This window comes from Puma concolor, chromosome A1 (genome assembly GCF_028749965.1).
Source record: "Puma concolor isolate L17-30 chromosome A1, mPumCon1.1.hap2, whole genome shotgun sequence".
Taxonomy (NCBI): Eukaryota; Metazoa; Chordata; class Mammalia; order Carnivora; family Felidae; genus Puma; species Puma concolor.
This window is the reverse complement of record NC_141667.1, coordinates 51,320,342-51,464,520: the sequence shown is the minus strand read 5'-3', so window position 1 is coordinate 51,464,520 and position 144,179 is coordinate 51,320,342. Positions and strand designations below refer to the sequence as shown.

Genomic DNA, 144,179 nt, shown 5'->3' with positions numbered 1-144,179 from the left:
GGTTATTCACACCAGTGCTCCAAAATGAGGACTTATCTCTGGTCCTTGTGAGTGGAATACTTAATAAGGCACATAAACTCATTTAAAAAGGTGACTCACCCTGGTTAATGACCAACAATAAAATAATACAGTTATAACCCATTGTGTAAATGTCTACAAGAGGAAAGAACTTGACAAGGGCAGAATGTTATAATCATATTATGCAAATAGAAAAAAAAAAGTGCCTTTCTTTGACAGAATTAAGCTTGTCTTATGCCTGTCTTTTGTCTAGGTCTAGCTAGCCCCAGAGAGGTCTGTGAGCCCTAGGGTGAGGGGAAAGATGTGTGTATTCATTCAGTTATTTCCTACCTGGCAACAAAGTGAAAGTGTCATTTGAAGTTGAGACAATGTTGAAAAATCCTAAGTAATGGTAGGATCTCCTGCTCACTGTCAGAAGGGGAAGTCCCCTTAAGATCCTGTGGGCTATCCCCCACACACATTGAAATCCAAAAAGGTGAAGTGACTTCTTCAAGGCCACATGGCTAGTTGATGACAAAGTAGGACCAGCATTCTGGGTCCCAGACTCCTCGTCAAGTGCTCCTTCCCAGGCCCCAGTCAACACTCTTTTGATGGAAGCCCAGGTCCTAACATTTTCCACATCTTTCAATTTCTTGCTAAAAAAAAGATGTTCTTCTAAGTTAATACAAGAGTCCTGAAATATCTCATCACCTCTCTGGTGATAGGTTACTGGATTTGTACCACGGCTACGGCTTTCCAAAAGGATCTGCTTCTGGACATGTGCTCTGCTGCTGCTTCTGGGAGGTGTGGGAGAGAGACGCTCAAGACAGCATCAGCAAGAGCCATATGCTGAAGGAGGGTGAGGCCTCCTCTCAGGACTTCACTCCCAGAATTCCAGCCTCTGTTATTTCAGACCCACTTACTGCTTTGTAAATACTTCTTTTCCAGAATGGAAAAAGAAACAGCTTCTCTACAGCATAATAAAAGAAGCAGCCCCCAAATTAATCAAATTAATGGGGAAGAAAATCAATAAAGGTAATTATCACAAATAAACTCAAGGAAATAAACAACTTATTTACTGAATTATTCACTTTGCCACTAGGTGCTTTGACTTCAAAGAAGTGTAATTTAAAGGAGGTACGGGCTGTTCAAATGAGACCAGACTAGACAGGAATGGACATAAAGATGTATAAAAACAAGAGAGTCCAATGTGGGGCATTGAAAACAGGCACACTCATACATACTCCAAGAGTAGTCTTAAACTAACCCAACTTTTCAGGAAAGTAATTCGGCAATATGTATCAAGAGACTTAAAAATGTTCACGGTCTTTCAAATGGAAATTCCATTTCTAGGGAATTTCTCTTATGAAGATAATCAGAGAGAAGCTCAGAGATTTTGTAGAATAAAGTTCAATAGTTTTATATCACAAAGAAAAAAGGTGGGGGAAAGGAAAGAACTTACATATCTAATAATAGGAGGTTAGTGGATATTGCTGGGGCTTTTCTACCAGCCACATCCTAGTGGCCTTCCTGTTTGGGGGAAGGCCCCAGCAGGTAAGTCTTGATGGAGTCAGGGCTCCACTTCTTACTACAAAATGTGTCTCCTTGTAGGTAGGGTGGGACACATTTCCTGGCCTTGGCCAACAAGAGGCTTCTTCTCAGAACCCTGAAACGTAAGTACAAAAATGCTAAGGACAGATTGTTTCTGTGGTCAATCCTATATAGAGTGCACACTGCTGACTCTATCTTGACTTCTGCCCTTTTTCTTAGCCTATTTTTCTAGCCCTTCCATAGATTCTATGGCTACCAAGTATTGTTCCAGTAAATTCTTCTTCCATTCAATTTAGCCAGGGTTGGTTTTGTGGCTTGGAAACAAAAACTGTGCCAGACACAAGGAGAGTGATCAAATACATTATGAAACATCTTTTCAATATATTACTATTCATCTATCAAAATCCATGTTTTCAACACATATTTAAAAGCATGGAAAAGCCAACATTGAATGATACATAGACATTATGATCACAGTTCTATAAATCTACAGACATCTATATAATCATTATTATGATATTTATATAGCTACCTCTCTGTATGTGTATGGGAAAAAATACTGGAAGAAAATACACATAAATGCTAACAGTTCTTTTATCTGAGAAGAAAAATTACAGGTGATATAGGATGCTTCCTCAACCACCCAAGCTATTTTATCTTCAGAACTGGCTTATTTGTCACCTCCTCCAGAAAGACTTCACCAGTGTGCTTTAGGCCCCCTCCTTTGAGCTTTGAGAGTGCGTAATACATCCTTGTATCATAACACCGAATTGTAATTGCCTCTTTAATCTACCTGTCTTCCTGACCATTTTTTATTACCTACTCTCTATCCCTTATGCTCACATGGTGCCTGATCGTGGTAAAAATTCAATAAAATTCGCAAGTAGATGCATGCAAGAATTATTGTTATAAGGAAAAATGATGTGTGTTTTTTTTTTTAAAGGCTAGAAACAGAAGATATTCGGGTGAGAAGTAAAAAGAGACAGAAAACTATTACTTTCTAATGAGTAAATTACATGTGACAGCGAATTGACTATTTTGGACCCAGTGAAACAGACAGATGTTGTGTTGTCTAGTGTATTAGATTGGTGTAGACAGATAAACCATGGCTTTTTCTTGGTCTAAATCACTGTGATAACTGCCTCCCCTCTCCATTGTCACTTTGCTCCCAGAGATATTGCCTGTTTATCTAGCAGCTTCTGTCCTCTGAGTGTATCTTCTGAGATTACCATCAGCTAAATATTGCATTGTCTTTGGCCGATTTTCCTACATTGTAACTCCCCACCACATTTTCACTGCTTTTCTAGTTCCAGACAAGCTACAGACTGTTAATTTACCCTTGCCTCTGCCTTGCCCAAGGAAATTGAAAATAACTTTAATTTCCTAGTTGAGGGTTATGATGCTTTGTGTGGTTCAGAGAAAAAGAATAATTATTGTTTGATGGAATTAGGGAATATGAGGAGAGTTTCTGAAGTTAGTGAAGTTACACAGTAATTGGTCACTTGTCCACATATTTAGAAGTTGCTCCAGAAAACAGAGGTTTTGTCAACATCTGAGGTCTGTTTGAGACCTGGCCTCAATCTGTCAATTACTCCAGTAACCATATGCATAGACGTCAGCTCTGAATTTTGAATTCCATCGAAAGCTTTCAGCTGGCCTTGGAGACGCTATTGAGACCATTCTTGTAGTTACCTGTCTGACCACACAAAATGAAAGAAAAACTTCCTTTGGGGCCAATCAACCATCTCTGGAAGGACAATAAACAAGGCTACTGTCAGAATTTCAGAGGCCTGAGCCTGAGAATCCAGAAGAAAAGGAGGAGCAGAGAAGTCTTTGTTGGTAGGTGAGACCACCTGTAGGAATTTAATGGAAGTTTGGGCGTTTGGACTCGCTCAGTGCAGTCCTAGGATGAGCCTATGTGATGGGACTGGAGGAGGCAGAACAAATTGTTATTTCTCAGGGAGGAAAAAACAAACAGTAATTTTTGGCAGCTTGGATTTTTTGTTGTTGTCGTTGCTGTTCTGTCTTTGAGAGTTGTTTTTATTGTAAACATACATAAAGCTAGCAATAGAATAGTCAACAAGAATTTATTGTATACCTACTGTGTGATACAAACTGGGCTCCACATGTCAGTGAACGTAAAAGAAATAGCCTACATGCACACAAATGTCTGTGTATCTTGTCTTTTATTTTTACCTCGTTGTAATCATTACACGTATATAAATGTTTTATTTTGGCTCCACATTATTATGTCTCACACTTTCCCACGTTTCTGCATGGTCTTCTTGGTAAAAAGTTAATTCTGACAGAGGCGCCTGGGTGGCTCAGTCGGTAAGCATCCGACTTCGGCTCAGGCCATGATCTCATGGTTTGTGAGTTCAAGCCCCACATCGGGCTCTGTGTGGGCAGCTCAGAGCCTGAAGCCCGTTTCTGATTCTGTGTCTCTCTCTCTCTGCTCCTCCCCCACTCACACTCTGTCTCTCTCTCAAAAATAAACATTAAAAAAATTTTTTTTTAATTTAATTCTGACAAGTGACCATTCCCCTTCTGTAGGATAAATTGCTGAGCTAACAAACAGGATCAAGGAAAACACTTGTGTGGCATGTCACTTTTTTTCCTCCCATGGTAATTGTTTCCTGGGATAAATCCTCAGTGTGAGATTCTTCAGTCCCTGAAGAAGGCAAACGCAGTGGGTATATATACCATGCTTCATTTCTAGGACACTGGAATGCTTCACTGTATCAGATGTACCACTGTTTCTGGGTGCCATCACTGCCTCAGAATCCTTCTTAACACAATACTCCAAGCAGCCTCTACCATTCAGCCTTGGAGATACAACGGGGGGTGGGGGGGGGGGTTGCCACTTTCATTAGCTTCCCCTTCCTAAGAAATTAGCAGATTTTCCTTTTAGCTGACCCAATCTTCCCCGTGGTTTCTTACTCACTTTGTGTTTCTAAATATTCAATCCTCCCCCTTCCTATCCACGGTGTTCCATCAGAGCTCACTGTACCATGATGCAACCTGCCTGGATGCAATGAATTTCACCAGAGCTTAAACAAAAGCACTAAATTTCCTTTAGCTAAACTGTCAGCCTTCCTGACAGTTCAATGACCACCAGCAAGGGGAAAGAAACTTCCCAAAGCAATGAGGAAGAGGTACTGATATCTTTGTTATTTTAGTTAGAGAAAATAAGTTTAAAGCAAGAGTCCACCAAGGGTCAGTATCCTGGCCCCGCCCCAACCAGACACCATCCGCTGACCTCCACAAAGGAAAAGATGTGACTGGCCCTTGCAGTCATTTCTCCAGGAGTGTCAAGGTCTGGCCGATGCCTTTAACAGCTTCCTCTCCATCCACACTGAAAGCCCCCAGCACTCTAAAAAATTTTACTCCAGAGTTTCTCCAAGTTCCGCTTCTTTTCACTCCAAACCCTATTGCTCATTTTTTCTGATTTGTCCAGTGTAGGGGACATCTGCTACTTTGCTTTACCTAGTATCTCTCTCCTCTAGTTCACCGGATAACAGCCTCCATCTAGGGCATTGACATCCCTCACTATGCTTTTCATGTGAGGGTGGTAGGACTGCCAATTCCAGTTGCCTTCCCATCCCTCTGAAACAATTAGTATATGGCCCATCCTCAGTCCCCTGGCTAGAGAAATTGGTTCCACGTTGACCGAGGGACCCAAGATAGAGTGATCACAGTCTTTTCCAGAGTCCTAAGTCTTCTGAAATAGGTTGGGAGGGTTCTGCTTTCCTCCCAAGGTGGCTAGGTGTGATTACAATGAGCTTGGATTGACCGTGGCCACGCCCCCTTTGCCTTCTGCCCCAGGGTGGAAGATCAGTCACAACAGAAGAGAAGGAAGCCTTCCTAAACAGATGGGTGGGCTACAATGGGTGGGTCCTACTGGCAAATCGGGGTCTCTGAATTTAGTATGGGCAAGGGCAGGGGAAATAGTCTAAAGAATCTTTTGATTCTTCTAAAAGAAGAATCTTTTCTTCTTTCATTTATTTTTTTAAGATTTTTCTTTAAGTTTATTTATTTATTTTGAGAGACAGGGAGAGAGAGCAGGGGAGGAGCAGAGAGAGAGGGAGAGAAAATCTCTCGCAGGCTCCGAGCTGTCAAGCGCAGAGCCCGACGTGGGGCTCGAACTCACGAACGTGAGATCATGACCTGAGCTGAAACCAAGAGTCGGATGCTTAACTGACTGCACCACCCAGGCACCCCATGAAGAATCCTTTCTTCATTTAGAAGAATCTAAAGACTTCTTCATCCCAAAGTACCCAGAGCCCGTCTTCACCCCGCTAACAAAAGTGGGGCTGGTATGACCATTCTCAGAAAGAACTGGGTCACTGATATAGGTTTATTAACCAGATGGTCTGAGGTACAGCCAGCTGGTCTACTCAATGCTTGAAAGGCTGGCTTCTTAACAGAGGCCTGGACTGAGTGAGTGGGGCAGCTCCAACCTTGTTTTTCACAGGTACACAAGGGCACACTTGTTAGGAGTTCACAAATGTGATCATCCCAAATTTTAGGAATATCCCCTAAGGACCCCTAAATTCTTGTCAATAAACCTCTTTCCCTTAAGAAGGCAGTCTCTCTGGGATACTCGAGTTTTGACAGAGAGGAAACGTGATTGATGAGGACATTAACTGATCAGCCAAAACATGTGTGCTCACTGCCCCCGAACGTCTCAAGCACAGCTCTCTGCAAATACAGTTCCCACACCTCAGTGTCTTTCCTCCTTTCCCCCACGGATTCTAGGGACATCTGAGTTTTTTCAATTGTGCCACCTGCATCCAAAATCCATGCGTGGGTGCAGGCCGGCTGCAGGGTGATTTATTGACAAGGATGGTAGGTTGAGGGTCTCCCCATTTGGTATAGGACTTTTGGGTATGATTCAGTTGTTATTCAAGTGTACCTGGAAGCTTTATTGAGATTTATTTTTTCCTTTTGTCAGTAATCCCTCAGAAGGCCCACGTTTTATGAGGTAGTTTTAGTTAAGGAATGAAACTGAAAGGCTTCTGAATCATGCCATTTATTTATATTCAACTTCAATGACAATTACTAATTCATCCCAAAGTTCCAGCCAACACGCAACCAGAGTGATGACAAGTAACTGTGCTCCATGGCCATGCCACGCCATGTGTGTTAGCCACGTCAGGAAATGTTTTAATTACAAAATCTCGGATGGGCTCTGCCCTGGACCCAGGCCATAGATGGAGGTAGGTGACTCTAAGAACCCCGTCCTCCATGAAGCATTCTCTGAGCTTCTCTTCCTTCTGAGCTTCTCATTAGCTTCTGATCATTTGTTGCATCTCATTAATAAGCATTTACTGAGGGCCAGACACCAACCACGTACCAGACATTCTTTTTTTTTTTAAGTTTTTATTTTAATTCCAGCTAGTTAACATACAATGTTATATTAGTTTTAGGCATCTGATTAATTCATTCCTACACCCACCTCCCCTCTATAACCATCAGTTTGTTCTCTATGGTTAAGGGTCTGATTCTTCATTTTCCCTCTCTCTTTTTACCCTTTTTCTGGTTTGTTTCTGAAAGTCCATATATGAATGAAATCATACGGTATTTGTTTTTCTTGGACTGACTTAATTCATTTAGCATTATGCTCTCTAGCTCCATCCACGTCATTGCAAACAGCCAGATTTCATTCTTTCTTTAAATTTTTGTTAATGTTTTTATTTATTTTTGAGACAGAGAGAGACAGAGCATGAGCAGGGGTAGAGGCAGAGAGAGAGGGAGACACAGAATCCGAAGCAGGTTCCAAGCTCAGAGCTGTCAGCACAGAGCCCCACGCGGGGCTCGAACTCACAGGCTGTGAGATCATGACCTGAGCTGAAGTCCGACGCTTAACCGACTGAGCCACCCAGGTGCCCCATGATTTCATTCTTTTTGATGGCTGAGTAATATTCCATCATGTATAAATACCACATCTACTTTATCCATTCATCATATATGGACATTTCGACTCTTTCCATAATTTGGCCATTGTAAATAATGTTGCTATAAACATTGGAGGTGCATGTATCCCTTCGAATTAGTAGTTTTGTATTCTCTGGGTAAATACCTAGTAGTGCAATTGCTGAATCATAGGGTAGTTCTATTGTTAAGTTTTTCAGGAAGCTCCATATGGTTTTCCAGAGTGGCTGCATCAGTTTGCATTCCCACCAACAGTGCAAGAGCGTTCCCCTTTCTCCACATCCTCACTAACACCGGTTATTTCTTGTGTTGTTGATTTTAACCCTTCTAACAGGTGTGAAGTGATATCTCATTGTAGTTTTGGTCTGTATTTCTCAGATGATCAGCAATGTTGAACATCTTTCCTTTTGTCTATTGGCCATCATATGTCATCTTTGGGGGGAAAAAATCTGTTCATGTCTTCTGCCCATTTTTAATTGGATTATTCATTTTTTGGGTGTTGAGTTTTATAAGTTTTTTATATATTTTGGATACTAACCCTTTATCAGATGTGTCATTTGCAATTGCAAGTGCCAGTCTGTTAGGTATTGTAGGGAATCCTTTTTCCTTTCTCTTCCTGGAAGTACATACTTTTATCCCTCTCTCCACCTCTTGCCCACCCCTCCACATGGGAAGAGGAGAGGCTAATATGACTGATGACCCGTTGACTTCTTACTGTTAACAGTGTTACCCCTAATGGTCCCGCTGGCTCATCGCTGGCTGGATGGGTAAGGCAAGCCTGCCATCCTTGCCCATGTCTCTGGTTGGGCAAAAGCCCATGAACTTGGGTTCTGCTGCCTGTCTCCCTCTCCCTGTAGGCACATCTGAGAATGTGGGTCCCAAGACAGGGAGAAGTTCTACAGTGCAGGACAGAGCACACAATGAGGAATTCCCTCTGGTCAAATAGGAAGCAGAGTTAAGAAATTGTATATATATATATATATATATATATATATATATATAATGTCTAATATATTATATATGTTATATAATATATTTAGCTATTAGAAATTCTCTACACACACACACAAACCCTTCTCCTTTCTGTGAAATTTCTGTGAATTTTCCTATCAGTATCTCACTCTCTTTTTTCCTGGTTTTATGGAGATATCATTGCCGTGGCACTATATAAGTTAAGGTATACAGCATAATGATTTGGCTTGCATATATTGTGAAACAGTAACAACAATCAGTTTAGTTAACATCCTGCATTCCACCTAAAAGCAAAAAGTAAGGCGGGGCGGGGGGAGGGGCGGACATTTTTTCCTTGTGATGAAAACTCTTAGGATCTACTCTCTTAACAACATTCTTATCACCATAGAGGAGGGTCGACTATAGTCATCATGTACATCGTATCCCTAGTACTTATTTATCATATAACTGGAAGTTTGTACCTTTGGACCCCCCTTCCTCCTGTTCCCCTCCCTTCACCCCCTACTCTGGTAACCACATGTCTAATCTCTTTTTCTAGGAGTAGCTCGTTCTTTTTTTTTTTTTTTTTTTTTTTTTTTTTTTTTTTTTTTTAGAAAGAGCGAGCACAAGCGCATGTGCACGTGCATGAGTGGGGGAGGGCCAGGGGGAGAGAGAGAGAATCTTAGACAGGTTCCACATGGAGCCTGACCCCACCACCCTGGGATCATGACCTGAGCCAAAATCAAGTCAGTCGCTTACCCAACAGAGTCACCCAGGGACCCCAGGAGTAGCTCACTCTTAATGTTACATTGTTGCTATTTAATCTTCAGAAATCATCTCTTAAATTGCAAATATGTCTGGGAGAAGTCATAATTTATTAAGCCCTCATCTATCAATAACTGAGTAGGAGACTGGACAAATGATAGCCAATGGTGAACCAGCTGAAGAGAAAGCCCAGAGCCAGTGGAACCCCACGCGCTCTCCCACATATAGGTAATGCTGTTTCTCTCATACAGAGTTGCAGTTATGACTAATAAAACATAAATGCATTTAGAAGTATCACCACACCCTCTCTAATGTGGAAAAAATATCCGAGACACAAGTGAAAAAGAGAGAGTGGAAGACAATTTGCATAAGGGAAGATAACTATCCAATCATGGGAAAATAAAAAATATACATTTGCGTTAGAGTACACATAGAAAATGAAGACCAAAAGAATATTCACCAAGCTATTTACAATTAATATGCAGAAGGCGAAATACGAAAATGCCCCTTTTTTCCCTTTGTTAAATTTAAGTTTAATTTTATCAGAATGATTTGTATAAAAAATTTAAAAGTCAAATAGTTCCACAGGGCTTATACCAGGAAAACAAGCACTCTCTTTATCACACTCTTTGTAGCCCTCATTGCCTCCCTGGGGCCAATGACGTTCAGCACTTCAGGCTGTTTCTCCTGGTATTTACTTCGATATATTAAAATAATGTTCATAAGCCAGTACTTCCTGAACGTTCCTTTTTATACATTATCTATTGACTTCCCACTGTGGCCTTGACCTTCTCGCACTGTTCCCCATATACTCTTTCTCTTCCTCCGCTCTCCTAACATATTTATATCATTATCTAGCACTTACAATACTGTACCTGAGTAGGTGTTGCTCACAGAGGTGACCACACCCTGACCACACCATATCATTTTCTTTCCTGTACAACTCTTTGGTCTTCCCGGAGTTGTCTTGTCTTGTTTTTGTTATGGTTGTGACTAACATTATTGTCTTAGTTTTCTATGTGCCTGTCACTAATTTATCCCCAAGTGTCCCCATGGAACTCTAAGAATTTCTCTCAGTATACCCACATCCATTAGCCATCTCTCAGCGACATTTTTGTTTAGGGACATCCATCACGGAGACTTCCATCCTTTTGTGCCAACCTGTACTGTATACTCTTGAGACCTGCTAAGCAGCTGTCATTTGCAAATGTCTTCCACCATCTGTCTGGGAATTCCCTTCAGTCCTCTCCTGTGTTGGATCCTCTATTTCTTATATCTTAGGAATTTTCTTTCTTGTTTTACTCTTTCAATATGGCAGAACACAAACTAAAAATGATTACTATGGGATATAACATTCTCAAGATCTTATATATCTGAAAGTGCCATTTTTAAATTCTCACACTTGGTTCATAGTTTGTCTGTGAAGCCAAATGTAGAATGGATTTCATTTTCCTTCAGCAACATAAAGGCACTTCTTTACTGACTTCCGGTTTCCAGTGTAGCTCTTAAGGAGCCCCATGCCATTCTGATTTCCCTTCTTTCTTTTCTTTTCTTTTCTTTTCTTTTCTTTTCTTTTCTTTTCTTTTCTTTTTTAATTTGAGGGGGAGAGAGAGAGAGAGAGAGAGAGAGAAAGCAAATGGGGGAGAAGGACAGAGGAAGAGAGAGAAAAATTTAAGTAGGCTCAGCGTGGAGCCTGACTTGGGTCTTGATCCCATGACCCTGGGATCATGACCTGAGCCGAAATCAAGAGTCAGGCCCTTAATGGACTGAGCCATCCAGGCGCCCCTGATTTCCCTTCTTTGTATATGACCTGTTCTCCCTGGAAGCTTTCAGATTTGTCTCTGGCATTCTGGAATTTAACAATGATGTGCTTTGTGAGGGTCCTTTTAATGTCATTGTTGTGAGGACTTGGGTGGTCACTTTGCATCTAGACACTCGGGTCCTTCAATTACAGGAAGTATTATTACCTTGATATTCTCTTCTTTAGTTTATTCCCTTTTTCTGAACTCCTATTAACTGAAGGTTGGACCTCCTTGATAAATCTTCTATTTTTCTCTCTACTTTCTCTCTTTTCTCTCTTCTTTCTACCCAGTGGCAGGGAGATTTCCTCTATTTTAAGAGTCTTCTACTGAAACTTTTATTCCTGTTACCCTATTTGTAACTATCAAAACCATGAGTGCTTTTTTACAATGTTCTGTTCTTATCTCTTAGATATAATGTCTTAGTTCTCTGGAGCTAATACTAATCTATTTTTTAAACCTTCCTTTTTACCACTGCACTGTCTTTGTTTCCTCCATTTTTGTTTCCCTTGCTAATTTACTTTGGTATCTGTATTTCAAGTTAGAAGCTATCTTCAGTGTTTAGCTATACTGAGGGGAGGCTCTTATGGCATGTTTGCATCCCCTTTAGAATTCATATGTTGAAACTCTAATGCCTGGTGTGATAGTATTAGGAGATGGGGCTTTGGAGGGTGATCATGAAGGTGGAGCCCTCATGCATAAGGTTAATGCTCTTCTGAAAGAGACCCACAGAACTCCCTGGCTCCTTCCACCATATGAGGACACAAAGAAAAGGCACTGCAATGAACCCAGAAGACAGCCTTCACCCAACCATGCTAAAACCTTGATCTTGGAATTCCCAGCCTCCAGAACTTCAAAAATAAATTTGTTAGGAGCACCTGGGTGGCTCAGTTGGTTGAGCATCTGGCTTCAGCTCAGGGCATGACCTCGAGGTTTGTGAGTTCGAGCCCCACATCTGGCTCTCTGCTATCAGCCAGAGCCTGCTTTGGATCCTCCCTCTCTCTGGCCCTCCCCCAGTCTCTCTCTCTCTCTCAAGAATAAATAAACATTTGGGGCACCTGGATGGCTCAGTCGGTTAAGCGGCCGACTTCGGCTCAGGTCATGATCTCGCGGTCCTTGAATTTGAGCCCTGCATCGGGCTCTGTGCTGACAGCTCAGAGCCTGGAGCCTGTTTCAGATTCTGTGTCTCCCTCTCTCTGACCCTCCCCCGTTCATGCTCTGTCTCTCTCTGTCTCAAAAATAAATAAATGTTAAAAAAAAATTTTTTTAAAGAATAAATAAACATTTAAAAATAAAATAAAATAGGGGCGCCTGGGTGGCTCAGTCGGTTAGGGGTCCAACTTCAGCTCAGGTCATGATCTCATGGTTCGTGGGTTCAAGCCCCAAATCAGGTTCCGTGCTGACTGCTCAGAGCCTGAAGTCTGCTTCTGATTCTGTGTCTCCTTCTCTCTCCCTGCCCCTACCCTGCTTGCACTCTGTCTGTCTGTCTGTCTCTCTCTCTCAAAAATAAACATTAAAATCAATCAATCAGGGGCTCCCGGGTGGCTCAGTCAGTTAAGCGTCCGACTTCAGCTCAGGTCATGATCTGGCAGTAAGTTTGAGCTCCACGTCGGGCTCTGTGCTGACCGCTCAGAGCCTGGAGCCTGCTTTGGATTCTGTGTCTCCCTCTCTCTCTGCCCTTCCCCTGCTCATGCTCTGTCTCTCTCTGTCTCAAAAAAAATAAAAATAAAAATAAAAAAAATAAAATCAATCTATCCATCAATTAATTAATTAAATAATAAAAATAAATTTGTTGTTTATAAGTCACCCAGTCTATGATATTTTGTTATACCCACCAGAACAGACTAAGATATAGGTTTGGCTATTCCCCCACTTACAAGGGAAGCACTCACCAAGACTGACTCATCCACTCCTCTGGGGATTTCCAAAGCACAGTACTTACAGGATTTTCTCTTGTGTTGATCCAGTTCCCCTGAGAACAACCATCCAATCTACCTGTATAGAAGTGTGAGGCTGACTGCTGCATTCTGGGAACTGAGCGGTGGAAAGAAGCAGGGGCCCCGCACATTTGACATAGAACCTTTTTCTTAATCCCTGGCTCACCACTCCCGTGTTCATCTGTGTCTCAAACCCAGAACCTCTCAGGTTCAACCTCTCCAGAGAAGACACATTCTATCCTCAGCTGGGATGTGGAAGGCAGAATGGCCCAGATGTTCAGCCTGGGGAAGGAGCCCTGAGGGTCTAACTGCTCCTTAATTAGACTTAAAACGTACCCTGTGTTGGGCCCACCTGCACCCTGGCTTGCCAGAGAGCCCGCTGCTCCAATCCCTGAGCCCCGGGGGCTCCGTGGGCCAAGTCAACTTGCTTTTCCGCTTACAGGCTCTTGGGTTGCAACTGCCCTCACTCTTGAAAAAGGCCCTTAGTATCACTCCTACCTCTCATCTTCCATTCTCTTGACTTCTCTCATTTTCCTTTTGTTTTTATGGATTTTGTCATCATCATTTAATTAGTATCATTTTAGCTGACTTTGGGGCAGAAATCCAGATTAACAGACCTATTCACTCTGCCTTTTTAAAATTTTTTATTTATTTTCAAGAGGCGGGGGAGGGGCAGAGAGAGAGGCAGACACAGAATCTGCAGCAGGCCCCAGGCTCTGAGCTGTCAGCACAGAGCCTGAGGCGGGGCTTGAACTTACATGACCTGAGCCAAAGTCAGACACTCAAGGGACTGAGCCCCCCAGGCGCCTCCACTCTGTCACATTTAAATGGTTGTTCTCAGGGCATCTTTATTTTTATGTTTCAGCAGCTTTTGTGTTATTTGTTTTATGTCCAAATAAATATATTTTTATTCCGTATTATAATTAGGAAAATCTTAACATTTTAAAGAGCTTTTCTGAAATCTTATTAGCTATGACCATGTTTTTTCTCAAAAACAAAAACAAACAACAAACCTCCCCTAAAAACAAGCAATCAAGCAGAGGGTTCACTGAAAGCACAATCTCAGCCCATAACAACTTTTTTTCAAAAAAGCTCAGCCCAGGCCCCTGAAAGGGCTCAAGTTTTCTGGTCTGTGGGGACCCCTCAGGTTGGAGAAAGAGGAAAGGAAGAGCAAGAGTGGGAGCAGCCACAGCAGGAAACCGCAAAGGAAAGAGGGGCTTGGAGAGGAGAAAGAGTGTGAGGAGGGACCCAAACAGGTGCCTCACCCCCACAGCCCTTCCTAGATCGGGCCCTACCCAGCAGAACAAACAGCATCACGGTCAAACTCTCTCCTACATAAAATGAGTTCGGAAGCCCAGATGACACCGAACCCAATAGAAATCAATACCACAAAATCTCAACAGAACTCAGGAATCAGGGCAGCCCCTGGAAGTGGGCTGTGATGGGCTTCCACCTGCTGGTGTGGCTGTGTGGCTGAGGGAAGGAGGGGGGCCCGGGACCCAGGCCAAGGGAGGCATGGCCGGCTCATCCCCTCCCACACTCTGTGTTTCTCTGAGGAAATCTAATTTTCGTTTTTGGGTTCTCTTCTCTGACAGCATCCATTCTTCTTGGTGAGGCCATGAAAACCTTCACCTCATTTTCTTTTGATCGGGTTCCCTGCTTTTATGGGCTTTGGCAGAGGGCGACTGAAATCTAGTTACCGTTATTCACGTGGCTATTGTTTTAAAAGGCAAACAGATAGGCTCCGAACCCTATTATGTGCCATCGATGTCCCCTCCAGCCTCGGGTCTGCTGGAATGTGCTCCGTCACCCTGACGGGATGGCTTCCTATTAATATTTTACCAGCTGCCGCTCTGAGTCTAATCCTCTTACCCCAGGACGCGGTCTAGCCACTAGCTGCAGCTCGAAAACACGGCGTGGTAACTGTGTACTTAAGAGCCTGTGTTCTTGGCCCTTGATTGCAAACCCGGAAAGAAACCAAATAAGGATCAACTCATAAAATGAAATACACAAATTAGATTTTGTTCTTCCCAAGGCCCAACCCCCAGGATTACGGTGACAGCTGCCGCAGGTGGAGGGAAGCACGGAGATTTCAGGCCCTGGGGGACAGCTCGGGCTTGGCCACAAGTGCGATGGTCAGGAACCCGGGAAGGAGGTCTGCTTGGAGGGGTCCTGCCCTGAGCTAAAGCCACATGGGGGTGTTTGGAGAGCTCTAAAGTGTCTCTCTTGTCCAATTCTCTCCAAACACCCCTGGAGGAAAACTCCAATGTGTGGTTTTCTACCTTGTACTTGTTTCTGGAAACTGTGGTTCAATTCCCATGTGCCCATGTGAGGCAGCCCACCTTCCTATCTCAGCAGTCAGAAATCAAAGTAGTGGACACTGTGGCCAGGAGGCACAGGCAACACGGTGGGATGGGCTTGAGAGACAGCTTCTGGAGTACTGGCAGGATTCTGGGTTCTGATCTGGGCGCTGATAACTTAGGGATACTCAGTTTGTGCAAATCCAGAAAGCTGTACATTTATAATAAGAACACTTTTCTTTATGTATATATTCTATGTATGTTTATTACTTACTCTTCAATAAAGTGTATTAAAAATTGACATCAGTTATATTGTCTCTCTGGAGTCACAGAGCCCTTTGAGAATCTGATAAATGACGTGAACCTTCTCCCCAGGAAAACTCACAAACAGCAAATTTTGCATCTACGGTCCCCGCCTTCCAGGGGTCTCTGCTTCCTCCCTCATGTCTCCGCAATTTCTGAATCACAGCCACTGCTCCTGCAGACAGGCTGGCCCACCTCTGGCCTCTGTTGTCCCTAATCCATCTCAGGCGCCACTGTTTCATCATGAAAAGGTTTCTGCTCAAAAATTTACGCTGCCTTCTCTTGACTAACTGGAACAAATAGAAACATCTTATCCCGGATTTGTAGAATCTCCATCCGCTGCCCTTTCTTACCTACCTAATGCCACCTCATACTCTCCTCCAACTGTACCCTTGCAATTTCAGTGACCGCAACATGTCAATTCATTCCTGCCTTTGAACATTCTCCTTTTCTCAGCCAGAAATCTCCTTTTGTTAGGCTTGTAAAATATGACAACCACAATCCTGCCTTCCCCAAGAACCCTTTCTCGACTACATCTGCAAAGATGTCTCCCTCCTTTGAATTCTTTTTTTTTTTTTTTTTAATTTTTTTTGTTTTCAACGTTTATTTATTTTTGGGACAGAGAGAGACAGAGCATGAACGGGGGAGGGGCAGAGAGAGAGGGAGACACAGAATCGGAAACAGGCTCCAGGCTCCGAGCCATCAGCCCAGAGCCTGACGCAGGGCTCGAACTCACAGACCGCGAGATCGTGACCTGGCTGAAGTCGGACGCTTAACCGACTGCGCCACCCAGGCGCCCCTCCCTCCTTTGAATTCTAAGCACTTTTCTCTCTCTGATTTCATTACATGGTTCTGTATCATTCATTCATGTGTTCTGTAGAGAGTACCTGTTGTTCTGTTTCAACTCCATTAGCTTTCTATTGCTGCCATGACTAATTACCACAAACTCAGTGACTTAAAATAACACAAATTTATTATAGTTCCGTAGGTCAGAAGTTCAAAATGAGTGCCAGTGGGCTAAAGTCAAGGTGTTGGGATGGCTGTGTTCCTTTCTGGTGGCTGTAGAGGAGAATCTACTTCCTTACCATTTCCAGCTTCTAGAAGATGTCTATGTTCCACAGTGCAAAGCCCCTTCCTCTGTCTTCAAGCCAGCAACAGTGAGCTGAGCTGTTCTCACATGTCGTCACTCTGACTTCCTCTTCTGCCTCTTCTGTCTTCCCCTTTCAAGAAACCTCATGATTACATTAGGCATTCCCAAATAATCCAGGATAATCTCCTTATTCTGAGGTCAGATGATTAGCAAACTTAATTCCATCCACAACCTAAATTCTTATTTGCCACGTGAAGTAACATATTCATAGGTTCCAGGAATTATAATGTGGACATTCGGGGGGGGGGGGGGGGGGGGGATTATCTTGCCCTACCACGAATTCCATGGCATTTTTTTTCTCTATACCTGATTTTATTACTTGGCTCTGTATAATTTATTCATTTTATTCACCCACTCCATTCATTCATTTTATACTGAACATGTATTGTTTTGTGGTCCAGTATCCATTGCCCCACTTCTAATACAGTATCCCAAATTTTCCCTTGGGAATCACTGCCTGTCACTCCACCAGCTCCAGGACAGGAAACCTCTACCCAACTCCACCCCTGGCCATAGTCGTTCTTTTCACTATTTTATTTTATTTTATTTTTAATATGAAATTTATTGTCAAATTGGTTTCCATACAACACCCAGTGCTCATCCCAACAGATGCCCTCCTCAATACCCATCACCCACCCTCCCCTCCCTCCCACCCCCCATCAACCCTCATTGGGTTTTTTTTTACTATTTTATTTTATTTTATTTTATTTTATTTTATTTTTTATATGAAATTTATTGTCAAATTCTCTCAGAAACATGTGACCCAGTAAGAATCAGCAAAACGATTAGTGCAACTAGTGGAAAAGAAGAACATGTTCTTTGCCACTAACATAATAGGAAAAATGAGAATCTGGAGGTGCCCGGAGTGCCATAGAAAGCCTGAAAATGAAATGGATGCCTGAAAACAGAGCCAACTTTTAAGAAGGCAGAGCTGAGAGATGAAAAGAAACTGAATATTACAGCCATCATTTAAGCCCCTGGATCAAGCCACACCTGAAGTCAAACCAACTTCTGGGCTTTTCAGTTATGAGGTCTGTAAGTTTCTTATTTGGATTAAACCTGGTTAGATTGGAGTGTTCTGTCACTTATAACCGAAAGAGTTCTAAGTGAAACACAGTCCTTCACTTCTTTATTCAGCAAGTTCCCACTGCACACCTACTTTGTGTTATGCACTAGAAATTGCAACATAATATTGCTATCATGATGAAGATTGTGGAAGTGTTCAGCATAGACAGGTGATCTAAAGAATGGGGACAGGCAGGGTGACCTGTGGCTCAGTGGTTAAGTGTCCAACTTCAGCTCAGGCCATGATCTCAGAGTTCACGAGTTTGAGTCCCGTGTCAAGCTCTGTGCTGTCAGTGCAGAGCCTGCTTCAGATCCTTTGTCTCCCTCTCTCTCTGCCCCTGCCCTGCATGCTCTCTCTCTCTTCTCAAAAATAAATAAACATAAAAAAAAAATTAAATAAAGAATGGGGACAGGGAAGCAACTAAGCTGATATAGTGTAATGAATAGGAATTTTCCAAGCTGAGGTTGGGAGAGGTGATAATAAATTGTGTTTCAGACTGAAGGAAAAATATGTGCAAAGGCTAGGAAGCAAGGGACTCTCTTCTTGTTTTCCAAGTGTAAGTCTTGCCTCTACAACCAGATCATAACTCCTCAGTGTCTGTCTAGATTCAAGGTGGCATTATAATTGTAGTCATAACAACAACTGTAATATCATCATAATAACAACAAAGAATAAGAATAGTATCAATAAATGCCAACACTTTCTGAGCCCTTACCATATATCAGCCATTACTCGAAGTATTTATATGTATTATTTAATCTTCAAAGCCAGACTTTGAGGTGTTTCTTATTATCGCCATTTTACACACGGGGATGCTGAGGCAAAGAAAATCTAAGCAACTTGCTGAGCATGGCAGGTACTTCTGGTTGACTGACCAACAGTCGTGACTTTGTTTTTCCCTGGCTAGCAAAACCTCAGTTTTTGTTCAAAAGATCATGTCCAGTTTTTTATACCACATATCATTTTTGTACATTCATAAAAATATTAAGGGAAGTAAATTGGTCAAGGTATTCCGAAATCTGCTTTTTAAAAAAAAAAAATGCTTATTTACTTTTGAGAGGGTGGGGGGAGAGAGAAAGAACATGAGTGGGTGAGGGGCACAGAGAGAGGGAGATACACTGTCAGTGCAGAGCTTGATGTGGGACTCGAACTCACGAACCGTGAGATCATGACCTGAGCTGAAGTCAGATGCTTAACCGAATGAGCCACCCAGGTGCCCCCCTAAATCTGCTTTACATTGAGAATCTGCACACTTTTCCATCCAGAGTCCTCAGTGCTCAAGTTTTTCCATATGTGATTGTCCTCTGTACCACCAAGAACTTTGATGATGTAGTGTTTCTCAAAAGGGTGCCCTTCTGTCATCTCTGGGCTGTGTTCCCAGGAAGCCATCAGCATTCTGCAGGGTTGCTGCATGAGGACAGGCAATGCTTAGCACCAACAACTGCATGACCTACCCAATATGAGAGACGCTAAAAATATGTAATGTGTGTGTGTGCACATGTACATGCACACACATCTTAGGTTTAAAAAAAGAAGAAGAATTGGGGCACCTGAGTGGCTTGGTGGGTTAAGGTCCGACTCTAGCTCAGGTCATGATCTCGCAGTTCATAAGTTCGAGCCCCACATCAGGCTCTGTGCTAGAGCTCAGAGCCTGGAGCCTGCTTCAAATTCCGTGTCTCCCTCTCTAACTGCCCCTCTCCAGCCCACACTCTGTCTCTGTCTCTCTCAAAAATAAACAAACATTAAAAAAATTAAAAATTAAATAAAAATTAGAAAAAGAAGAAGAATAGTAATTTTCTCGTACTATTAAAACACTTTTAGTTTGGGGGCACCTGGTTGGCTCAGTCAGTAGACCATGCCATGCTTGATCATGAGTCCAAGCCCCCCCATTGGGTGTGGAGTCTACTTTAAAAAAATTGTTAAAAAACACTTTTAGTTTGGTTTCTGTTATTTGCAGCCAAAAGCTTCTTTTCTGACTGACCAAGGTCACCAGTATAATATGTGGCAGAGCTTAGCCTTGAACCCAGGCATTCTGACTCCAAAGAAAGCTACTGTGCTAAACAGCTTTTGTGTTTTAGCTGAAGTGACAGATCTGATGTATTGATAGCAATTCCCCAGAGTGTCGTGTTGAGAGGGATTCTGAAGCCATGGTGTGTTATCTATGACTGCCATGGAACCCTGACTGGTGACTCTTATTGTGCAAGCTACATGTTTACCCTTCTTAGATAATCACCTCAACTCTCAACTTTTATTCAAAGCCATGGATTCCTACAGCTGGAACAGGACCAGTTTCCACCTAAACACTTCAGAACAAACAGGCAGGACTGCCACAAACGGCCATGACTCCAAAGAGTGCTATTCACATAGATTATGGTGTAAATGTCAGCCCCTGGTTTTGTGCAGTACACAACCTACACAATTGTACCTGGAAGCTCTTCGAAGAGTAATTCTTTATTTAAATACCACAAATACAACCTTCATAGCTAATTGCAGTCATTTATTCTGGGATTTTATAACCACTATGAAGGTCAAGTCATTTTAATGTCTAATTAAATTTCTCCTGTTTAAATTAAATTCTCTTCCTGGATGACACAGACTTAAGAATAATACAAAGCATTTAGTCTGACTCTATAGGGGCTCAATATTCATGAAACATAAGTGAATCCTAAAAAGTCCTTCCTACATTTGAAGACAATAATTAAGTCTCTTATTCCCATTAGCTTCTGTAAGCTAAACAAACACAGTTTATTTTACTAGCCATTACCACAGGCCACTTTAATTCAGCATATCACTTCATCCTCACTGTAACCCTATGAAGAAGCCTTGTCATTGTTCCCATTTTACAGATGAAGACCGGAGTAGTTGGGAATACAGGTCCTGCAGTTAGTCAGCCTGGGTCTGTGTGACTTGGGATATGTTCCGTCTGTGCTCCAGGCCCCTCAGCTGTGACATAGAGATAACCACAGACCTGTTTCTCAGGATTGCCCCAGAATTTAGAGTATTTCACATCATGTCATTGCGTAGTAAATACTCGACACTCTTGTGCTGCCACTGTTAGTGTAACTCCAGCATCCCAGCCTGGGAAGGGACTGAGCAGGGAGCTGAGCTCCAGATGTCTTTCTCCTACTCCGCCCTTCTCACTCTATCACAGGTTTGAAAAGGACCTGAGAGACTGTGTCATCACCTCATCATTCTACAGACCAGGGACCTGAGGCCCACTGTGGATCATCATCACCCACTTAGCTATCAGGGAGAATCCGATACTCAGAATAGTCACTCTTCTCTGCCTACCCTACTGCTTTGAACCTGATCTCATGGGCCCAGTCTTCACCCATCTATTGGGATCAATGGAGAAATCTTAAAAAAAAAAAAAAAAATAGCAACTCATACGGGACAACTTGGAGCTATGTTGTTTCATGGAGCAGTGAGAGATCGTCCCCCAACCACGCCAAGCTGATCAAGGTTCCAAGGGTCCCCAGGCGTGGCAGGAGCATGCTCATGCCTGGACACCCCAGGGACCCACAACAACTACAGGGCACCATTTGCTTGCCCTGGGGACTCCTTGTGTGAATTAGTGTGTCCTATTAAAAATGAAATCCAAGATAACAAATTGTCCTAAAAGGCTCAGATGTCTTTAACTGTGGCTTTATCTTCTCCCCCAGGCCCAGTGACTTCTAATGAGTTCCAGCTCACATCCTGGATGAATTATCGTTGGAGGAGTGTGTGCACTCAGTGAAAATAAACGAACAGCGAGACTCATGTTTACTCCTTAATTTACTCTATCCCAAAATAGTTTCCTTTAAAAAAAAAAAAAAAAGAACATTTTCAAATAGAGGAATGAACATTGATTAACCCCTTGTGCTTCATACAAAAAAAAAAAAAAAAACCAAACAAACCCAAAACCACCACACACACACACACACACACACACACACACACAGTTGAATTTATGACTATTGACTTACAGAGTAATGTGAACTTGAAACATCTGTGACCTTTGACAAGTGTATTCCCATCCTGGGCCTCAGTCTACTCATCTACAGGTAAGGATAAAAACATCTATTTTTACGGCTATCGTGAGGATTCATGTAAATAAACTGGTTCAGCACACAGTAGTAAATGTTAGGTTTTTGCAAAAAGCTAATATTTTATAATGTTATGCAAAGTTGCATGTAAATTTAATTTGGGAAATCCATCCTGTTTTTCCCGTTGATTTACATAATGTCAGAGATCCTTCGTCTTTTTCCTTCATTCCTCCTGGATGTCCAGCAGACTACAGCTCCTGTTTTTCTGCCTCCCTATGCCTTCCATCAAAAACTCATGATCTACAAGCTAATTCTTAAATGCCCTAGGGAACTACTCCTTAAAGGAATCCTGTGCAGAGGCAAAGCCATTGCCTGTAAAGTGAATAATCACCTTTTAATTGATCTGGTTTATGAGGTAGTATATTGAGTTTCTGTAAGTTGAACCCACACTGTGGGGGTCACTCCACGTCGACTCCCTTGGCAACCTCATTTGGTGAGAAAGAAATTAGGTAGAATTGCTTATACTCCAAGGAAGGGAGACACGAAGCTGCTCCCTGTCCCTTCTCTCTACAGAGCAGTTTTATTTTTGTTTTTGTTCTTATTTTTCCATAATTCCTTCCTCATCTTGCCTGTGGAAGAAGAAACAGCCTCAGGGAAGGGTTACTTGTCACCATGGTGGTGAGGGACAGTTCCGCATGTGAGTGTGTGGATCTGAGAGTGGGTGTTTGAGGCGGGAACGGCACTTCAGAACTGAAGTCTGGGTCTGGGTAGAGACAGAGCCTCTGACAGGAAGAGCCCCTTGTCCCAAACAGCCACCACCTCTCTTCCCAGCACCTCCTGCCTCTCTTCCCTCTTGCCTTCCTCACAGGGCTGCCTTGACCTCAACCTAGAAAAAAAACAGAAGCTGGAGGGACTCTAGTCAAGGGCATCAAGACTTCCCCCTCAGCTCTGAGGGGTGAGTCATCTTCTGGTTTCTCCATTGATTAAAAGAGGAAAATGAATATGCATTCCCTCAGGGAAACCGTGAAGTCTACTGATGAAGCCTCAGCCATTATTCATGGGTTTAATATCTACCTTGGTCCTGGCAAGCACTTCAGATTATGAGAAGGCTGTCTGAGGGGGAAGTCAAGAGAAGACTAGAAAAGAAAATATTGGAGGATGTTTTTACCTAAACCCCTCTTGTGGGTATAAAGTTCACAGTCACAATTCTGGTACCACTGTTTCTGCAAGTTTCTGGTACTCTGGTACCAGAGTTTTTCTGCGAAAAAACTCTTAGCTCTTTCCACAGCAAGATAATGGCATCACTTCTCTGGTGAAAGCCCATCTCTTTGGGGGTAATTTATTCAATTGAATTGAAACTTCTTTCTCTTCCCCTTCATCTTGTCTCCTCCAGGGGGAAGCTAAATTCCCAGAAGGCTTTTTTCTTTTTTTTTTTTTTTCTTTTTTTACATTTATTTTTGAGAAACAGAGTGAGACAAAGCGTGAACGGGGGAGGGGCAGAAAGCGTAGGAGACACAGAATCTGAAGCAGGCTCCAGGCTCCGAGCAAGCGGTCAGCACAGAGCCTGATGCGGGGCTCGAACCCACAAACTGTGAGATCATGACCTGAGCCGAAGTTGGACACTCAACCAACTGAGTCACCCAGGCGCCCCCCCAAGAAGGCTTTTACTTAGCCTTCTAGCCTGATGGGAGGGTCCCCTGTTCCAGATATGTCTGTAGTCCTGGTAGGTTTAGGTACCACCCAATGTCCAGGCTGGCCTTCACTGAGGTATATGCCATCCTTCTAGGCCTGGGTGTGGGCTTCTCCCCTTGTCCCACCCGCTTCCAAAGTGTCCATCCCTGATGTAACAGTGGTACAGTAAATACAAGTTGTTTTCCCAATGGCTGAGTGTCTTCTTGGGTCTGTGGATCCTGAGAATTGTCCTCTCTGAGCCCCACCTTTGGCCCATTACTAACGACTCTGCCAGGATGTCCCCTCAAGCCACATCCCAGTGACCCCATAGCAGGCACTAGATTCTGACTTCTTAACTGCATTTCTCTCCCCAATCAAATAGGGTGTAGGGGCATTTTGAGAGCTCATCCACATCGGCTAGACCTGAGGGAGACTCAGAGGCAGGGCGCGGGGAAGACAGCACAAGACCCTCTCCACCTAAAAATGCAGCCACTCCTGCTCTATTGAAGCCGCCCCATATTGGCGTGGGGCACCTCAACCAAAAGGTGGTCTCGTCCCAGAATATCGGATCCTGTTTTTAGATCTCCAACCTGCCCTCCTCCTTCGTGGATTCAACACAAAGCAGGAGGTGGGGGAAGTAAAGAATAATTATTCTACTTTCCACCTGTCTCAGAGTGTGGATATAAACCCTCAGAGGATCCAAGGAGAAAACATACGTAAGGCAGTAAGCGCATAGACCCAGAAAGTGCTCTATCAGTCTTAAAAAGATAAAGCTATCCCCATTAGCTAGCACAGCCTAATCAACTGTTTAATCAGTCACTTAATTGATTTAATATCTGTGTTCTTGTTATCCATGCCAACACAGTACCTTATACACAACAAGGGCTCAGAAAGTATTTGCTGAATTCACTCACTTTAAGGGAAGAAATGCAACCGGCTTGAGGACAAATCCTATCCTTTCCACTGGATTGGGAGAGAGGGTAGCTCATGTGGGAACCCCACAGGAACCAGGACATGAGCTGGCTAGGGGCAGTACTTCTGGGGCTTTCCAACCCATGATAGTCCTTCATGTACTTCTTCTTTAATTATTTGTCAAGAGTCCCTCTGAAAGCAAGAGGACAGGTCTACTTTAGGAAATGGTTTTGAAATTGATAGGCTCCAGGAAGTCTCCTTGATTCAAAACCTGAAGAAAGTGAGTATTGCTGAACAACGAGCTCATCCTACCTCAAGGTAGAAAGAAAGACCTTAGGGGAAATGACATGGGACCAAGCAGCCCCTATTCAGCACTATTCCTAGCACACAGCAGGGGTTCAATTGATGGAATGAATGATTTCTTGATTTCAGATAGCATTCAAAGCCTCACCTTTCCCCCCCCCCCCCCCCCCCCCGTCTTGTTCAGAGAATGACCACAGTGCACATTTACTAGACCACAACCTGGCTATCTTAGCTACATAGACAGAACAGCAAATGCCCAAAAGGGCTTGATTTATTACTGCACACATGTGAATAAATCCCTGGCCTACCACATCCCAGCCCTCCTAGCAACTGGAACCAAAGCTGGCAGAACGCCCTATAAGCTATTCAGTGTGGGCACCTACGATGTGTAAGAACAGTAATGAGATCTTTGAGGCAATGATGTAGGAATAAAATATAATTTCTGCCTTATAAGTTGGGAGGAAAAAATAAACACACAAATGCAGACTTAGTTACACCAGGAAATTTATGTTAAATTACAACTGAGTGATATAATCATTTTGTGCTACAGGTTTGCAAAAGAGCAGATGATATCTGAGAGGTGATCAGAAGAGGTGAGGGAAGACTTTATGGAGAAGCTGAGATTGCATGAGTCATGAGGCATGAGTTATGGTCGGGGGAGCACTAGGACAGTGAGGAGACTGAGTGTCCATTGGCCACCTCACCAGGGGATCCTCAGAGAAGTCATTGGGGAGAGCGTCGACTGATAACAATAGTTACCACATGTCAGGCATTGGACTGAGCTTGACATGAATAAGCTCAGGGAATCGTCTTAACAACTCTGAGACAGTGTGTTAGAAACTGCTGGGGTCTCCCCTTCTTCCTTCTTCACAGAACCTCGGTTTTGTTTCAGGCAACACTGTGTTCAGTTAAAATACTCAGGATCCCAGCTTCCTTTGCAGGTGTCGTTGGTCATCCTGGCATAGTTGTGGCCAATGAAGTGTAAGATGGAGTCACTTAGTGGGACTCTCCAGAAAGCTCTTCAAAGGGAGACAAATGCAACGTGCTCATGTCTTAGCCACCTTGTGGCCCTGGGTGCTTGGGTAGCAAGACAGAGGGAGCCTGGGTCCCTGATGAGTCCCATGAACAATGGCACCAATACAGGATTACCCACCCCTGAACTGCTTGTTAACGTGAGAAAAACACACTCTACCTTGATTAAGCCACTACCATTCGATCTCTGTTATTTGCAGAACACTATCTTAACACACGCAGGTAATATTAATATCCTGTAGACAGACTAAGAAACCAGGTTCAAAAGTGTCACTGCTTTGAAGTAGTAAATGTAACATTCAAATCCAGACCAATGCAGAACGAGGCTGGTTGACTCCAAAACTGCACTGAGAATGTATGAAACTCCAGAATCCCATTAAAAAACCAGGTAAAGAAAGGAAGCAGTCTTTAGCAATGTCTTAGTTTCTCGTGTAGCCCTTATCGCAGTGTACCTTTTATCGGCTGCTGGGAAGTGTCTCTGTCTCCCAGTACATTGCTTTGAAATCTCCTGGAAGGCAGGACCAGGACATAATCATGCCGGTAGCAAGCCCTTCTCCCTGCCTCCCTCAATGCTTAGCTCCGGCTGAGTAAACTCCCCCACCAAAATGTGGGTTGGGTTGAGTTTGTTGAAAAACACTCAGGATAATAACTGCTCATGAGAAAGTGCATCTTTTTGTGAACAGATGCATATGGTTGTGCTGGTACCTACTTGAGGGAGTGTTTCACATTGTGTATTATATGTGTGTGCATGCGCACAACCCCATGTCTGCATGTCTGAGAAAGGGAGCCAGGAATATTTCCTCATCACTGTCACATCCATCCTCCACCCCCTTCCCGCTCCTACAGCCCTACAGTGACAGCACCAATGATTATATTAGTGATAACTAAACTTTTGTGCAGGACCTGAAAATTTAATTTCCTTGTGGGAAGACGTAGAGAACCAAGCTTATTCAGGGCGAAGAACTCATGAACTTTCTCAGAAAGGAAGAGAGAATACCAGATACAGTCACTGGTCTTTAGATTTTCTTGAAAAATATAAAAGCACCAGCTCATTTTTGAACGGCCCCTTTGGACGCAGCTTCAGATCCTTTTTTCTCTACCCCCACCCCACATCAGAGTGGAAAGGAAGAGATGAGAGGCCCTTGAGAAACAGCTAATTGATTCCAATTTATTCCATGAGTGTGAATTTCTTTTTTCCATTATTTAAGAAAGTACAATTCCATCAATTTTTCTTTTCCTTCTCAAATTGCTTGGATGGTCAGGATCCTGGTGATATTTAATGAGTGTTCATCATGTAGCAGGCGCTGGAGTTAAGTGTTTGCGTGCTTTAACTCTTTTAACCCTCCCATTTCGAGGATTAAGAAACTGAAACACAGAGAAGATAAGTAACTTGCCTAAGGTCACACAGCTAAGAAGTGACAGCCCTGGGATTCAAACCCCAAAAGTGCAGCTTTACTGTAAAGCCCAAGATAGTTTATGGCCACATTACGGTACAGCCTGGTCAGTCTGGAATTCTCCTGTGGGTGTCTGAGTGCATCAGTTCTTTGACTATAAACAACAATTATCTCTGAGACACTTAAGAAAAAAAAAACAAAAAAACAAAAAAAAGTGGAAAAATAAGAAGCAACATATTATTCAACATTGGGGGATTTGCAGCCAATTCCCATGGACAGTCTGATCATCTCAGCCTCCATCACAGCTCACCCCTAGACCAGGATTGAACAGGTGATCTAAGGTGACCATCCCTGGTCTGCTTCAGAAGAAATGGAGGAGAAGCTATCAGAACGGGATGGTGTGGACACAGGGCAAGAGACAATGACAGATGCATATGCTGCCGTGCCTCTAAGAAAAGAACAAGTCTTGCTGAATTTAATGAATTTGGGGTCAAATTGTGACACAGACTTGGCAGCATGGGATTTTGAAGGTGTTCCACCCATATAATTCATCTGTTCACTCAGTTGTGCACCTGTTTATCCCCCCAACGCCCCAAACAGTCCCTTTCATGTGCAAGCAGGGTTCTGGGTGATTCACTGCTCCCAGTCATGTATGGCCCATGTGGTGACCCCAGACGTATATCCCCCCAGTCATTTTCCAAGCTCTATTGCACACCACAGCAAACCAGGCCCAGTGTCGAGCACTGGGAATAGAGCAATGAACAACTCGGACGCAGTCCTCACCACATAGCTAATCTCCTGGTAACTGCAGTGAATTAGAAACAGCGGTGATCTGGGGAGCAAAGAGCAGGGACCTCGTTTAGGATGAGCTGCATATTTTCCATTCCACCCCACCCCCGCGCCCCACCCTGCCACCAGATCCACTTTCCACGTATTTCCATCCTTCTTGGTGCCCGCAGTAGGCTAGCATGTAAGGACTGTTTCCACAGGATCTCTTGCCCTCTGGCTCCCAGTTAGATTCAGCCAATTGAGACACTGGCAGGAGATTGAGGGAGAAGAGAAAATGAGGTTGAGGTATTTATTTTCTCATCTCCTCCCTGCTGGGTGACTACCGGTGGGCCGCCTCCCTCTACATAAGGCAAATCCTGCCAGGTGCCCTTTCCTACAATCCCTGCAACTATGACCCTTCTGGCCTCAAGGACTGCGCCCTCCCCTGCCTATTCCAGTCCAGCAGGGGTAAGCCTTGCAGCTCTCGCTAGCTCCAGGAAGGCATCACCTTCCTTGGCTGGATTCCTTTAATTCTGCCCACACCTTCGGAAAAGTCCCCTCCGTTAGCTTGGAGTGAAGGTAACACTGTTTCCTATAGGGAGGTCAAGTAAAGTTTCCCAAGAAGGGACGCTGAGGCTGATCTAGACCATCTTAAGCAAGAATGTCAGACAATAATGCACGAGATGCCCAGCAGAGCATTACTCCCAAAAGGAACTACCAGCTTGGTCCTGCTAAAGTAATTCTAGCCTTAGCTTCACTGATTCAGAATTTCAAACGGTACAAATTAAATTAACTGTAAGTTAAATTGGGGGGATTTACCAAAGAAATATCCTAACATGAATGTGATTAACTCCCTATACACGAGCATTTGGGGGTGCCTGCCCAACTTCCACAGCCACTTTTCTGAGGACAGGTTTGAACTGAAGAGTCTGCCCTTTGCAACAGCCGATCAGAGCACAGGCAGGCAGACACCTGGCCCAAACTAGACCAGTTTGTAGTTCAGCCAGAAATGAGACATGACGAAAATATCATTTCATCCTTGTGGGCACTGGAAAAACATGGGTTAGATGACAGCACATTGAGGGCGGTTGGGAGCCATCTGAACAACCAATATGCTAGAAGCCTGATTCATTATGCCAGTGAGTGTCCTCCCAGAACACAGCCTCTGTCTTCAGCTCTGTCCTATTCAGGTGGCAACTCATCAGAGTTGGGCCTTGGACCTAGCACATGGCACAAGCTCCCAGGCCATGCCTCCTGTCTTCCTACACAGGGACCAGTCAGAAGCCAGTCTTTGACTTGCTTTTCCCGCTGCAAGTAACAGCAAGGCACTCAAACTAACTAAGGAACAAAAGGGAGGGTATATTCAAGGCGTATGGGGTGTGTCCAGGAACCCAGGGAGGAGGAGCTCACCTGGGTTCTTTCTCAGACTGGCTACAGCACTGAGCATAAGCTAACAAGCTACGCAATTCTGTAGTCAGATTTTTAAATTCTCCAACTGCACCGATCGTAGCTGGGAAGGAATGCAGCTTGATGCTGGCACAGGTGGAAGGAACACTTAGGGTTTTGACTGTCGGCTCAGGATGAGTCAACAGTATGATGTGACTGCCAAAATAGCAGTGTAATCTTGGGCTGCATTAATAAAAGAGGATGGAATGGTGCTTCCTTCAATTTAGGGCATCATGTATTCAAGGCACAGTGCACACAGAAGAGTGCCCAGGGAGAACTCAAATCATGCTCTGTGGGGAACAGTGGGATACCTGGGATATTGCTGTCTAGCTTTTGGGGGGATTGATGAGAATTACCGGGATGTAGGCTCACCAGTCTGGAGTCTGGAATTAGACCACCTAATCTAAAACCCCAATTCAGCCACTTCCTAGCCATTTCTTATATGCCAGGAGCATCCTAAACACTTCACATGACATATCTTATTTAATCCTCACCACAACCCTCTGAAGGAGTACCATTTTTATCCTTATTTGACAGATGAGAAAATTTAGGCACAGAGAGGCTAATTAGCTTGCCTAAGGTCACACAGCTAACAGGTTGAAGAGCTAGACTCTAACGGCAAGGAGAGTATACTTTCTTTGCTCTGCCCCTAACTGGCTGTATGTCCTTGAGTCTTGTCACCTCTCTTCACTATGTCTCAGTTTGCCCAACTGGAATGTGGGGTGAAGAACCCCTGTCCCACACCAACTAGGAAGTATATGTTGTGGCTGAAGTGATATTGTTGACAGGAAAATATTAGAGAATGGTTAATATGATATGCCAAAGGATGTATTGCCTTAGCTTATGGAGGCTTACAGAGAAGAACCCTTTCCCTGCACTGCCACATACAGGGATTTCATCCTGGCTGTCTTTCATTTGCATAGTATAAACCCTTGGATCTCTGATGATCCAATCAGCTTTTTTTTTGTTTTGTTTTGAAAGAGAGAGAGAGAGCAAGTGGGGTGGGAGAAGCAGAGGGAGAGAGAGGGGCAGGGAGAGAGAGAGAGAGAGAGAGAGAGAGAACCTCAAGCAGGTTCCACAACGCTCAGTGTAGGGTCCGATGTGGGCCTCGATCCCACAACTTTGGGATCATGCCCTGAGCCGACATCAAGAGTCAGACACTCAACCGACCGAGTCACCCAGGTGCTCCAATCCGATCAGCTTTTATAGCCACTTATTAACCCCCAAACAGCCAATAGGAGTTGACACACTTTGGAGCAAAATTTACCCCACCTCAGGACATTATCTTCCTGATGTATAGTGACAGTGCACTAATTCAGGCAGAAGTAATAACATCAAAAGCCATTTATTGGGCATTGTTCTCATTATCTAACCTGCATAAGAAACCACCCCCAAACATAGGGGCTTAAAAGAAAAACATTTATTTTGCTCACAAATCTGCAATGGGGCAGGGCTTGGTTGGGACAGTTCGTCTCTGCTCTACTCGGCATCAGCTGCACTGGGCTCAGAGGTGGGGCCCTTCACCTCACTCACTCTGGCTGGTGCCCAGGGAGAGAAGACTCACACAGCGGGAAGCTGGAAGAGCTGGGGCTCCCGGGTATCACTCTGTCTCTGTGAGGGTCTCCTTACTACATGCCCTCTCCAACACAATGGCGGCCGGTTAACCAGCCCACTTACCTGTTGACACAAGGCTCCCCGGGGCACATGTCTCAAGATTGAGTGAAAGAGGCAGGCAGACACTTTCATGATCTAGTCTCAGAAGTCACATAGTATTACTTCCATTGTACTCTGTTGGCCAAGGCATTTACCACGACGCATCCTGGTCCAAAAGGAGGGGCTCTAAACCTAACGGTCAGTGAAGCAGTGTCGCCATCACACGGGTAAAAGAGCCTGTGGGATGGTGTCGATATTGAGATGGACAGCTTTGGGCAATACACGTGCCACAGGCACTTGCTATGTTCTCAGCATGGAGATAAGTGCTTCATAACCATTATGTATTGCCATATACCCACCCCCAAATCCTGTTCTAGTAGGCACTATTATTTCGTCTTACGGGAGATAGAAGACCAAGATACAGAAAGGTGAGCAACTTACCCCAGTCACACACCAGCCTGTGGAGGAGCTGGGGATGAGCCCCAGGTGTTTTGACTATGAGGCCAGGGAAACACATGAGGTTCATGAAGGTCCCGCTTCCACGAAGGAACACACTTGGTGGCGGCCATGTGGCACAATGACTAGCTGTGGGAGGGCTTGACATCAGCCTGCTAGGGCTCCTTCCGGGCCCCTCCGCTCACAAACTGCACAACCTAGCTTCTTCACCTCTCCAAGCTTCGCTGTCTTCACCAGCAAAACGGGAATAACCACAGCGTCCACCTGTGAGGACGAATCGAGACGACACAGGTCAAAGGCCCCACACGTTGTCTGGAATCTAGTGAGGACTCTATAAATGTCAGCTGTTATTATTTTAAAAGTGGCTCAGGAAAGACATCTTAAAAGGACAAATCTATTGCTATTAGCAAAAACATGTGTCACACATCCTCAAGCCCGGCAAACATATTTAGTTCATTGGCGTCATTATTCTTGTCTATCCCTGTGTAGACAGGACGCTGCAGTGTGCTGGCCGGGAAAGACACTCCACCCCCTCCCTCCCTCCCCTCTGATCAACAAGGCAGGTGGTGCAGCCTGTAAGAGTTCCTAGCGTGTCCTTTCCGGGAGGGGTACCTGGGCTGACTCAGCTGGGAGGGTGTCCAGTGACTCATTAAGTGTCAAAAGCTGATTAAATGTCCTCAGGCCTCAGGAAGGGAGCTAACACCCAGGAGACCCTAGATTCTCTCCTCACCCCAGGCTCCCGGTAGCTCTCAGATAGGAGAACAGGGGTGGGATGATGACCTGGGTCTCCATATCAGCAGGGAAGTTAGTCATTCTACACACACACCTCTCCAGCTTTAATAAGAGGAGTTTCACCTCTCTTCTGCATATTCAAACTCATGGCTCAGCACCCCTCCCTCATCCGTTCCCATGGCTTCAATTACCATCCATAGCTAATGAGTCCCAAATTCACATCTCCAAACCAGACTTTCAGATGTCTTTCCAGAGCTGGATACCCGCCTTCACTCAGATGTCCCACAGGCCCCTCAAACCAGCCTGCCCCCCACCTTGGACTTGTCTCCTTCCCCTCACCTGGACCAGGCTCTCCTCCAGGATGCTCGGTGACGATTTCCATGGCCCACCCAGGGGCCCAAACCAGAAATCCAGCTCACCCTGACACTCCCCTGCCATGCCCCCACAGGTGGTCCATCACAAATCCTATTGTTTCTACCTCCTGAGTCTCTCCTTCTGCCAGATTCTCTTAGAGGGTCACCCAACCACTTGCAAACCCATCTCCATTCTTCTCCAACTCTTTCCCCTTGCGGCTGTAAGAATCTGTAAAATGCAAACACGGGCACTGTCACCCTGCCTTAGCCTCTGCTGTGACTCCTCCTCGTCTTCAGATAAAGTCCTTAACACGGTTCCCAGGCCTGTGTGATCTAGGCACTGCCCATGTGTTATGATCTGAATCGTGTCCCCCAAATTCACATGTTGAAGCCCCAACCTCCAGTACCTTAGAATGGGACTGTATTTGGAGACAGAGCCTTTAAAGAGGTGATTAAGTCAAAATGGCATCATTATAGTAGACTCGAATCCAACGTGACTAGTGTCCTTATAAGTTGCCTCCCGGGGCTCCTGGGTGGCTCAGTCAGTTGAGTGTCCAACTCTTGGTTTCGCCTTAGGTCATGACCTCACAGTTAGTGAGTTCGAGCCTCACATCACGCTCTGCACTGAAAGTGTGGAGCCTGCTTGGAATTCTCTTTCTCCCTCTCTCTCTGCCCCTCCTCCATTCTCTCTCTCAATAAATGAAAACTTAAAAAAAAAAAAAAAAAAAAGATGCCTCCCTGTGTATGCGTCCCAGTTTGGTCCTTTGTCACCCTAGCTGTCTAATGCACCATCGCTCACCTCTACCTCACCACCCCCCCACCCCATACAGCTGCAGCTGTACACATTCCTGCTCTCTGCTCCGGGCTTGGCCCTGCTCTTTCTTAAGGATCTAATGGTCTTCCCAAGCCTCTTTATCCAGTCACCTCCTTCCAGTTCTGGCATTATTTCCTCCAGGAAGCCATCCCTGACCTCCATGTTTAAGTATCTCCCAAAACAACCCTCAAGTTCCTCCCTCATAGCCCCATATTACAACCACTGATTTATTTATCTGTGTGTGTCACTAGACTGTTAGCAGCATGGGCACAGGGACCATGACATCTAGGACAGCATCTGATCCCTAGAAGGTGCTCTATAAATCCTTTTCAATGACTGGCACTTCATGAGTGGATGAAAAGTCACAAAAAACTCAAAATAATTTAAAAATACAAAACTACTTTTAGCATTCAAAAAAAAAAAGTTCATAAATATCCTAGTAAAGATCCCAACACAGCTCCTTTTGGACTACCTAAGTTTCCAAGCAAAAGAGAGCCATTGTCTCATAAATCTGATTCTTGGGCCTCCAGACAGTCTGTAAAAGAAGGGGGTGTCTGTGGACCTTAAACTGAAGGTGCTGATGAAGATTTGGTTAAGCTCCTGAACCCATGTTTAACATGTAACATGATGAGCTTATATCTCACTTCAGGTTTATGGCCTCATGATGGGGAAAGCCTGTCCCAGAATTCCTGGCCATCTCCATAACGGCCAGCAAGATGGAGCACCTGGGTGGCTTGGTCGGTTAAATGTCTGACTCTTGGTTTGGGCTCAGGTCATGATCTCGCGGTTTGTGAGATCGAGCCCTGCATCAGGCTCTGCACTGACAGCACAGAGCCTGCTTAGTATTCTCTCTCTGTCTTTCTGCTCCTCTCCTGCCCTCTCTTTCTCCCTATTAATAAATACATACATACCCTCTGTCTCTTCAGGGCAGCCTGTGGCAGCAGAACACACATCCATACTGGTCTTGACCACCCGGGTCAGTGCTGTTCCCAACCCACCAGTCAAGGGTGGGCCTGGGGTCCCCGGCTCTGCGTGAACTGGCCCTGTATGGAGCAGAGAATAATTTCACCCTTAAGTCCCTCCTTGGCTCTGAGAGTCCCCTGCCAGGTGTTGGACTTACCTGCATTTTACCCATATAGGGTGAATCTGGGTTTTCTGAATAATGACCTGCTTGTTTAGAAAAACAAAAACAAAAACAACCTGATTCTAGCTCCACCTGGAACTAGAATGAAGGTCCGTATGCAGACAGATTCAACTCCACCAGCCCTCCCCTCCTCCCTTCCCTGATTTGTTAAGTCACTGTCACCATCACCTAATTTACTACGTATTCATTGTATTTGCTCACCCTACCCCACCACACCGCTATCAGCAATAGAATAAGGGCACTGTGAGGGCGAGCATTTTGTCTGTTTTCTTCCCTGCTGTTCCTCTCATGCCTTGAACACAGCCTGGCACAGAATAGAACACAGCTTGCTCAGGGTGTTTGTGCTGAGCGAAGAGATGAAAAACTGAATGAAGGAATGAATGTACACACTCCCTTCTGTCCTCCCCCCACTCTCACTGCCACCTTGGAAATTCCCTTAAATTCGCAGGGGGAATCCCCTCTGGTGCCCCTCATACCTTACCTTCCTCTAAATGAGATTTCAGTATGTGCATTAAAATCATTCCCTGGTCCATCCGTGAATATTGCCCCAGTTCTACAAATGTCCTTCCAGGGCCAAGGGGGGTTCTGTTCACACGTGAAATGAGACAGGATTCCATTGATCCTAAAACCCACATGAACAGATCCACCAGTGACCTGGGTTTCCTGCCCTCTCTGGGCAGAGCTCCCAGGGGACAAAAATGTGAGGCCAAGACCCTGACTGTGGAGGTACAGTGGACACTTGGGGTCCATCAGCACCTGCTGCCTCAGGACAGACTTGGGAGGTGGGGGCAGCAGAGAGGGCACTGGACCAGGAGTCAGGATCTGTCCTCTGGGCTAGCTGACCAACCTCAAGTCATGGCAAGCAGGTCAGATTTACTGAGCCCAAAGACCTGTCTTGGGCCATTGTGAGAAGCAAAAGAAGCATGGCGAGGGGGTATGGGGGGGGGGGTGCAGCAAAGCCATGGTGAACGGCTCAGGCTGGGATTGAAACCCCCATCCACCACTTGATGCTACGTGACCTCCAGCAGGCTTCCAAACCAACTCCAGACCTCATTGTCATCTCAGGATCCAGCATGTGGTTAACAAGCCATTATTATGAAATGTAAAAGAATGCAAGAGAGTAACCTGATCCCAGGAAGGAGGGAGGAAAAATGTAGGTGCTCTGCAAATGTACAGCCTCACTGCAGTTATCTGAGAATCTGAAAATTGTCCTGTTCCCACTATTCTCTCCCTCCTGGCCCCCACAAATTTTGGGGGTGGGGGGAGGAGCACTGGTATGCTGCTTTGGGCATGGGTGGCTGCTGGGCCTAGAATCTTCCCAGAAGCTGCAAATACTAAAGCCTTCCCTTAGTTGCTGACTGATTTGAGACCCATATGTGATCTCCACCCTGAAAAGGCTCTGGAGTCAGACAGATGGCAGTTCAAATCCCAGCTCTACCGCTTAGCTGTGTGACCTCAGCCAAATTAATCACCCTCTCTGTACCTCATTTTCCTCCTCTGTAAAATGCAAATAATGATAGGTAGCACCTACCTCATACGGTGATGCATTACCAACACGTCCGTGTCACCAAAACAAACCCCATGCTTCTCTGCCGTGGCTCCTGGTGGTTCCTTCCAGCCTCTAATGCTTTCTTCCCTTCTCATCTCTGCCTGTTGAGACCCAAACTAATCCAGAAGGCCATGTTCGAATGACTCCTCCACCATAATGTTTTCCCAGGTCTCTCTGTCATGTGCCCTCGCCTTCCTTTCAACCTTGCTGACACGCTTACATACACCCTTCTATGAAGTCGCCTTGGAATCACATGAATGAAGGACACATTTTATTCCTGGCCTCCTTCTCAACAGATCCTCAGTTTCCTCACCCGTAAAAAGAACATGCTGAAACACCTAGCTTATAAGTTTGTGGTAAGAATTAAAGGGGATAATGCGTACAAAACATGGGGCACAGAGCATATCACATCATATATGCCAGGAAATGTTACTATAATTGTAACGATTGTTAGTACTAAGTAGACGTGAGTCTGAAAGGCTGCCATTTGGAATTCATTCCTCTGGGTCTCTCTCCAGTTCAGTTTCTTCTCTACTGTGATCTTGGGTCAGTAGTGGTGGCCCCAGGGAGGAACAATTGGCTCTGAACTCTCCCTAAAGACTTAGCTATTCTTTTGACAACAGAACTTTTGGTGCCTGAGGCAAAAGGAGAGAAGAGAAGGGGCAGGGAGAAGCTGGAAGGAGCATCTTCCAAGTAAAAGGGGGCATAATATGGAAGGTGGCCCCCATGCGTTGAGGGCTCCGCATGCGACCCTTTTCCACAAGTTCTCTCTTTGGACCTCATGACAAACCTTCAGTGCCCCCCCCCCCCCAGCTATTTTCTAGTTGACAACTCTGACCTCAAAGCAGTAAAGTGATGAACCCAAGGTCACACAACCAGTGGCAACACAGCTCAGATACAAACCCAGGTCTCTCTTACCCCGAGGCTCATGGAGAGGAGAGAGGTCAGAAGAAAGAAGGGAGAGAACTTTTATCCACAGACAGCACACACCTCCATGATAGGGCAGAAAAAACAATCTGTGAAAATGTATGGTTTTATTTATGGAAAATTAATTCAGCATACAACTTCATCATAATACCATTTCTCGAAACATTAACTCCCATCAATGTTGTAAAAGTCTGGGAAGCTACAAAATGTCTTTTTTTTTTTAACCTGCTATTATCTATAAACATCCTTGATGGCCAAGATGGCCAAGATTTCCCCTCCTCCCCTCTTAATCTGTTGATTTTCAATCTAGAAAGGTCAGGGATGGCCCCATGTGTTACTGGGGCTTGAGAAAGGTTCCCATCAGCCTATAAACTCAGGGTAAAGCAATGCTCACTTTAATTGCTCTGTGAATTAGAGCCTCCTTTTGATTTAAATCCACAGCCACAAATGTATTATTTTCCCCAGTCCTAGAAACAACAGTGAAGCATTTCTTTTGTTTCTCTTGTCCGATATCGCCCTCTAGTGGTCGCAACTCTACTTGAAAATAGAGTGTAAACCCACGAAAGAGATGTGTCCCACTCAGACCCTTTCACAGCCTCCCCTATCTATTCATCCATCCAGTCAGCCATACCTCTGGCCATCATTGCTTGAGAGCCTACTGTGTGCCAAGCACAAGCAGCGAGGATTCTGGGATGCCCTAAGAGCTTAACAATTTGCTTACTAATGTGGAACTTGAGGGAGGGTCTAGGGAAAATGGCCTAGATCCTAGGCCTCGAGAACTGGGTTGGAATCCTAGCTCTTCCAACCCAAGTGATCCTTGGGATGGAGGTCAGTTCCCCGCCAGACTTGTTTCATCACCACAGAGCTGGTAACCAACTTGTCCATCTTCAAAATAGACAATATTAGATGCATCCTATCTTTATTTAATCTTACCTTTGTTTTTCACAACCAGATCGCCCCACTACTCTTGGAGCACACCTAGTTTTTGTGATGGAGGAAAGTCAGGGGAGCTAGTGGGTAAGCTCAGATCATGGTTTCAGAAGCCCTGGGTTCGAATCCCTGTTCTGCCAGTTACCATGGACAAACTACACAGCCTCTCTCAGTCTATTCTTTCTTGTCTATAAAATGGGCACAATCAGAGAATCCAAGATAATTCAGGTTCTCGGACTTCGGTGTAAGCAAAATCCCCTGGGGATCTTGTTAACAGGACAGCCCCTTCTCAAACTTACTCGTCCAAAATCTCTGAAAACGGTCCCACGTATCTGATCAGTAACCAAGGTGGCCAGGTGATTTGGATGTCCAACAGCCTTTGACGGCAAGGGGGACACAGCAGCCCCCTGGCCCCCAAGCTTGGCCAGACATTAGAATCTTTGAAAATTCTGATTCCCACCCCACTAGATTCTGACAGAACTGGTCCCAGGGAGTCTGGCATTGGGATTTTCAAGAATTCCTGCAGTGATACTCACGTGCAGCCAGGGTTGACAACCGCTGCCGTAGACCAGTGCTTAATGCGCAGTAATACTTCCTAAAAGTTAAAAGAAGCCCTCCCAACACATCCACATCATGACTCAAACACCTTCACTCAACAATAATACATAATAGCTTCTGTCAGGTGCCAGGAGTTGGCAACAGAATGGCCATCAAACCAAAACAAAAAGATAAGAATCTCTACCCTCAGGGAGCTCACGATAATGTAGCAGGGCCAATTTGCCCTTTTGTACTGGGCCCCCCCCCAAATTATAAAGCCAGCCCCCAAAAGCAGGCACGGCATATCATGTAGTTCCTTGTGGGTCACAGTAAGAGCTTTCTCTTTGAGATGGAAAGTCATCACATGCCCTGCCATTATCTGTCTTAAAAAAAAAGAGATTTTGAGATGCCCTTGCACCTTCCAGAAAAGTGACTATCTCATGGTAAGATTTCAGTCAGACACTGGGTGTGGGGCAGGTGCATATTTGGGGCAGTGAGACCTACCCTGACTTACTGCATCCCATGTGTCTGTCTATTCCCCTCTGAGTAAGGCTGTCGGAGGAGACAGACGACTGTAGCCTGGAGCTTCCCTCCTGCGCCCCCTCCACCCACTGGCCTGCAGCCTGCAGCCTCCTTCTCGGCTGACTCAGAGGGCCAGCTGTTTCCAGCTGTACAGACACATGGGAATACTTATTCTTAATCAGGATTTGAGCCTTGCACCTGCTCCCCTTGGCTGGGGCTGAGCCTACTTCAGAGGCCAGGGATACAGAGGGTGCAGGGAAACCCTTTTTTATCACTGTAGCCACACCAACCCCTAGCTGCTCATTAGCACCTATGAACGAGGCCAGAAAACCCTGTGAAATCTGGTTAAATCACTGAGAGTGTGGGAGGAGGGAGGATAGAGAGGCCTCTCCTGGTCCTCCAACTTAAAATAACTGCCTCCATCACTCTCTCTTCTCCCTGCATTATCTTTATTCATAGCACCCATCGCAAGCTGACACTTTACTCTGTGTTTGTTTACTTCTCATAGTCGGCCTCCCCCACTGGAATGTAAATGCTCTATCTTCAGCACCAAGCAGTGTGTGACACCTAGAGAGATGTTTAATTAATATTATGTGTTGAATGAGTGAGTGAATGAATGAATGAATGAATGACACCGGTCTCCTCGAGTTTCCAGGAGCTGCCTACTCCTCACATTTACTGCTTTCCTGCCCAGCCCTGGAGGCTTTGGATTGCTCACCCCTCCTCTCCCTGCCCTGCTGGCTTAGCTCCCACTCCAGGGCTTGGGGGCTTCCATGCCGGCTCCTGGGGACTGAACTCAGGCTGCACTGGGCAGCAGAATTTGCCTGGACAGCCTCCCAGACCTGTCCGCAGAGTCACGGCCCTAAGAGGCCAAGGTCACCTGGGGGACACCCGGCATCTCTCCTGTGCAACCACATGGCAAGCCTAAGGGTGAGGGTTATTCTTTCCTTCCTTCATGTGGCTTCCAAGAATTCAGCCACCAGGGTGATTTTATTCAGGTCACCTTCCCCAGCTTTAGACACCAACACCCCCCCCTTTTTTTGCTTAGCCTGGTAGACATAACCCCCCAGCCTTCATGATCTCTGATCCCCCACCCCTCTATCCCCATCTTAAATTTCCTAACCAAGCTCATTCCTTTCCATATTTCTCTGTGGCCACCATCCCCCAGCCCCGCAAACCTACTCAACTATCTCTGGCACGCAGCCTGTCCTGCTTGTTATTCATATTCTTGAGAATAATGGATAATAAATAAGACCTTGCTTGCAAAGAGCTTTCACACCACCAACCCAGAGCCTCACACGAACCCTATGAGGTAAATGGTGACTCGCAGAGCTTAAGTGACTTGTCGATGATCAGCAGCTAGTTAGTGGCCGAGCCAAGTCGGGAACCTATTTTAAGTGCCATTATTTATGTCTTATCAGGAGATTATCATTGTAGAAAGGAAACGAGTGGAAATGACAGTCCAGGTTTTAATGTATGGCTTTATTATATTTCAAGGGCAAGATTTATTCCCACTCCTTAGTATTGTAATTAAAGTAAATGGAATAAGATTTGGTTTTATATTTGCCTTTCAAACAACCTTTCAGAGACACCCGCATTGCTCTGCAAAAGGAAAGCCATCTGTTCACGTATTCACTGTGTTAAACAACTACTCATTCACTCAGTCAACAATTCTGTATTTTATTTTCCCTGTGTGCCGGACCCCGGGCTTGACACAAGACAAGCACTGGTGAGCAGAGCAGGCCTGGCCTTGCCCTCAGGCACTTTGAGTCTAGTGAAGTCAGGTATTACACCAAGGCTCATGCCAAGAATGGAGGGTCAGAAATAGGGTAAGGGCCATGAAGGAGGCACAGGAGCTCTGGCAACTTCTAGCAAAGAAATTGATTCAGCCCAGGAGCTCAGGGAGGGCTTCCCAAGGGAGTGACCATTGGCCCGGGAGGAGAAAGATGAGAATTTAACACAGGGAAGAGGGAAGAGAAGGAATTTGTGGAAGAGGGAACAGCATGAGCAATGCCCTGTTGCTGGAGAGAGAACAGCACTCTCAGGAAACCATGAGGAGTTGGAGAAGTGACCTGGTATGAGACAAGGTGGGGGGCCTGGACTACTCAGGCCTTGTGGGTCCAGGAAGCGGTCTTGGTCTCTTCCCAGAGAGCACAACAAACTGCTCAAAGCAGAGATTGATATAATCAGATTAGGTCTAATTCTGCCACCCTGGGGTGGCACAGGGAGAAGAATGCCTGAAACTGCAAAGAACTTTCCATCACTTTCTTTAGCATTAATGAAGCCCCATTCAAAATTAGGACATTGATTTTCTCAGAAATATAGGTACCACTCTTAAGCTGACAATATTAATAAAACCAATAATTATAATAATTATAATAATAAGTACCTACTAGGCATTTGATGTTTTGTATATATGATTTCATGTAATCCATGCTTCACCATAATTTATAAGACAGGCATTATCTTTGCCCATCTACAGATGAAGAAAGTGAAGTTCAGAGGGGGTTAGCAACTTACCCAAGGTCACACAGCTACTGGCAGATCCAGAGTCCAAACTTAGAAGACTGTCTAAATAAATGGTGGCTCTGTCATCTCTATGCTCCATAATCTTGGGATCCTTACCCAGAAATTCAAGGGCAGCCACCATGATAGGTCTAAAGAGTTTGTCATCACTAGGGTATCAGGGTCAATAAAGGGCTACGCTTTGCCAAAGCCAATGGCCAAATCTCTCCTTATCTTATTTGACCTTCAGCAGCAATGACCTGATGATCACCTCTCCTTCTTGAAACATGTTCTTCTTTTTTCGGTTTTAATTTTTTGAGACAGAGAGAAAGAGAGAGTATGCACACGTGTGTGTGCACAGGGTAAGGACAGAGGACAAGGGAGAGAGAGAGAATCCCAAGCAGGCTCCACACCCATCACAGAATCCAGCTGAATCTCAGGACCAACTGGGAGACCATGACCTAAGCCTAAATCAAGAGTTGTACACTTAACCAACTGAAACACCCAAGCACCCCAAAACATGTTTTTCTTTAACCCTCACCTGGTTGTCCTCCTACCCACTGCTTTTTCCTGCTCAGTCTCCTCTGCTAGCTAGCCCCCCCCCCCCACCATACACACACACACACACACACAGCTCACCCTTTAACTGCTAGACTCTCTAAAGCTCCGCCCTTGGCCATTTTCTTATTTATAGTCCTTTACTTGACGATCTCATCGAGCCCAGGACTTTAAACTGCATCTATACACTGATGACAACCAAATGTACACCTCTTCTCCCTACCTCTCCCTTGATGGTGTTTCCATTCAGTTGTTGAATTGACCCTCCAGGTTAGTTTTCGTCTTCACCCCCAAACCCTGCCCTGCCCTTGAGGTCCCCATCTTAGCAAATGACACTTCCTTGCACTTTGTTGCTCAGATCAAAGATCTAGGTCTTGTCTTTTGATTAATATCTTTCTCACGTTTCACATCCAACCATCAACACTCTTCAATATACACCTTGAATCCAAGCATCCCTTACGACTTCTCCAACACCACCTTAGTCTGAGCTATCATTTTTTCCCACCTGGATTATTGTGTCTACCTCCTCACTGGTCCTGCTGCTTCTGCCTTCACTCCCCCACAGCAGTCAGGGTGCAGGTGTTTAATTTGCACACATGGAGTCTGACCTGGATTCAAATGTCAGCTCAGCCCTGGGGCAGGACACTTAAACTCAGTTTCCCATCTTTCAACCAAGGCTTAGGTCATAGCATTGTTTGTCAGTGAGATGCTTAGCCTGGTTCCTGGTTCATAATGAGTGCTCAATAAATGGGAGTTCTTGTTACAGGCTCCTTGGATTTCCTCGAAGTTGGCCCCCAAAGTTGATGCTGCTGCTGCTCAGTAAACCGGGTAACTTCTAATTCATCATGTGCCAGCTTCTTGGGGCTTCCCCAGGCTGTGATGGGCACCGGGCACCTCTCCAGGCTCCACCACTTGGTGTGTGTTAACTATCAGGGATGTACACCAAGGCCTACGGGCAGAGTTTCAAAATGCAAAGTGACATGGGGTTTGGACAGCAGTTTTCTTCACTCCCAGTGAAACCACTCCCCGAAACACCTATCCTCTAAGACCCAGAGGGAAGCCCTGACATTTGCATCCTCCAACTCTGAGGCAAGATTTTGTTGTCACATCCTGGAAGAACCAAAGTCTTGGCCAAGAGAGGAGGTGGGTGTGGTGGGAAAAGAGCCATTGTGGGTGATGTTTGTGTCCTCCTATGGGATTTCCAAACTATGAAGACAAAAATTCTCATCCTTTTGAAAGCACCGGACCCAAACCTCACAGGCTGGGGCACTCTTGCCCTCTGGGGCCCATCTTTACCTTCTCTCATCTTGTCTCCCTCCTTCCTGGAAGGCGGGGCTCAGGCTACAGGGTTTGAGGGCCAGCTCTGCTGTTCACTGGCCCGGGACAACCGTGAAATCTCCTTGAACCTCAGCTTCTCCACATACAAGATGGAAAATAAAAGTAGGAGCTGTGGCCATTGCAAAAATAAGAACCGTTGTATCTGAAAACAGAGAGGCAGCATAGGATGGCAGTAAAGAGGATGGTCTCTAGGGTTGGAGTCCAGCTCTTCTGTGCACTGGCTGGCCCTCGCACAAGTTGCCTACTCTCTGTTTCATTTGTAAGATGGGGATGACAACTGTTCCTCCCCCAATGGCACACTGGGGAACCAAAGGCGTTAACACACGTAAAGAGCCTTGAACAGTCTACAATCAGAAAGTGCCCACACTTGCTATTATTTCCACCCACTTCCTATGGCCTTCCCGGGACTGACTGTGCATGGAGCCTGGGTCCCAAGTGAGGGAGGTCCCAAGGTCAGATGGACGACAACCCTCTTACACGCTCCCTTACAAGGAGGACTCACTGCAATTTTCTTGTTTCCCAGAAAGCTTTGCAATTGGCAGTGAACTAACTCCCCAAAAAGAGGCTCATGGGACCTCCATGGGACAAGTCTTCCCACAGAGCTGTATGGGAATATCCATAGGCAGGCACTGTCTGTATCATCTACTCCTAACCCTCACCATAAGCATGCAAAGTGAACTGGTTCCAAACAGTGCCTGACCTCCCATCTCTGATGCATTCTCCACACGACAACCAGAATAGGCTTGCTAACATGCAGTGTTCAGCAATGCCTTGACCTACCCCTGCTCCACAACCTGCCATGGCTCCCGAGGACCCCAGGAGAGAGTCCAAGCCCCTTACCTGGTCTTGAGGTTCTCACACAATCTGCCTCCAGCCTGTCTCTGCTGTTCTCTTTCCATACAACGTGCCTTCCCCCCTCCTCCTCCCCTCCACACACCATTGCCACCCTGCAGTACTTAATAACCCCAAAGGGAAATTTCATACCTTTGTGCTTTTCCTCACTTGGTTTGCTCAGTCTGAAATGCCTTCTCACCTTTGGCAAGTGCCTACTGATGTCTCAGGACCCAGTTTATATGCCAGGTCTTCTGGGAAGCCTGTCCTGACTTAGTAAGTTAACACCTTACTTGCACTTCATACAAACCTTTGTCAAAGCCACTGGCGTGCTGGTAAATACTTAACGACAGCTCTCTGGGGAGGCAGGGTGGGAGGGGAGCCATGATTTGTAGTGCTTGCCAACTTCCATGGTGTAAATGCTCTCTCTCACCTGTTTTTGAATTTCAAGCTACCATGATTTAATACTCAGCTTGCGAATCTCCTAAAAATTTAACAACTGGCCCTGGTGAGCAAGTACAAGCTCCGGCACACCACATTACGTGACTTTTTTTCCATGCTCCTTAGTGGATTCCTCGTTCCCTTCAGATAATGTCCAAACTCATGGACATTAACAGAGCTCATGGCCCTGAGAAAATCAGGGCTGGTTGGGCTGAGGACATGAAAGCAAACCAGCAAGCATAGAGACCCTGAGGCAGGAGTGGGCTTGCGGTGTTTAAGGCCAGCGTAGCTAGAGCAGAATGGTGAGGATTTGGCTTTTATTCCGAGCCCACAAGAAGCCACTGGAGGGTCTGAGCAGAGCAGGGACACAATCTGACGTGTTTTAAGAGGATCACTGTTGGCAGCACCAATCAGGAGCCAGATGGCCACCCCAGCCCTGCCACTGACTAGATAGGTAACTTCAGTTAAGTACTGTCTTCCTGGGGCTGTTGTAAGAATCCAGGTGAGTTGAAATCTGTAAAGCACTCAGACTTGTGACTGGCACCTAGGGAGCACCATTTAAGTATTTGCTTAAAAAAATAAAAACGATCTACAAACAAGCTAATCCCACCAAAGGATCATGCTGTGGAGTCAAGGATGGAAACAGGGAGACCAGGTAGGAGTTGAGATGCAGGTAGGAGATGCTGGCGACTTTGACCAGGGTCAGCAGAGAGGTGGAGCAGGTGAAGGCGGGACAACCCGCCAACAGTATTTCACGGCTGTTTGAGAGAGAACGGAGTCAACGATGATGCCAAGTTTTTTGGCTTCAGCAAAGGGAAAGCTGAGTTGCATTCATGGAGATGGGCTGGTCATCATGGGAAGAGCAGGTGCCAGGTAGAGTGTGGATGGACAGGGACATGAACACGCCCCTCTTGAAGTCATGACCGCATTTTACATGCGTTTTCCAGGACCGTTCCACGTGGCCCCACCACAACCTTTCAAGAGGGGTATTACTATCGCCACTTAGAGATAAGGAAACCGAGGTTCAGAGAGGTACAGTAACCTCACTAAGGCCACATAGGGAGTAAGAAGGAGCAGGCTCAGGACCTGAACCGGGCAGTAGTGCTAGCTCATGTGCTAAGCATTTTCTCTTTGAAGACCATGGGAACCATACCTGCCAGATGCATGCACACCACCAGGTGACATTACAAATGAATGGGTGTTAATCCATGCAGGAGTCAGGACTGCGGTATGAGTTTAGAGGACAGGGGGTCAAGACTTTGAGCTACGCCTTGACAGGAAACAATAGCAAAGTAAGTGGTTTCTTACTGACCTCATTTCACTGAAGAGGAGGCTGAGCCTTAGAGAGAAAGAATGAGCTCTCCAACAATACGGCTAGAGGTGATGTTCTGAACTGAAGGGCACGGTGCCTGATCCCAGCACCTGGGTTCATGACCTGCAGGCCCACCACCTGACCTGAAGGGACAATGGACTAACACAAACACATGGAAGATCAGCACACATTCCTCAGCAGCACTGGAACAAGTGGTTTGGGGCCTCTATGTGAGTTTCTGCTCTCCAGGAATTGGCAGAAGCCAAGGTCCCAAAGGACAAGAAGGGATGGGTTTTCAGAAGGCACGGGTGGGGGCTATTCCCTGCCCCAGATGCTCACTCACCTGCTGGCTCATGGCCATGTCACAGGTACAGAAGGTGGGGGAGCCAGCCCACAAACAGCCCAGCCATCTGGTGAAGAAAATACATGACAAGATATGGCTGGAAGTACTGGCAGAATGAGCCTAGATGCCCAGAAAATGTGGTAATACACCACACAGATGATAGGTTCCCCAGAACCCAGGAGAGCCAGGACGTCTGCTGTCTAGGGCTGCTCTGGGGCCTCAGCACAAAGGGGACCTGGTGAAGGGTCACTCTGTGGGGGAGGGGGAATCCCAGTCCCATTTTCCCTATGCTCTGTGGGAGTGGTTGAGAACCCAAGTGTCATTATCAAACAGACCTGGTTACAAATCCAGCCCTGTAATCCCAGGGGTGTGACTTAGTCTATCTGAGCTTTAATTTCCCCCATCTATCAAATGGAGCTGATGGCGAGATGGATGTCATAGGGTCGTTAGAATTAAATGGCTCACTCTGTACAAAGTGTTGAGAATGATGCCAGGCACAGAATTTGCATCCAGTCAGTGATAGCTGCCATTGTGGCTGGAAATACTCTGACCCTTTTTATTTTCCAAATTCCACCACATATACAGCCTCTCCATTTCTTGGCATGAAGCAGCCTCTGTTTTCTGTTTAAGCCTCAGAATAACTGAGGGATTTCCCAGAGAGACAAAGCAAGGTACAAGTGAGGTCTGACCTTGTGTTCACAGGCAACAGATGAGCAGGCAAAGGTGCATGGGATTTGGTCATTTATTCAATTATCCAACAACTCTATTGAGGGACCATTGTGTACTGGCCCTGTTCTGTCTCCTGGGACCCACAGTGAACAATACAGAGACAGCCCCTGCCTTCAAGGACTTCACATTCTAGAGCAATGCCATCCAACAGAAATAGCATGTGAACGCCCACATGACTCTAGTTTTCTGGTGGCCACTTTTTTTTCTTAAAAGTACAATAAACCTTAATGATATAGTTTATATCCAAAACACAGTCACTTCAACATGCAGTCAATATTAAAAATTATTAATGGTATATTTTGCATTCTTTTTGTATTAGGTCTTCTAAACCTGGTGTGTATTCTACACATATAGCACATAAGCTCAGACCAGCTACATTTCAGAGCAGTTCTTGAGTTAAGTGTGGGAGAGTGCCAACTGGATTGGATTAGAAAGACGGTGAGGGCTGTGAGGTTGGGGGAACCAAAGTGTTCAGCTCTGCACCCCGCCCCCTAGCACAGAGGGGGCACTGTGTCAGCCTTGGGTGAATGAATGCAGGATGAATGAAAAGACCATACGCTTGGGGGTGCCAGGGTTTCAATGCCATTGACTGTGACATTAAGCGAGTTGCTTAAGTGCTCTGTGCCTCAAGTCCTTCTTTGGAAAATAGGCATATACAGGTTGTTCCTCACTGGGTTTTGTGAGGATTAAATGGGAGGGTAGAGGAAGAGCACTCAGAGCAGCGCACACCGCGTAGAATGTTCTCAGTAACTGTCCGCTCTGGCCAGCCTCCACACCGTGGGCCCCACCCTGCTTCATTCTTCAGGTTTGAGCCACAGTTATCTGTGCATCATGCCTCTGTTCAGCTCTACCTTACATCTCGGGCTCCTGCAAAAAGCACCACGAACAGGTGGCTTAAAGCAACAGAAATGTATGCACTTGCATCATTCTTCTGGAGGCTGCAAGTCCAAGATCAAGCAGTCTTCAGGACTGTGCTCTCTGTCTCTTAATGTTTATTAATTTTGAGAGACAGACAGACAGAATGTGAGTGGGGAAGGGCAGAGAGAGAGGGAAACACAGAATCCGAAACAGGCTCTAGGCTCTGAGCTGTCAGCACAGAGGCTGACGTGGGGCTCAAACTCACAAACCATGAGATCATGACCTGAGCAGAAGTCGGATGCTCACTGACTGAGCCACTGAGGCACCCCAGGACTGTGCTCTCTATAGAGCCTGGAGGCGAGAATCTGTTCTGTGCCTTTTTCTCTGCCTCTGCTGTTGTCAGCACTCCTGGTGCTCTTTGGCTCCTGGACGCCTCCCTGCCTCATCACACGGCATATCCCTGCCTGTCTAGGTCGGCACCTGCCATCCTTCTCTCGGTATGTGGCTGTCTCTATGCCTCTTCTTTTCTTCTAAGGACGACAGTCATATTGGGTTAAGGGCCACCCTTCTCCATTTTGACCTCCTCTTCATTTACATCTTGATGACATCTGCAAAGACTTTATTTCCCAGTAGGGTCACATTCACAGGTAATAGGGATTAGGATTTCAACACGTCTTTTGGGGGGCACACAATGCAACCCATCACACAGGGTTATCGTGAGGATTAGACAATCCAGTGTGTGTAAACGCCCTGCTAGCTCCCCCGTGCTCCCCCCTCTAGGCTACCTCAGATCTCCTCTGTCAGCACCCGGGCCACAGCGTTTGCCCCTACAGCTGCCACCAGTGACTTCTTGCACCTCTCAATACTCCCAGACTTGGACTCAGATAAATTGCCAGCCACAGGGCATGCGACTTGAACTGGAAATACATGAGAGTTAACTTTCCCTGGGGTGAGCTTGAGCCACTGGGGGATCAGAAATGGGAGAGAACCAGAAAATACATTTCCTCTCCATCCCCTGACCCCCGACAGGACACTGCATTGGCCACCTTCCATGCAGCCTCTCTGAGGCTGTCTAGTGAGAGGCAGCAATCATCCAGGCTTGCTACAGAGCTGCGGCCGGTGCAATAATGCACTCCATCATATTACTCTCCACTCTGCACACTCACTACCCTTTCCTTCATGCCTGCTTTCCCTAGGGTTATACTCTTCCCTAGTATCAGCATATAATCCCTCAGATTTGCTCTTCTACACAACTCGGACTAAGATATTCAAGAGATGGCAGTTTTATTTGCCTGTCCAGACTCAGCCCAACTGATGTTACCAGACTCAGCCCAACTGATGTTACCTTTTCCAAAAACCTCTGATATGTCCTGCTTCTTACCCTGGTTCCTTCATGCTTTGATAGCACCCTAAACACTTACATCTGTGATAGCACTTACTATATATTACAGTTACTTGCATCCTTGCCTGTCTCCCCCACCAGACTGTGACTTTTTCCATGGACCACACTCTACTCATTATTGTATCTCCAGCACCCACCACTCAGATATTTGATAACTGAAGTTTTGTGACTGAAGTAATTAGCATCTGCTGACATGATGCTATGGGGTTGGGGGGAGTCTATAAAATCTCTCCTGCTAGCTTCCCCCCCTTGCCCCTGAGAAAATGCCTCTTCTACCTTCTTACTGATGCTGGGAATGCCTTTTCCAAGGGTCAATCATCACAGCGAGATAAGATGTAAAACACAAATATCTCTGTTAGAGGAAACATAAGTCCTTATATTCTCACTAAAATGTAAATGACTGATAGGGTGGTTCTTTTCTGACAGAGGCAGGAAAGTCATCAGGGGACACAGGGGCATTTTATCCCACATAGAGTCAGTATTATGCATATAGAAAAGAGCTTTGGGGCAATCAAAGGGGTGAAGAGTACCCCCACCTCAAGTTAGCTCTGCCATTGATCTGCTATGGTGCCCAAAACTCCTGCTCCCACATGGATCAAGTCTACCATGCAGTAAAGGAAATTTTCTCAGAAGCCAGAAGACCCAATTCTTTCACTGGCATTTCTGCTTGCTAGCTGTATGATCTTGGGCAAAGCCCTTACCCTTTCAGTTCTTTTAAATATAAAATTAAGAGGAAGAAGAAGAAGAAGAAGAAGAAGGGGGAGGAAAAGGAGGAGGAGGGGGAGGATAAGGAGGAGGAGAAAGAGAAGAAGAGGAGGAGGAGGCAGAAGGAGAAGAAGGAGGAGAAAGAGGGGAAGGAGGAGAAGCAGGAGGAGGAGAAGGAGGAGAGGAAGAAGAAGAAGGGGGAGGAAGAGGAGAAGAGGAAGGAGGAGGAAGGAGGAGGAAGGATGGTGATGATGGTGATGATACATTCTCTAGCTTCTTTATATGGCCTTTGGAAAAATCAAATAAGAAATGCATGTGAACCTGCTTTCCAATGTGGGAAGCAATTTACATATGTGAAGAATATACTATTTTTACATTTGTAATACAAACCGTCTTGACAGAAGGACCTTTTTCACAGAAATCTGGACCTCTCAGGAGGCAAGTCGACAAGCAAGCTCTCTCTGTGTGACTCCCAGCCACCCATACTCATAGGTGTCATTCTGCCTTTAGGGCTTGGGTGCCAGGAGCCCATCTGTCTCTCAGGCTAAGGGGAGCTATCGTCCTCCCAGGAGAGCTCTCGCCCACAATCTTGTCCCTACCCACCCCCCCACTCCCCCCCAAGAGGAGGATGTGGCCTCCAGGCCTTTCTCCTGGAATCACTAGGCTCCTTGCAAACGACTGCAATTCCATCTGAGTTGGAAGCTACTCAGAATTCAGTTCTTATCTCAGGTTTAACTCAAGGGGGTGTTTGCTATGGAAAGTTTAAATGAAGACATGAGAAATGAAAAGGACCACAGTGTGAAATCAGAAAAGCAAAACCCAACGCAGTGTCTTCTCCTGGGGTTGTTTCTGTTCTCTCTAGGAAACACCCCAAAATGTAGACCTCTCCTTTCTAACTCTGGATTTGTCCTCATGTATCCTCATTTCTGCCAAGTTCCATTAGTTGAGGTAGTTACAAAGGTCCGTGCAGGTTTGAGGGGAGAGAACGTTGACCCTGCTAACTTCAATGGAGATGTGTCACATAAAAATGTTCCATCAGAGAGCAGCACATAGGATGGGGTATACTTTGGTGTGGCCATCTTTGGGAAATACTATCTGTCACACTAGCTTTTTAATGAAGGGGAGAAAGCTCTCATTAAAAACTATTAAGTCAGGCTAAAAAAAATAAAATGTGAAGTAGTGAATTATTATAAGCATTAATATTACAAGGAAACAGTATGCTTACCAAAGCATCCCCTTAGAATATATTTTGATGGTAATGATAATAATGATGTTAAGTGCTTCTCATCCAATGGAGTGTCTCTGCATCGTGATCTCCTTTAATCCAGCAATGCTGGGAAGCAGGGGTATCCACTTTCCAGTTAGTTCACAGCAGCAAGTACCTTGCCATGCATCACACACTGGTAACAGTTGTGGGGCTTGAACCCAGGGCTTCTGACTCAGATTGTCCTTTCCACATCTGACCAGCAGCCAGGTTGAGTGATATATAGCACCCATTTCAGACAGCTCAGAAGTTCATAAGAAACTTCTATCTAGTAATTGAGTTCCAGGCATGGCTTTGCTGTGGCTTAAGTCTGAGCAAATCACTGTATTCTCTGAATCTCCCTCTGATCATCTGCAAATGCAGAGGATTGCACTCGTGGAAGTTAAACTTTTTCCTTTAAAAAGAAATCTTAAGCAGCCACACGTCCCAAGTGAAATCTTATGAGGACCCCCGCTTTATGAAATGTCTATTCAAAAACAGCTATTCTACCCACCAGAGCTCTATAAACCATCCCTGGGTATACACTCAACAGAAATGCACTCATTTGTCCATCACAAGGCTTGTGCAAGAATGTTCATAACAGCTATGTTCATAATACCAAAACCCAGAAACAACCCAACTGTGCATCAATAGTACAAAAGATCAATAAACTGTAATATTGTCATGCAATGTAATACTACATGGCAATTAAAAAAACAAAGACCATTGCTACACTCCAAAATGTGGATGAATGTCTCCATATAATTTTGAGTGAAAGAAGCCAGACACAAAAAGAGCATGAACTTTATAATTCTATTTATATGAAGTTCAAAAACAGGAAAGATCAGAAGGTGGTTATCTTTGGTGAGGGCACTGACTAGGAGGGGACAGCAGAGAACTTGCCCGGGGAGCAGAGAATGTTCTTTACCTTGATCTGGGTAATGGCTACCTGGATGTATACATATATAAAAACTCATCAAGCTTTCTCATGAGATTTGTGCGCTTTGTTGTATGTAAGTTGTACCTAAAAAAAAAAAAAAAAAAAAAAAAAGTGAAAAGCAAAGTGAAATCGCTCTAGTTGAAGCAAGCAAGAGGGTCTTAAAGACCCATGTGCTGAGCCCCCACCTAGGACCCCATCTACCCACTCCTTGGAGGACTCTAAGGGTCCACAGGGCACAGTTTAAAAGAGCATGAGATGAGTCTAGACCATCTCTAAGGAAACAGAAGCTCTGACAGTGTGATTCACCTTTAGAATTCAGTCTTCAAGATCCCACAGGTGACAGCTGTCTCAAACACCCAACTCCATGTCCACGGTCATCCTGTCTTGCCCTCTTCCCAAAGCCCAAAGCCCACATGCTGCCCCCAGGACCAAAGCCTCCTATTCACCCTCACTAAGCACCACCCTCTGCTTCCAACTTCCCAAGAAGGCCCACACGAAGCTTACCTCCTGCTGATGAGTGCAAGCGCTCAAGTTCAGCCACCTTGGTTCAAATCCTGACTCCTCTACCTGTGGCTGGATGTGCTTCTTCTTTGTATACTGACGTTAATTGTACAGACCTCATTGATTGTGAAGAGAATTAATTTAGTACATGGAGAGATCTTTCAACAGTGTCTAATCCATCCTAGGCACTCAATAAATGTTAGCTATCATTCTGATCATTGTTTGTTCTCTTTCATTGCTTGTTCATGGCCAAATAATATATAGCTTTAAAAAATTAACAGTAATCTAGTAAAATGCTTACCACGTGCTTTGTTGGACTTCTCATAGCCCAGCCTCCTTTTGAGTGAACCGAAGAGACTGAGTTTCCAAAGTCACACAACTGATTAATGATGGATTCAAGACTCAAACTCAAGCCCTCCTGACCCCCAAACTCCACAGGCTGATCTCCTGGTTACCTTGGTCAGTAAACCACATAACAGAGTTGACAGAGCAGGTCCCGATCCTATAAGAGTGAACATATAGTGGGGCCACTAGTGTGATAGAGTCTGGAATCAAACAAGTCTGAGCCTCAATCTTGAGATGTGTGGTTTACCAGCTGTATGAGTTGCCACTGTTTAATTTATCCAAGCCTCAATTAGCTCATCTATAAATTGAGACATCACTATGGAATGCATTAAATGAGCTTCATAAGTGTGGCCAGGAGGAAAGCAAAGTTAACCCCGGGGATTTCCAGTATTATGGGATGCTGATAGGGAGTGATTTGGGGAAGGGACCATAAACTCCATCCCTGTTTCACCGAGATCTTCCTCCAGTTCAGAACAGAACCTCTTATCCAGGGACAAACCCTCTGAAGATTGGGGACTTTTTGAAAGATCAAACGATGCTGAAGTGCAAAATGTTAACTTTGTCTGTGGTTCTGGTCTCTCTTCCTCTGTTGTCAATTTTAAAACAGTTGCTAAAAACTAACCTCCCCTGTCAGCCTCTCTTCCTCTTCTTGTTCTCAGAACAGAGGCTATGATGGAATCCAAGGCAGTTTTCATTTCCAAATAGCCCCTCTTTCTGAGTCCCTCCTCCCTCTCAGCCCTCAATATTACTTTCTCTCTCTACTGCATTCTGCTCTACAGACACAACTGTGCCTTAAGTGATGGGAGTGAGGATGACATCCTAGACTCCATGATTTTAGGACTCCCAGATGGCCACAAGGAGCAGGTGGCTGGAACGGTGACTCAGACTCAGAAGGGAAGGATTTGGCAGTAAATGTGGGTTAAAAAGGCCTGATATTCTTACACACCCGATCTGAACATAACCTTTTCCTACCCCCAGAGGTAAGAGGGGACAATCACACCCTCTTGCTCACTCCCATACAAATTACTGAGCCTGCAAGGTTTTCTGGGGACATCCTCCTTTCTCTCCCCTGGATCATCACCTTCAATGGCCAATGTATTGAGATGGCACCCTCCAGGCCTGAAAAAAGTTGTCACATGAAGTGGGCAGATACAAGCAGCTGGGGAAAGGCATACTGGCTATGAAAATTGAATCTTTAAAAGGCCATTGCCCAATAACTACGATGGAATCCAGTTTATTAAGGAACAGAGTTTCAAACACAAAAGTGCCACCATGTGCTCTCAAACTCTCTTTAGCAATGCTTACCATCATCTTAGTCCAATACCACTTATTTCCAGTTATTAGGGGTTACTCCTTCACATTTTGAGCTTATTTTCAAGCAATGACTCTCTTCTTCCCACCGTCCCCTGACAGTGTTTGCCCCCAACCCCAAACACATACACAAACACTGGACCTGTGTCTCCAAGGAGCTTGGCAGGGAGGGGAGTAGGGTCTATTGTCACCACCCTGTCTCCTCCACACATGTCCTCTGGTGTTGAAGCAGGACAGAAGGATGGAAGGGCCGAAGTGTCCCCTTACTTAGCTGCCCCTGGTGAGGGACTGGTCCTCTTCATTACATGGGTTGTCGTTTCCTTGAATGACACGGACTGGCCTTTGGCTCTCCCTGTGAGGCTTCATCTCATGGGGAACACACATTGGTTTCGTTGTGGAGTGTTGTGAGGCCACCCCTACATGTGTGGGCCATCCCCCTACATAGGTGTTGGTATGTAGCACCAGCTTGGGCTCTAGCTGCTTCCCTCCTTTCTCTCCCCAATCAGAGACAGTCCACCCTTCACTCCCCTTTTACTATGATCATCTCATCCGCTCAGAACCCACTTAGGGATAATGGCAAGTGTAGTCCTGCTTCCCAGGGTGTTCTGTCAACCCGGGGGGGAACAGATGCATCCTGTCACACCTGAGAGGCTACAGGCCCCAATCTCCTGCCTCCTTCTCCAGGCCTCAACAGCATCAGGTACTCTGCTGGTTCATGGCTCAGAAATTGTGAAAGAAAAAATAATTTTAATCTATTGGTGTTATTAGGAATTTTAAAAATCCTTCCCAAATCTGCACACCTTGATTTAAGTCTACTAAGCACACACTCCTCAGGAGAAGGGCCGGGTGAAAACAAAAAGTAGAAGTCAAATTCCATGCCAGGCTCCATGCAGGGGGCAGGGTAGTGTGTGGTCCCTTCATGGGAGAAGTGAACCCAGAGCTCCTCATAGGCAGAAACCCGGAACCAGCACAAACCAAAACAATGTCAACCTCAGAGATGACAGAAATCTGGGGGAGGACATTAGACATCCCAGCAAGTAGGATAAGGTTTAAAGAAAATAGGATAAAGAGCTTAAGTCACTTTGATTTAAACCTCAAAGTACAGGGTGACTCAGCTCCAAAAAGTGGCATCTTGTACAGGGGTTGTTAGCCTGTCAGGTTAGTTCTCTGCATAGAAATATCAAAAGTTGATATACCCTTGAAACCCCTTAGCATGATACCATATGGGAGATGCACATTTCTCAGTACGTTTCATCAGCCAGTGCTTCCCTAAATGCTCAATGGATCTTTGACTCCTAGTGTGACCATCAGCGGAAGCAGATGGTCCCAATGAGGTGCCATGTTGAACCCCAACATATCTCTTTAATAAACCTAGACCCACAGCCTATGTGGTGAGACACTCACACGACAAGAGGCCCAGGAGCTGAGGTCTAAGGAGGGAACAGCAGAATCCCCCTCTGTTCCCATCTCATGCTCACTCCAGCGCATCCACCAAAATTCTTTGGTTTCCTTCCCTCTTCTCTCTCAAAAGTGTATAGTTGAACGTGTATAACTTTACTGCACATGTGATGTGATGCCCATTAAAATATATAAAAACTACTTAAGCCAAGAAAGAATATGAGAAAGGAACACACCATGATCTTAGCCATGGCAGTCCTTAGGTGCTCTATTATTCAAACTTTATGTAATAAGCACATACAACATTTACAATGGTAAGTATGCCATTGGGTAGTTGCGGGGAATGAAGGTGCTTACAACAGGACACAAGCACATAGTAGGCCCTAAATATATATTATCTCATTATTATTATCAGGAAAAAATAAAATTTACCTCACTGCTGTATGACAGGAAAGAGGTGGCAGAGGAGATGGGCCCCCAGCAGGGAGGCCCCTCTCCACCCCTAAACCTGCAGAAGTTTCATGGCCTTTGTTACCCCTGCCCACAGATGACTGGAATGTTTTCGCTGAGGTAGGATCACAGAAGATTATACTGCCCACATGTGAACCCCAAAAGGATCTAGAAACCTGGGAGAAAAAAGCAGGAAGGTGTGAGGGGGTGGTTAAGAGATGAAAATAATTTCCAGAAGGAATTTGATTAATGCTGTTGTCCTGGGCAAGGAGCAGTTCTGGGCCAGCATCCCTCCTAGGGCAGGAGAAGAGAGGAGGGCAAGGCTTAGGAGCTCGGGCTGTGCATTCCTGCTGACCTAAGATGTCAATCCCAGCCCTACCATTAGGACAAGTTACTTATTCCCTTGGCCTCAGTTTCCTCATGTAGAAAACGAGGGATAATAATAACACACACCATGGGGTGCCTGGTGGCTCAGTCAGTTAAGCGTCCAACTTCGGCTCAGGCCATGATCTGACGGTTTGTGGGTTCGAGCCCCGTATCGGGCTCTGTGCTGACAGCTCAGAGCCTGGAGCCTGCTTTGGATTCTGTGTCTCCCTCCTTCAATCCCTCCCCTGTTCATGCTCACTCTCTCTCTGTCTCAAAAATGAATAAACATTAAAAAAATTAAAAAAATAATAGTAACACTGCATCAGGATGCCATGGGGGATAAAAGAGGTACCACAACTGCAGAGCCTGGTGTGGAGTGGCACTTCTCAGCTAGCACTGTTATCTGCACCCTAAAATTCCTGCATGATTATGTGTGATTATGAGTGCTTGAATGATTTGGAGTGTTGAAATCTATAGACGTACATTATTGTTTAAAGCATATGTTTGCAATACAAATAGAAATGTGTCACCCTCTATCATCTATTAAGTTGGAAAGTGTGGGGTGCCTGGGTGACTCACTCAGTTTAGCATCCGTCTCTTGATTTCAGCTCAGGTCATGATCTCACAGTGTGTGGGATCGAGCCCCGCGTCTGGTTCCGTGCTGAGAGCACAGACTCTGCTTGGGATTCTCTCTCTCCCTCTCTCTGCCCCTCCCTGCTCATGTGCTTGCTCTCTCTCTCTCTCTCTCTCAAAATAAAATGAATAAACTTTAAATATATATATATATATATATATATATATATATATATATATATACACTAGTGAGAATGTGGGGAAATGGACACGCCTTCTCTATTGATGGGAATATAAGCAGCACAATCTCTGGGAAGAGCTATTTGACAACATGTATCAGTTCCCTTAAACATGTCCAGTCTCGGGCAGAGAAGTCGTATGGTGTCACAGGGTTGAGGAGAGATGGGAACAGAATGCCTAGTGGAGGTGAAAGGCAGAAACCAGGATGGGTCCAGGGAATTAACAGATCTTCTTTAAGGAGCCCCAGAAATTCCAGGGAGGAGATATAAAATGTGTGGTCATGCAAACTGTCATAAACAATTGTTATTTGGGTGTTAGAGAGAATGCCAACCCTTTAACTGGAGATGCAGAACTAGTGTACCTCCAGTTGCCAACTGCATATCCCTTCCTGGAGGCCTCAAATGCATCTTCCACTCCAGCACACCCAGGATGGACCTATGGACTGACCACACTCCCCACTCAAACCGTTCATCCCCACTGTTCCAATTTTAACAACAACAAAAAACCACCACCATTTACTAGTTGTTCAAGTGCCAACCCCGATGAGTTATCCTTGATTTCTGCTTCTCACTTCACCAATACCACCAGCAGCACCATCCAAACCCCCACATCCAATCACTCAACGGGTCCTGTTTCTTCTGCTTCCAAAATACATCCTGAATCTAGTCACTGCTCTCCGTCACCACTGCTACTGTCTGATAGAGGCCACCATTATTTCCCACCTGGACTAGGCTTGTCAATTATCTTACTTCTACTCATAATCGCTCCAAATCATTCTCCAAGTAACAGCCTGGATGCTCTTTTAAAAATAGAAACCAGAATGTTAAGTGCAGCTGAAGAGAATTGATAAATGTGACTATATATCCGAAATTATTCTAACTTGAGCACAGAGTAACTAGACAAAAAGAGGTAAAATAGGAAAGGTATGTCAAGAATAATGGATGACAGGCTTAGAAGGACTAACATGCATCTTGTTAAAGTACTGGAGAAATGAATAGAAAGAGTGGAAGAGAGGAAATTTTCAATGAGTTAATAGGTTTGCATTTTCCAAAATTAGTGCAAGAAACTAAGCTTCAGACTGAGGATTCCCCACCAAACCCCAAATAGAATGAATAAGATTAAATCCACACCTGAGCACATTTATAGATAAACTAAGGAGCACTAAAACAAAGACCTGATATTATAAAAGCGGCAGAGAAAACAGAGGTCACCTACAAAAGACTGACAATTAGAGCTGAGATGGCAACGGCAGCTGGCGGAAGTCAGGCGACAGCCAAGAACGATATACTCAGAAATCACCTCTTAAAAACAAGGGCAGATATTGTTTCACACATTTCTCTCAATGGGTTTAAGAGAATTCATTAAAAAAGAGAGAGAGAGAGAGACCAAGCTGAGTCACATAATCAACCAGATTAAAATTCATCCATTTCTTTACATTGTCTCTTTTTCCTTGTCTCCTATCCCTCTTTCCCCACCCACCACCCTGGAGACACTCAGGCCTTCTTTCTGTTCCTCCAACAGCACACTCTGGGTCTTTCCTCCTACTCTGCCCCCTGCCTGGAGTGCCCTGTGCTTGCTCTCCTCTCAAACTTCAGGTCTCTCCTCAAAAAAATAGTCCCTCCAGCCATTAACATGACACCCTGTTCAATTTTGCTGGAAGCACTTATCTACAACTGAAATTCTTTTGTTTGCTTTTTTGTTTACTTGTGTGTTGTTTATGTTCCCCTCTTCACACCATTAGAATGTGAGCCCCATGAGGGCAGAAGCCTGCCTGCTTACCTCTTTATTGCTTATCCTCAACAACCAGGGCATCTGAAGTGCTCAATAATTAGTAGGGAAAAATCAATGAACGAGTATCCGGGTCACACAAGGTTGTGGCACCTCTTACTCCAGAATCCTCTGGTTATTTATTACATCGAGTTCATGGTGGGAGAAGGGGCCAGAGCCACTGGTTCTGAGGATGAATGCTTCTTGTTTAACTATAGGAGAGCTCAGGATTCCGTCTGGGCTAGCAGAACAAGTTAACAGCAGGATGAGAAGCTAAAGCTTTTGGATCCTTGGCACTCGTCTAGGTGATTGCTTCAGATGTGTCTTGTCAGCATCTCAGCAGTGCTATTTCACAATGGTATACAAAGGATGAGAATTAACTTCATCCCAAAGGAACTCTTCTTGGGACATCTGGTCACATGGCATGTAGGAAGTGGGTCAATGAATAAGCATTCAAATGAGGAAATGTTGAAACATCACTGGTCCGCATTGCAGAGCTGAGATCCCTTAGCTTAGTATTCAAGGCACTCCGCTCTCCAGCCTTGTTCCAGATCTGAGATCTCTCTTGACCTCAATCTTCCCATCTGTAAAATGAGAAGAAAATGATCAGAAAGGTCCCTTCCAGGCCTAATGGTTTAGCATGCTTCTCTTGGACATGAATTCCTTCCTGCAGCCAAACTGATCTAATTACTGTCTTCCCTGTCCCCCACCTACACATAAACCTAAAAATTTTGCCTTTGATTACACTGGTCTCCTGCCTATAATGCTATCATTTCCTCTCTGGTCTTTGAAATGACAGGTGGCCTTCAATGGTCAATGGAATTTCTACTCCCATTCTTCTTTCTTATTTGTTCTAGCTGAAAATATGTCCTTTTTATAAACCCCTGGGCATGTACTGTCTCATCTAAGGCGTTAATAAACTATAACCCGCAAGCCAGATTTAGGCCATGGGCCAAATCTGTCTGTTTTTTATAAAGTTTTGTTGGGACACAGCCATGCCAGTTAATTTACATATTGTTTATGGCTGCTTTTACTAAAAGACTACAATGTCAGGGTTGAAGCGTTGTTAACAGAAACAGCGTGGCCCACAAAGCCTAAAAATGTACTGTCTGGCTCTTTACAAAATCAGTTTCCAACTTCTGGCCAATCCATGCTTCTCAAACTTGATCTCTGTGTACAAAGATCCCTGCCAAGATCCAGACAGAAGATCTCCAAAGCCACAGATCACCACAGTGTATCTTCTTGCAGCATCAATTTGAAGAATGGGGAGGGGGAAAAATGGTCAATGAAATATAAATGTGTACCTTAAAGCAAACACATTTATCTTACAAAATGGAATCTAGCATTTGCATGAAATTGTGACTGAAAATCCCGAATGTGACCCAAATTCCAAGCTTAGGTAGGACCTCTTCACATTGTTCCGACTCCCTCACTGCTAAAATGTTTTAGTATAAAATTCTGGGAAAAACCCATCTATGCTATTAGATTTGAAGTGAAACCACCTGAATTTTTGTATCCTTACCACTCGTGACCTAGTGCTTTACTAAGGAATGGGGTTATTTATCAGGGTAAATCCTGAAAGGTCCTCCCCTGTCAGGATGGTTAATGGGGTCCTGCATGATGGCAGGACCAGGGGACTTGACCTGCAGAGGTCTCATTCACTGTAGGGGATTTATGAGTGCCTTGACTGTTTCTATGGCAACAAAAAGACTAATCGCATTTTGTTACATTAACAATATTTGTCACAATGTTATTGCCAGTTCAAGCCACAAATTAGTTCCTTCCTGAGCTCAAGGCAGAACCAACCATACAAGTGAAAGAGTGATGACCTAGTTGTTTTGTTTTGTTCGCCTTTCTCTTTTTCTTTTCTTTTATTTATTTGCTTATTTATTTACAGAGAAGAAATGGGAAAAGAGATACTATAAAATTTATTCCAACCCTGGCTAACAACACCACGGCTATTCGTGTGCCCCCTTCCATTTCCCTCACCCCAAAGAACCTCTATTGCATAAAACGGTGATCACTGTTTTGTGTTTGATGTGGTTGTTTATCTTTGTTTTGTTTTTAAAAGGCAAACATCCCTAGGAAAGGATAACACATAATATTACCAACACCTAGTAAGAACCAGGAGGTGGTTTTGGCATTGGGGGGTGGAGGAAGAAAGGCAGCCCCAGACTCCCAGCCAGGGTTGCAAGATCTGAGGCCAACCCCAGTTCTGGCACCAACCTGCCGGGCTGGCCTGGGGGAGTCATTTGCCATTCCTGCACCTTCGTGTGTCTTTCCAGTAACATGAAAGTAGGGAGCTGGGTGACCTCCAACAGTAAGACTTACAGTCCAGCTGTAAGACTCTACAGTTCAAGGCAGCATAATTAATGGAAAGATCAAGGTCATGACCACATGGATAGGCCTCAATAACATAAACCAGACTGGAAAATGTTATGCAGAATGACTTATACTGTATAATGCCATTCTAGTTTTTTAATTTAATTTTGGGGATAGGTAACACAGTCCATCCATGTTGCTCAAAAAAAAAAATATTTTAAAATACATTTAAAAGTCTTCCTTTCTTCTTTCATCCTCCTCCTTTCTTCCCACATACAACACTGTTACTAGTTTTCATATGTAAACTTCCTGGACAGATAAGCTTAATTTTCCTCTTTGCTGCACAAAGGTAGCATACTATACATAGTGTTCTGCACTTTTGCTTTTTTGTTAGTCAGTATGTGTGGGAGAAATTTCCACTTTGGCATAGAGAATACCTTCATTCTTTTTTCTAGCTGGGATGTACCACAATTTATTCAACCAGTCCCTTATTGATGGGTGTGTGGATTATTCCCGGTCTTTTTATTACAAGCAACACTTTAAAGAATCACCTTGAACACATGTGCTTTTGAAGATGTACACATATACCTATAGACAGATTTCTGGAAATGAAATTTCTCTTGTAATTTTGTGCATTTACATTTTTTCAAAATTTATTTTGAGAGAGAACAAAAAGAGGGGGAGAAGCAGAGAGAGAGAGAGGGTGAGAGGGAATCCCAAGCAGGCTCCGCACTGCCAGCACAGAGCCCAATACTGGGCTTTAACCCACGATCCATGAGATCATGGCCTGAGCCCAAATCAAGAGTCGACACTTAACCAACTGAGCCACCCAGGCTCCCTGGGGCATTTGCATTTTTGATGCAGACTGTCAAATTGCCCTCTAGCGAGAAGACATCACTTCACTCACTCACAATCAAAATTGGACTACCTCTTCCCTGTGGCCTCTTCTACACAGTGAGTTACCAAATTGTCAGTACTGGCCAATCTGACGAGGTTAAAAAACAGTATCTCAAGGTGATCTTAATCTGTGCTGCTCTTTTAGTGAATGAGACCGTGAATTTTTTTTGTTAAGAGCCATTTGTATTTTTTTCCTCTGTAAATGAATACTTTTAGCCCTTTTTCATATATGTAGACATTTAAAACACACCAGGCTATAGATGGCTTATGGCTGTGAACAGGTAATGAAGGGTGGGGAGGATATTCCCACTCGATAGCCTCAATTGAGAGACTGGTTGCCTCCAGAGAGGAAGGGAGGAGAATGAGACAGGGGAGGGACACAAAGGGACTCCTGCTGCATATGTGACAATGTATTTCTTTTTAAAAAGACACAAAGCAAACAGGGCAGAAAGAAAATAGAAGAGGAAGGAAGGAAGGGAGGAAGGAAGGAAGAGAAGGAGGGAGGGAAAGAGAAAACGGGCTTTAAAATCAACTGAACCTGACCTTGAAGCTCAGCCTTACCACACACACTCTGTGGCCTTTGGCAACTCTGGCAACCTCTCTCATTCTCAATTTCAACACCTATAGAATGTAGATTAAGCCTACCTTGCAGAGTTAGCATAAGGACTGAAGATAATCAATCCCTGGAAAACTGTGATTAGCACACCACTGTGGCTCAACAGTCACATCAGAATTGTAACATTAATTTGGCTCTTATTATTCAAATGTATACACAATGCCTCAAGCCCAAAGAAAAATCTGGTGGCTTTTCTTGGCTCAAACTACCTCTTTTTCCTGTTGGGTTTCCCAAGCAGTCTTCTCGATGATCCCACGCCAGTGTCGTCCCCAGAGCTGTCTGACTGGGAAGCCCAAATGTGAGAGAAGCAAGGGTGTGGTCACGGGCAGGGAGGGGGAGTTTCCTCTGTGTTGCAAGCCCTGTTCCCAAGAGCTGTGACCTCTATTAGCACAGGCTGAGACTCTGGCTTCCCATCCCACTGTGGTGGCATCTAGAAAGCCCAAGCCCAACACACTCCTTTTCTAAGGACAAACCATGGCCCAGAGTCTCCCTGCCATCTCTCTTATAGGGACAATGTATGGGAGAATTATGACTGTGGTTGACCTGAAACCTGTAATCCCCGAGGCCTCAGAAGAGGCCATTCTCTTCCTCTCTCTTTGGTTCCGTGACATCTAGGAGCAGCAGACTGCCACACCTCACCCCACAGTGCTACTTCAACCTCTCATGGCCTCATTTCCCCAGACAAGATTCCTTTGCTGTAAACTTGTTGTATCAGCATGGGGAAGAGTCAAGCAGTGAACTTTGTACAGACTTCCTTATACCTTTGGGTTATTTCCTGAGCTGAAATTGTGTCTATTCTTTTTCATTATTTTGATCCTAAAACACCAGAAAACTAGAGAGGAGAGAAGAGAGGGCAGGAAAGAGAGAGAAAGGAGGAAAGAAAATGGCAAAGAGGGAAAGAAAAAGATTCAAAACAGATGGCATCTGAGCCATGTAATGTACACTCTCTAGAGAGAAAGCTCTGGAAGTGACCTAAAGGTCTGCCTTGGACACCACCAGGTCCCCGATTAGTGGCTGGACCCACTACAGGAGCCAATGCCAGGTGTGGGGTGAGCATCAAGTAATGCCTACTCTGTTAACATCTGGAAGCTTCACCGAGCCAGCAAAGACAACACCCTTCAATTATTGGCAGCAATGAGCCCATAATAACCCATCAATCAACTCAAGAAAATCTTGGGGAAACCTATTATGACTATTCATGGCCGGGGAAGGTTGCTTTATCCTTGGCAGAACTGATTTGAAGGGAAATTGTAAGCCACACAAAGTTTAACTTTCTTGGCATTTGTGAGTATTTCTCTCTTGTTTTAGCGACCTAGATACGGTAAAGCCAGGAACCTCTCTCTGTAGCATCACTCACAGGCCTGCCAGCATATTTACTGCCAGTGCCTCACCTCTCTTCCCTTAATCCAAATTTCCCTCTTATTGGCCTCATTTCCCAGAGCTCTTTGCTGGGAGACAAACTACCTGCCCTGAGAAACCGATTCATTCTGAAGTGATAACAGATGTAGTGGTAGGCAAAATAATAGCCTTCCAAAGACATTCATGCCCTAATCTCCAGGATCTTTCCATCTTTAAAGGAGAATGTGCAAGTGGGATTAAGGTTAAGGACACTGAGATGGGGAGGATATCCTGGATTATCCAGGTAAACCCAATCTAAGTACTTGGGTCCTTAAAGGTTGGAGAACCTTTCTCTGCCAGGTCAGAGAGATGAGAGGGGAGAAGAGTTGAGGACTTTGAAGACAGAAGAAGTGGGCACAAGTCAAGGAATGTGGGTGGCTGCTAGAAGCTAGAAATTGCCCTCAGTGACAGCCAGAAAGGAAACAGGATCTCAGTCCTACAGACGCAAGGAACTGGATTTTGCAAACTCAAATGTCCAAGGAAGCCGATCCATTCCTAGAACCTCCAGTAATGAATGCAGCCCCACTGACACCTTGACTTTAGCCCAACGAGACCCATGTTGGGAATCTGACCCATAGAACTGTAAGGTAATAGATGTGTGTTGTTTAAACCACTCGTATTGGTGGAAATGTGTTATTTTCTAGCAATAGAAAACTAATAAGATGCTAAGATGAGACTCAGTCAACAGGGCTTTCAGTCAGTTTATTTTCTTAAAAATTTCTTAACATTTTTATTCATTTTTAAGAGACAGAGAGAGACAGAGCATGAGCGGGGAAGGAGCAGAGACAGAGGAGACACAGAATCCAAAGCAGGCTCCAGGCCCTGAGCTGTCAGCACAGAGCCCAACACGAGGCTCGAACTCACGAACTATGAGATCATGACCTGAGCCGAAGACAGACGCCTAACCGACTGAGTCACCCAGGCGCCCCTCAGTCACTTTATTTTCTGAAGCAATGATGATGTTACAAATGAGAAAAAAAAAATCTTGTTTATGTTTTGGAACAGGCAGATTGTTTTACAATCACGGCCAAGCATATCATCCACTTTGTTCATTCACCTGTTCCATAAATATTTATGGGATGCCAACTATGGACCAGACACAGCTTCTGACACATATGTCTCCTTCCGGATCATGTCTACACAAGTGGATTCAGTCAGCAAGTCTGTCAACAAGTATTCACTGAGCATCCACAAGTATTAGTACAAGGGGAACTCAGTTGAAATTCACTGAAGGGGTCTTTCAGCTGCCTGGGGAGGGGCTGGGAAGCCTTCTAAATTCTGCAAAGGGAGACTGGAATGAGACAGCATTTGAGCCTGTCTCCACAAGAGCTAGGAGGTATTACTGCCTCCCTTTTACGATGCAAAAACTGAGGCTCAGAGGGACTAATTGGCCAAGTCACAATGCTCCTAAGTGATGGAGCTGGAATTTTTGTTAAAATTTTAATCGTAAAATACACATTACATAAAAGTTACCATTTTAAAGCATACACACTGTTCAGTAGTATTAAGTACATTCACATTATTGTGCAACTCATCTCCAGAATACTTTTCATCTTGCAAAAGTGAAACTCCATACCCATTAAACAATTCCCCATGCCTCCCTCTCCCCAGCCCTTGCAACCACCACTCTACTTTCTGTTTCTATGAATTTCACTATTCTAGATACTCCATGTAAGGTGGAACCGTACAGTATTTTTTTGTGCCTGGCTTATTGCACTTACCAGATTATCCTCAAGGCTCACCCATAGTGTAGCATGTGTCCGAGTCTCCTTTATTTTTAAGGCTGGATAATACTCCATCGTGTGCATATATCACATTTTGCCCACCCACTCTTCTTGATAAACACTTGGTTTGCTTCCTTTTTTTGACTATCGTGAATAATAGTGCTATAAACATGGGTGTACACATATCTTTGGGACCCTACTTTCACCTTCGGATATGTACCAGTGGATCCGGAGTTTGAACACACATCTGTCGGACCCTGACATTCATTCTATTTCCAGGATGCTTCACACACAGCCTGGGCAAAACTCTGGCTTTCGATGCTGCAGCTAACCGAATACATGAAACGTGTTTGCTCATATTCCATTCTACACAGGTCAGACGAAGCTAGTTTTATTTTATGACTTCCCAGTGACTAAAATGTAATCGGATATACTGCACTAAGGATTAAATTCAAACTTCTTGACCCTAGAAGATCTGGCCCCTACCTACCGTACTAACTGCATTTCCAACCATTTGCTATACTGTCATACTGTATATACAGTCATACTGGCTGTTTCTATTCTTCAAACACACCAAGCTGGAAGCTTGTTCCCACCTCAGGGGCTTTGCATTTGCTGTGCCTTTACCCTGGGACTTGCATAACGGGCACCTCCTCATCACTCAGGTCTCAGCTCAGATGTGACTTCCTTGGAGTGCCTGGGATGCTGAGTCGGTTGAGCGTCTGACACGGGCTCAGGTCATGATCTTGCAGTTCAGGAGTTTGAGCCCCACGTCAGGCTCTGTGCTGACAGCTCGAAGCTGGAGCCTGTTTTGGATTCTGTGTCTCCCACTTTCTCTCTCTGCCCCTCTCCTGCTCACGCTCTGTCTCTCTCTCTCTCAAAACATAAATAAACATTAAAAAAAATTTTTTTTTTAATTTTTAAATGTCACTTTCTCAAAGAAGCCTTCCCAGACCACCCTTTGTGGAGTAGTATCTGCTATCCCCATCTACCATATTGTTCTGTTTTTCTCCATAAGCAGTTAAAATTTCATGTTGTTTTCCAGTTTATAATCTGTCTCCCTCACGAGAATGTAATTTCCACACAGAGATCTTATCTGTCTCATTACCCCCACTATCCCCAGAGCATAGAACGATGCCTAACACGTACTTGGTGCTTAATAAATACTATATTGAATAAAGAAATGCATAAGAATATTTCACTGCACCATTGTTTACCATATCAAAAAAGTAGAAACAGTGTGAATATCCATCAGTATGAAATGGTTAAGTAAAAAAATATGGAAAATTCTACAGCCATTGAAAAGAGTTAAGAGAAAGTGAAATTACTGATGGGAGAGAATGACTTCAAGGTGTGATTGATTTTTTCAAGCAAGCTGCAAAACAATAAGTATGCTATAATTCTTGTTTGGTAAAATATCAAAAAAAAAAAATATATATATATATATAGTTCCAATTATATATTTGGAATTATACTTATGAGCAGTCATGCCTGAAGAACAAGACTGGAGATAGAAGAGAGAGAGATTTTCTTCTCACTTCATACCTCCTATATTGTCAAAAAGTTTTACAATTAGCTTCAATTGCCTTTGCAATGAAAAAAAATGACTATTTTGCTGAACTGTTTAGGAGAAAAGCATACTGTGTTTACAATTCACTTTGAAATATAAAAAAGATAGAATGGATTGATGGATGGAGGATTAGATGGTTGGATGGATGTGTGATAAAGCAAATATACTAACATCTAGACGTGAGTATGTAGGTGTTCACTGTGCAAGTTGTGCAATCTTCTGTGTTGTTGAAAATGTTCTTAATAAAATTGGGGGGTGGAAATCTTATTCAATGCACATTTCTCGAATGCCTGTTATGTGTCAGGCATGCATTGTAAGTTTCATTTTATTTTTATGCTGCTAAAGTGGCACTAAATGGCATTTGGCTCAACGGTCATCATCATGTCCCCTCCCCTTCATTCATTCACCAGGTATAAGTCAGTCCACAGCTCTCCTAGCATCCTAGAAAATAAGGTCCATCAGTGTAGCTGCCCATGTTTGGATTTAGGTTTCCTTGTGTTAAAGAGCTCCGTGCCCCAGATGGAGACTGGATCTGAGTGTTAAAGAATCTGTATTTGTTCAAGTGAGGCAGGAAATAGGCAGCACACTCAAAACAGTTGGCTGGAAGGAATTCAATGAGGGACTATCTACCGAGGTGTGGGCAGAGTTAAGGAAGCAGCTGGGAAAGGCAACACACCCAGGGAAGCCCTTACCACCCCTCATCCCTAGGCCTGAAGGAGCCAGGCAAGGGTGAGGTTCACAGAGATCAGGCCCAGGAAAGATGTGGGTGTAGGCAGCAGCCACTTCCAAGGTTGCAGTGAAGGGGGCAGCAGAGGATTCATTCCCCTACGTCTCTTTTCCCACACGCCCATCTGCTGATACCTCCCATTGCCAATCCTCACTGGAAACCAGGGAGCAGAGGCATCCAAGTGACAATGTCCTTGGAGGTCAGCATCTTGGGTCCCGAAGTGAGGCAGAGCATGAATCTGGGGGTGGGGCAGAGGCAGGGGCAGGCAATAAAACACATTTTTTTGAAGGCAAAATATTATAACTGGAAGAGACAAATCAAACTGATCTTATAATTTATCAGGTGGTCTAGGTCACTTAGAGAACGAAAGAAGTTATCACTAATAATTATACCGGATCTATAGGCCAAGCCAGTACTGTATGGCCACTCTCCTTTAATCATCTATTCCAATCCCTTCCATTTGTAGATGAGGACTGAAGAGATCCAGAGAGGTAAAGTGACCTGATGGAGGTTGCACAGCAACTCGGGGGCAGAGTTGGAAAAAGTCTCGACTGCTGACACCAAGGCCAGGGCATCTGACGCTTCATCTGTTGGTTGTTCTCGGGCACGACGAAACATACCCCCAGTCTGCTGCAATAAACTCACGTGACTCTGGGAAAAAGACAGCTCACTCTTCTGTCCCAAGAAGCATGTGGTTTGGAGCTGCTCTTTTCCTCTTATTTTTTCTTCCCCCTTTTTGTGGTCAGATACTGGGCTAGCGGGAGGGGAAGCCCTCAGGTGTCGTGGGGTTTCACTGCTGTTTCATTACATAAGCAAAAGCCCTGCACAAGGAGAATGAAATACAGAGCAGGGCCATCTGACAAGCTCTGTGGCCGGTCCCAGGACTGTCTCAGTCACCCGCTGGGCTCAGTTCTGGGAAGTATTCCTTCAGTACACTCCTTGTCCAACAACTATTTCTTGAGCATGTGCTAGGTGCCAGGCACCGTGCTATGCACATGGTACATAAGAATGGATGAGAGAGGCCCTAGGCAGCTCAGCTGGTTAAGCATCTAACTCCTGATTTTGGCCCAGGTCACGATCTCATGGTTCCTGAGTTTGAGCCCCATGTCAGGCTCTGCGCTGAAAGCAGGGAGCCTACTTGGGATTCTGTCTCTCCCTTTCTCTCTGCCTCCCTCGTGCTCTCTCCCTTTCTCTCAAAATATAAATAACCTTAAAAAAAAAAAGAATGGATGAGAAAGACTGGGTCGCTGCTCTTACAAAGATCCCATTACGGGTGTCAGATAATAAACATACTTACAATAAATTAATCATAGATATGGTTAGTTCTAGAAAGGAGATAGAGCTCTCTGATGAACAGTAAAATAATAGCTGACATCTATTAAAGTCATCCTTTGTCCACATCACTTGGTGAAATAGATATTACAGGTTTCCCACACTATCTGAAAGTCGAACATTCCTATGAAATGGCATGAAGTCAAGGGCATCCGCCCCTTTCTGAAAGTTTGCATTACACCACTTTGCTTTCACAAAAGACCTTTGTTAGTTCGTTAATGGCTTTTTTTATAAAAGTGAAAATCCTCTTGAGATTCCTTTTAGTTGGTGAAAACAGGTACTAATATAGGTCTTTTGTAAAAGTGAAGTGAACTTCAACTTTTGAAAGTAGGGGATACCCGTATTAATATTTCATCTTATAGATGTGGGAAGTGAGGCACAGACAGGTTAGGTGACTGCCCAAGGTCAAACAACTGGTATATTTCAGAGTTGAATTTGAACCCAAGAGTCCTGCTTGGAAGCCTGGGTTTAACCACTTGCTGTCTTGGACAGTAAAGGCCCAGAGCGGAGTGCAGGCTTTCAATGCTCTTGCGTTTCTGAAGAAGCGGTTTATAAGCTGAGGTGAGGCAGAACAAGCCCTAGAAAACCTGGTAGAATGTTCTAAGCAGAAAAGGAGCACATGTCAATAGACAAAGGTGGGAAAGAAACCGATGTATTCTATAATCTGTCAGAAGGCCCCGAAGATTGGGGCAGAGACTGTGGTTTATTCTAGGTGCACCTTACGCAGTGTCTTCGCAGGCATACATTTTCTCATGTGATCCTTAAACAGCCTAGTATAGCCAGTCCAGGAAGTGTTATTATCCGTGTTGTACAGAATACTATGCATTGTTTCTGGAAACCCAGGGACAGAGATAAGACCGCCCCCCATGTCTGTGGACTCCTGCCAAGGGCTCTTTCTACTCAACCTCACAGCGAAGGAGACAGCCGCCCCTTTACTGTCCCGATGGTCCCTGAACTACAATGCGCCCCTGTATCCCCGGCAACTCCTCCTTCTCCTCCCACTTCAGAATCTACCTCTCTGGCCCACAACTTAATTTCTTGGGGAATCTGACAAACAAATCTGTTCTCATCAGCTAATGGGTAATCAAGCTCTGTTGGAACCTACAGTCAACTTGTTTTTATATGCCTGTGAGAACTTACAGCAGCCTTGCTCTCTTCCAGTCATAAGATCAGCCTCCAGCTATTAGCATTTCCTTCTCTGCCAAAGTGGAAATCATTAGGTGATTAGTGGCCCCTTCCCAGAGGAGCCTGGCCAGGGCTTGAGCCTTTGGTTAACAGGTAGCAGTTTACAGATGCCAATAAACCACGCTCAGTTCAAATCAGCTAATTCCTCATCTGTGAATATGATCTTGTCCACATTCAGAAACCACCTCCAGGAGATGGGGCAGGAGGCCAGGATCCCCCCCAGGCCTCTCAGTTCCTCATGACAGCATTCAAGCTTTCCACGTCCTAAACACAGCCTTCCTCTCCATCTCAACTCATCCCACTTCCCACCTGACCTTGGAGCCCAGGCACACAGGACCCTTCACACCGCCTCGCTGCCCACTCTGCTTGTGCCATGCTCCCCACCTTCTTCACTGGGCTTTCTCCTTTACATCTGCTACAATACAACCCAGATACCACCCACCGCGGAAGCCCTCCCTGACTCTGTGTTACATGCCCCTTCTCTGTGCTTCCGTAATCATAATGAATAACATTCTTTGAGCATTTCTGATACACCACACACTCTATTAAGCATTCTACGTGGATCCTTTCAATCTGATAGCAAGTCAAAGAAAGAGATTCTATCATCCTATTTTACCACTGAAATACACAGGCCCATGACTGAGCAGAAAGTGCTGGAGGCAGGATACAAACCCAGGCAGTCTGACTTCAGGATCTGGATCCTCACTATCTGTTGTGCTCACCATCACAACTAACATGTACAGGTGCCAACAGTGTGCCTCCTACAGCTGAGCCTTCACATACATTTTCTCATTGAATATTCATAACAGTCCTATAAAATTGAGTCACTGCAAGGGAGGTGTTATTATTAAGTCCATTTGCAAGGTGAGAAAAATCAAGGCACAGAGTGGTTTAATTATTTAGCTAATCCACACATTCAGTAGAATGCATGACCATGTGCTAAAATTGCCCAGCTTAGCTGAGGCTGTTAGTAATCTACCCAATACCCCTTCTCTCCCTCTTTCATAATAACTAAGACTATATTGGTGGAGGTAGCACTGGGCCCTTTTAAGAAAAGAAACAACTAAACAAACAACACCTCCCAGCCACCTTTGCAGATAGGATGGGTGATGAAGCATAAGTCAATACCTTAGTGACAAGCTTCCAGGAAAGTGATTCAAAGAGTATATACTCAGTCAACATGCACCCACTTGTATTTTCCCCTTTCTCCATCTTCCTGCCTGAGATATGAAGTCTGGCTCTCCAATAGCCACTTTCTGACCAAGCAATCCTAAGAAAAAAAGGTGGAGCAGAAAAAAAGAAAGACCCTGCGGTCCTGGTGACAGCACAGAGCTGGCCCCAGCATGTGAGGCGCAGGCACTGGTAGGGATCAGCCCAGCATCCAACCTGCCCGCGTCTGGGAGGGCAATGCTGGCTGAGTGCCAGGAGCTCCGCTGCTCCTCTGCTTTGCACAGTGGTGTTGCCATATCCACGCCTGGGAAACCCAGGGCCAGGAGCCAAATTAAACATGGAAAGTGAAGTCAGCAGAGCACCCGAGCCAGAGCTGGCTGTCGACTTATGCAAGACAGCCAGACTCCCAAGTATTACAAGTTGAAGAATTACATCTCCACCCTCTCCTTACCACACGCGGAACCCTGCCACAAGGCTGGTGATGCCAGTGAGATGTATGGCTCACCACACCCATGCCCCGAGGACAGTGGCTGCACTGGCTGTTGGTACCCCAATACCAAACTCTGGAAGCCTCGATTTCTTCATTGGTACAGTGGAAAAAACACTGCCTATTTCCCTAGGGGAGCTGGTGAGATGGTCAAATACAACAATGAATAAGAAACCCTTATAAACAGTAAAACATTATACAAACCCAAGACAGTGCATGCATTCATTTTTTTCTGGGGCCTTAGCTTCCACAATTATGAAAAATGCTGTTTAGATCCCACATTTTATATTTGTTACAATCTTTTCTACACTTAAATGTAAGCCACTGATAAAAGGCTTTTCTGAAATGGAAAAAGTGAAAATAAGGTAGGGGTTTTACAGGAGTGGAGAGAAAAAGTAAAGAGTATGGAAGACAAAATATATACGAACAAGACCACACTTTTGCAATTTGTAGCCCAGTGGGTGGCAAAAGCCAAAGAAGATGAGGTTGGTTGCTTGATTGGCTGGTTCTCTGAGGATAGAATAGTGAAGCTTATAGGTTTAGATATTTATAAGAAATTAACAGGGGTGCCTGGGTGGCTCAGTCAGTTAAGCATCTGACCCTTGATCTTGGCTCCGATCGTGATCTCACGGTTCATGAGTTCAAGCCCCATATCAGGCCCTGGGCTAATGACACAGAACCTGCTTAAGATTCTGTCTTTCCTTCTCTCTGCCCCCATCTGCTTGTTCTCTCTCTCTCTCAAAATAAATAAATAAATGAAACAGTTTTTTAAAAAGGAAATTAACAGTAGTTAATTCCTTTAGGGAGAAGGACTAAGTTTGAGGGGCAGAAACTTTCACTCTTTATACCTTTCTAGGTTTTTTTTTTTTTTACCACAAATGTACTTTTTTAACTTAAAAAAATATTTATATGTTTATTAGGAGTTTAAATGTGATCAACAAAAATATTTAAACGGCTTTAAGATTGTCATGGTTCTCCTCCCTGTCCCCCATGCCTCGCGACCTCCCACCCACTGTGGGGCCACCACATAATACAAAATCCAGAGGTTTTAGTCTGGTCATTAAGCTCTGGACATCTTACTGATGCTGTGGTTGGAGCCTGGGTCATGTGCCCATTCCTGTCCAGCCTCATGCTGGTGCTGCCCCTAGGGTGTAGTTGCAGGGATACTGGGCATGGAAACGTGAATTCCCACTATTTGTCAATCCCCCAGGGCAAGATCAGAAGGGATATAATTTAACCCAACTATGGCATTAAGTCATGGGAGGAGTTGCCCATTAGCTAATGTACCCATTAGCAGAGGTTAGCTTATCTGATTAGCTCATTGCCACCACCCACTCCAACCAACAGAAAGCAGAACCTGAAGAGAATAGATGAAGGGTGTGCTAGTTTTGATGGGAGGCAAAACATTTAAATATTGGAGCTCAAAAGGACCTAAGAGATGATCTAGTCAGGAGGCTGCAAATCCAAAAGCTCTGGATTTATTTATCCTTTTTTATTGTTGTGGTGTGTTTTTCTTGCAGCTGAAGGTCTTCATATGCACTTTTCATTGAATTACCCACTTCTGCCTGTTATTCTTTTCCTACCTGCCTTCCATAGCCATGTTATCTTCTTGGCCCATGAAGTGGGCCCAGCCAAGGCCAGGGTCCTGCCTTTCGATACCTATCCTAGTGCCCTTTGGTTGGGGCTAAGCATCTAAAAGGATTACAACACTAGATGCCCACAAGAGATGCAGGGCACCTCAAGGAGAAAGGGATACAAAAAGGATTAGAAAAAAATTGGACAGAACAATCTCTCTGAATCTCAGAAACCTCTAAGTATCTCCTATGTTGGAGCTAATACTGCCTATTGTACTGTTTGGGGGAAATCTGATCTGAGAAGGCAAATGAATTGCCTGGGATACAGAAGATCTTCAATGGGGATTTCTTTCCTTTCCTATTCAGAGATTTAAGATGCTTCTCAACACTCGTGCCTTGTGACTCCACATCCCTTACCTGAAGAAGTATGGAAGAAGTCAACTATAATTAGGGACTTTCAGAGAGGTAAATTGAGGCACAGAATTAGGAAGTTCTCTGTCCCCAAACCTTGCACTTGGGACAGGTGCTTCCACTACAGCTGTCACCCACTTGTCCAGTCAACATCAGCAGTGGGAGCTATGTCACCAACTCTACAAAAGAGCTGGGTACTGCATGGTGTTGATCCTGCTGGTATTGGCAACGGATTCCACACAAGTGGGTCAAACAACGGCAGAGACCAGTCACCTCAAGCAAGCCAAGAGCTTCCTCACTGGTTTCTTTTCCCTGCTTTATTCTTTTGGAGAACAATACATCCCACAGCCAGATTCTTGGCTTCTGGGTTGTCCCGTGGGTTAGTTCACAGTTGGCCCAAGGACTCTAACCCAGCTAACCATCTCGGCAACCGAGCTAAAACATCAGTCAATGGAGGCAAACTGATTGTTTGAAGTCATGGAAAGCCACCATCCAGGGGCTGGTCACCATACAGCCTCATGAGCTACGTGCCCAAAAAGACTGCCCAGCTCCGTTGGCTAGTCCGCCTACAAGACTCCTGTGTCTGGGGCCAGGCTCCTGTGCTGATCTACCATGCTTAACATTAACCCAGTTTTAAATGACTAAGTAATCAAATTGCAATAGAAACCAAGGGTCTGGTCCTGACTGAAATCTTGGCATTTCTGTCACTAGTAACCAGTGACCTTACATCTGAGCCCCTCTCTTCTTTCACTCATGATATTATCTTTCTTTGGATTTTCCATGGAGTTTCCTTTCTTAGCAGCTGGTTCCTTGGGTTTTTATCATTTTACACTAATTTCCTCTTTATCGCTAGCCTAAGTCTCAACTCTTCCCTCTGCCTCCTCCACATTACTTTCTTCCTCCTTTCCTCTTTCCAATCTCCTTTCTGTAACCATTCCTTGAAATGCTTCTGCTCTTGATGAGAAGTGAAGAAGGGAGAAGGGAGAAACAGTAGAGTTTACTGGTTAAAAGCAGAAGCTTTGGTGTCAGCTCTGAGTTTGAAGCCAAGAATTTGCCACTTAGCAACTAAATGACTTTGGACACATGATCTAGCCACTCTGAACCTCAGTTTCCTCATCTTGACAACAGATGAACCAATACTCATTTCATGGGATCAAGCATAATGCTGTGTGCGTAAATTATTTTGTTTGCAAAGTGTCTAGCATATGATATACCATAAATAAGGTTTAACTTGGTGAGGGGGAAGGTATTAACATAATCTTTGTTCTCTATCAAGTTTAAATCAACAGGCTTTAAACTGGGTTTCTTGAAGGACTGTCTCCAAGACTTGCCAGGGATGGGAAGGCACAGGGCAAGCTTACTTATCCTCCTCCTTTTCAAAACAGATTCCATTTTCTCTCTTTTGTATATTGGGTCTCTGAATAACATTCTGAAATAAGGATCTCATGCCCATGAAAAAAATTTTCTGGAACTGGTTTTAAGTGACTTTTCACCTGTACTTTTGCCAGAATTCTCCTATTTTTGTTCACTCCAAATGAGTAGGTCCCTGACACATAGAACCTACTAGATTGTTGTTCTATTGCTTGTTGCTTCCCTACAACTTGAAGCCTCTTTCTCTCCACTAAAAAGCATACCTGATATTTTGTATTCTGCAATGAAGATTTAGAGGAGTTTGACCAGCCAGTCAGGTCTGTACTGGAAGTTTGTTCTCAGGCTTCTGACTGTTAGATAGTGAAGGACAGTATATTAGGTGCTTGGTTTCATTTGAAGAAAGCTGACTGCCCACATTCTGTACCATTTGAGAAATGTGGTTACACCCAGAATTGCACACAAGACCCTGTGGTTGCAAATTGAATCTGAAAAAGTGTTGCCTATACTAAACGAGGCTGTTTCACTACCTTAAAAAATGTTTATCTTAAAAAATAAAAAGCCTGACCTTATTGAAAACACACCAGGAACAGAGGTCATCTTTATAACCTTTAATTCCTTCAGTGATCCCTGGTGGGAAAGGCCTCTGGAACCCGTTGCTCACAAATATATGTACAGCCTTCAGTGAGGTTCCAGGCTAGTGGCAGGTAAAGTCAAAGGCCTCCTTCTCCCCTTGCATCCATTTTGCACCCCATGTTTGTATTCCTTGTGTTTTGCTGAGGGAGGTAAGAAGCTCCAAGGAAGGTGCCTCAGGAGGAGATATCCTACATGGTTTCTTGTCCCAGTGGTGAGCCCACACGAAAGTGCGTGGGGTTCAGGTGAGCCCCTATAGGATTAATGTTCACGAAAGACAACGTGCACAGCCAGCGCTGCTTGAGGACCCAGGAAACCGAAAGGGACATTTGACTAAAAGTTTAGCGGCAGCGCAGCTCAAGACAATATATCAGTGTAGACCCAGTGCCTAACATATTGCTGACACCCAACAGATATTCAGGTAAGAGCTACTGAATGATTGATTGAATAGAGAGTTGGGGAGAGAGCCATTCTCCCTGCCTCCCCTACCTATTCCACAGTAGTCCACAGTGGGGCTGATGGCCTTTCTGCTTTCCCTCCTGTTTCCCTCCAGTCCATGCTCCATTCCGCAGCAAAAGTGATCCATTTGAAACATAAATCAGGTCTTGTCACTCCCCTATTCAAACCCCCATCTAGGTAGGACTTAAACTATAACCAAAATCTTTGCCTTGGTCTTCCAAGTCTATGGGGTGTCATCTCTAACTCCAGTGACCACATTCCTTCTCTTATTCCCTTATTCTCTGTACTCCACCCACTCTGATCTTTTGCTTGATTCCCGGTTAAGCCAAACTCACACCTGCTTCAGTGCCTTTGCACTCTCTGTTCCCTTAGCTTGAAACAATCTTCCCCCAGATTTTTCAATGAGAAGATACTTTTTTTTGTCATTCAAACCTCAGGTCAAATGACACCCTCTCAGAGTGGCCTTTCTTGTACACCCAATCTTAAGTACCCATCTATTCATTCTCTATCACATCACCATTTTCTTTTTCTTCACCGTAGTAAGCATTTGGGAATGTTTGGCTCCTGTATTTGTTTTCATGATCGCTGTCAGGCTTGTGCACTATAATGAAAGGCCCTTCTCTACTGTGTTCACAGTTGATAATTCTCCAATGCCTGGAATAGAACTTGGCAATAGAGGGCCCTCAATAAGTATTTTCTGAATTAATGAATAAATGTAGCATAGCATCCTGAGGGCTTGGGGCAACAGCAAGTGAATTCTCCCAGGGCACCAATGCATCAGAAGCAGCACACAAATGCCTCAAATAAAAGGGCCAGGAAGCAAGAAATATGAATGACAATAGCAACAGAATGACACCAAGAAAATCCTCAAATATTTGGGTAATAAACAGCACATTTGTAAATAACCCACAGGTCAAAGAAGAAATAACAAGGGGAATTAGAAAATATTTTAAACTAAATTAAAATGATAAGAAACTTTAGAAATTTGTAGGATCCCGTTAAAGGGATCTTTAAGTACTTAAAGGGAAACTGACAGTATTAAATACTGATATTAGAAAAAAAGGTCTAAAATCGAATATTTAAGTTTCCACTTCATAATATTAAAAAATTAAATGCAAATGAAACCCAAAGTAAATAAAAGGAAGGAAATAATAAAGATAAGGGCAAAAAAAAAATTAAAAGGGAAAACAAATATACTAAGCAAAATCAACAAGACCAAAAGCTGGTGCTTTGGAAAGACCAATGAAATTGGTTAGGCATACTAACCAAGAAAAACGACGGAGACCCAAATTACCAACGTTATGAATGAAAGAGGGATTATCACTGCAGATCTATCAGCCATTAAAAGGAATAATGTAATATTAAGAACAACTTTCTGACAATATATTTGACAACTTAGATGAAATAGACAAATTCCTTGCTAACACTCACTCAGGAAAGGGAAAACTTGGATGGTCTTAAATCTATTAAAACGGGGAGCCTGGGTGGCTCAGTCGGTTAAGCATCTGACTTCAGCTCAGATCATGATCTCATGGCTCCTGAGTTTGAGCCCCACGTTGGGCTCTGTGCTGACAGCTCAGAGCCTGGAGCCTGCTTCCGATTCTGTGTTTCCCTCTCTCTCTGCCCGTCTTCTGCTTGTGCTGTCTCTCTCTGTCTCTCAAAAATAAATAAACGGCGCCTGGGTGGCTCAGTCTGTTGAGCGTCCAACTTTGGCTCAGGTCATGATCTCACAGCTTGTGAATTCGAGCCCCGCGTCGGGCTCTGTGCTGACAGCTCCGAGCCTGCAGCTTGTTTTGGATTCTGTGTCTCCTTCTTTCTCTGCCCCTCCCCAACTTGTACTCTATCTCTCTCTGTCTCTCAAAAATAAATAAATGTAAATTTAAAAAATAAAAATAAACATTAAAATTTTTTAATCTATTAGAGAAATTATATTCATATTTAAAATCCTTCCCACAAAGAAACTATAGGTCCAAATGACTTTCCTAGGGAATTATACCAAACATTTAAAGAAGATATTGAAGGGGTTCAGAACAGGACCCCCAGAATATGCTACTGCTTTGGTATGTGGATTATTTTGAGCTGAAGGCATTGAAGACCCTAAAGGCTCAAGAGAAACTTTTACCTCTCCCCCCCCCCCCCGCCACCTTAACTACATATAATAATCCCAATTAAGGGGTGCCTGGCTGGCTCAGTCAGTGGAGAGTGAGACTCTTGATCTCAGCATCATGAGTTCCAGCCCCACATCAGTGTAGGGATTACTTAAAAATAAAATATTGAAGAAGGAGAAGGAGAGGAAGGAGGAGGAGGAGGAGGAGGAGGAGGAGGAGGAGGAGGAGAAGGAGAAGGAGGAGAAGAAGAAGAAGAAGAAGAAGAAGAAGAAGAAGAAGAAGAAGAAGAAGAAGAGGTGCCTGGGTGACCCAGTCGGTTAAGAGTCTGACTCTTGGTTTCAGCTCAGGTCACGGTCTCATGGTTTGTGATTTTGAGCCCCACATCAGGCTCCACATTGTCAATACGGAGCTTGCTTGGAATTCTCTCTCCCTCTCTCTCTTTCTGGCCCTCCCTTGCTTCTATTCTCTCCCTTTCTCCCTCTCTCTCAAAATAAATAAATAAACTTAAAAAAAATAAAATAATAAAATAAAATAAATTTTTTTAAAAAAAGTTAAAAAAGAAGAAGAATCTTAATTGGAGGGTCTTGCCAGAATAAGGGTTATTACCAGAGATACATGTTTATCTGAGTAACCAATCTATATGGCAGGACAAACATCTAATTACCAAACAGCTGTTCTTCTCCTTATTACCCTGTGAATTGTATTCCTTTATTTTGAAACCACAGACCCCTAACCCCATTTCCTTGGTTAAGGATGACATATGTGTCTCATTTTGCTTAATTGTCTTTGAAATTTCCATGTCTATATGGACTCCTCATACATACATTATTAAATTTGACTTTCTCCTGTTAATGTGTCTCATGTCAATTTGAGTCATAGAAGGATCTTGAAGAAGAGAGGAATTCTTGCCCGCCCCCCACAGTATAATATCAATTCTACATGAACTCTTCCAGAACATAAAAGAGGAAAAAACACTTCCCAACTAATTTTATGATATCAACATTACCCTAACATTACGACCAAATTAAAAAAGAAATACAAGATAAAAATACTCCACACCAAAATGTCTCATGAAACTAAACTCAAAAATCCTTGACGAAATATTAATAAAATGAGTCCAGAAAAATAGAAACTACATTATGCCCAAGTAGGGTTTATGCTAGGAATGCAATGTTGGCTCAACATTGGAAAATAGATCAGTGTAACTCATCATGTCAACAGACTGAAAAACAAAAGCCATAAGAAAGTCAAAATAGATGCAGAAAAAAGATTTGACCAAAGTCAACATCCATTCATGATAAAAATTCACAGCTGATTAAAGGATACAGTTGACAAAAGAACTTCCCCAATCTGATAAAGGGTATCTACAAAAGTCCTACAGCTAACATCATACTCAATGATAAAAGATTAAACACTTTTCTCCTAAAGTTGGTAACGAGGCAATGGTATCTGCTTTCACCACGTCTATTCTCTACTGTATTACAGGTCTTAGCCAGTATTTCCTGTATTAAGAGAAATAAAACAAAGACACCAACATTCAAAGGAAGAACTGCTATTATTTGCTGATGATATGATGGTCTACAAACAAAAGCCTAAGGAATCTACATACATACATAAATACATACATACATACATACATACATACATACATACATAACACCTAAAACAAAGACTGTCAGAACTTCTAAATAAGCTTAGCATGATTGCAAGGTACAGGACCAAGACACAAATTAATAAATATTACAAAATATGTGCAAGATTTTTATACAGAAAACTACAAAATACTGCTTAGAAACTTAGCTAAATAGAGAGACAAACCATATTCATGGATCAGAAGATTCGATGTTATTAAGAAGTCAATTCTCCCCAAATTCCACATTAACATATAGGTCTAATACAACCTGAATCAAAATCCCAGTGGGCTTATTTTTGTATAAATTGGTATAACATCTTTAAATTTTATATTAAGTACAAAGGAATTTAAATAGCTAAAATAATTATTTCATATAAATATCAAAGAGAACTTATAAATGATTTTAAAACTTACTATAAAGCTGCAGGTATCAAGAGAGTATGGTACTGATGGACAGACATATAGTTCAACATATCAAAACAGAGAGGGAGGAGTTAAGATGGCAGACTAGTAAGGGGACCTTGGGCTTGCCTCCTTCCTCCAACACAGATAGATCAACATCAAATCATCTTGAACACCTAGGAAACTTATTGGAGGATTAAGAGAACAATCTGTATAACTTGAGGGAGAAAATGTGGCAGGTATGAGGTGCAGAGATGTGAACTGGGGGAGACAAAAGGCACAGTATCAGAGGGGAGGGAGCCCTTTTCACAGAAAGGAGGAGAGAAGGGGAGAGAAAGAGCAATGCCTCTGGTTCACACAAAAAACATACTCCCTCAAAACCACTGACTGGGGGAATCAGGAGGCACTGACTATTGAAAATTTTTGCAAACATTGGGGCTCAAATTCTGAGGTTTTGGAAGTGTGCGCCATTGGCTGGTGCACAAACTGGGGTGGGGGGCAGCGGTGCTCCTGTAGAAAAGGAGGGCAGAGGTTCCGGGAGCAGGCAGGCAGTGGACAGCGTGATGTGGGGATCTCCTGAGTCACACTGGGAAAGAACATCCCCCTTCCTGGAGTGCATTTGGAAGAGGGTAAATTGCCTCTCCGAGGACAAAACACCCAGCTGGCACCTGTGAGTGGCCGTTCAACAGCATGGGACAGAGGCACTCACAGAGGGCAGATAACCTGGTCACAGCTTTCCATAGTGTTTCACCATAAACTCCAGGCATCTGCACAGCCATGCAACTGCTTTTCTGGGACAGGACGGTACCAGGTGCAGTACTGGGAGGTTCTCTTTAGGAGGAAGGGAGCATTCCATGTCCTGCTGGATCCTTTTAAGGTTTGGAGTCTTGAATCCCAGCCATGCCCCAAAGATAAAACACGGGACAGCTGTGGCACCAGGAGAGCTGACGGCCTTGGGCACAGAAGGGTTGAGGGCAGGGATCTGACAGAAGCCTGGGCCACAGGAGAGAAGATTATTCTTTCGGCTCTGAGAGTTTCCTGAAGAGCAGGAGAGAGCTCCCCTCCCTGGGGATGAGAGAGCAGGGTAACCAGTGACACCATCTCCCCCCCCCACCACACCCACCAGCATGGTGGGACTTCAGTGAGCAACACAGCACCCCCAGTTGAGGCTGGAGCCACTTACATCAAAGCCTACCCCTTCATGCCCTACAGGGGCATCTTTACTAGGGCGGATGTGACTGTCAGGCACCAGAGCTGGCCTCTCTCCCAGAGGACTAACACAGGCCTCTGCCGCGTGCACCAAGTCAACTGATCATAGAGTGCTCCAAAGCATCAGCTTCGGTTCTGATAGAAATAGGACCAGGGTTTCTTTTCTTTTCTTTTTTTTTTCCTTTGGAATCAGGATTAGAGGTTTTTGTTCATTTGTTTTTTTGTTTCCTTTTCTCTTTTTCTGGACGCCAGGACGCAGGGGTGGAGTTGGTTTTGTTGTTGTTGTTGTTGTTGTTCTTTTTTTTATCTTTTAAAATTTACATCCAAATTAGTTAGCGTATAGTGCAACAATGATTTCAGGAGTAGATTCCTTAGTGCCCCTTACCCATTTAGCCCATCCCCCCTCCCACAACCCCTCCAGTAACCCTCAGTTTGTTCTCCATTATTTATGAGTCTTGTCTGTTTTGTCCCCCTCCCTGTTTTTATGTTATTTCTGTTTCCCTTCCCTTATGTTCATCTGTTTTGTCTCTTAAAGTCTTCATATGAGTGAAGTCATATGATGTTTGTCTTTCTCTGACTGACTAATTTCATTTAGCATAATACCCTCCAGTTCCATCCACGTAGTGGCAAATGGCAAGATTTCATTCTTTTTGATTGCCGAGTAATACTCCATTGTATATATATACCACATCTTCTTTATCCCTTCATCCATCGATGGACATTTGGGCTCTTTCCATACTTTGGTTATTGTTGAGAGTGCTGCTATAAACATGGGGGTGCACGTGTCCCTTCGAAACAGCATACCTGTATCTCATGGATAAATGCCTAGTAGTGCAATTGCTGGGTCGTAGGGTAGTTCTATTTTTAGTTTTTTGAGGAACCTCCACACTGTTTTCCAGAGTGGCTGCACCAGCTTGCATTCCCACTTTTGTTTTTTTAATCAGGCTTTGTTTGTTTGTTTAAGTTTATTTATTTATTTAGAGAGAGGCAGAGACAGCATGAGCAGGGGATGGGCAGAGAGGGAGAGGGAGAAGAGAGAGAATCCCAAGCAGGCCTTGCACTGTCAGCACAGAGCCCAACACGAGGTTTGATTCCACAAACTATGAGACCATGACCTGAGCCAAAATCAAGAGATGCTTAACTGACTGAGCCACCCAGGTGCTCCTAATCAGGCTTACTTTAATAAACAAATCAAAGCACACCTAGTTAAAGGTTGAAACACTCTCCACTGCAAGCAAGAAGGAACTCTGCAGAGGACTGACCTGGGGGAAAGAGCAGTGAAATGACAACAGCAGAGTGCACACAGCATACACCTAGAAACACTTCCTGCCATGCCAGGCTCTGGACAGTGTCTGACCCCTTCTTAATATGGCACTATTCTCAGGAGCAGGAAACATAACAAGCTTTCATAACATGCAAAAGACAGAAACCAAGACAAAATGACAAGATGGAGGAACCCTCCCCAAAAGAAATATCAACAAGAAACCACAGCCAGGGGGTGCCTGGGTGGCTCAGTCGGTTGAACATTCAACTCTTGATTTTGGTTCAGGTCATGATCTCATGGTTCATGAGTTTGAGCCCCACATTGGACTTCATGCTTCATGCTCATGCTCAAAGGCTGCTTGGATTCTGAATCTCTCTCCCTCTCTTTCTGCCCCTCCCCCACTCATTCTGTCTCTCAAAATAAATAAATAAACTTAAAAAAAAAAAAAGAAGCCACAGACAGGGATTTGCTCAAAACAAATATAAGCGATATATCTGAACAAGAATTTAGAACAACAGTTATAACAATACTAGCTGAGCTTGGAAAAAGCTTAGAAGATCCCCAGAGAAACCTTTGCCACAGAGATAAAAGACCTAAAAATTAGGCAAAATAAAAAAATGATATAACTGAGATGCAAAAACAACTGATGTAATAACAATGAGGATACAAGAAGCAGAGGAATGAATAGATGATATAGAAGATAAAATTATGGAAAATAATGAAGCTGAAAAGAGGGGAAGAAAATTATTAGATCACAAATACAGACTTAGAGAACTTAGCAATTCCACAAAGCACAATAATATCCATAACCTAGGAGTCCAAGAAGAAGAGCAGGAAAAAGGGGCAGAAGGTTTATTTGAAAAAAATATACCTGAAAATGTCCCTAATCTGGGGAAGGAAACAGGCATTCAAATCCAAAAGGCACAGAAAACTCCCTTCAAAATCAACCAAAACAGGTCAACACCAAAGATATAGCATAGTGAAACTTGCAAAATATAAAGATAAAGAGAGAAACCTGAAAGCAGCTGGGGACAAGAGGTCCTTAACCTACAAGAGTAGACAAATAAGGTTAGAAGCAGACCTGTCCACAGAAACTTGGCAGGGCAGAACGGAGTGGCATGATATATTCAATGTGCTAACTGGGGAAAATATTCAGCCAAGAATACTTTATCCAGCAAGGCTGTCATTCAGAATAGAAGGAGAGATTAAGAGTTTCCAAGACAAACAAAAACTAAAGGAGTTCGTGAACACGAAACCAACTCTGCAAGCATTATTAAGGGGGGCCTTCTGAACAGGAAAGAGAGACCAGAAGCAACAAAGACTAGAAAGGAACAGAGACAATCTATAGGAACAGCGACTTTACAGGTAATACAATGGCACTAAATTCATATCTATCAGTAATTACTCTGAATGTAAATGGACTAAATGTTCCAAAAAAAAGACACAGGGTATCAGAATGGGTTAAAAAACAAGACCCATTGATATGCTGCTTACAAGAGACTCATTTTTGACCCCAAAACACCTCCAAATTGAAAGTGGGGGGGTGGAGAACCATATATCATGTTAATGAACATCAAAATAAAGCTGGAGCAGCTATACTTATATCCGATAAACTAGATTTTGAAGCAAATACTGTAATAAGAGACGAAGAAGGGCACTATATCATAATAAAGGGGTCTAGCCTACAAGATCTAACAATTGTTAAGTATTTATGCCCCCAACTTGTAGAAAGCCAAATATATAAATCAATTAATAACAAACTTAAAGAAACACATTGATAATAACACAATAATAGTAGGGGACTTTAACACCCCACTTACAGGAACAGACAGATCATCTAAGCAGAAGATCAACAAAGAAACAATGGCTTTGAATGACACACTGGACCAGATAGACTTAACAGATATATTCAGAGCATTTTATCCTAAAACAGAAGAATACACATTCTTTTCGCATGCACATGGAACATTCTCCAGAATAGATCACACACTGGGTTGCAAATCAGCCTTCAACCAGCACAAAAAGATTGAGATCACACCATGCATATTTTCAGACTACAACACTATGAAACTTGAAGTCAACCACAAGAAAAAATCTGTAAAGACCACAAATACATGGAGGTTAAAGAACATCCTACTAAAGAATGAATGGGTTAATCAGGAAGTTAAAGAAGAAATTTAAAAGCAAATTAAAATGAATCATAACAGTCCAAACCCTTTAGGGTGCAGCAAAGGTGGTCATAAGAGAGAAATATATAGCAATCCAGGCCTTACTCAAGAACCAAGAAAATACAAATATACAACCTAACCTTACACTTAAGGGAGCTAGAAAAGGAGCAGCAAATAAAGCTCAAAAACAGCAGAAGAAGGAAAATAATAAAGATTAGAACAGAAATAAATGATATAGAAAAATTTTTAAAAAGTAGTACAGATCATCAAAACTAGAAGCTGGTTCTTTGAAAGAATTAATAAAATTGATAACCCCCTAGCCAGACTTATCAAAAAGAAAAGAGAAATGATCCAAATAAATAAAATCATGAATGAAAGAAGACAGATCACAACCCGAAACACAGAACTACAAACAATTATAAGAGAACATTATGAGGAATTATATACCAACAAATTGGGCAATATGGAAGAATGGATAAATTCCTAGAAACATATAAACTACCAAAACTGAAAGAGGAGAAAGAGAAAATTTGAACAGACCCATAACCAGAAAAGAAATTGAATTAGTAATCAAAAATCTCCCAACAAACAAGAGTCCAAGGCCAGATGGCTTCCCTGGGGAAATCTACCAAACATTTAAAGAAGAACTAATACTTATTCTTCTGAAAATATTTCAAAAAAATAAAAATGGAAGGAAAACTTCCAAACTCATTCCATGACACAAGCATCACCTTGATTCTAAAGCCAGATAAAGACCTCACTAAAAAGGAGAATTACAGACCAATTTCCTTGATGAACATGGATGCAAAAATTCTGAACAAGATACTAGCAAACTGAATCCACCAGTACATTAAAAGAATTATTCACCATGATCAAGTGGGATTTATTCCTGGGCTGCAGGGGTGTTTCAATATCCATAGGTCAATCAGTGTGATACATCACATTAATAAAAGAAAGGATAAGAACTATATGACCCTCTCAGATCATGGATACAGAAAAAACATTTGACAAAATACAGCATCCTTTCTTGATAAAAACCCTCAAGAAAGTAGGGATCGTAGGAACATACCTCAACATCATAAAGACCATATATGAAAGACCCACAGCTAATATTCTCCTTAGTGGGAAAAAACTGAAAGCTTTTTTCATAAGGTCAGGAACATGACAGAAATGTCAACTCTCACCACTGCTGTCCAACACAGTACATAGTAGAGGAAGTCCTAGAATCAGCAATCAGACACCAAAAAGAAATGAAAGGTATCCAAATTGTCAAGGAAGAGTCACTCTTCACAGATGACATGACACTCTACGTGGAAAACCCGAAAGACTCCACCAAAAAATTGCTAGAACTGATACATGAATTCAGCAAAGCTGCTGATATAAAATCAATATACAGAAATCTGTTGCATTTCTATACACCAATAATGAAACAACACAACGAGATATCAAGGGATCGATCCCATTTACAACTGCACCAAAACCATGAGATACCTAGAAATAAAGCTAACCAAAGAGGCAAAAGATCTGTACTCTGAAAATTATAGAACACTTATGAAAGAAATTGAAGAAGAGACAAAGAAATGGAAAAAGATTCCATGCTCCTGGGTAGGAAGAACAAATATTGTTAAAATGTCTATCCTTCCCAAAGCAATCTACACATTCAATGCAATCTGTATCAAAATAACACCAGCATTCTTCACAGAGCTAGAACAAACAATCCTAAAATTTGTCTGGAACCAGAAAAAGACCCCAAATAGCCAAAGTAATGTTGAAAAAGAAAAGCAAAGTGGGAGGCATTACAATTTCATATTTTAAGCTATACTACAAAGCTGTAATCATCAAGACAGTATGGTAGTGGCATAAAAACTGACACATGGAGCAATGGAACAGAATGGAGAACCCAAAAATGGACCCATCACTATATGGTCAACTAATCTTCTACAAATTAGGGAAGAATATCCAATGGAAAAAAGTCTCTTCAACAAATGGTGTTGGGAAAACTGGACAGAGACATGTAGAAAAACAGACGTGAAAAGATGCTCGACATCACTCATCATCAGGGAAATACAATCAAAACCACAATGAGATATCACCTCACATCTGTCAGAATGACTAAAATTGACATCTCAAGAAATAACAGATGTTGGCAAGGATGTGGAGAAAGTGAACCTTCTTACATTGTTGTAGAAATGCAAACTGGTGCAGCCACTCTGGAAAACAGTATGGAGGTTCCTCAAAAGTTAAAGATAGAACTACCCTATGACCCAGCAATTGCACTACTAGGTATTCACCCAAAGGATACAAAAATACTGATTTGAAGGGGCACATGCACCCCAATGTTTATAGCAGTACTATTAACAATAGTCAAATTAAGGAAAGAGGCCAAATATCCATCCACTGATGAATGGATAAAGAAGATGAGAGAGATAGAGATAGAGATATATAGATACACCAACCCAAACCACATGCACACATGTGCGTGCACACACACACACACACACACACACACACACACACACAGTGGAACTAGGGTGTATTATGCTAAGCGAAATAAGTCAGTCAGAGAAAGACAAATATCATATGAGTGGAATTTAAGAAACAAAACAAATGAATTAATAGGGGAAGGGAAGGAAAAATAAAATGAGATAAAAACAGAGAGAGGCAAACCATAAGAGAGTCTTAACTATACAGAACAAACTGAGGGGCTGATAGAGGGGAGGCAATGGGCTACATGGGTGATGGGCATTAAGGAGGGCACTTGCGATGACCACTGGATGTTATATGTAAGTGATGTATCACTAAATTCTACTCCTGAAACCAGTACTACACTTTATGTTAATTACCTTGAATTTGAACAAAATTGGAAGATAAAAAAACCATATCAGAATAGAGTTCAAAAATAGATCCATATGTATATTGTATCAATTGATTTTAGACAAAAGTGCCAAAATAATTTAATGGGAAGAAATAGTCTCTTCACCAAATGGCAGTATTATAATTGGGTACTCAAATGCAAAAATTACAAACCGCAGTTCTTATCTCACACCATATACAAAAATTAATTCAAAATGGATTCCAGATATAAAAATAATAACTAAAATTAAAACTTCTAGGGGTACCTGGGTAGTTCAGTTGGTTAAGCATCTGACGTCAGCTCAGGTCATGATCTTACAGTCCGTGAGTTTGAGTCCCACGTCAGGCTCTGTGCTGACAGCTCAGACCATGGAGCCTGTTTCAGATTCTGTGTCTCCCTCTCTCTCTGCTCCTCTCCTGCTAGCACTCTCTCTCTCTCAAAAATAAACATTTAATAATTTTTTTAAAAAACTTCTAAAAGAAAACATGAGGAAAATCTTTGTGACTGCATTAAGCAAAAAATGTGTTAGGACATAAAAACACAAACCACAAAATTGAAAAATTGAAAAATTGGACTTCATAAAATGAAAAATATATTGTCTTTGAAATACACTGTTGTTTTTTTTAATGAAAAGACACATTACAGACTGGGAGAAAACATTGTTTTTTGAGAGAGAGAGAGAAGGCACAAGTGAGTGAAGGGCAGAGAGAGAGAGGAAGAGAGAGAGAGAAGCGGGGCTTACCTGAAGCAGACCTCAAACTCAAACTGTGAAATCATGACCTAAACTGAAGTCAGATGCTTAAGCAACTGAGCCACCCAGGTGCTCTGGGAGAAAATATTTTTAAATCACATATCTAGTGTAAGACTTATATCTAGAAAATATGAAAACTGCTTTCAATTCATTAATTTGAGGACAAATGACTCAATCAAAAAATAGGCAAAATATTCAAACAGACATCTACCAAAGGAGATATTCAAATGGCAGAAAGAAATAAAGAAAGAAAGAAAGAAAGAGAAAAAGAAAGAAAAAACAGAAAGAAAGAAAGGAAGAAAGGAAGAAAGAAAGAAAGAAGAAGAAAAAGGAAAAAAAAGTACATAAGTAAGATACCACTAGAATGGCTAAAATTTTCAAAATAACTGACAATACCAAGTGTGGAGCAGGATATGCAGGAACTGAAATTTTTATATATTGCTATTGGAAATGCAAAATTGTACAATCACTTTGGAAAATAATTTGGTAGTTTCATATAAAGTTAAACATACTTTTACCATACAACCTAGAAATCCTACTCTAAGAATTTACACAAGAGAAATGTCCTCCCAAAGATTTATATAAGAAAGTTTATAGTATATTTATTCCTAGTAGCCAAAAAGTGTAAATGGTGCAAATTTCCATCACTTGGTGAGTGTATAAATGAATTGTGGTATATAAAGAAAACTACTCAGTAATTTAAAAAAGACAAACTAGTGATACATTCAGAAACATGGATGAATCTCAAAAGCATTACACTAAGTGAAAAAAAAGACACAAAAGACTACATACCATATGATTCCATTTAAAAGACAGTCTAGGAAAGACAAAAATATAGGGACAGAGAACAGATTAGCAGTTTCTAGGGGCCAGGAATGGGGAGAAGTGATTAACTGCAAAGGGGCATGAAGGAACTTTTGGGGATGATGGAGATGTTCTGTATTTTGATTGCGATGGGAGTTACTCAGTTGTACATATTAGTCAAAGCTCATCAAATTCTATACTTTAAAAGAACGAGTTTTATTACGGACAAATTGTATCTCAGTAATTCTAAAATTTCTTTAAGAAAATTACCATTAGGGAAAACTGGGTAAAATGTACACAGGATTTTACCATAGCATTTTATACAAATGCATGTGAATCTATACTTACCTCAAAATAAAAAGGTTTTAAATAATATTTTTAACTACGAGATTTTAAAAATCTCTTTAAGAGAAAGATGAAGCATGAAACATTACTTCTATTCATAAAAGAAGTAGTAGAAGGAGGAGGAGGAAGAGAAAAAAGGCTTATGCTACAAATCAGGGCTCAGTGGGAGTACAGACCACACCTATGGGTCCAGCGTTCAAGGTGATTTACCCAAAGTCATATACCTGTGAGAGAGAGATGGCTTCTCCTCTGAGCTTGCATAAGGTGTCATCAGAAAGCCACTGTCAGTTATGACTCCAAATGTTCCCCAGTATTAGGAGGAATCCTATGATTCTCTACAACAAACTTTAGTTCAACATCTTACCAAAAAAGCTCACGGTGACAGTGAGCTGCAAAGAATCAATGTCAAACTGCAACCATTCTAAATCTCGCAGCTGTACTTTCCACCAGTGGATTAGGTCAACCCAGGACAAGCGGCCCTGCCTAATGAGAGACTGGCAAGCCACAAAAGTACTTCCCCAAAAATCCATGGGGGCAGGAAGAGGTAGAGCTGTCCATAGCAATGGATGAAGTTCCTCTTTAGGATTCCACATCTGCCTGTCAGACTTCCTTTCTTTGGTCCAGCAGACTGGGTTCCAGTAACCACAGGTAGGCATCACCACAGACCAAGCAGTAGGTGAGGCATTCTGGCAGGAAGCAAAAAGGCCAACTGTCATAAAGAGCTTGAACTTCAGTTTGGGAAAAGGCCCTCCACATATTCAGCTAGAAGCTAGACCTTGACTTTCATCAGAAAACTCGAGTTTCATCCCAGCTTGGCTTTTGCGGGATCTTGCACAAGTCCTAACCTTGGTTTTCTCATCTCTGATGATGGTAATACTTCATGAGAGATAGATGCAATGAGGTCACGGTTATTCAAATGTCAGGGTTCTTCTTTTTCCCTGAGCCACTGTTTCCCAAAGTGTAGCCCACATATCACTAGGGGTACATAAGAAAATTTTGGGCTATAATAGACTTTTTAATTTCAATACTTATAAACTTAATTTAAAGGGTATTAGAAAAATAGAACTAGCCCATCTACCTTGCTAAAATGAAATTAAGTTTAAAATTGGGTCCAAGTAAAAACTACGTCAAAAATATATTAGGTTAATAAATTTTTAATGTAATTAAGTAGATATGGTAGAAATCATAAAGATGATTAAAATTTGAGAAATAATACTCTCAGCTATGAGAACCAGGGCTGTGAATCTCATCCTGGGGTCTCTTGGCAGAGGCCCTTGAGGGCTTTACATTATACAACACAGTGCTCTCTTTGTAAGAACCCAAGTCACATTATTTCTGGTCATAGGATCAGATGCAATTGTACTTATCCTACGGATTTGGTTTGTTTTATCTCATGGAATTGCAAACTGTGTAGTTGATTGGGTTTTCCGGCTTGCACTGACAGCAAGAAAGCTTAAAGCTCAACTTGAGAACCAGTTGTCAAACACATATAGGATTGTGTCCTATTTGTTTTTTACTGGCCTCACTCCTAATTCTATATAATGGTCGTCATTTTTAATCTCTTCTACTTTTAACTTACTCTCTTCCCATATTTTTATATCCTTTGAAGCCATCTTAAATCGTTTTTTTTTAAGTAATGGAAGTTATAAATTTTTAAATGTACTAAGTTCCTCTTCTTGTCTTCCTTTTTTTGAAGATAGCATAAGCAAAATTTGTCCTTAAACTCAAGGGTTTGTTCTTTCTGCATCTTTCTGAGTCCCTAGGTTAATAGGAATTTCAGTGTGCTTGATAAGCGTGAGACAATCAATTATTTCATATCATTTTGGAATCAGTCCTTGTCAAAAGCCATTCTTTTCAGTGTTACATCATTACGACACAAACAGATAGTTATGACTGATTTCAGACCGGGTAACCCCACAGACCTAAAGTAAAATGGAAAGTGGGTGCTGTGGTGGAATTGGGCTTCCTTTGTTTCCTCAAAAGCCAAGGTTTGCTGACAAAGGAAAGAAAAAACCCCAAGCTAAAATGATACCAAAATTTAGTGTCAGAACATTCAGAATACCACAGCAATGGGAAGCCATTGTCTTCATAGTTAGTATAATGAATCTCCCAAGACAGCAGACTTTTCCTGCCCACATCTCTTTGAACCTCCTAATGTTTTCTCCAGGGACAGAAGACTGTATATTTTAGGTCAACTCTTCATCTTTTTTAGAATCTTGGTTACATTATTTTTTTTTTTTTCTCAGCCTCATTTTGTTCTCTGTAAAATAAAGATAATCCCTATTCTATCTATTTCAACATGAAGTCACAATGAAATATTCATCAGGACTCTTTGCTGCATTTGACAAAAATTCAACCCAAACTAGCTAAGGGCAAAAGATAGCTAGTGGTGGCAGCAGGGATTATTAGAAGTTATTCATATGAAGATTGAATAACCAAAGCAGTGCATAAAGATGGATCTCAAAGACCCCTGGAATCAGATAATTAAGTGCCACCAAGACCCTCTTTGCACCCCTCATTTCTGTTTCATTTTACAGGTCTACTTTATTCTTTCTTTAAATAGACCAGCCAGGGGGTGCCTGGGTGGGTCAGGCAGTTAAGCGTCTGACTTCAGCACAGGTCATGATCTCATAGTTCCTGAGTTCAAGCCCCACATCGGGCTCTGTGCTGACAGGTCAGAACCTGGAGCCTGCTTCCCATTCTGTGTCTCTCTCTCTGCCCCTCCCCCACTTGTGTGCACATGTGCGCTCTCTCTCACTCTCTCTCAAAAATAAATATAAATAAAATAAAATAAAATAAAATAAAATAAAATAAAATAAGATAAAATAAAACCAGCCAGGAAGATGACCACCATAGCTTCAGGATTTCAGAATTCACAAAGCACAAACCCACAGAGGAACCAAGATTCGCTTTCTCTAGTACCAAACTCAAAAATCCAACAAATGGAACTGATTAACTAATCTTTGGTCAGGTACCAATCACTGAACTCATCAACTGTGGCCATAAATTTGGCTATTTTCATTGGCTCAGATCAGATCAAGTGCTTATTTCATGGCAATTAATACAATCTGGGAGAGAGGTCTTTAAAAAGATGGCAGCTCCCGCTCAAGTCACATGGAGTAGAGAAAGAAGCATTTCCCAGAAAACGAGAAGATGGAGAAAGGTAACAGTTATGGCAGAAAAAAACACTAGATAATTACTATAGAAGATTTTAGGAAATCTGGATTATTAGGCAAATAAATGTTCTTCAAATCAATCAAGACTTCAAGACTCTTACCAAGTTCTACCTACTCCAGGAAGCCTTTACTCATAATTGTTGCCAATTATGAAACCCTTCCCTCACTAAGCTACCCATTATGTTTATGTGAAACATACCTCCCACTCAATTATATTTAATTCCTCATTTGAGTATGTACTACATTAAATTGCTTCCTAAAAAACTATTTTAAATTTTGTCTCCTCCCCTTGATTGTTCCCTGATGATAGAAATCAGCTGATGTGGTCATAATGATTGGTGTTAATTTATTACTGCTCCCAAGAAACATATTTGCATTTTAACTAGGGTCTACCACCAGCAAGGTCTTAGCCCAAAGGAGTGATAACAAGGTTGGGAATGTTAAACCTGTACAGCAAGACATCTCTGGCAGCCCAAACCAGAGTCCAAGTGCTATGAAATCAAATGTGACCCCTACTATATTACTATATTTGTCATCATCATCGTCATCAGTTCTGGTCTGTTGATAGACTTACAGAAATTATGCATTTAGGATGTATTACTTGGAGGTGGGGAAGGGTGGGCAGCATTGCATTGATAAGACCACGAACTCTGGAGTTGAGCAGACCTAAATTTGGTCTAAGTTCTGCTACCTAGTTATATGATTGAAGTCAAATTTCTTCATACCTATGAATATTAGTTTCCTCACTATAAAGTGGGTAGCACCTACTTTGGGGAGCTATTTCAAGGATTAAATAAGATGTCTAAAGCCCTTAGCCTTGTAGCTGTTACAGAGGAAGTACTCAATAAATGGTAGCATTTTGTTAAAGTTCTAAATCAAATAATATGTCCCATTCCCCCATAAATACATGTATTCATAAAACCACATGATACAACTTTCAGTTGCAGAGTGCAACAATTATATCTAAATTCTATGTGGAAAGGGCTACAGTAACAACAGTATATTCAAGCATATTCCTACATAAACTCTGTAAAATCTTCTGTCAACACATAGGACTGCAATACTTCCATAAAACTTTATTAAAGCTACTATTTTTTAATTAAGACTTCCTACAAAATCCCACACACAAACATGTATAAAAACACAACTACCCCCGTCCCCGACCCTGGTGAGTAGCACAGACCCATAGCAGATTCTAAAAGGGTAAGAAACTAACCTTTCCTGGATTATGCTACTGAAAATATGAGGTAGTTTTCTATTGTAGTATAACACAGCCTAACCTGAGTAATAAAGAATTTCTTAATTTTTTCCCCAGTGCCCTTGAAACTACCCTTCCAGAACTTCCTCTTCCCTGTGCTCTAGATCTTTACTTCCTGCTTTCTTCATCAAAATACACCTCTCCTACATCCTATGCCTTCAGTGACAACGAATTCTATATCAATTCATGCTGACTTGCGAGTGGCTACAGAAGTGTGAAAATGTTATTCTTTCCAGGAAACAAACCTATGTTTTAACTAGAGCCAAATACAACAAAGCATCTTATCTCAAAGGAGTGTTAACACCACGGAAGTCCAAAGAGAAAGAAATTTGGGACATGAGATGGCCAGACATTTTCTTACCATAATATGAAAAATGTCTTATAATTTTTTATACTTCATAAAGAACTTTTTATTCATTATCTGATGGGCAACAATTCTTATTCCTATTATGCAAATAAAGGAATTGGGTATTAGAAAGTTAAAATTGCCTAAGGTCACATAGCTGATCAATGATAGGTTCAGAAATATTTACTCTAGATCTCCTAACTCCAAGCACAGGGTCCATTCATTCAGTGAATATTTGTAGATTATTTACTATATGCCAGACACTCTTCTAGAATTAATTAATTAATTAAAAAAATCTTGCTCTCATGGAGTTTACATTCTAGATAAGGAAGAAGGGAGGAACCAACAAATTTAAATTTATTTTGTGTCATTTGGCAAAGAGACATAATAAAGAAAAGTAAATCAAGACAAAGGGGATAGAGTGTGCTAAGAGTGCTATTTTATGTAGGGTAGTCATAGAAGGCCTTTATGGAAAGGTACATCTCACAGAGACCTGAATGAAGGGAGGGAGCAAGTCATGTGTTTATCTGAAGTATAAACTTTCCAGAGACAGGAATCTGTCTGAAGCTTCTAAGGAACAGCAAGGGAGCAAATGTGGCTGGAGTAAGCTGGATATGGGAGTGAGCAGCAGCAGATGAAACCAATGAGGGAGTTGGGGCAAATCGTGGAGGGACAAGTGTACCAATGTAAGAATTTGGGCTTTATCCTAAGAAGGCTTTAGAACACTTTGAGCATAGGAGGGACTGAGCACTCTGATAGGAGCTAGTGATGTAACAATGGGTAACCAATGATAATTAATTTGGGAGCTCAAGCTAAGATCATGTGTATAGAAAAACCTACAATCTTAAAACTCATATATTAAAAAAGAGGACAGTCTGAAAAAAAACAATGATTTATGCTTCTATCTCAATAAGTTAGGCATGAAATAAACTAAACCTAAATAAAGTGGAAGAAAGAAAACAGTAAGAGCAGAAAGTAATTAAATAAAAAATTAATCCTTACTGAGACAAGTCAAGTTCAAAAGGAAGGAACAAATAACCAAGAGCAGAAATGGAGAGGGGCATTACTATAGATATTTTAAACACTGAAAATATCATAAGGGACAATATTAAAAACTGTACTTCTAAACTTCAAATTTTAGAGGAAATAGACAAATTCCTACAACAATGTAACTTACCAGAACTGACATAAGAAGAAATAGAAAATTGAAACAATACTATAAACATTAAATAAATTGAATACATAATTTAAAATATTTCCCCAAAGAAAACCACAGGCCCAGATAGCATTACAGATGAGTTTTACCAAGTATTTAAAGAAGATATTATGTCAGATTCTACAATAAATAAAATGGAACACTAACTGATTTGGGGGCCACCATAACCATGATATCAAAAATTGACAAGAATATTCTGAGGAAGGAAAATTACAGGCTAATATCACGCATGAACACTGATGCATTAAAACCAGCAATATATAAAGGACAATATATTATAACCAAGTAGTATATTATAGGAATTTAAGACTGAGTTAACATTTAGAAATCTATACCTGTTAATTATGACATTAAAAGGATAAAAATAAATATCATATTACTGTCTCAGGAAATGAAGATAAAGTGAGACTTTGAAGAGGAGATAATTGTTCATTCATCATATTTTCCTTGTGGTATCAGTTGTAATGCCTCCTCTTTCATTTCTAATTTTATTTGAGTCCTCTCTCTGTTTTTCCTAGTAAATCTAGCTAATGGTTTGTCTATTTTGTTTATCTTGTAAAAAAAAAAAAACATTCATTGATCTTTTCTATTGTCTTTCTAGTCTGTATTTCATTTATTTCCACTCAACTCTTTTTTATTTCTTCTTTCTGCTTCCATTCAACGTCTGGCTTCCATTCAAATATGCAACCCTTTGAGATCTTGGTAGAACTTTGAGGTGTTCTTTAGTTTACCGCCACTGGAGTAAATCAATCATCAATGGAAATTATGATACCTTTCATGGGAACCAGTGGATCATCTTGGCAGGGAGAGAGAGAAGATGTTACCTGGAAGTCGGTAGTTTCAAATATCCTCATCTAAGATGCCCCAGATCCAGGTCACTATAAATCTGCCAATGAGCCCCTCCCTGTAGCATGGTTCATCTCCTTCATCACATTTGTCTAGCAAGTCAAACTTGAAGTTCAATCATTTGATTCCCAAGGTAAACCCACTGAGTAAAAGGTGCCATGGGATAACTGTTCCCATTTTATTGTTGAGAAGACTGGACCCACAGGAAGTCAGAATTTGTAGAGCTAAGTAAAGATCCAAAGAGAGTTTGACAAAGTTCACTCAATGCATATTTTGTTTTTGCCACATCTAAATACCACCTGCACTATTCCATTCCATTTTTTTTGTTTTGTTTTTTCTTAACGAGCACTTACTATTTTTACTTAAGTCAACTGATATTGAAAAGAAATTTCACTTCATTATCCTAAATATAAAAGCGATATAATTTGCCATGAATAGACTAATAGATACAATATAAAATGTTTTTAATTAGAAACTGTTGCCTCAAGAGCTTTGAAAAGTCCCAATGCCCAGGCTTTATCCCAGACCTATTAAACTAGAACTCTTTAGGGGATGAAGGATGCTGGCCCTAAGTAGTTTTCTAAAGTTCTCCCCAGGAAATAGCAATGTGAGCCAAGGATGAGACCCTCTGGAATGGATGGTATTGCCTGCTACAGCCTATGTGTCTGAGGCCTGCTCCTTGATCAAAAGAAACATCAACAAGTGATGGAAAGGTCTTAAAGGCACACTAGCCCAAAATTGAATCTTCCTCATTGATGGCATCTAAGGGATGGAAAATTAAATTTGCATTGGGGAACAAAGTGCTCATTTGGGATTTGTAACTATATAATGAGTTGTTCTCTTGCAGTCTAGAATCACCTCACAGGGCACTTGACCTTTGGAAAACACTGAACCAGAAGATCCCAGGTGGTCTGGTTTCTATTTCTGTGCCCTTTCTACTCCAACAGTCTGCTTTCCAGCCAAAGACTCCACCAAGATGATTCTGGAGAGTTCTTTCCTTCTGTGTGTCTCCAGGAGAAACTCCAAACACCTGAGTTTACATCACACTCTCAGACCTATCTTTCTATTTCAACATGAATATATCCAGTGGATCACAGCAGAAAATCTTAAAGCCACCACATCTCTGTGTCCTTTCATTTCCTCTTGAGAAGCCCCACATTTTCACCCAGGAATGTTTGGCCCTAGAGATGGCTTAAGTCAGCTTTTGCTCTTTTGGATCTTAAAAGGAAGTATCACCAGGGAAGAGAGAAATGGGAGAGATGGTGCAGAAAGCCACATGATTTTCAGGAGCGCTTCTGCTACTGGGTTTCTCTTTCTCCCCTCACCTCTAAGCACTCACAAGCACCCAAAGACAGCCTGTGCCGATTGAGAGAGGAGTCTAAAATGAAAGCTAGACTACTGAATGGAGATTCCTATCTCCAAGACATTGTTTCCTTTCCCAGCCTGGAGCATCACCATCAGTACTGGGCACCTGCCAGCCTGGACTCAAGTTTGAAGACCTGCCCTGGAGGACAGACAGCATGGCCCCAAGAAGAGACAGTTTAGCTCGCTAAACAGAAAGTTAAGCACAGTTCCGAACTCCACACTTCCTATATTTAAAACCTCCAATGCTGACACACTGTCTACTGCCAGACAGCCAGGCCATTTTACTGCCTTGTCAGCTGAATCCTTTTCCCCTGCTTCCCTTGGAGCCATGGATCCAGTGTTGGAGTCTCCTTCCTCGTCTCCATTGCAAAGCTGGGCAGCTACTGCTGTGCCCATGGCCTAGACAGTCCTTCCGCCCCATCCCTACCTGTCCAAAGCCTACCCACCCTCAAGGCTGATTGCAAATATCTCCTCCTCCATGAAACTAAGGTGATTCCTCCAGTCAAATGACAATGGTAATAGAATTAATAATAATATCTAGCATTTATTGAGTGATTGCTATAGGCAGGCACTAAGCTAAGAGCTCACAAGCATGACCTCGGGCAAATCACGCATTACATAGGATCTCATTATCTCTGCCCTGCCATTTTCTAACCCTATGACATTAGTTGAATTACTTTTTCTCTCTGTGCTTCATTTTCCGTAGACATCACTGGGGTTTATAAAATACCTTCTTCATAAGGTTATTGTAAGAATAAAATCAGTTAATGCATATATAGCATGTGGCATAGAACCTGACACATGGTTTTTGCTCAGTAAGTAGTATTATTTCTTCTAAGAACTTTACAATAAGTAAATACTAATGTATTAGTATTATCCTCATTTTACAGAAGAGGAAACCAAAGCACAGAGAGTTTGGGGTAAACAGCCCACGTTCAGTGAAGAGCCAGAATTTTTCTTCTCTCTGATATTAACTGGGCTTGACTCACAGTGCTCAACCGCTCTTGTCAATTATTTGTGTATCTGCCTGCTGTCATCTTTCCAGCTTCCTTGCCCACTTTTTCTTCAGCGGACACTAAACTCAAGGGAACTATTTGGCATCTCTTGGACACTCGCCCCTGCATATTCTTACCTCATTGTCCCCTCCCCCATCCCTTTTCTCCTGATCACAACGTAGCCCCTTCCTTCAAATCTATTGTGACTGTCTCCTGTTTCATGTAATCTGCCTTCATCCTCCCGGGTGGGCATGCTCTCTCTGCCTCTTAAGTTCCCATGGCACTTCGAGTGGTCTTGGAGCACTTCTCTCATCCTGTCCTGTTTAACAGCCATCTGAGCACTTGGCTTATTTCCCCTGCTAAACTGTAAACTCCTCATGGAAAGGGATTCCCTCTCAACTAAATGATACACTACGCATTCAATAAGTACAATGGATGAGTGAATGGATGAAAGCATGAATGAATGAATGAATGCACTTGTTTCAACGCTTCCGTGGAGAGGCTCTGTCTTCCTAGATGTGTTTGGTGCCTGCATTGTACTAAAAGCACTTTTGTCCTGAGCACTTTGAAGAGAAGATAACTGTTATTTCATCACTTTTCACCTAGACCAAAGAGATATCAAGAGAAGTCATATTCGCTCTGATTCTTAGTGCAGAAATCTGAGCTTTATTATACCTTGGCAAGTTTTACACACACCCTTTCCAGAAGTTGCAATCAGTCAGTGCAGTCAGATCCAACCCACAGACATGCTTGTTGTAGTGATTACAATATTGTTTTTTGAACTGAGTTTGAGGTATAGTCACTTTGAAAGACAGCTTGACAGCTTTTACAAGACTAAACATACTTTTACCATCCAATCCAGCAATCACTGTCCTTGGTATTTACCCAAAGGAATTTAAAACTTATGTGCACACAAAAGTCTGCATATGGATGTTTATAGCAGGTTTATGTGTAACTGGAAAAACTTGGAAGAAACAAAGATGTCTTACAGTAGGTGAATGAATAAATAAACTACAGTACATCCAGGCAGTGGAATATTATTTAGCACTGAAAAGAAATGAGTATTAAGTCACGAGAAGGCACGAAAGAACATTACTAAGTGAAACAGGCCAATCTGAAAAGATTATACACTGTACAATTTCAACCATAAGGCATTCTGGAAAAGGAAAAATTGTGAAGACAATAAAAGATCAGAGGTTACCAGGAATGGAGAGAAGAAGGATGAATAGGTGGGTGCAGAGGATTTTTAAGACAGTGAAAATAGTCTATATAACATAATGGATGTATGTCGTCATACATTTGTCCAAACCCACAGAATGTACAACATGAAAAGTGAATCATAATGTAAACTATGGACTTTAGGTGATAATGTCATGTCAGTGTAAGTTCATCAACTGAAACAAACTTACCACTCTGGTGGGGATGTTGATAATGGTGAGGCTGTATGTGTGAAGGTAGGGCAGATGGTATATGGGAATTCTTTGCACCTTCCCCTCCATATTGCTGTGAACCTTAAACTGCTCTAAAAAATAAAGGTCTTATATTTTTTAATGTTTATTTTTGAGAGAGTGCAAGTGAGGGAGGGAGGGGCAAATGGGGGGGGGCAGGGGATCTGAAATAGGCTCCATGCTGACAGCAGCAAGCTGGATGTGGGGCTCGAACTCAAGAGCTGTGAGGTCAAGACCTGAGCCAAAGTCAGACACTCAACCGACTGAGCCACCCAGGTGCCCCAGGTCTTAACCTTTAAAAATGGAATTTAAACTCATTTAGATGGTACATGACCACCCTAGTACTTTGATGTCTCCAATGCCATCCACACGTGGTACCCTTCCCTTGTTTACTTTTCGTACCTGGCTCCTAAAAGCCCCAGAGTTTATCATCCCACAAGTGTAGCATAATAAGGGCCTTTACTTCAAGCCTTGGCTCTAAAACTTTCCAATAGAACAATGAGAGAATCTGAATAAAGATATGTTCATTTCAAATGCAATAATTCTGAGTGGATATAGAAGAAAATGAGGTATGAGCATCTGGAACTGTAATTGAGGGCCGTTTGGCTGTGTTAGTTTTATGACCAAGGACGCTGAGAGTTCTTATTGCCTTCAGAAGTGCCTGAGTATCCACTGGGAAATATTTTTTATAATTTATTCATCAACCGCACCAATTTTTGCCTGATAGTATTCTAAATACTGTAAGATTTAGAAGGGAAAGAGGCATCTTGACACGAAGAACCTTATAATCTATGTATATAGCCCTGGAGGATAACAGTCTTAAAATAATAAAAATAACTTACCAGGTACTGAGTGCCTGCTGTGAGCTAGGTTCTGTTCATAAAGCCTGTGAGTCCTCTATATACAGTATGTACCTCGATCTTCACAACAGCCCTTTGTGGTAAGCACTAGGAAAGGTATACACATTTTAACATGAGAAAAGTGCAGCACAGAAAAATTGACCTTTCCCAATGCCATATAGAAAATAAATCTGTGTTTAAGCATCTGGGCTCTTAGAGACTGTTACATTTAACTATGTCTTAGACTCCACCTCAAAAGGTAGGATGAGTTTACTTTAAATGAAATATGTAGAGAGAAAAGGTGGCTCCAGTTCAGGTCATCCAAGTTTAAAAGGATATATTACTGCTTCCCATCTCAACCCCCAATAAAGTCATGCTTCTTCTGCATAAATTAACCACTGGCCCCACTCTCCATGTGGCATACCATGACAAAAGTCAGTGGATCCAGGAGGAAACTCACATGGCTACACCATGCAGAGAGAACTCAGATCATTCAAGGTGAAGATACAAATGCAACATTTCCAAGGCTAGGATTTCCCCACCAGGAAGTGACTCTGGTCAACTGCCAGATAGAACGAGATAGACTAAAGTCAACCTAGGAGCCCTTCTTCATTCAGAGTGTATTTTTTCATGCCTAAAGTGTTGACCAACGAGAACACATCTTATCTCTGAGTGATACTGTGTGTTCTCTGGCTGATTATCCTTACATCACAAAAATGATGTAAGGATATCTCTCAGTTCCCATGGGAACTGGTTTCATCAGTATCCCAACCAACCTGGAAAATTTACATATGTGGTGTCATGCAGAAAGAGAAAGTTAAATTGCCTTAAAGTCAACTGGTTCTACTGACTACTATTCTTTGAGACAACATGGTATTTATATTGCAGCAAGGTTCTGGGGCATTCCAAAGACAGGTCTGCTCATCTGCTCACTAATCTTCACACTTTCTCTCACTCACCAAGAATGGCATCCAGCTAAGGAAATAGATGAGAGCAACCAAAGAAATGTGCTGGTGGAGCCGGGGGTTAAATTTCTTCTTGGCATGTTCTATAAGTGCCTTCTGGCAGGATGTTCCTGATTACAAAGCACAAGGCCCCAAGGCTTAGCTAACTTAACTGCAGGTTCTGACAACCACCAACCCTTCAGAATCTGAGCATTCATTTCTTCATCAAGGGCTCCAAAATCGCTGTTGCATATCACATACTCATTTCCTCTTTCTTCACCAGCACATGCTTTCATGCTATTGCTGAAGATCCATACGTGTTTCTCCTGCTTTTCCTCCTCTCCCCTATCAAAAGTAGTCAGACTGTGTTAGCACTCTGGGGTATCGCTGGAGGTTTAAGGACAAATAGGATACAGATTTCGGAAAGAGTAGCAAGTTTGCTTCCTGGAATTTTCACAGAAAATACTACTAGGTACTCAAATACAGCTTTGGATTTAGCAGCAAAGGATGATATTGGTTCTATAATCTGAAATATCTAGTTCTATGGTCCCCAACCTGTATACCAAATCCCCCCAGGGTACCATGTAAATTCACAGAAGTGCCGTGAGGTATTTGAAAATCCCCAAAGGAAACACAGGATACGCAACATCTATTGAGCACTTCACTGACTCAGGACTGCTCAGTGTGTCAATACTAGAGCATGCCACATTCCTTTCAATGACAGCATATCTTTGCAAAGCTATGTTTTCAGCAGTTACCATACTGTACCATAAGGAAATCCATGTGGAACAGGAAATGAAGGTGGCCGTGTCCAATCTGACTCCACACACAGCCCATTAGTAACTGCATGCCTTAAGAAGCAATAAAAATATTATTTTCTTCTTTCAATCTGTGCGTATTGTTGTTTTCAAATGACTACTAAAAAGTTGTCAGAACATAAAGACTTATCAAGTTGTCTGGACCTACCTACTTAATAAATGAAACCATTAGGTATCTCTTTTGGCCTAAGGGCGCCATGAAAAAAGTCACTGAGGCACTCAGGGTTCTGTAAACTGAGAAGGTTTAGAAACCTCAGCTCTGGTCAGTAATGTTTTCCAGCTCCCAGGGACCTCATTTGTACCGATCTGATTACAAAGCATATCTAGGTGTTGGTTTGGGTATTGTGGCTGCTTCAGCTCAGTGACTTTTCCACCTTTCAGTGCCAAAGGTACCCACGACACAGGCCATCCTAACTAGTGCACACAGCCCAGGGCCTGCCCAGCCTTGCGGGGCATTTCCCACAGCCCTCTGCTCTACTCACACTGGCCCACTTTCCGCTCCTCAGACACACGCAGCGCTCTCTCATTATGGGGTCTTCTTACTTGCTTTTATCCTGTTCACTTTCATCTTAAATGCCACCTCGTCAGGAAGGCCTCCCCCGACCTATTGCAGCCAGGTCTCTCTGTTATTCCATCTCTTCCACCTTTCATTTCCTTCTTGGTATTTTGTCCCTCTGCATACACGTATTTACTTCCATGGGGGCAGAGTCTCTATTTGCTCACTGCTGTGTCCGAAAAACTTAGCACAGTGCCTAGGATATAATTGTCATTCAATAAATAACTGTGAGGCAGACCAATGCCCGCATTTTTACTCTGGCCCTGTCAAGCCCTAAGAATTCAAAAGGCTTTTCTGGGAAACAGCCCTTCACATAGAAACATGGGCCAATTGTATCAGTAGCCCTGGCAGAAGTCTCTGGTCCAGGGTGGTATCTGAGATCATGAATCCCAGGTCTGCCACCTCCTTGCTGGTTGACACTCATTCTGTCTCTACCTCCAGGGTCTTTGCCTATAACAGGGTTGTTATGAGAATTAACAACCTGTCATTGGTGCTGTCACTGGTGCCTGGCAAGAAACAAATGCTCTAAATAAAAGTCAGCTGCCATTATGAGGACAGCATTCAAGGATTCCCCATTGATGCCCACATATCATCCTTAGGGGAAGTTTCTGCCTCAGAAACTGATGGGTCCAAATGACTCTTGCTCATTTTAAAATACATGGATCACTGCAAACAGTGATACATGGGCAGTTAATACCCAGACCCATCGGTTCCCCTTGCACAACTCATGACTGGAACCAAAAATAATCTGTATGGAACTCTGACTATCCAGTTGGATGCCAGAAATGGAGAGTGTTCACTGAATTACAGCTAATTTGTCTAGATGTGGCCTGCCCTAGGGCTCCAAACACTGAGTGTAGTTGCTTGATCCTCTCACCCCTCTGCTTGCTTCCTTTTAACCATCTTCTAGGCTTCTGTCCAGTGGTACCTGGGAGCTTCTAATCACACGGCCGTGTGGCTCCCCTCCTTGCAGGGGGAGGACACATGAGTGCCGTCTTCATCCATTCATACCGGATTGCTGCTGCATTCTCTTTCCTGAGCCTTCTGCCCACAGTCTCTCCTCACCTCACCTAATCATATCTGGATGCATCATTTTCAAAAACCACTGGAATCACATCCTTCTCCTCCCCTCCTATAGCCCACATATCTGAAAAACAATTCTTCCTTTGGCCTCCTATATATGGCTTGGCTGAGGATAATGCCTTTCCTGCTAACCTGAGTAGCCCTCACTTCATAAACATAATATAGGGTGGCCTTGCGTGACAGATGGTACTGATGGACTTGAACACATGATGTTTCAATTTCAGCCTCTTGACTTACTAGCTACATTTTCTATGGCAAGTTAACTTCACATCTATGAGCCTCAGTTCTCTCGTCTGTAAAGTGGGCAAGACAGTACCTGCCTCATAGTTTTGTTGAGTCCTGGATGGGAAAACACACAGGAAACATAGCATGGTACCTGGCAGACAGAAGCATACTCAAAAATGTTAGCTTTTATTGTTTCTCATACAAACTCAACTCCTCATTCTTCAAGTCTTCAGCTTAGACATCACCTCTCCTGGGAAGCCTTCTGTGACCACCACCCCAATGACGAGTATGTTTGTAAAGCACCCTACCCTGATCATCATCGTAAGATGTATCACACCCCAGTGTCATTGCCTCTTGGCTCTTTGGTTGCCCCCTAGGATGCGTGAGAGCATCACTGCAGGGGACAGCATTTCTACTACACTGCCATAGCATCTGGCATAAAGTAAGTGCTCAGTAACATGTAGTCCAATGAAAAGTAATTAAAGAAACAAAATACTAAAGACAAAATCATTATTAAAATTTTGCTATTACATGACCTAATAATTGCTCCATCATAAGACCAGAAACTCGTCTGGCAATGAACCACATTCCTTTTTTATATTATTTAATTTTAATAAGAGTTACCATCTATTGACCTATCTTTTTTTCTTTTTTTAATTTTTTTAAACATTTATTAATTTTTGAGAGACAGAGAGAGACAAGAGTGTGCGCAGGGGAGGGGCAGAGAGAGAGAAGGAGAGAGAGAGACACAGAATCCGAAGCAGGCTCCAGGCTCTGAAATGTCAGCACAGAGCCTAACGCAGGGCTCAAACCCACAAACGATGAGATCATGACCCGAATTGACTGACGCTTAACTGTCGGACGCTTAACCAACTGAGCCACCCAGATGCCCCCGTTGATCCACCTTGTACATAGAATGTAATTTGATTTTTGTATCTACTCTCAGAGCTGTACACTATCAGAGGTCCCATCTTCCTCAGATGAGGACACTGAGGCTCAGAAAGTTGAAGTGATTTGTCCAAGGTCATCCATGTGGCAGAACTGAGCAGAGACCAAAACTCAACACCGATCAACTCCAGGGTCTGTTTGCTGTGCTGCTTTTTGATAGAAGTGAGGATGCTGCTTTTCCCTTTTGCTAAATTTCTCTGGCCTCTCAAATACTCCAGAGTGGCATTTCATCATCATTGGTGCTTATGCCACATACACGGTAGTGCCCTAGGTGTAAATCAGTTTGGTGACTAACCGCCCGGTACCAAGCCACATATTTGTCTTGGCATTATTTAACTTTCACGCCTCATCGGGTCTCCCCAACATGAGCAAATCCTGTAGGCGGCAGTGCCCACATCAAACCATTCTATCTCCCATGGTCTAAAGGTTGTTACATATTCACGTAAAATGACTGGAAGGTCTTTACCAAATGTGACAGGTAAGTTTGAACAGCCTGCCTTGGATCTGTGGTATAAACAGTTTTCACACTGGGGAATCCAGGAGGCACCTACAGAAGACAGACATATCTAACAACCTTTGTACTATTTGATTTTTTTTTTTTTTAACCAGGGGCATGAGTTATTTTTTTAAAGTACCATCAAAAATAAATAAAGATAGATCAATAAATAGAAAGGATTTTTTAAAGCCAAAAATTGGAGAGAAAATGACAGGGCAGGAGACCAGGGTCAATAGCTGCCTTCCAGGGAAGGTTTCCAGAGCAAGATATAATAAAAAAAAGCCCAGATGAATATAAACGCCTAATAAAGAGAGAAATTAACATAGGCTCAAATATGAGTCCTAGACCAACAGTCACAGTGGAAGATGCTCTAAAACTCAGGCCCTGATTTTTGGTCCAAGCTACTTCGTGTCTAGAGAATTCTATGCTCCCAGAAATTCTAGCAGTAGGAATATGCTTTATTGAACGATGAGTTAACAATTTACCCTACAGATGCAGGGGTGGCCAGTTGATATGCAATAATTGTCTTTTGGTTTGAGTTGACGTGGAAAGACGCAGTAGATGGTAGCACTTCACCCCAGAAGTTTGCCCTCTCCACCTTGGTCCCACCTTGCTTGGTTCTACCTGTCTCAGGTGACAGTAATACCAGACCAACTGTTCCCGCAGCTTTCTAACATAAGCATTTAGATACCTCTGCAACCCTAGAGCCCAGGACACACCCACTTCCGGCCTGCACACCCATTCCTTTCACTGGGATTAACATAAAATTGCACTTAGAAAGGAAGAGAAAAAGATTTCCATATGCAAATGAAGATATCAATGACAAAGTGGAACACTTGTATTACTGTGCAGTCCGTCCAGTCTAGCAGGCAGAGATGCCCACTTGGGCAACGGACTTCTGCAGTGACGGCATCTGACATCCACTGCCTTCAGAGCAGACCCAGATGGAAGGGTGACTGTAGAAATGTGACCAGACTCACTGTTGAAGGGAAGGAGGTAAGTGAAGACACCTCAGCCCCTTTAAAAAAGAAGCTGACTTTAGGGATCTCTTATAAAGCATTAAAACAAAAAACATATCTGAATGACACTTGAAAACTTGAATGAGATCACTTTGGACTGCCTTCTGCTTCCAGGAAACACCACACCCATGACACTGGGTCTCCACTGCCACCCATAAAGTCCAGCGCTTCAGCAGTGACACAGCAACTCTCATCCCAAGAGCACATTCAATTACATGACATAAATATGGACCATATCTAACCTAGCACTGTCCGGTTCTAGAAAGCAAATTCCTAACCACGACGTATTCTGCCTTTTTTGCGTGCTTCATTCATGTCTTTTTTCAATGACATTTTTTCTGACTAGAGAAGTAATACATGTTCATTATAGGCATTTTGGAAAATTAAGGAAATCAAAAAGAAGACAAAAATCATCTATAATCATACCACTCAGATTATTCACTGTTAAGTTTTTGGCCATAGAACCTCCAGTCTTTTTTCTTAAAAGCACACATCACACAGGTATGCTGTTTCAAATGGGCACATGCACCTCAATATTTATAGCAGCACTATCAATAATAGCCAAAGTATGGAAAGGGTCCAAATGTCTATCGACAGATGAATGGGTAAAGAAGATGTGGTATATATATACTATGGAACATTACTCGGCAATCAAAAAGAATGAAATCTTGCCATTTGCAACTACGTGGATGGAACTAGATGCTATTATGCTAAGTGAAATTAGTCAGTCAGAGACAGACAAATATCATATGACTTCATTCATATGAGGACTTTAAGATACAAAACAGATGAACATAAGGGAAGGGAAGCAAAAATAATATGAAAACAGGGAGGGGGACAAAAACAGAATAGACTCTTAAATATGGAGAACAAACAAAGCGTTACTGGAGGGGGTGTGGGAGGGGGGATGGGCTAAATGGGTAAGGGGCACTAAGGAATCTACTCCTGAAGTCATTGTTGCACTATATGCTAACTTGGATGTACATTTTAAAAATAAATTTAAAAAAATAATAATAAAGATGAAAAAAAGGCACACATCCCCCATGCAAGTGGGAGTGACTTCCCATGCCCCTAAACTAGAAGTGTCCCCTCAAAGCAGCTAATCATTTGAGGGAATAACACTTGGTCTTGTGTGAAATTAATTGTCACATTTCTTTACTTCACTGACAGCCCTAACCACTTATATTTGACTCTCAGTCACCTACCTGGTTCCCACCCAGTTGGAGTATCCATTCCTCTGGGATCTTGATCCTCTCCACAGCTCAGGGCAAAACAGACTAGTGTAAAACCTGACTTTCATTGTGAGCCCATTCTCTTTCTCAATGATCAGTTTATAGGTGACCAGGAAGATGAGGAGAAGAATACGAGGACTTCCAGGACAAATTCTTTGCTCCTAAGAGAGACACACAAGGAAAAAACAGTCCTTTATTATCCTAGATGCTGTCCTGTGTGGATGAATGCCTAGAACCAGAGAGCTATTTTGGGAGGCTGAGAGAAGCTAGCTGGAGATTAAAGCTCAAAGCGCCCTAACTGATCCAGACAGAATATTCTAGGTGACCTCCAGCAAGATACAAGTAACCACTAGACACAAAACAGACTATTGTGAGAAAACAGCAATTTACAGAAGAATATGCATAGTATGACCCTATTTATATAGCCAGATAGATATAAATGCATAGAAAAAAGTCAGGAGTAGACTCTGGAGGAATATACATGAAAATGTTGGCAATGGTGACCTCTAACCACCATGTGAATCAGGGCTTCAACTTTTTATTCTGCATGTATTTGTAGTGTTTGAAGTTTTTACAGTAGCATGCCTGCATGTATTGCTTGTGTAATTTTTTTAGCATTTTAATTTTAAGGAGTATGCAAGGCTTCCCCTTTATTTGAAATTTGTATTAGAAAGCTCAGAGCATTCATCTTTTAAAAAAAAGTTTTGGGGCGCCTGGGTGGCTCAGTCAGTTGAACTTCCGACTTCGGTTCAGGTCATGATCTCATGGTTCATGGGTTCGAGCCCCGCATCAGGCTCTGTGCTGACAGCTCAGAGCCTGGAGCCTGCTTCAGATTCTGTGTCTCCCTTTTTCTCTTCCCCTCCCCTGCTCATGATCTGTCTCTCTCTCTCTCTCTCAAAAATAAATAAACATAAACAAAAATTAAAAAAAAAAAGTTTTGTGGTCAGAAAACTCTTCAAGTTATTTTCAGTTTCTAGGGGGATCCTCTCCTTCTTACAGCTCAGCCTGCCTGCTGTTTGCCTGCAGACCTTACTTTTCCACAGGAAGAATCTGAGGGAGATCACAGGCTGTGGTTCAGTTTACTTGGGGCAGAGTCTGGACTGTGATGTGGGGCAAGGTGATAAACATCTTCTATGAAATCAGGATGATGGGCATTTGGCTGACATTACCAGAGTGCCGTCCGGCCTTGTGAGTGTCCAGAGATAAGGAAGGCAAAAGATGTTATCTCTGGACAGTGGCGCACTGGGGTTATTCAGAGTGTCTCAAAGTGCAGGCCAAGATCCCCACAGCAGAGTCACCTGCAAGCTCATTAAAATGCAGATTCCTGAGCCCCACCTCAGATCTACTGATTAACAATCTCTGAAGGTAGCGCCTGAGAACCTGAATTCTTTATTATCTGCAGATAAAGTGTGAGAAGTACTTTCTTCATAGGCAAACTGGACTTGTCAAAATAGTCGGGCCTGTGGCAGAGATGGGGCAAGTGCAGGTTCTTCCTTCTCATCCTGGTTATCTGGATGCTCAGGGCCAAATGAGTGGCTAGCTGCAGCCACAGGGTTTCATGGCATGAGGGCTATTAGGAGCTCTATCTCAGGCTCCTCCCATTAATTCTGTCACTCATCTTCTAGCTTCAATGTCCCCTAGCAAGCTACCAAAAGTCTTCCTGGGACAGGCAGGATAGATAGATAGATAGATAGATAGATAGATAGATAGATAGATTAGATAGATAGATAGATAGATAGAGATAGATAGATAAATCAGCCACTTATTAAGCATTTAGCCAGGATGCTGTGCTAAGTGCATTGCATCTCACCTCATTTAACCTCACAACATACCTAAGATAGGGTACTATTATTAACCCCATTTTACAGATGTGAGAACTGAGGCTTAGAGAAGTTAAGTAATGTGCACAGCAGGTGCCGGAATTCAGGTCTACTTGTCCTTGGTGCAGGTGGTCCCACACACCTTTCACACAGGACTGGTCCTGGGGCTGCAATCTGAGCCGGGGCAGGGGTGGGGGGGAGCAAGGCTTACCTTGAACCTGCTTTTGCAAACTTAGCACGCTATTTTTACTTAGATTTTATATTCAAATCAGTTTTTTTTTTTTAATTCTGAGGCTGCTTTTATGAACACATTGGTAAAATGGTTTTGTCTTACTTGTCTTATTTTATGTAAGTATGTACTTAAGGAAGGCCACAGAAGGGCTCCCCTGTGGTGATGCAGCCACTGTAAACAAGCTGGTGAAACTATTTCTGCCAACTTTATATTAAGTTTTCTGTTAAGTAATCTTTGATGACTTGTTGGGAGTAGTAAACACATTTTTACAGAAAGAAACCCCCCCATTGGTACATATTTTAATGTATGTATGTGTGTGTGAGTGTACAGGTGCCTCATATAACAACAAAAATCAAACTGTGGAAAGGTCCCTTCCGCATCACCGTCCAGCTATATTCGTCAGAGATGCCCATGGTAACAAGCAGGAGAGCTCACGCGTGAGCACACACACACACACACACACACACACACACACACACACGGTATCATACAACCCAATACAATGCAACTTACTTTGTTCATATCTACATATGACTTGGATACAGGACGTTTCGCTTTGTTGTTTAACTTGAGAAGAACTTCTGTTTCCCTTGAAGCCTAGAGGGCAGAGGAGGTGGGAGAAGGCACTCGGAGCTCGAGGTACTGTCTCCGCCCAAGCCAGAGCACCAGGTCGGATAAACAGTGGGACTGCCAGCTCAGCAGCCCCCGCCCTCCCCGGATGGGTCAAACGGAGGGAGGAAGTGTGCGGTTGGGAAGCTCCGCTGCTCTCGCCCGGTCTCCAGTTTTCCCCGCGCAGAAACTGCAAGGAAAGTTAGTATGGGAAGCTGCGTCCACCTGAAACCCTGCCGGGGCCCAGGAACTTCCCAGGCGGCGGGGACTGGGGACGGTGCTCCGAAATGGAGACCTCGCGGGTGAGAGCGAACTCTCGGGTCGCCGGCGCGGGACTGGCACGGCCTCGCAGCAGCGCCCTCTCTCGGCGGCCCTGGGTACGGCCTGTATCTATCGGCGTGCATCTGTGGGCTTGTACTTGGTGTTGGTGTTCCAGCTAGTGTTTCTGTTGCTGCTCTTGTGCAGAATGGTTGTGGGTGTCTAACACCCACGGTGTCTAACACCGTGTTCACCTCCTCTTAACAATGTTAAATTCCTCTAGGAATTTCTAGCTAATTCTGCTAATTCTGTGCATCGGTATAGAGCTCCTAGGGCTCTATGGTTTTGTGTGCATAGGAGTGTGAGGTTATAGTCCGGTGTGTGCCTTGAGTGTGGCATAGGTTGTCTATATCCCTGACTGTGGATATTTCACTTTCTGTCCCCACCTGTCTGTGAGCAATTACCTATGAGCATGAGCTGTATCCCTCCATATTTGAGTCTTACTAGTAATACACATTTTTACCATCTTCCCATGGCTGTGCCTGTATAAATGTACAGGCGCGTGTGTGGTGCATGAAGCCACAATGGGTAGTAATGGGATGTTTCTGAAATCCAGATGTTGAAGGAATAATGTGGAAGAGGGGAACCTCAAATATACTAAGTCCTTTGCCCTTCATCTCATTCTCATTGACTTCAGAAGAACCATAGAGTTTGCTTTTGGACCCTCTGGCTTACAATTGCTTGATTCTGACCTGAACCTGGCCTCCTGTGTGAACTCTCCTTGGCCTTCCTTCTCCGGTCTGTGGAGGCTGCCTGCTGCAGGCAGGCTTTAAGCCCATTGACCCTGATGTCAACAGAAAGAAGTGAGCATCCCATCCCCTTCCTTTTTCCCCACCCAAAAGTCACTTCCTCTTAGTTCATTACCTGGGATTTTGATGCTTGTGTTCCCTCAGCATTATTGATACACATGGGAAAAAAAAAAAAAAAAAAGGAACTTGTTGAAATTCCCCCAGAAGGTTTTGAGAGTTGTTTTCAGTGTTGCAACTTGAACAAGTCAGTTTCTAGTTTAAGTTTCCATCAGAAAGCTTGGTAGGAGTAGGGTATATAAGCCCCAGTAGTAACAACAGCAGCAACAACAGCAGCAGCAGCAGCAGAAGAAGAAGAGACTAGTTTCAGACCCAGAAAACTCTGCAGCCTGCCCAGAAGCAAGGTAAGCACTTCCTTGGCCCCTTCTAGCTTTCCACAGGCCCGCAGGCTGTCCGGGGTAGCACCATTTGAGTGGTACCCCTACCCCTGGCAAGCTACCAGGAGTGTGTGGATTTCTGGAGGCATTCCTGGTGACTTACCTGCCGGGACACTAGTGAAAAGTCAGTATTTTGGGGACTGATGTATCAGGTCTTAATTTTAAAAGTCAACTAATAATAATTGTACACGAGAGTCTACAAATGAATGCACATTTGATAGAAGGGCTTGTTTTGTCTTGTCTGAGAGTAGTGTGTACATAAAAGAGTGTTCCTCAATTTTAATGCCCACCAGTTAAATTGTATCAAGTGAGTGGTGCCTCTGTTAGGACTGTAAACTTTTTTAAAGCTGTTCGTTCATTAAGCCATAATGAATTCAATAAACAATTGAATTCATACTTACACCTCATAATTGAAAGTTGCAGAGCAAACTTTGTGTTGGGCTTAATAGATAGTTGGAACAGTCAAGCAGACTGGAGTCCGGGTTATCCAGATTTTTTTGGATTAACTTCAAAGCTACTTTAAAAATGAAAAGCAGCCGCATTGTTTAAAAGTATTTGCCAAAGGGTTTTAAAATCTGTGAGGAGGAAAACAAAAGATTATACTCTATTAGTGTCTTATGGTTGCCCAGGTAAATCGTGTGCAACAGTTTTTCAGGTTAAAAAAAATAACGATCAGGTTAAAATATCATTTTAACCAAGAGATTACCAAACCCCCGCTGATGGCCCACTTCCATCAGATAAGGAACTTCAAGATATTGGAAAGAATTTGGACAACCTCTTGGGGTTCCTTTTACTGGGATCTGAAAACTGATGATTTCTGTACATTTATTCATTTTCCTCTAGCAATTCATAAGATCCCTCGAGGCCAGAGTGTTTATGCTAGACTCTGGAGGTATAGTGTGGAGTCAGAAAGACATGATCCCTGCCCTCAGAGAGCTCAGTGTGGCAGAGAAGACAAACATCGACAACTGTATTACCGCAATCACAGGAAAAAGTGCTATGAGTGGGATTCAGGGAGAGCAAACAGCCAGGAGTCCTGACTTCCTTGGGGCACCCTGCTGGATACCTTCATGAATTATTTCATTAACTCCTTACCACAATAGGATGTCCATTTTACAGGTTGAATGTGAGACTTAAATAAGTCAAATGACTTTCCTAGAGTCACACAGCTAATAAGTGGCAGGGCTGGGATGCCAATGCAGGTCTGCCTGTCTCTAGAATTGGGGGTGCTACCCATGCTTTGTGTGATTTTGCCTTTTTATTTTTAAATAATAATTCTTTTTATTTTTTATTTTTTTTAATGTTTCTTTTTGAGAGAGAGAGAGAGCATGACAGAACGCTAGCAGCAGAGGGGCAGAGAGAGATACACACAGAGTCCCAAGCAGGCTCCAGGTTCTGAGCTGTCAGCACAGAGCCTGACGTGGGCTCGAACTCACAAACCGTGAGATCATGACCTAAGCCAAAGTCAGACGCTTAACCGACTGAGCCACCCAGGCACCCAATAATAATTCTTTCTAAATTAAAAAGTAACAAAATAAAGCTTGCAAACGAGATGCCCACCCAAGTGTCCTGGGCATGCCCATGTTGGCACCAGCTTTAGGGAGCATAACCATACCACAGGACCTGGGGTCCCTGTGTTCCTTATACAAAGATTTCAAGAATTTAGAAAACCTACAAAATTACATGGAAAAAAATGTTTAATCCTCAAGACTCTCAAATGTAACATGCCAAGGAAATGTGGGCTGTGGAATATAGCTCTCTGATATCAGCTGATCTGGAGAACAACAGGGCAAATACATGCTGCCCCCTTTTTGGATTTCCCTGGGTTGGATTAAGAGAGTGACCCACCACCACTTCCCCCCCCCCCCACCCCATCCAGCCAGTGTTCCATGGTTTAAAATGTAGGTGATACTAAAATGCAAGTTGTTTCTTAGAATCATCACCAAGGCTCCCTTGATCGTGAAGTGCAGTTCACCTGAAATTCTCAAACACATCTAAGGCCCCAAGAGGAAGTGCCAGGCATATAGCCAAAGGGAAAATCCCAGCATTAAGAGAGTGCAAAAGAATCACCAGGAGATGCCAGGAATCTCTGTTATTTCCCTGCCCAGAGTGCCGGCATCTGGGCTTTACAGGCGTATGTAATTACAATACCTCTAGGGCATTTCCCTACAACCAGCAGGAAGGTTTTGTCCGCTGGTGTATACAAAACAGACATATCGCATTTTTCCTTTATCTCTTCACCTAAGTACAAGCTAACATGTTATTGGCTGCCTTCTATAATATGATATGTCATCTCATTGCATTCTGTCAACAACCCTCTGAAATGGGTATAATGTCCATTTTATAGACGAGGAGACTGAGGCTCAGAGATAATTTGGGCAACATCACACAACTATAAGTGGAGGAAGCAGAATTCAAGCCCATCTGCTGGACTCCAAGCCTGTGAATGTACTAACTGATACCCTGTGGCAACTAGTACATTGTTACAGTCATAACTTGGACATGATTAATGGGCATGTCTGTGAAAGCTCCATGCTGCAGTGACAAAGTGCTGACAGTACAGGAAGGCCTGACTTCTAGTCCCATATCTGCCACTCTCAACCTTTGTAATCTGATTGAATAAAGCACATGGCAAGGTTCTCCTAGGATTAGCAGCAATTCTAACAAAGCCGTGATTTGTCAATATTCAGTCACCCCAGCCAAAAGATGTTCATTTTTAAGGTATCTGGCTGAAAATTTTTTAATGTTTTATTTATTTTTGAGAGAGAGAGAGAGAGCACAAGCAGGGGAAGGGCAGAGAGAGGGAGACACAGAATCTGAAGCAGGCTCCAGGCTCTGAGCTGTCAGCACGGAGCCTGATAAAAGGCTGGAACCCATGAACCATGAGATCATGACCTGAGTCGAAGTCGGACGCTTAACCGACTGAGCCACCCAGGTGCCCCCTGACCAAAAATTTTGGGTCTTATTATTTGTATGATTTATTCAGTGGTTTCTGAAAACATGTTCCTGCAGAACATTGGTGCTCTCTGAGATGGATGGAGGTGTTTCAGAATGAAATTCAATAATCACCATCTCTACCTAATTCAGAAGTAGGGTACAATCTTCACGTCCTGAAGATTTGCATAAACCCTGGATCCCAATCTAGATTGAGTTTTACTCTAAGATGGTAGCTGATATTTAGCACAAAATTATACATTTCACTTTTCAGAGTGGATATATCAATATTTCATGGCCTTCTTCCAAAGAACATCTTGGTTTTCAGAGCTGTGGACGCTAAACATGGGTTAACCCAGTAGTTCTCAAAGTGTGATCCCTGGACCAGCAACATCAGCTTCACCAGGAAACTTTTAAGAAATGCAGATTCTGAGGTCCCTCTCCTCCTTCCATCCCCCTTCACCCCTACCTGCTGAATCAGACACTCTGTAGGTGGAACTCAGCCATCTGTGTTTTAGCAAGGCTTCCAGGTTACTCTGATGTGTGCTCAAGTTTGAGAATCACTTGTTTCATTATGTGAGAGGAAGTAACCTTTGAGTTTGGAGCAGTTACAATCTAAAGGAGGAGAGAAACTAAACCTGGCTGCCAGGTGGCTGCCATAACTTGGATCATAAATATTTGTTGAATGAAAGTATTTGCTCCTAGAAGACAGGACCCAGGCCCAAAATCCTTTTTTTTTTTTCTCTCCTAACCACTCTATCTCTATGCCCTTTACATAGTAAGTACATAGTAAGTAAATAACGGTTGAATGTTGATCCAGACAAGTCATGTTCCTTCTCTGCACCTTAGGTTTCTCAGCTTAAAAATGAGAAGATTCTGGGACGCCTGGGTGGCTCAGTTGGTTGGGCGGCCAACTTCAGCTCAGGTCACGATCTCGTGGTCTGTGGGTTCGAGCCCCACGTTGGGCTCTGTGCTGGCAGCTCAGAGCCTCCAATTCTGTGTCTCCCCCTCTCTCTGCCCCTCCGCTGCTTCCTCTCTGTTTCTGTCTCTCTCTCTCTCAAATAATAAATATTTAAAAAAAAAAAAAAAAGAGTATTCTATCAGATGGCTGGCCTCAGTTCTCCTTCAGCTCCAGATAGTCTGTGGTTCTCTCTTTGGAGATGTTCTTACTCAGAGACTGGCACGGGGTTCCTGCAATTCGCGTGGTATGAATCTGACGAGACAAATCAAGATTAAAACCAAGGTACATTGAATGAATATGGTTTCCAAAATGACTGAGTAACTGCTGACATTGTCTCTTCTCTTTTCCCTCCTCTTCTCTCTCTTTCTCCTTCTTCTCCTCTGTTTCTCCGCCTCCTGCAGATGCATCCTCAGCAGCTGGTCATCGCCTGGTTTTCCCTGGTTTTGCTGGCACCTCCCCTCATGGCCATATGGGAACTGGAGAAAAACGGTAACCAGCCTCTCCTTCTCTGGGGAGGCCCTGAATTCCAAGCCAGGACTGTCAGGCAGGCGGTGTGGGGACCTCAGACTAGAAGGGGAAACCAAGCCTTGGGGCCTCCTAGTGAGTGCCATCCCTGGGAATGTGTGGGGCCGTCTGTCCTTCCTTCACCTTTGAGGGTGTCTGTGTTGTTTGGCCTTCACATTAAATGCCACAGTAGGAGCTTTGTGTGGACTCTGATGGGAAAAGATATATGGATTTTGCCATTATTACTAAAAACTGGCTGTATCGTTCAATTAAAATTCCAAAGTGAAGGATTTGAAAAGTATAAGAACTCTGTTCTCTCATCCCCGCTCCATCACACAATATCACCCCCTCTGCTGGCACCAAGAGTACTAACCTCTGACTGTGCACTTGACTAGACTCACATTGACTTGGGCTCAAAGGCTGATTCTGCCACTTATCAGGTAGGTGACCTTGAGCTGGGTCACCTCCAAGCCTGAGTTTCCTCGACTGTGACCTGGGGATCACAAAGAGTTGTCTACTATGCAGATGATTAAATGTGTCAGTGAATTCAGGGAACAGCACAACAGATGTCCAGTGACAGTCAATGTTAGCTGCTATTGTTTTGGTTGTTTAAAGTGATGGCAATGATGATTCAAAAGAACCTGTGTATAATCCCAATGACCAATAAAAATTACTAGAATAATAGAATAGGTGTTAGTGAAATTCACTATATCCTTTTATTATCTCACACAAAGTAATGTATTAACTGATTGTTAGTTGTTCCTGAAAGACCTCAAATGTTTCTCGTTTAATTCTCACAACATCCATATAAAATAGGGACTGTCTGTACCCCATTTTAGAGATGTTGAAAATAGAGGCTACAGAGATTAAGCAACTTCCCCAATTTCACATACTTGGTAAGGATAGTACAGGGACTTGATTCCAATTCTGACTCACTTCAAAGCCTGTGCATTTAAGTATTTGAAGAAGGTCTTACAAGAAGGACATAGAGCAATGGTTTCCTATGTGCTTGGAGAACAGGAGGAAATAGGCGTAAGTTACAAGTGAAGACATTTCCGCTGATGACCAGAAATAATCTTTCGATAGTCAGGAAAGTACCACACTGGAAAATGGGTACCCGAAAGGAATGTGGGACTATTCTTCTATTCTTAACCTTTTCGGGAAGACAAGAATTCAGTTATCTCCTCTCCGCCTGAGGAGGGTTTGAGTTTTAGACCCTGCCTTGAGGAAAGGCAAAAGCCTGAGCTAGATGATTATGTCAGATTCCTATCAATCCTCGTATAGTTAGTGAGCTCAGGAAACTTGGCCCTCGCGTAGTAAACCCTTAAGTTACTTCTAATTTGGTAAACCACAGAAATTCCAGGAAGTCCATGTGAGAAACAGAGGGCATAGGACTTTGGAGACCAGATGAGATGATAAAGCCAGGCACAAGGTTCCAGATACTCTTCATCAGGCTCCCCTTTGTGGTTGTTTTCCCCTGTTCTTGGGTAAGGGTCTTCTAGGCCTTCTGAGTTTTAGCTGTGACAGAAAAATAGCCTCGCTGTGGTTCAATTTCCAGCAGAACAAAGAAAAACTAGAGAAAGCCGAAGGTGAGACACGGTTTTATTTCAGCGTAGGTAATCATTTCCAAAGAGTTGGGTCCCAAATACTGTTTACCTCTTGTTTTGTTACCGATTCAGTAGTTAAAAATCCCTCGGATCTGAAGTGAGAACTTTATATCCCACAATGCTTTACATTTGGTCGCCAACCATAAAAGTCACCATTTATAGAGCATTTAAGGGCACTACGTTAAGCTGTTGTATGAATTGGCTTATATAATCCATGTCTCAACCTGCTGAAGCAAGCACTAATATTTTGCTCATTTTAAAAACAATGACACCCAAGCTTAGAGTAATTGAATGTCTCGCCTGAGGCCACAGGCAAGTATAAGATACAGAGCTGAATCTAAACTCAGACCTATGTGACTCCAAAATCCAGGCTCTTCACCTGTGTGGCTCTCCAATTAGAGAGGGCATCAAAATCATATGGAGAGCATAACAGACCACCAGGCCCATCCCAAAGTGGCTGGTTTGGTAACTCTGAATTTGGATATCTATCAGTTTCCTCGGTGCTGCTGCTGATAATGGTGGCTGAATGATCAGGTTTGGGGAACCAGTGCATTGAATGATTCTAGTTAATGAATAAGTGATGCATGAGTGAATGAATGAAGCTGTGATGTGGCACACTCATTGAAATACTCTACTAAGCCATTCCTCAGGTGCGAGTTTGGATACTCGTATTTGAGATCCAATGCAAAGTCAACGAGATAGAAGGCCTGAGCTACAGCTCTTGTGTTTCTAACTTGATGTAACCTTGCTTGGCCTGTTGGTTTCGGTATGAAATGGGAAGACCAGGATCTACTGAACTGCTTCATAAGGGTGTAAAATTGTTTTTAAAAGTGGAATGAAAATCTCTGTTGGTGAGTTTTGCACAGTAGGGACTAAATCCTTAAATGCCCTTGGAAAATTGTAGGACAGTTTCTCTGTGCAGTCATCTGACCCTTTGGTCTCTGAATAACAATAACAAACACTGAGTTTACTGTGGTAGGCACAGTGCTAAGTGCTTTATATGTTTGTTTTTTATTTAATCCTCATAGCCAAACCTATGACATAGATGTTATTATTGTCATTTCACTGTTGAGGAAACTGAGGCTCATGGTGATTAAGTACCTCATTCCAAATCCCTTAGCCAATTCGTGGGGACAGGATTTCAGTGCTGGTCAGTCTTTCTTGACATTTCTGTGCCCTGCCTTATTCCCTATGAAACCAAAGTTGTGCTGGAAGGTTCTTATCTCCACCAGGTCTTTGGTAAAGAGTTTTGTGCTCTTTGCATTTTTGGTGTATCAAGGCCTTCTCCATCTGCCAGCTAATCAGAAGTTAATTATTGAAGACAGCCCGTCAGTTAATGAGTGGATGGCAGCTGTAAAACTCTTTGCTTGTCTTAGGGCGCCTGGGTGGCTCAGTTGGTTAAGGGTCCGACTCATGATTTCAGCTCAGGTCATGATCTCACAGTTGGTGAGTTCGAGCCCCACGTTGGGCTCTGCACTGGCAGGCTTGGGATTCAATCTCTGTCTCTCTCTGTCTCTCTCTGCCCCTCCCCCATTCATTCTCTCTCTCTCTCTCTCTCTCTCTCTCTCTCTCTCTCTCTCAAAATAAATAAAAATTAAACAAACAAACTACTCTTTGTTGTCTCTTCACGACCTGGAGCCCAAGTAGGGCCCAGTGACCTGAGATCATCTCAGCAAGTATTTGCTGTTACAAGCAAGGCTGTGCTTTTCTGCAGTGCAAATGCACAGGTGGTTCATAAAACCCAGTCCCAAGTTCACGTTGTTCACAGTCCTGTTCTCCACTCCCTGTGCTCTCCAGTTTATGTTGTAGAGTTGGACTGGCACCCTGATGCCCCCGGAGAAATGGTGGTCCTCACCTGCAATACTCCTGAAGAAGATGACATCACCTGGACCTCTGACCAGAGCAGTGAAGTCCTAGGCTCTGGTAAAACTCTGACCATCCAAGTCAAAGAATTTGCAGATGCTGGCCAGTATACCTGTCATAAAGGAGGCGAGGTTCTGAGCCATTCGTTCCTCCTCATACACAAAAAGGAAGATGGAATTTGGTCCACTGATATCTTAAGGGAACAGAAAGGTAATCCCATTCCCTCATATGGTGTTTTCTCTTTTGCCCCATAAAAAATTAAAAAAAAAAAAATTTAATGTAAATCCCTTGCTGAAACCACCCAGCACCTGTTTTTCTTTGCTTTCTTAGACACTTTGAGTAATCAACCATCCAAATCTCATGTTCAGAGATTTTCGTGGTGAATCTGGTTGGTTTTCCTGAAGTTCTTTTTAAATGGTTAATGGAAATTAACCAATGTGTATAGTTCATAACTCAGCTCTGGGATGGCAGCCTTGCCAAATTTAATCACTCCCTCTGATATATCAGGTGCAAAGTATACTCTGCAGAATCAGCATCCTACTGACACATTCCCAGTCCTCGCTGAACTGCCTGTCAGGGAAGCAGCATCATTTTCCAAGGAAATAAATGGAAGATCTTCACTCCTGTACCACTTGGTGGCCTGTGGTTCATCACAATTAAGATCTACCTGAAAGAAAACTTCTAAATATTGAATTTTTGTTCTTTTCAAATCCAGAATCCAAAAATAAGATCTTTCTAAAATGTGAGGCAAAGAATTATTCTGGACGTTTCACCTGCTGGTGGCTGACAGCAATCAGTACCGATTTGAAATTCACTGTCAAAAGCAGCAGAGGGTAAGTGAAACCACTCTGATCTCTTAGCATTTTGTGACAACTATTTCATTAAGAAAATAAGGGCAACCTAGCAATGGCCTATCAGTTAATGATAAGTGAGAAAACACAGTCAAACCTGTATTTTTTTCAACACCCCTCTTGCCTAAATTGGGAAAAGAACATGGAGATTTAAGCTAATCACCTGAACAAATGCGTAGGTTAGAACAGGACATTATTGGGGCCTGAGAATAGCCTCTGCTGTGTTTGAACCCACTCATCCAGATTGCCTGGCAATGCTTCATTAAGGCTCACGGCACCATGGGGAGGCATAAAAGGGGAAATCGAAGCTACAAATGACTTGCCAAAATTGCACCCTGAGATGGAAAGAGAAACAAAAGCTCTCGGACACAGATCTTGAAAGCCCTGAAGCCGACTCCAAAACTCTGAGGCCTCCAGAAATTTTCTCAGGGCCATTTCAACTCCTTTTCCCTCTGCTGACGTCACTAATCTGAAGTTCGTTGTTTGTCCAATACACTTGGACTTCCCCTAAGAAACCAGTTTCCATGGATACCGAACCTATGTTAGCCGTTTTGTGTGACTTCCCTCACTCACCATCTAGGTTCCTGAACAAGGCAGGGTAACAGAGCAAACCCCAGGTGATTAACTGAGCAAATTAACCTCTGGAGTCTTCCTTTTCCATCTTTAAGATGAAAATCCATACTAAAAGGATGCTTATACAAGGGCACAGAGACATGGAAGCCAGTGTTCATTGTAATGTTTTTGGTAATCAGCAGGGGAAAAGCTAAATAAAGCGTGGTACATTATCCCCCAGCTTAACGTGCATTCATCAGAATGGATAACCCAATCTGTGTGGTCTGTCATGGAGCGCTCTCCATATGTTCCGAGGGGGAAGAGATGGTTACAAACCATATATATATATATATGTATAGTAGGATCCTATTTAATGGAAAATAAAAGCATTGTCTGTGTATATAGACAAAATATGTGTGAATGTATATATACATGTGGATATATGATTGGTCTGAATATTCATAGACTAAGGTCTGGAGGGACACAACAAGCTATGAATAGTATTTCTATTGGGGGAGTGAGATTAGGGTTGAAAGAGGCACACACATTTCATTTATACACATTTTTATCTTTTTAATTTTTTATCATTAGCATGTGTTGATTGTGTAATTAGAATGAGAAAAACGAATTTAAAATTCTAATAAGGAGATTTAACCCAGGGCTCTGGATCTAGAAATTTCTGGATTCGTTTAGGCCAGAGGCATGTAAATGCAGAGCTGTCTCTAAATATTTGTACCACCTCTTGAAGCAAAGCTTGTTCTCATGGGGAGGGCAGATTCTTACCCCCTTAGGAGAAATCAAACCAGTTGGAGAAATTGTGTCCTCAAACAGCTGCCTGGCTCCAGCCCCTAGAAACTCACCCACAATTGTGTGACACAGGGTAATGTCTGTCTTTGACTTCAGCTCCTCTGACCCCCAAGGGGTGACTTGTGGAGCAGCGACACTCTCAGCAGAGAAGGTCAGAGTGGACAACAGGGATTATAAGAAGTACACAGTGGAGTGTCAGGAGGGCAGTGCCTGCCCGGCTGCCGAGGAGAGCCTACCCATTGAAGTCGTGGTGGACGCTATTCACAAGCTCAAGTACGAAAACTACACCAGCAGCTTCTTCATCAGGGACATCAGTGAGTTTGCTTGATTATACGTACTTACTAAGGATAAATGCCATTTGTCACATGTGCACAATGCCCCATGCACTGAGGTAAGGGGTTTACATGCATTATCTCTTTTATTCTAACCCCCCCCCCCCAAAGTGTACAATGTAGATACTATTGTCTGCATTTTAAGGAAGAGAAAATTGAGTCTTACACAGGTTAAATAAGTTGCCCCAGATCTCACAGATAACAATTCAGACCCAGTCCCGCCCCACTAGAAAAAAGTAGGCTCTTGGGGCACCTGGGTGGCTCAGTCAGTTAAGCAACCGACTATTGATTTCGGCTCAGGTCATGATCTCACAGTTCATGAGTTCGAGCCCTGCATCTGGCTCCCTGCTGACAGTGTGGAGCCTGCTTGGGATTCTCTCTCTCCTTTCTCTCTCCTCTCTCTCTCTCCTCTCTCTCTCTCCTCTCTCTCTCTCTCTCTCACACACACACACACACACACACACACACAAAATAAATAAATATACATTAAAAAAGGAAAGAATAAGTAGACTCTTGGCTATACTTGTATTCTGCTATTCTGCTGTCCAGGAAGCTTCCACAGGGAACCTAGGAGGAGCCCCTCAAGCATACCATACCATACCAGGCTTCCATACTAATTGTGGTTATTCCCAACCAATCTTTCTCCAGCATTGGAAAAGAGTCTTCTTTATTGGAATATAAGACCCTCCGAAATGGACATCGATTTTTTTTAATTTGCAGATGGAGATTTTGCCATTTGTCATTTCCTTTGCCATTTATCCACTGAATTTTCATCATGAAGTAAAATGTATAAAACCACAGAACTCACTCTAGCATTTGTGGAGAGACTGCCCTTGGCAGGTAGGGAAAGGTTTGCATTTACATAGGATGGCCAGGGAAGGTCTCTCAGAGGTGACATTTAGCTGAGTTCTAAAGGAAAAAAGAAAAATGTCAGTTATGTTAATAATAGAAGAATATTTGAAAAGCATCTACCAGGAACCATGGTCTTTGGGATTTGGACACTCCATAGAATGTCTCCTCTGCCCTTGTCTAGACAAGGGTCTAGAGTCTTCCGTGATACTCGCTACTGTATCCTCTGTGCACAGTCTAGTTAGTGACTGGCACGTGACGGGTGCTCAGTCATCATTTATTGAATGAATGAATGAGCATAGAGACAATTTGATAACTGCTGCAAGACGAGTCAGTGCCAGCAGCCATGAAAAGACAACAGAAAGAGCACTAAGTGGAAATTCTCTCATCTCATCCCCAGCAAGGGGCTCCACTCGCTCCAAGTTCAGTGCAAAGAGGCATATTGACCACAGAGAGGGTGGTCCTTCACCACGTAGCCCAGATATGAGTCTTGTCTCTACAAAATTTCTTCTGAGCACTATGCAGAGGTGGTTCCACTGCTATGGCTCATCTGATTGTGCAGTGGTGAGGATTCTGAGCCTCTCTAGGGGTCAGCCACAGAGGCTGTGGCCGCCTTCCACAGGCACCAGCAGCAGGGGTGCCTCATGTCTGCCAACAGGTGCCCAGAGAAGTGAAGTAACTACCTATGGACTCACAACTGGTCAAAGGTAAAAGTCGGTTCAGAAGCCAAACACCATACACCATACACCAAAGAGCCCCATTAGGAAAATAAAGGGTGTTTCTTGGGATTCTTCCACAGTCAAACCGGACCCGCCCAAGAACCTGCAACTGAAGCCATTAAAAAATTCTCGGCATGTGGAAGTGAGCTGGGAATACCCTGACACCTGGAGCACCCCACATTCCTACTTCTCCTTAACATTTGGCATACAGGTCCAGGGCAAGAACAACAGAGAAAAGGTAAGATGTGATCCAGGCTCCGTGTATTCAGTTTTATGCACATCCAGGGGATGAGGATACCAGTAACTAACGTTTATCTAGCACTTTCTAAGTGCCTGAGACTGCGCTGAGGGTTTCACATGCATATCTCACTGAATCCTTAAGGTAACCCTGCAAAGCCAGGCAGTATTATCACCACTTCACTCGTGGAGTCATGGAAGCTCAGAGAGGTTAAATGACTTGCTCAAAGTTACTCAGCTAGGAAAGAGGGAGGATCAGAACCACGGAATTCAGTCTAGGGGACGCAAATGGCCTGCACCGAACCACGCTACTATTGCCTCCAGTATGGTTCGTCATTAATTCTTGCACTCAGAATTGATCCCCATATAGGAAATCTGGGCTCGAGGCGCCTAAAATTATTGCTTGAATTTAGCAAGTGTAATGAATGATAGAACATTCATGCTATGTCTCACCCAAAATGGATAATTCCCAGCTGTTCCACAGATGGTGAAATTATCTTATTGAACAGAATGTTAGTGTTCACACAGGCTATGACAATGGCTTTCAAACTTCTTGCCTTGGCATCATAATTCCCAGGTCCAAGATGCACTTTTATAAAGCCCAACACTGCTTCGACCCCGGTTTTAGAAATCACTGGATAAAGGCCTTATTCAGGATAGTATTTAGCATTTAGAAGGAATTCAGTCATTCAGTCACTCCCTGAGCATTATGTTTTGTAGGAGGGAAGGGCTATTCTGGGTGAATTTTACCTAAATATTATTTAAAAACTTCATATGTATCTTCCCTACATAAGATTTATATCGTTAATAGATAATATCTACTGAATACTTTCTACCTGATGAAAGACTTCACTAAGAGTTTTACATGATGATTACCTTTAACTTTTACACGTCTTGAGGTAGGAATGATTATTATCCCTCTTTTATAAATGACAAAACTCAGACACAGAGCCTAAAGCATTTTCCTGTGATTACACAAATAAAAGTAAACAATGCCTGGATTTCAGCACGTTTTCTGATAAAAGGATCAGGATATACTATTTAGGAATATCCAGGGGGCAGCTATAGCAAATCTGCCCTAGTCCCACCATCGCCCAGTACAGACTGAGTGTGCATTGGGCCTTCAGGCAAGGTAGCTGTGCTAGAAAGATGTGAGCTGGACGGAACCATTCCTCCCTCTGGGCTGAGGTAGAAAATGTGTTTAGAGCTTCTATCAGTAGGTGGCGCAAGTTCTATACAACTCCACTGTTTATTGCAACTGTGGAGCCCTTAAACCCAGGTGTACTTGTTTTGAGAGACCAAGCGTTGCAAAAATAGGCCCAGCCCATCTTGTGACTGCATTGCCAAAGACATCCCTCTGCTTTGCAGAAAGATAGACTCTCCGTGGACAAGACCTCAGCCAAGGTCGTGTGCCACAAGGATGCCAAGATCCGCGTGCAAGCCAGAGACCGCTACTATAGCTCATCCTGGAGCAACTGGGCATCCGTGTCCTGCAGTTAGGTGAGCAGGCCCACAAAGCCCAGCCCGTACCTGAACACTCAGTGGACCCAGGTGCAGGGCTTCGGTGGGGAGCAGTGCAGGAGAAGAAAGGGGAGACAGGGTGTCCGGCACATAGTCACTAGAGTCAGAAACATACATTTGTTCATTAACAGATATTTATTTGATGCCCATACTGTTCCAGGCACTGTGCTGGGTACAGAGATACTGCAGTAAAGAAAACATACATAGGTCCTGTTGCTCTAAGGGTCAGAGCAAAAATGGCTTGCAAGCTGTTTTCAGGACTTAGAACCTTCTCCTAGGCACCCTGGGGGCTTGCAAGCTCTTTTCAGGACTTAGAACCTTCTCCTAGGCACCCTGGGGGGACACTGAAAGCAGCCATATCCTAGACCACATACGGGCAGACTGGGCCCTTCTAACATGGAATCCCTAAAACCTCATTGCCCCAATAATATGTTGTGCGAAATAAGAAGGGTTTGCTGCCACATTTCTAATTCACATAGACTGTTGGTATTCTTTTTCAGGTTCCAATCCCAGGATGAAACCTTGGAGGAAAAGTGGAAGATATTATGCAGAAGTTTTTAAAGAGACAATGGAATAGGCCCCAAAAGTTATTTTCTACCTAATTTGCTTTTTGCAAAGGATCATTATAATGTTTTTGTAGTAGTTTTACATTGAAATGCCAAATGCCCACTGAAGCAATTAGCTACTTTATTTATAGATTTTCTAGCTAGCAGGTTGCCACCGACCTTAATGCTATTTAAATATTTAAGTAATTTATGTATTTATTAATTTATTGTTATTGAACACTTCTGTGTCAAGATGTATTATATGTTTCATACTCTCAGGACCTGATCTGTAAGGAATAGGCCCTATTATGCAAAATGTGAATTTATGTGTTATTTATACTGACAACTTTTCAAACAAGACTACAAGTGCATCAGTTTTATGACAACCAGTGAGAACACAGTATTCTGATGCCAGCACCAATAATATGTTTGTGATGGATGGGAACACAGAAACAGTTAAACAGAAGCACGGAGACATGAATCCATTTGAAAAGGTTCTGGTGACCGAGATGTTAGTTCCTGTGTCCGTGAAGATTTCCCTGAGGTGGTGTTGCTAAAGCAATTCAGGACCACCTGCACTTCTAAGCAAGTTCAGTTGTTTTATTTTTGTTGGTGGTGGTGGGTTTTTTTGGGGGGGAGGCGGTTGGATGCCTGAATTTAGAAAGGACTAAAAAAATAACTGAAATTGAAAATTCAGCTTCAGCTACCCTGGCAGTCCCCACCTCCATCTATCTGTAAGACATCGGAGAGTGACCCAGAGACATTGGAAGTGTCTGGAAAGTAAAAAGGTCTTAGGATCCAAGAGGGAGAACAAGTATAGTACGACCAAGCAAACAAAATTGTCAAAATTGCCAGCTGCTTTTTAATAGCCATGCAAGAAAACACAGAGTTGCAAAGAAAACAATCAAGAATTGCTTACTCATCAGCATGAGTGAACCTGACTGGTGGATATGACCGGACAGTGCCAATCACTAAGGTGCTACTTTTAAGTAATGAATGTGCTTTCTGTAAAGTGATTTCATTTGTTTTCTGTTTACTTATTTCTGACAGTGAACTAATAAAAATATAATTCTTCTTTGCAATAATATTTTGGGCTTTCTCAGCTGACTCAAGTATCCTGTTCCCGCATTTACCAGGATTGCATTACTTTTCCCCTGCCATTTAAGAATTGCCCTTCTTTGAAGCAATTTCACTTCCAGTTTTGCAGAGTTGCCCTTTCCCTTTATAGGACTCCCAAAGTCAGTGTCTTGCTGAGCTCAGGGAATGTCCCTGCAGTCTGACCACGGGGAACTCTGCAAGGGCACTGAACTGCATTATGCCCTCTTCAGGGGTTGGATGTTCTTGCTTCTTTCGCCTTCTATCCTGGAATCAACTCTACTTGCTCCCAAACTGTCATGCAATAAAGCACCAACCTGGTAGAGTCATGAGCATCCCAGCCCATAGGTCCAGACCTGGTGTTTGCAGAGGATTTGTCACATGTCTGGATGTGTGCTAAAACCTTGGGTTGAGGAGATCCAGGCAACCTTGGGTTGCCTTCCCCAAACAGTGCCCATTCCTGGCACAGCTTAGAAGGCAGCGATGAAAAGTTAACTTCAATAGCACTAAATGCTAAAATGTTCAGTATATATGGTGCCCTGGGGTAAGAACAAAGGAGAAGAATCAGTGTAACCTAGAGTCACCCAGGAAGGCTCAATAGAGAAGGGGAAGTCAAAGAAAGGGCAGAGCCTACCAGTTTCTCTTTGGTGCCTCCCATGGAAAGAGCAAGTGGTGGGATCAGAGAGAAGGAGTACAGTCTCTACTACCTTCAATAGCCAAATGTACATATCTGGGCTTCCTTGCAATGGCAAGGTAATTATAATAGGGATGCTTTAAGTGTCCTTATTTTAAGTGTCTCCTGGAGCACTTATTCTACTCTGCTTCTGACCTGGAGGAATGGTGGAAAGATTCTATCATTCTCAGCCAACATTTGAAACCTATCATCTTGAATTACGAGCCCATACTGGATAGCACGTGGTTGGTTAATAACTATTTGTCCTCCTACAGGGTCTTTCATCTAGAGATACCAAAACACTTAATGGGCATTTAATGAACAACACTAACCAAGAAAAAATAATTAATCATACTTATAAGTACAGACACCAGGAGACCTTTCCCAAAACTTCCGGCCAGCCTGGGGCAGAGCTCAGATGTTCCCTCTCCCAGCATGCCCAGTGCTTTCCTGACATGACCTCTTAGCATCCAATTAAGTTGAATTTCAATGAAGAGTTTTTATATTGGAAGGACATTCTCCAGGACAATCCTTTTTTATGGGGAATCTAGCCGCTACAAACATATCAAATGTTCTACCTAAAGAGCTCAGGACCGGGAACCAGGAGACTGGGCCCTGGGCCTGGTCAGCCCTGCTACATGACCATGTGACCTTCAGCAGAACACTGGACACAACCTGCTGCTTGTCCCATCAGTAGTCACTCTCAACTTCTTTCCCTCCCAGTGACCTTCCTGAGCTCTAAGATTGGGAAGCTAAGAGCCCCAAAGATTGGGACACTTTTCTAGTCACCCTGGCTGCCCAGCAAAGCCATGAGACCTTGTTCCAGCTCATGAGATATGAGAAAATTCTGCCTGTGTTCTCCTGAGAAAAGAGAACCATAGCCAATCACTCTTGCCCTCCTTCCTCTCTTGAGCAGATGGCATTTAAGAAGTTTCAGAGAATGGGGCACCTGCGTGGCTCAGTTAGTTGAGCATCTGACTTTGGCTCGGATCATGATCTCATGGCTCGTGAGTTCAGGCCCACGTCTGGAGCCTGCTTCAGATTCTGTCTCGTCTCTCTGTCCCTCCGCCACTCGCGCTCTGTGTGAGTGTAAATCACTCTCTCTCTCAAATGTAAATCAACATTTAAAAAAAAAATTTTTTTTTAAAGAAGTCTCAGAGAAAACCCTGCAACCAGAATGGAAGCCACCATGATGGGACTGTAAAGCTACATAGACTTTGGGACTCAAGCAAAATCAAAAAGCTGAACCAACCCCTCTAACCACTTACCCCAGACTTCTTGTATTAGAAAGATAGACCCATATGTGTGTGTATTTTTTAACCGTGGTAAAATACACATAAGATAAAATGTACCATTATAACCATCTTTGGGTGTCCAATTTACTGGCATCAACTACTGGGAGGAAATGGGTCAGAACACCAGGTCTGCCCCTCACAGCTGGCATGTCCCTAGGGACACCCTGGAGCCACATCCAATGATGCCAAGTGGGGTCCTGGTGATGCCCTGTCTGCCTGAAGAGAGATAACCAGGGTCAGGAAGCTTGTTCCAAGGGCAGCTGGAGCCTGAGCAGGACGAACCGGGGGTGGGGGGGCGGGGAGGGGTTGGCAAGCAGCTTCCATGGGAGAGACACCTCTGCTGTTCCTTCATTCACTCAACAGTTACTGCTCTGTCCCTGGCACCATCGTCAACTTTCTGGATACAAGGCTAAACAAGACCTTGCTCTCTCACTGTTTCCAGTCTCCAAAGGATGAAATGCTTGAAATTCTAAGCACCGAAGGTCACCTCTTGAGGGTTAAGAGCTCTATAAAATGAGATGATCAGTTTAATGGGGTTAGCACAGTGCCTGGCCCACAGTAAGCACTCAATAAATGGTAGCTATTTCTACCCAATAGCTCTGTGATCTTGGGCAAGTTACTTCACCTTTTCAAGCCTCACTTTTCTCATCTGTAGAATGGGATAATAAGAGTACCCACTTCACAGAGTGGTTGTTAGGATTAATGGAATAACACTTAGAAAGTGCTTATAAAAATACCAGATCCATAATAAGTACTCAATAAAAGCTGATTGTTAATATTCTTATTATATTACCTATACCTTAAAAAAAGAATAATTCGGGCCGCTATGTCTTTGTGGGCATAGGGAAATGGAGAGATTGTTGTTAGGAGGTCGTGATGTTTCTTAGAAGTGGGTCAGGATGAAGGATGCATTAATGAGCCAATGAAGAGATCAGTCAAGCTCCTCAGGGCAGAAACCCTTTCTTATAAATACAATTGTAAGAACATCCCCATCTGGGGGGTACCAAGATGCACTGAACCCAATTCCTGCCTCTAGGGATTGGACAGTCTGAAAGGGGCAAACATGGGGAATACATATATTAAAATATAGCCAGGCTGGGTTAAGGGTATGCGCACCCTAAATATTTCTTTTTACAAAGGTTTTCAGCTCCGGGGAAGATCCTTTTCATTCCCTTTAACCTTCCTGGATGCAATAATTTGGCATAAACCTGCCAATTCACCTTACCCATAAATCCGATTTTAATCATCTCTTTCCTTTTCATTTCAGTATGGCCCCTCTTCTAACACAGCATTTGCGAGCAGACTGTATTTGGACAAGACTTTCTCCAGAGGGCCATATTATAACCAAGGAAATGAATTCCCTTTCTCAGGCTCATAAAATGCAAAAATAAAATCAGCATTCTAGCTGAGGGCAGAGGAAACCAGGCGCGCATACTGAACACCCTCCTCCTGCAGGAAGCGCGCTTGGCGGAGCGGATTTGCATTTACCTTCACGCAGGCCTGGGTTCCGAGGCGCGGGGCGTCCTGGCAGCCGGCCTCCGCGGTCGTGCGCAGCCCCTCCTCCTAGTGTAGGCCAGTGTGTGACCCGCTTCAGGGCTCTGCAGATGCTCGCTAATCTCCCCTGCCTCCTTTCGAAAGGAGCACAAACCGCCTCTCCCCTGGCCATCGCCCCAGCTGACCAGGGGTCTTCCCTGGCTCTTTGCAAAAGGACCATTGCTAACCCCAGCATGGGGGGTTCTAGAGAGCTGAGTGTTGTGTCAGTGACCCTGGGGGTCACTTTGGAGGAGAGGGAAAGTTAGGGGACAAATCATAGTGTCCAGTGGGCTTCTTCCTTCCCACACCATCATCCAACACGCGCACACCAAACACTGGTGGAGTGGGGGCCCCGGTGCCTGGGAGGATCCGAGGCACAGAGTGTGTGTGCACCTGGCTCTGAAGCAAGAAGACCTGGGTTCAAATCCCTGCTCCCCACTTACCAGCTTTGTGCCCTGGGGCAATTCCTTAATCTCTCTGTGCCTCAGTTTCCTCACCTCTAAAACAAGTACGCTGGCTGTGCCATCACCTCCTGGGGATGTTGTGAGAATTTAAGGAAACCAGTTCCACGGCACCCAGCACCTAGCAAGTATACCTCCAAGGCCAGTTGCAGTTTCTGTTTTCATAAAGTCAAGCCCAAAAGGGGAAGCAGTCCTAATTCCTCCTCTTCTTCCCTCCCCATGTAGATGAGGGCCGGTTTGGGACATGTACATAAGCTTTCAGTCCTGACTCAGAAATCTGTGTCATCCCACCCACCAGCCCTCTCCTGCCAGCACACAGCAGTGACATCTCCCCCGGATCACAGCATACAGAGCGGTACTCCATGCCAGCAACTACTGCACGGGTCTCTGCTCTGCCTTAGGAAACATTCTGTAGCCATGGTTGACCCCTTTCTCTGAAATCCCTCTGTTTGCACTTTTGGGTGCCTTAGAGGCTAACCAGACCAATGGTCTCCCAACTTGTTTGAGCCAGAATCCCTTTGCTCAAGTGGAATTCCTAAATGAAGTCCCACCATACACAGGCACCTGGGAGGATGGTGGCCAAAGGGACTTTAGTTTTATCAGCAATGCTCTAATTCTTTACAAGAAGAATGCATTATCATATTTCCTGCATGATTAAAAATTAATTTTTTATAAAGTCCTGTATGTAAAGCAGACAAAAGCAGAACTGCTCTGCCTGAAGCCTCCCACCCACTCAGCCCAGCCACCCTCCCTACTCACCCCTATAGCCCTGGGGCCCCACCTCGACACCCCCAAATTCTTCAGAGCCCAGTTTGAAAACCTCTCATTTTATAAGATGAGGAAATTGAAGGCCAGAGAAGTTTGGTGCCTTGCCCAAACACCCAGAGCCTGATTCTTGCCAAGGCTCAAACTTGAACCTGAGTCTCCTGACTCCCGTTTTGGCTGTTCCTGACATGTTAAGTAATAATTCCCAGAAGATTGCTATTAAACTGACCAGCCTATCCCTAGTGAGCAGCAGCACCTGAAAACCTAGGGGTTCCCACAAACACTTGCATACTAATTAGCTTCTTAAAATAGTTGCCCAGCTCCTTGGAATGTGGTGTCTGAAACCTTAACGCATCCTCTGCTTTACTCCAGGGAGAGTAGAAAAGAACCGGCAAGGACACGCACCCTACAAGACAAAGGAAGTCATAATTTGGGCTGCCACAGCACTGCTACCAGCCCTAAAGCACCTTGATGCAAATAAGAAAAAGGTATCTCTTCTTCTGGGCAGGCACAGCCCCATACCAGGGTACGTGACTTACTGAATGGGGAGCAGGCTAGATTTCTGCTCCCTCTTGACCCCTCCACCAGGGACCCTTGTGCAGGACACAACCTGCCCAAACACACATGGCAACGATGGTCATGGTGAGAGTGGTAAGTGCTTGGAATAAAGGAAGTTGAAGGGGAGGGAAGGCTTTCATTCATTCATTCATTCATTCATTCAGCAAATAATGACTCGGTGTTTACTGTGCCAGGCCCACAAGTGCAGAGAAGAATACATGAGCAAGGTGGGCAGGTATAGTGCCTCCAAGATCTTACAGCCTCAAGAGGGCTGAAGACAACAGCACAGACAATAAGAGTACAGTGTGGTTGAGTGTTAGCACAGGTAAGGAAAACTGTGGAGTTATCTATGGGGATTTGCCTTCATGGATGCTTCAGGCTGCAGGTAAGGGAGACCCCATTAACAAGTGACTTGAGCAATAAGGAGCTGTGAGGGCACCTACCAGAAGTCTGGAGGTAAGGTATGGCAGGATGTAATTGGGCAATTTGATGACATCATCAAGAACTCAGACTCTTTTCAACTTTCTTCTCCACTAGCTTCAGTGTGCAAGCTTTTGTCCTGGTATTTGCCCTTCAAGATGGCTGCTGCAGCCATCATATCCTCATGTCACCATGCCTGAGGACTGGAAAGGCAGTTCTCTTCTAAAATTTAGAGGGTTTTTAAAAAAATTTTTTTAATGTTTATTTTTGAGAGAGAGAGAGAGAGAGAGACAGAGTGCAAGCAGGAGAAGAGCAGAGAGAGAGGGAGATACAGAATCTGAAGCAGGCTCTGAACTGTCAGCAGAGCCTGGTGCAGGGCTCGAATCCATGAACCATGAGATCATGACCTGAGCCAAAGTTGGACATTTAAACAACTGAGCCACCCAGGCGCCCCTAAAGTTTGTTTTTAATCAGAGAAGACAGTCTTTCCAGAGCCCTTGGCAGATATGCTCATGCCTTACCTACCAGGAGGATGGGAAAGCAAGAACCTCACAATTTCTCTCTCTAAAGTGGGAGGCAGGCCCTGACAGCAAGGAATGAGCTGAGTGGGAAATGGTTACTGTTTAGGCAACTAACAGTGCATGCTACAGGACTGCAAAGGATGACCCAGAACCCAGCTTTGAAGGCGGGCATCTGTGATAGGCAAAATTATACACCCCTCCCCCAAGATGTCCATGCCTAGTCCTCAGAACTTGTGAATATGATGAGATCATCCCAGATGATCCAGGTGGAACGAGTGTAATCACATGAGCCCTTAAAAGTAAAATACGGTAGAGGGAGAAGTCACAGATGTATGAAGCATGGGAAGGATTTGACCTTCAAGCTGTTGCTGGCTTGAATACGAAGGAGCAACGTTTCAGAGAAATGTGGACCTCATTCCTATAGCCACAAAGAGCTGAATTCTGCAAGAACCTGAACGAGTTTGGAAACAGATTGTTCCCCAGAGTTTCCAGAAGGGAACACAGCCCTGCCTTGGTGAAGCACTAAGCAGAGAACGCATCCAGGCCCACCTGGACCTCTGACCTTTAGGTCTGCAAGATAATAAATGGGTATTGCTGTAGGCAGCTAAATATATGGTAATTTGTTGCAGCAGCAGTCAAAACTAAAACAGTTCCCAAATTAGAATGTATCACATGCTGTGACTTTACGAATTAAGAAGAATTACCAGGTAAAGGGAATAACATGAGCACAAATCTGAAAAAAAGACATGTTGGAAACCCGAAAGCTCCTTTGAACTGAAGCATAGTGTGAGGAACAAAAGGAAAGGAGTAAGATAAAAAGATAAGAAATAAGAATGGGGGGGCGCCTGGGTGGCTCAGTCGGTTAAGCAGCCGACTTCAGCTCAGGTCATGATTCAGATGTCTGTTTCAGATTCTGTGTCTCCCTCTCTCTGACCCTCCCCCATTCATGCTCTGTCTCAAAAAAATAAATAAACGTTAAAAAAAAAAGTTAAAAAAAAAATAAGAATGGGGAATAAGGGAATAAGTAGGAACTAAATCCTACTAAAGTAAACCAAAGTAAGAGGGTCCTCAAGTGTCAAGCTTGGGCTTCACCGTGATGGCAACAGAAAGTCATCGAAGGGTTGAAAGCAGAAAAGTGATGGAGTCAGATTTTCATTTTTTCTGGATCGTTCAAGTTGCTATGTGAAGAATAGACAGGGAGAGAAGGCAAGTAGGCAAGGTAAAGGTCACAGTAGTGGTCCAGGTGAGAGATTGTAACAGATTGGACAGGAAAAATGCTAGTAGGGATGAAGATTGGAGGATTACTTTGAAAGAAATGAAGGAGAGAATTGACTGGACCTATTCATTGGACATGAGTGGTAAGAGAAAAGAATCAAGAATAAAGCCCATTCATTTATTCATTCATTCAATACACCTTTGTTAGAACCTTCCACAGTACGTGGTCCAAGGACTGAGGGAGTCACAGGATGTTGCCTAAAAAACAGGCAAAAAGAGACATAGCCCTACTTACATAGAACTTCGAGATTTCTGATTTGATCACCTTATTCACTGAGAGAGAAGCAGGGTTGAGTGTGGAAGGAACAAAGATGAGGGACTAAAGACGATGAGCTCCCCTTATATCAGTGGACATATACATGGGACAACCAATGGTAATATCCAATAAGCCTTGGATATATGGGTTCAGAGCCCATGTGTGAAATTTGAGCTAGAGATAGAGAGCTGGGGGTCACTGTTATATGCAAGAAAATTCCCTTCAGTCATTCAGAAGACAATGCCTTTGAGGAGAGGGGTTCAGAATTGGGAAATGGGAATGTGCCTTCAAAAGCTTTCACTTCCACCTTTTTGCCTTGGGAACAACCCTGAATAAAATCTGGGACTGTCTTCTTCAAGTCATGCCGGCTGAGCTGGTACCAGGAAGCCCAGTGGTGTTCAACAGAGGTTAATTGAGTAAGGAATGACTCAAGAAGGCAAACAAATGAACCCCAGTGGGCAATTCTCTCTGGTTATTTGTCATCAAATGGAAGACACGTTTACTCTCCCCTTTTCCTAAGTAGTTCCACTGCCCTAGGATGCAGTCCCCCATGATTTGATGAGTTTAATTCCAGTATTCACTTAAATTATTTGCTCACTTCCAAAATGGAATTTTGGATTGTAGAAAATCCAAGATTTTTGATTGTAGAAAAACGGGTGGTATCCACATGTGTACTTTACTATTTTTCATCTCTGGAATTTATATATGAGGTATAGAAGGAAACTAATCAAAGGCAACCATTTTGCCTCCCATAAGAAACCTTTGGGATTAAAAACCAGGAGCAGTAAGAAGTATGGGCAGTCAAAGGGTGCCTGAGTGGCGCAGTCGGCTCAGGTCATGATCTCACAGTTTGTGAGTGCAAGCCTCACATCAGGCTCTGTGCTGATGGAGCAGAGCCTGCTTGGGATCCTGCCTCTCCCTCCCTCTGCCCCTCCCTAGCTTGTGCTCTCTCTCTCTCTCTCAAAATAAATAAATAAAAACGTAAAAAAAAAAAAAAAAAAAAGAAGTATGTGCAGTCATTAGGAATATGCCCACGTCACACTGGAGAGGTTTTCACCTACTCAGCCATGTACTAGCTGTAGTTCCTTACCACTATATGCATCAGTTCTCCAGGCTACCAATTGGAAGCAATGATAGCAGTTCCTGCAAAGGGCAGAGTGAAGATGAAATGAAATAATGCATGTGAAGAGCTCAAAATAGAGCCTGGAAAATTGTGTATTCTCAATACATGTTAACTAGTGTATTTGTTTGCCAGGGCCAATTAAAAATGTACCACAAACCAGGCAGCTTAAACAACAGATTTTTATTGTCTCACAGTTCTAGAGACTGGAAGTCCAAGATCAAGTTGTCAGCATGCAAGCTGTGAGGTTGCATCTATGCCTCTCTCCTGGCTCCTTGTGGTATGCTGGCTACCTTTGGTGATCCTTGGCTTCTGCTGCACTACCCCAATCTCTGCCTTAATCTTCCCCTAGCATTCTCCCTGGGCGCCAGCCTGGGTCCCAACTTCCCCTTTTTGTAAAGACACTGGATTAAGAGGCCACCCTCCTTCAGTATGACCCCATCTCAATTACATCTACAATGACCCTATTTCTAAGTAAGGTGATACTCTGAGGGTGTTAGAACTTCAGCGTGTGAACTGGGGGAGGGACACAGTCCAACCTATACCAGTAGGTTAATATACAGTATTGTATAATAATATATACAGTGTATATACAATATTATGTAATAATAATAATAATATACAGTATTATTACTACTATCATCACTCCTATGCTCAGTTCAGCATAGTTTACCAAGTAAATACATCTATCTTTGTTTTTAAGTTTTTATTTTGAATTCATTTCAGACATAGAAAAAATTGCAAACATAGTAAAAGAGCTCTCTTATAACTATTACTGAGCTTCCCCTAATATGAATATCATCCATAATCTTAGTAGTATCTAAATCAGAAAATTAATGTTGATACAATACCATTAGCTAATGCACAGACCTCATTTTTGCCAATTGTCCCACCAATGTCCTTTTTTGGCCCAGGATCCAATCCAGGATGAACATTGCATTAAATTTCATGTCCCTGTAATCACCTCAAATCGAAGATAGTTTCTTGGGTCTTTCTTAGTCATTTGTTATCTTGACATTTTTGAAAAGCAGTGATCAGTTATTCTGTAAAATGTCCCTCAATTTGGATTTGCTTAATGTTTCCTCATGATTAAACTTGGGTTCTGCATATTTGTCAAGAACCCCACACAAGTGACATCTTCCTGCTCGAAGTGGGTCCCATCAGGAGGTGCATGGAGTCAAAGTATCTCAGGGCTGGTGATGTCAACCTTGATCACTTGGCTTAGGTGATGTCTACCAGGTTTTCGCACAGGATATCTTCTATTTTTTTCCTTTAGAATTAATGTATCTGGTGGAGAGATACTCAGAGTATGTTAATATCCCCGTCATACTTTTACCCACTAACTTTAGCATACACTGATGATACTTGCCACAACAATAGCTTTGCCTGATGGCGATTTTCTATTTTCATCATTCTTTCTACATCTATTAATTCGGATTCTACTATAATGAAAGCTTTCCCTTCTTATATTCTTTTTAATAAAACATCCCTAAATCTGAGGTTATCAGAGGTCATTGTATTGACTCTCCCAGGATCCTTCTTGGATCTGACTCTTGGGTCTACACAGTTCTGAGGTATTTACTTATATGCCTACATAAATGAAAAAAAATCTTCCTTATTTTGCATTTAAACTTCATGGTTTTAGTTCCCATTAATAGAATCTTTGAGGGAAGCATGCACTAAATGCTTTGCGGGATAAAGAGGATGTTTAAATTATTCAAGAGAAGTGCTTTTATACAATTTGGATGTACCCATTTACACATAAAAATTAATGCTAATTAGATATAATTTCCATTTATTCATTAAAACAATCCCAAAGCATTCCAGAAATCCTTAGTTAGCCTAACGTTATTTTAGGCACTTGAAAACAAAATTGCTTTTCTTAAAAAAGAAAAATCCTGACTTTGTCTTTTATGAAAACACTATTGCAGTAACAGTAGGGCCTTCTTGCTCCTCTTTTCCAGCTACCCTCCTCATTTCCTTCTCCTAATCCATCAGGCACTCGTTCCACAACCACTTCCAGAGACCCTACTGTGCGCCAGCCTCTTGTCTAAGTGAACAAAACGGACCTGAACCCCTGCCCTATCGAGCTTCCAGATTCATGGAAGGAGATAAACCACAAACAAAGTAACAAATCCCTAAAGTGGTGGCTGCCTCAAAGAAACATGAAGCAGCGTAAGAGAAGAGAGAATAAGGGACAAGGGAACCTTTAATTTAATTTAGGTAGAATGAACGGGATGACCCCTCAGATGAGGTAGGTGAGTTCAAATGTGACAGAGAACTGAAAGATGTGAGACAGAATCCCCGAAGCTGGGGTAGAGGGGGTGGGGGCGGGGGTGCTGGGCAGAGAACATTCCAGGAAAAGGAGTAGCAGGTGCCAAGTTCTGTATTCACAGAAATATATATATATGTGTATATATTTGTGTGTTCTTCCCCGAACTGGTCTACTTTTGCTATATGCACACAGCCTTGCTTTTACGAAGGCTTAAGCTTGCTTTTAGTGTCTTCCAAATTCCTCACCCCCATTTAATTTAACATGTAGTTTCAAGTATCTTTCATCATCTGGAAGAGTATTGTATATATTTTAAATAGATAGATAGATAGATGATAGATAGATAGATAGATAATAAGGATACATATACAGAGAGTGTCCAACTCCTTTTTTTTTTTTTTTTTTTGGTGATTGACAGCTGACAGATTTAAGCCTCACCCCTCCCTCTTACCTCCTGACCCATACCCACATTAGGGCAAGCTGATAAGAAAGCCTGGGTGCTCCCTACAGCATCAGAACCAAATTTTTTGTGAAGATTCACAACACACACACACACACACACACACACACACACACACACTCTAGCTACATGTGGCTACTGAGCACTCGAAATGCGGTGAGATGTATAATATATGTAAAATACACACTGGGTTTCAAAGATAGTATGAAGGAATGTAAAATACTCCATTAATAACTTTTATGAGCCACCTTTTATGTGGCTCAGTCGGTTTAGCATCCAACTCTTGATTTTGGCTCAGGTCATGATCCCAGGGTCATGGGATCAAGCCCTGCATCGGGCTCCATACTGAGCATGGAGCCTGCCTGGGATTCTCTCTCTCTCTCTCTCTCTCTCTCTCTCTCTCTCTTTCCCTCTGTCTCTCTCTCCCCCTTGTGCTCTCTCTCTCAAAACATTTTTTTAAAAATAGCTTTAAATATATATGTATATATAATTTTTATGTTGATTATATGTTGAAATGATCTTTTGTGTACATCAAGTTAAAATACTCTTAAAATTCATTTCACCTGTTTCTTTTAACTTGTGTTAGGGTGGGTACTAGAAATTTCTAAATTACATATATAGTTCATATTTGTGGTTCACTTTCTCTTCCTGTTGGAAAGCACTAATATACCAAGGTATTAACAATGGGTATATCTTAGGGTTTTAAAAAAATATCCTTCTTTCAGCTTCTCTGTATATTTTGCAAATGTGTTTAAAAGTAAAAAGGTACTTTCATGCAATTCTTGTCAGTGGAGGTAGGGGGACTGTTTAACAGCCTAGGGGTGGAGAGATTGCCCTGCTCAAAAATTCCAGAAAGTGAAAATATTTTCTAATCAGTCATAATTCTAAAACTGAAGTCCATCCCATGTCTGTAGGTGCTCTGTGAGGGATAGGCAGCTTCCTGTAAGCTTTGGAGGAAATGACATTCTAATGGTGATTATAGAGTTTGCAAATGCATTGATGCGTCCAGGCCTACAAGCCCTAGGTCCTTAGATGTAGGACCTGCTAAATGTGATGTGCTGTTGTCACAGGAAACAAGGCGTGACTGGCCCCACTTTTTTGTATGTGCATGCCTGGAGTGGCCATTTGTAGCTGATCCAAACTCTGGTCTGTACAAACCTTCAGTATTCAGATCCTTCTTCACCGACCAGGAGGACCAAGCTTAGGATGGCTGTCCAGGTACAGACCAACCTGATTTCCTGGATAATGTTTTGGAACAAACTGCGCATACTTAGTCATGCAAAAATGCTATTGTTTTCAAGAGGCCAGAATTCAGAACATACTCGGCTGGTCCAGCGACAGTTTTTTATTGTCGCTGACTCTCAACCCAGCCCTTTGTACTTAGGTGGCCAGCTCTTTCTACCAGAAGAAGAATGGATAGTAAGAGAAGAAGGAGCAGAGGAAAAAAAACAAATGGATTTAACTGAATGATCACATAAAAACTGTAAATTTCATGTCACTTTTCAGAAAAATTCACCATCTGTTTTCAATGATTTGTGATTTTGTTATTTGTCTCTTCTTTACACAAACACATTTAGAAAATTAAATCTGAGTAATTTCAATTCTGTAAATTTTAAAACTTCACTGGGTAAGAGAACTATTGAGTACTGAATCTCAAAAGACAAGTATGTATATACAAATAAGCAATTTGTGCTTTACATTTGGCCCTAGAGTCAAAAAAGGGAAGAATTTAACTTTGAAATAATGACAAAGTTATTTGAATATATACAAACAAACTTTCATTTTTGGATTCACTTTTTAACTCTATAGACTGAAGCCATCATTAGCTACTAGAATTTGAATGCCAAGTTTTTTTTAATAGTTATAATGAGTATAATTCACATATTATGCAATTGACCATTTAAAGCATATAATTCAATGGCTTTTATTATATTCACAAAGCTGTGCATTCATCACCACAATCTATTTTAGAATATTTTCAATATTCCAAAAGGAAACCCAGCACTCCTTAGCCATCAGGCTTCAATCCCAGCATCCCTCTCCTCCCCAAAAGCCCTAGGCAAGTACTGTCTACTTTCTGCCTCTCTGGGTCTGCCTATTTTTTACATTTTATATACCTAGAATTACACAATATGCAGCCCTTTGTGACCTCCTTCTTAGCACAATGCTTTCAAGGCTTAAACAGGTGACAGCTAGTATCAGTATTTCATTCTTTTTATTGCTGAACCATATTCCATTGCATCCATATGCCACATTTTATTTATCCATTCATTAGTTGAGGGACATGTGGGTTGTTTCTGCTTATTGGCTATTATGAATACTGCTATGAATATGCATGTATCTAAGAGTAATTTTAGGCTTAAGTAATCCTTGCTTTATGACATGGATGCATCCAAGGAAAGTGAGTATAGAGCAAACTTCCGCAAAGCAAACTTGGCTTACCAGAGATTGCCAGTCATAAATCATGTTTTCCCAGGAAGACATCTAACAGCCTGATTTGGAAACATCAAGAAAGCCCCTCCCAAAGTTGTTTGGTCTTTTAACAGATTCAAACACATCGATATTTATTGCATAACTTCCAGATGCAACATGCTGTTTGTGGTGGATTAGTAGTTTTGAACTATTAAACAATGTTTTTCTGTGTATTTCTTTGCACCCCCTGTCCTGCTCCTCAGTCAGTCATTCACTGTCTCAGGGAATGGATAACTCAGAGAAGAGAAGAGAACAAAGTAATTGGCTTTTGGCTCTTGAATCTCAAAACCCAGGCAATAAATTTGGGAACATAGGTGATGAGTCAGATCAAAGCTTCCTGTCCCACTGCACCCCAACCAGATTAAGTTTTTTGGGAATTGAAGAAAAAGGAGTGTATGAGGAAAAATGAGCCCAAGAGGAGAATATGAAAGAACTCCATGAAGGTTTATGAGATCGTAGAGCACGGTGAAGGTGGGGCCCACGAGAGGTGCCAAGATCTCAGAGAAGAAATGGCTTCATGGTTTGTGCCTCGGTAGAGAACCTAGACGGCTTCCTTTAGCTCATCTTCACCTTCTGAGAAGATGGAACGGTGACCTGATGCTGCAGAGAGTGGTCCTGAGGTAGCACAGGGTTTTAGCACTATACTGAGTGTCTCAAGCATGAGGGAACCACAGTTACTCTGTATGTTCAACACAAGTACAGACACAACAAGGTGCCTCCTTTAGACCTGACTTGGAACAAGGGATGATGTAACAGAGACCTATATGGACCAGTGATGAAGGTCCAGCACAGATTTTGGAGACCTTAGGAGATATCAGCATGGCTAAATCACAACCAAAGACCAGACACCTTCTCCATCTCAATCCTGTGTCCCCAATGTCTTGGCATAACGTTAACACCATAGCACTTAGACTCAACACTGGGGAAAGGAGAGGGAACTTCAAATTGATCAAAATAAAGTTTTTACTACTCAGAAGAATAGGGACTCTTAAAAGAAATTTAAGAAAAGTATATTTCTGAGTTAGTCATCTAAGATTTGTACACGTGGGTTTTTTGCTTTTTGGGTTTTTGTTTTGTTTTGTTTTGTTTTGTTTTGTTTTGTTTTGTTTTGTTTTGTTTTTGAGAGTGCTTCAGCGAAACCAGGAATGTAGCTCCCATGCTGTCAAAGTTCTTATTCCCTGGATCATATGATTTTACCTCTTTTCTAGAGGTGGTCTATCTGTTGTTCTCCTTAGTCCCCAGAACTTTGCTACCTTTCTGT

General features: G+C 43.2%; 1 protein-coding gene and 1 long non-coding RNA gene across 5 annotated transcripts; one reads left to right on the top strand and one right to left on the bottom strand.

Annotated features, from left to right (window-relative positions):
* Positions 1 to 26,844: 26,844 nt before the first annotated feature.
* Positions 26,845 to 113,076, bottom strand: LOC147584158 (uncharacterized). The gene is made up of 14 exons (XR_015250819.1): positions 111,864 to 113,076; positions 109,272 to 109,459; positions 59,090 to 59,661; positions 56,114 to 56,307; positions 52,631 to 53,129; positions 52,115 to 52,210; positions 51,169 to 51,558; positions 43,281 to 47,845; positions 38,399 to 38,457; positions 36,924 to 37,021; positions 34,224 to 34,355; positions 31,399 to 31,677; positions 30,982 to 31,194; positions 26,845 to 27,061 (listed from the first exon to the last, which is right to left on the bottom strand). It is a non-coding gene; the product is annotated as an uncharacterized LOC147584158 (long non-coding RNA).
* IL12B (interleukin 12B) lies at positions 112,057 to 128,827 on the top strand. 4 transcript variants are annotated; one of them, XM_086705890.1, is made up of 9 exons: positions 112,057 to 112,336; positions 112,915 to 113,427; positions 117,757 to 117,844; positions 121,264 to 121,539; positions 122,045 to 122,162; positions 123,636 to 123,853; positions 125,520 to 125,677; positions 127,045 to 127,176; positions 127,698 to 128,827. In XM_086705890.1, the coding sequence occupies exons 3-8, from the start codon at positions 117,757 to 117,759 to the stop codon at positions 127,174 to 127,176; spliced, it is 990 nt and encodes a 329-aa protein (XP_086562016.1). In that variant the 5' UTR covers positions 112,057 to 112,336; positions 112,915 to 113,427; the 3' UTR covers positions 127,698 to 128,827. The 4 variants fall into 4 exon arrangements, with proteins under 4 accessions (XP_086562016.1, XP_086561891.1, XP_086562046.1 ...); XM_086705765.1 differs by lacking the exon at positions 112,915 to 113,427; XM_086705920.1 differs by having other exon boundaries at positions 112,057 to 113,080.
* The last annotated feature ends 15,352 nt before the right edge of the window (positions 128,828 to 144,179 follow it).

Excerpts from the sequence above, each read along its gene's own strand:
- IL12B (XM_086705765.1), top strand. The coding sequence starts at position 112,247 with ATGGAGACCTCGCGGGTGAGAGCGAACTCTCGGGTCGCCGGCGCGGGA. Across the intron at positions 112,337-117,756 it reads CCCTCTCTCGGCGGCCCTGG|ATGCATCCTCAGCAGCTGGT; the intron begins GTACGGCCTGTA and ends CGCCTCCTGCAG. Across the intron at positions 121,540-122,044 it reads TATCTTAAGGGAACAGAAAG|AATCCAAAAATAAGATCTTT; the intron begins GTAATCCCATTC and ends TTTCAAATCCAG.